Below are 144,179 nucleotides of genomic sequence, written 5' to 3'. Positions count from 1 at the left end.
ATGAGTCTTAAAGTTCTTTGAATAAAGAAAGAAAAAGAACATTTCCAAATATTGAACCAGGTATAAATTGATGTGCCATCATCTCCTTGAAAGTGCAGAAAGCCTGCGACAGGAACTTTGATCTTTTGGACCATTCTTATTATTTTTTTGGAGTGTCAACACTCAAACTGTGTGATAAAAATGTCAGTGGCAATGTTATCCATTTTTGTGTTGATCACTTTCACAGAGGTATTCAGCAACTGAGCCTATTTCTCAATCCCAGGTAATTTTTGAAGCACCTTTTTTCTGTGCAACTGCCAAAATTTCCTACTGCTACAATGACATTGATCATGCACTCTTAAAACAAAATGTAAAGGAGATGTGATTAGGCATTTTAGTATAAAGTTCTGCTTCATTTAAAAAAAGATTAGCAATGCTCTCTATGATGGAAGAAAAGTAAATTGAATTTAATATCAGGGAGTATTTTATGGATTGTCTGACCAATTCACATATGGTTCAATAAAATTTGTCAGGAGCTGTGGAAGTACTTCCAGTCTGTCTGGTAAAGTACCACAATAATAGAAGACTTTGAAAAAAACTATAGATCTGGCTGCAGGTTTTGGAGCAGGAACTATTTAGCCAAGTTTAGGGTCAGAACCGACAGGTGGGAGCATTGTAGTTCCAATCTATTTTTAAGTAGATGATGATCTAGAAAACCTGAGCAAGATGGGTGCGGGGATGCACGTGCATGCCTGTAACATGAATACATGCCCTCTCAAATGCCAGCCTCTGGTAGTGTTTTGTTAGTGCTTTGAGGTTTGACATACTGCAGACGTGTGGGAGTAACATAACCAAGAACACCTTCCTTGCCTGTGAAATGATTCTCATATTTCAGGTCATTGAAAGAGCAGAGTATTCAGGAACTCTAGTAGCCTTGCTTGTGCCATGGTGCCACTCTGGCTCCCAGATGTAACCACCTGCAGGGAGCAGAAGAGAAAGATGCACTAGAGGAGGTCTAGTGGGGTTAAGCTGCCTAGGACTTTAATCCCAAACAAAATAGGTAACTGCGGAGGTGACCATGATGAGCAAAAGTGACAAAGGAGATGTGACTAGACTAGGCTTTCTCTTACCTAAATGGAAGTCAGCAGACTAAGCATGTAAGTGGAAGTCAGCAGAGTCAAAGTGAAAACTAACTTTTTTTCCCAAAGATTGTGTAATTTCCATCCTAGACTTCAGGTAAAAAACTAGTACATGTTACTGTAGGACCAATAAAAAAGGTAGATGTGGGCATATAGCAAATCTATCGTTATATTCTAAGAAGAAAAATCTAAACAAAGCCTCAGCAATCCAACAGAACACATTTTATAGGAACTGTAATTATTTAAGGCTTGAAGATAATTCAAAGTGGGATAAACACTGCAGGGGTTTAGTAAAGGTGCATTATGCCAGATGGAGAGGATATCTTTCTTTACTAAAATTAATTCATTTCTAGACCAAGGAGTTGTGGTTGACATCATCTGTCTGTACTGGATATCTGAAAATTAATATCTGGATATTAATAGTCAAAAGTGGAAAACTGGGGATCAGTATAAGTAAAATATGTGATTAACTAAATGAGAGACAGCCCTGCTTAGTGCTGAATGAAAAGTACAGGGTTGTGTAGTTGTCACTATTGGAGTTCCTGAAGGATGAATCTTTTGATCAGTCTTAAATTTTTCCTCAAGTGACTTGGACACTGAAAGTGAGAGCAAGTTGATGAAATTTGCTGATGAGGAGAAAGAAAGAGTTGAGTCAACTAGTTGATCACTGAATGACTAAGTCACCATTATTATACATCAGTTAGAAAGGGAAATGAAAAATCATAGGATGCATTTGAATTTGATTCTGTACAGAAAGAGGAAGTATTTGTCATTATTCAACACAATGGAGAGGTGTCTTTTAGAAGTACTAGTTGACAATTTTGTTTACTTGTCAGGAAATAAACTTATAGGTTTGGTTTAGTGACCTCTGTGACAGAATATTCTTTTTTCATTCCAGGGAAAAGAACAGTTCATTTAATCTAAAAGATGAGACTGACACATGAATGAGTTGGTCTAACCTGGATGCGGTAAATCTGGAATAAACCTGGAAATTAGAAGCTTTCTAAAAACAGTGTAGGGAACTTTTACCTTCTGATCAGTGCAAGAGAGTGAAATAGTTTGAAGATGGTGTTGGAAGAAAACGTCATGAAAAAAATTATGCAAAATGGTACACACAATAGCAGAGAACTGGGCTAGGTAAAAGCTCAAGAGAAGCTGGGCCATGAAGATTCATCAGCCTATTTAGGAAGCATGAAAACATGAACATGGTTGCTTAAGTTGAACTCTTGTCTTTCAAGAAGACTGGTAGTTTCTGTGTCCCACTTCTGCTGGGGTTATTTGGAAGGGAGGAGGAAAAGGAAGGGAAGGCTACTTTCATCTTTTTTTTTGGTCAGGATAGCTATGGTAATTGATTTGGGAAGAGGTGGTTTGTTAAACGGTGGCATGTGCATGTAACAACTTCCTCCCATGTTGACCCCGATTATACTGAGAGCTGGAAAATGTGTATCTCTGCAGCTGGAGTTAGTGCCTTTGCCTCCCAAGCTGTTCTAACTAGAGTAGATGGACTGATGTTGGAGGCCCACAGTTTGACCTTCTGTATGTTGCTATGTAGTTGTTAGTGATGTAACTTCTGTTACATAAAGCACAATTAGACAGTTGTTATGAAGAAAACTGTGTAACTGGCAGAAGTAGCAGAACTAAACTTAGACAAGAATATTTGTCTGGAGACTCACTACACCAATCATGAGCAGCATCTTGGAGCAGTCACCACCCAGAAAAGGTCAACCAGCCTGGGAGATGCTCCCTGTCTTGTAAAACTCATCCACCTCAGCCTGGCCACCTCAGGGACATCTGACCATGCAGGTTCTCCAGGGATGCCTGGGACTAAGCTTGCGTGGCTGGAACTGATGCCTGTAATATCCTGCTCCTCCCAACTTGTGATGACTGCCATTCCTCCTGGCAAGGAGAGAGGAAGCAGAAATAACCAAGTTTCTGTAGTTTTATATTGTTCTATGCTTTACTGATCATTCCTTCACAGGGGTAATAAACATCCAAAATATTTCATATCTATCCAGCTATTTTGTAGTAATTAGTGCATGTGTTTAGTTTGTCATGACCTAACTGCAACAGTTAGGCTCAGTGTCATAACAGATCCTTTTCTTTTGCCAATAAGAACCTGACAGGTATGCACAGCAATACCTTAACTACTTTGCTTTATATGGAAATAAATCCAATGATGCAGTAATGAGGAAGAAAGGAATTCTGCAAATTAAGCTGACTACCGTTAGATTTGACAGAGTGCTGAATGGTTTGCAATGCAGGCCTGCACACCTCTGCAAAGGAGAGCAGAACATTTTTCCTGTAGAATCAATTTGCAAGAACAGATCAGAGAGAATTGGAGAGAAATGGTACAAAGGGGAGACCGAGAGAAGGGTGGTGCAGATAAGGAGAGAGAAGGAACCAGAATATCAAAAAGATGGAAGGAAGAAAAGGCTAAAGATAAGCAGGGATAAGGGATATGCAAAGGGGGGGCTGAAAAAAAGAGAGGGCATGAAGGAAGACAGGCAGACAGGAGGGTGTGCATGAATGCCTGTAGGAGTTGTTGAGAAAAGGCTCATGTGCAGAGCAGAAGCAGAGGAAGATGCACGATGGATGCACGTACTGGGGGAAGGGGGAGAGGCAGTGAATACACACAGCAGGAGGGGGAGACAGATAGATGGCAAACACACATATAGGAGTGGTGGGGAGAAATAGTGGATGTACACAGCAGGGAGAGAGCAAGTGAGAGAGACACGTAGCAGATGCACACAGCAGGGGGGTGAAATGCATAGAATGGGGTGAGGGAGCAGTGCAGGGAAAGTATCAAGAAGCCTCAACAAAATTAAACAATAAAATAATAATAAATCATAAAATTCACGATTTATCATTTAACACAGGAAATCGAGAGACTTTGAAGAGAATTTGCATTAGTTAAAAATTTTAAGCACTTCAAATATTAATAGTGTTTGGTTTGGAATAAGACTATGCTTGACTTAATGAATTTCTCTTTGCATTTGTAGTGAAGCAGATGTCTGCTTTCTGTGTCTAACAGGGGACCCAATCCATTGCTTTCTGACGTCAGTAGGACTGTGACTTTTTCAAGGGCATGTATTTGTCTTGTCAATGTGGTCTAACCAACCAGCCTTGCTTCTCTGCTCTGGTTTCACACAGGTGAGGAAGGTAGGTGGGAAGTGTCATCCCCTAAACTTTGTGAAATCTAACAGCTGTCAGATGCTTCTTGATAACTCTTATGCATGTCTGGGCACTGATCCTGTTAATCGGTGCAGCACGTAGTTGAGGGGAGGCTTGTACAGGATACCTGTATGTGTGGCTTGTACAGATATCTGGCACCAGCCCAAAGGCACGGACAGGGTTAGACCACCCTGATGATAAGTGTAAAGCAGCATAAATAACAGATCAGTCAAACAGTAAGATGGGTTAAGGGACAGTGTGTGGAGGATATATACATTTTTTTTCTTTTATTGGATAAGATGATGTGTATCTTTTCCCAGTTTCTGGGGAAAATATACAAGAAAGCTCCAACAATTTTTATGAGCATAACATAAACCCCACTGGTATGCATATGGAGGGAACACTGCCATTGGAGTTATTTTGTTATTACAACAAAGTTGGTCCTCTGTGACCGAGCTGCCAATTTAATAGACAATCTATAAGAGTAAAATAGCATGGGAAAAGTGACTCGAAGGGAGACAATGTCAGCACAGCAAAGGCATGAAAAAAGAAGGTTGATGAAGCTGTTTCTCAACAAAGCAGGGTTTCCTCAGCAGGAGAGGGAACTTCCATGTGGACGAAATGAGGTGTTGCTGGGAAACTTGGCCTCTCGTGGCTGTTTTTCTGGGTGGAATCACAGCAATGTCCTTAAGATGGGCAGCAGTGTGGGCTGTTAGGAAGGTCTCTCTCTACTCCAAATGCTTTATGCCCCCTAAAATAATTTATTCCCATTGGTGTGAGAAAGGCTCTACATAGTGCTGATTGCAGGCTTTTGAAGGGGCAGTGTCCAAATTCATGGGACAAAGTGAGTACAGCCAATGTATTCATGCAGGCCTGAGCCTTTGATCAGGACATGGGAATGTGAGGCTTTTGTAGTTGCAGTGAAAAGTAGGAGTATAATGACTGGATTACTCTCAGGTGGAAACATGGTAGAAGATATGCTCAAAAACCAGTAAGTGCTCTTATTCATATCACCATTTTCCTCCCTTCTGAATTTTAAAAGCTCTGAGAGAAATGATTTATTTTCAAGTTTCATGTAACCTCTGCAATATGTTCTGTGGTTGCTGCTGTCTTCCTACTGTGTAAGGGGCTTCACTGAGCTCTCTGGCCAAGCAGACTTAGCAAAAAGGAGAGAAGGTAGGCAAAATATGTGGATTTCAAGAGAAAATGTGTACGTCAGACTCATGTCAAAATGGCAATACTGTAGGCCATACTGAAAAATTAGGAAGTCCTAGAAGGGTCTGTTTGTCTCTTGCTCAGATTTGGAAGGTTCTCACTGCCTGTTTCCTTCTGCCATTGTGAAGTCTGTGTGTGATTTGACAAGTAATGTGGAAAAGTAGGGAGAGAGAGGCTCCTGCCATGAGGACTTGCCTTTCTGTATAAGTGGAACTAGAAATATAGAGACAAGTGGTGGGACTGATGTACTCAATTAGATTTTAATGCATCTGAAAGAGCAGTTCAGAGACAGGCTGGCTCTTCCACTTCTGTGTGCATTGGTACCTGCTCCAAGGGCCCATTAGAGCTCTTAGTGTAAGTGCTGTATGCATTCATTGCCTGTAAACATACTTCCTTCAGTCTCCTGTTAGCTCAGTCTTGCCAGTTTCCTCTCCTTTTTCTGAACTGGATGGGTAGGAGGTTTTTGCTTAGACACTGCTGGAATAGGGAGAGGTTTGGTCTGAACTGCTCTCATGGCCATCTTCATCCTCAGAGGCTCTGTTCTCTGGTAGCATCAGCCCAAGCATTTCTCATCCTGTGCCCTCACGCTATTTTGAATACAGCATGGCATTGCTGAGTCATTTGAGTGAACAAAACAAATGCGGATGAGTAAGAGCTTTCTTTTGCACATATGTGCAACTATGTTTTCGAAGCGCTGCTGTGGTTGAGGCAGAGGGAGGACCTTGCACCGCTCCCGTAGGCTCTGTGCAAAGCTGCCTGAAGCTGATGGGAAGATGTGTTTTCAGGCTGGGCCCGTTATACATAAAAGACTAAATAATTGCTTTTGGAATGCTAAAAATAGCTAAGATATTCATATTGTCTCTTTCCATGTTGCCTCAATAAGTTTGGTCTCTCTTCTTAGATGCTTTAAATTTCTATATGATGTTCAAAAGGAAAAATCCTGTTAGTCCAGATCTTTGAATAGGACTTGGAAAAAAATCTCCTTTGGCATTCTGATAATTCCATTTTGTAACCAATGTTGGCCTGGGAAAGCAAGGATTATCTTGGGCAATTCAAGTGACGAGCTGAATCTTATTATCAGAAAGCAAAAAAAAAAGAGACTAAAATACAAGAGAATCAGTAAATGGTGGTTATTTGAAAATCCATTAGATACAGCTTCTGTGGGCCCGTTGTAAAAGCAACAGCTTGGCTGAGAGTTTCAGGAGGTGATAACTCTGTGAAGCAAACATTGCTGCTAAACAGAACCCATGTATGAGAGTTGTGGTTTGGGTAGCACGATTGCTCTGTAATTCTCTGGTGAAATCTTTGCTTTTCAATAAGTGTTATTTTAATTTTTTTAAGATATATGTTAATAGCACAATCAGGTGTATTATGAAATATACTCTACTGCATATGTAAGTAACACCTCATGAAAAAAAATGAATCTTGTTTATGAAGTGGCTGCTATGAAGATTTAATTCCGGAGGGACAAGCTTTAGAAATACCTATGAAATACTAAAACCTTTCTGTTTTTCATCAGCCGCTCTATTGAAATTAATTTTACAGAATATCAAATTAGATGCTGTTTGTTTAACTACTTGAACTGTAGGGGTTACATGCCAGATAAAGAAAAGTGTTTTGAATATAAAATAGTTCAAAATTAAGTCATTTTAAAATGAGAATGAATACTGTGAGAAAAGCTCAGTCCCCTTCAGCTCTGATTAGTGACTGTGTGATACTTAAAGGAATAGACTTGAATATTAATATGGTTGATATGTCCTATCTTAAATGTAGTCTATAAAAATTAGAATTAGATGTACAGCAGAGATCCCATCTGATTCTATCATTTCATAACATTTTCTCTTTTTTTGGTGGGTTTTTTTTTGAGGGGTGCATGTTGTTTGCTTTTAATGGCAGCATTAGCAATGTTGTGATTTAAATAATGCTTCATATTCAGAATGAAATTGCAGGACCTTGTCTGGATGTTAATTGCAATTTTGCTGATTTTTGTTCAGGACCATGTAGTTCGCAGACACTGTAGCCTCTTTTTTCCCGTCAACAAGCAGACGATAAAACATTGAATTCTCACATGTGATGAAAGACTGGAAGAAAGAGATAGAGAAGAAGAGAGCAGAAAGTAAAATGGCAGGTAGGGAAAGAGAGTAGTGAAATGCAGCTGAATTTCTGTGCATTTATGCAGCACAAACTAGGACTTAAGCAGCAACGTGACAAAAATGTCAATTACGACCATATCACTGCTATGTAACTAAAAGGAAAGACTTGCTCAGCTCCTATGTTTGTTGATATATGGCAATATATTGTTATGCACAGTGTCTTGATTTCAGTTGTGTTACTGAAGCTGAGTTTAGGTAATGTCATAATTGCAAATATATTACAAAGAAAGAAAAAATAAAGTTTATATATGCTTTCAGACCTATCTCACCACCCACATCTTATTTGATACTTGAAAGCGGTTAGAACATATGATGTAATTTTTGACAGTTTTTTAATACTACATTCTTATTAGGTTTTTCTGGTGTATGTTCATATCAGTTAGTGATACAATATGCACAAAATGTATCTTAGTGACCTTATTTTAAACTACTGTTTTCGATCTGGTCCGTTTTTTCTTCCCCCAATATTAGTATTGATTACAGATTCTGAGAATTTTTCTCTATTCTGTTTTAATTTCTTCTCCACCTAGTCATTGTATTAAATCAGTAAGAACCTTCCTTTCTGACGTCTTTGTGTCTAGAGGCTTGGCATAAGAGGGCATGATGACAGAACTCGTAGAATCATCTTTCTTTATTGCTTTCCTTGTGGCAAGTATTTAACAGAATCTAGAGAAAATCAGTATATTTGAAAAAGAAAAAAAAATTAGACTTCAAAAAAAAAATATAGACCTCCTAGGATTTTTTTTTAAATGGTTACAATGTTGACTTCCTGAAATACACTAAATAGGAAAAAACATATTTAAGTTCTAAGAATTGCATGGCGTTTACGTGACCTACATTGGATTGGAGTGGGATGGTAGCAATAGATTGTAGTTAATATTCCTCAATTAATTACTTGAACCATATTAATGTATCATATTCAGTTCTGATAAATTCAACTTTCCTGGTTTCCTAAAAGTATTTCCATTTCTCAAATGAGTTAAAAATAAATGTAACAGTTACAGATAAGCTAAAATCTGACATTGGGAGAAGTATATTCTTGAAAAAATACATTATAGTCTTGTAAAGGCCTTATTTACATGAATATGTTGAACATCATATTGACCACATGTATAGCTTCTCAGAGAGAACTTTCAAGTTAGAAATTTAGGAGAATATTATATATTAGGTTTTCTGAACAACCCTTTCTTTATCCCTACACAGAAATCCTTTTAAAATTTAAACCTTCCTTCTACAAGTTGAGTCATATCAAATTGTAGTTGATCAAAATTTTGCTGCATTATTGGTAAATTTCTTTTATCTGAGGAGACAAAATATGTTTTTTTTACAGGTGATGTATATCCATATGCTGGAAGTTGCAAAAGGAGTCAGCCCAACTGAGATGATGTAATGTAGTGTTTTGTATCTTAATTTTGGTTTTGTTATTAAAAGTTAAAAAATGCAGGAACAGAAATTGATCTTGAGCATACAGTGGCCAGTTAAAACATATTTAAGAAACAACCCCCCACCCCCAAACCCTCCTAGTATAATCTTGTCAGTGAAGAAAATCATGACCGGGCAAATTGCCTCATTCTTCCTTGGAAAGTCAAGGGCCTTTGCCGTGTAAGTAACATATTTCATAATCCATCAAGCCATTGCTTTGTCTTTAGTGTCCTGTTTTGGCTGCACTATGTTATTCATAGAAAAATACAAGAAATATTTTATTGGGTGACAATTAAGTAATCTGTTGAGAGAAATTCTTCCTATGCAGTTAATGGGTATCTACTTGGCTTCTCTCTTGAAGGATACTCTTGACAATATAGGGAAAAAAGAAAAGGCCCACTGAAATTCCTGGCTTCTATGATCTCTTGTGGCATTCAACTCTTTAAACTAAATTTGTATAATAAAAGCAAGTGTTTCTTTTCAAGAGGCTAAAAATGCATTACTACATTAAAAAATTACTTTTTTGTGCGTGGTGAGAAGAATTAGCCACTGATGTTTACTCTTCACTGTGTGTATATTTATTTATTTACGTACTTACTTTTATATAAGGATACCCTAACTTAAGAGGCTGACTACCTGTGAGGTCTCAAATAGAGAGAGGAAAAGGTGTCATGCCCTGTATTCTGTGCTATTTGCTTTTTGCCATCAGTCAGAACAGGTCAGTTTTCTAATTATATGGTGAAAAGTCATGGATACAGCATAAGCAATAAGGAATGGGAATAAAGAAGTCAAAATCTGTTAGTATGCCTTTCTAAGTCATTGATAGGAGTTGCATTTGAAATGCTCAGTGCAATATTTTATCAACCAGTTTCACACAAAAATCTTGGAGAGAATACAGAAAAATCTGAGCACAAAATAACATTTTTAAAAGGAGAAATCAAAAAAGTTTGAAATTTCTTGTCTTCAAAAGGATGATTTTGATATTTCTTGTTAACCTTTTTTTTATAACAACAAGATAGTCAGTAAAACAGTAAGGTGACAAATTCCACATGTTTGAAAGAGTTCTTCCAGAGGGCTACTGTGGTATAGTACTGAAAATCAATCAAATGAATAAAATGTGATGTAGTGGGAATAGTTAACAGCTTTTCAACTTTTGAAAAGGGAAACATAATTCTAATTTACTTTGAATTTCAGACTATTTTTTTGTCAAGTTCTTTATCAAATGGTCTTAAGAAAAAACTTGAGAAAGTGTACCTAGATGACTTTCTATACAAGGGCAGGCTGAACAGGGTGGAACTTTTAAGCATAGAAGAGGTATGTATGTGGGAAGTACTATAGTAGAGGTGAATACAAAAGTGATTGTTGCAGAGGGGATAAGTAGGGACTAGCTGTTCATTATCTTCCATAAGAACCAGGGGATTCTAGTGTAATTATGAGCTGTTAAGCTTAGACAGGGAAAAAACCAAACCATCAGTTTTTTCACCTGAACTACAGAATTTAAACTGTGGAATGCATCTTACTACTATTTTTGGAAGGTCAAAAGTACAAACTGATTTAAAAAGAGACTGGAAAATCAACAGAGAACTGACTGATGAGTAGCTATTAAAAACAATGGTGTGGATGCAGCCTGTGACTTGGGAGATATTATCCTCGTTTATTAATGACAGGTATTTTGCACGTTACTTGATGCTAGCAGCTATGGAGATGGGCTACATACTAGATGAACAAATGTTCTGATCTGCAGTTGCATTTTCTAGATTCTTAACGTATATGGCTATATGTACAAAAATCCTTGCTTTAATCTTTTTTCCAGAGCCTAAGAAAGATCAAAAAATCACTTGCTGTAGTGTATCCCCATAAGATACTCTGCATAAAATATAGATTGCTGTGTGGTTTGTTGATACCTGTTTCTACTTGATAAAGTTGCATTGCAACATCAAGACCAAAGGTAATAGTGTTTTGCTGCTGAACTGCATGGGTACAATAATATTAACAATTGTTCTTGCTCTGAAAAATACTTTAGAATGATGAGGAAAAATGTTTTGAAAGTCAGCTTTCTGTATCTTAAGGGGCACTTACATTAAAGTTTCTAGTGGTGATTATGCTCCCTTTACATTCTGCCTAGCTACTGTTGATTGCATTACTGAGTCATGACTGAACCTCTGGAAGTGTTATAATGGTGCATGACATGTGGTAGAAAGCAGTATCCTTCTATATCCCACTTCAGGATTGAGGAAATAAATGCACTGTGCAGTTTTGAGTAATTACTTGCACTCTGTTCATGAATCTAGGTCTCTGCAATTTATTTAAACATAACTCTCTGGTTGCCTCAAACACTTCAGCTTTTCTCTTCAAAATTTTTTGGCAGAAGAATGCTTTCTCCTCTCTTGCAAGTGTTTAGTTGCTTGTCAGCTTATCCAACCTGTCATTTTCTGAGAGCCCAGTTGGGCAGCAATCAGAATGGAAGCCTGTAGTTTGGGAGCTTCCTGCACACTGAGCTCCGAATGAAAGAAAGGTCCAGTTTATATCCATTGTGTTATATTTTTAACTAAAAATTTTTTGCCTTGAGTAAAATATTTATGAAATTATTTTAAAAATGCATTTATTTAAGTGTAAAATGTAAAAATGTTGATCAGGCAATTCATATATAGATTCAAGCACAACAGTTTTTGAAAAAGTATGTATTATAAAGCATAAGTATTATCTAGTGTAGAAACAGTAAATGAAAACTGATTCTTAGCATATGGGTCTGACCCTTCAGAAGAAGGTACCTAATTGTGAAATGTTGGTGAATTTATACTTTTGAAGAATCTAAAAGCTGAAGGACTCACCTGTTGGGTATGCATAACAAATAATACACTTGTCTGCTACATATGACTGAAGTTTAGCAGAACAGCCAAATATTGTGGTTTTGTCCATTTGTATCAGCAGAACATTTAGGCTTATACTCAATTTTCAGCACATTCTTGTATTTCAGTGGCTTCTGAACTGAAACAGACGCCTGTGTGGTTTACTGAATAGTGGTGGACCCCAGGACATTGAATGCTTTTGTGCGCTTAGGCCTAATCAAGAAGCGTATCTGGAATGTAGAATGTTTCTAGCAGAGTGAAATATGTTACTGTTTTGATAGATCTCAGATTCAACTTGTTTTTAGCATAGCAGTGTGTTTTTGCTGGAGCAGTCTGTTTTGACTTGTAGAGTTTTATGCTTGTGTAAGGACTTTCCTGTATGCCTTTCATTTTAAAAAGAGAAACAAATTAAAAACCCGTAAGAGAAAGAACAACTCTTGCATAAGTATTAATAGTTAAAAAGGACTTAAAAGTTAAAAAGGAAAATGGAAATAAAAGAAGGACCAGTTAATAGAATGTAGGATGTTTAAGTAAAGTGAAGTCAAGTTTCATCTATGATAAAGAAGATACCTACTGTCTAGCAAGCACAGTCTGAAGAAGACATAGTAACTAATAACTTATCTGTACCTGGGTTATTAGGATAAATCTTCAGATAAAGATATGTGTATAATGGAAGCTTCAGAAGCTGCAAATCTGAGGTGATAAATGGTTCAAAGTGCAACACATTAGCTTAGATTTTAATGTTTGTAAAATGCGTGAAACAATACATCTATATGCCAAAGTCATATTATCATAAACGTATTTGCCGAAATATGAGACATAAATTGCACTTAAATTTAGTAATCTGTGATGGTATGCTTGAATGTATTTTTGTGATTAAATGTGAACAATTGCTCCTTTAAGGTAAAGGTCTGTGTATGTGTGATTAATCAGATTGAAATGACAGGGTGGACAGCTCATGCCATGCCTAGTTATCAGAATGATTGATTTTAGTTGATGCTGCTGGATGAAAAAATATCTGTTAATAACTACAGCTGCAAAACTCCTGATGTCACTGATAGCACAAATCACTTCTCACATTCTGTATTATCTGGCTCATTTGCAGATATGGAGCATAAAAACTGATCCGTTGGAATGCAAAATTATAATGTACAGATTTATGCAAGAGGGATGACTGCAAAGTGCGTTGCATGAGTAGTGTAAGAAGCTGAAAATTGCTGCTGTTGTAACTGTCATTGACACGTTATTTTCTTTAGTATGTGTGGAGTTCTTGCTGTCAGGCTTTTATCCTGCAGATTGTTTCCTGTACCTCTCTTCCTGCTTAAAATAGAAAATCAGTTACTGAACCTGGATGCTATTAAGTGTTCTTAGAATAGTTCTTAACTAACTTGGTTGATTTGCACTTTCTGATGAAAGAACATTTGGTTGTTTATTGCAGGATCTGAACAAACATGTTGTTCCAAAATCAGCAAATAAGATTACAAATTGCATTGCATTGACAGAATTGTTTACCGTAGGTATACTCCTTGCCATGTAATATTTATCTGTTTAGTTGGTATGTTTTTATTTTGAAAGATCTGGAGTTTATCTTCATCAAATATTGTGTCTTTACAGACCTCAAAGGAGGAGGGGCATAAACAGGTAATCTTATGCGTTTGCTAGGATGTGCTGTTCCTGCATTCCACCTGTTTACTACTGCGTGTAAGTCTGCCCTGCCCATTTGTACTGGTTCATTTTCTCCCCTTTCCTGTCTGTTCAAGGTACTTAGCACCCAAAGGTGGAATAAGCTTCATATTTTTTTTCCCAGCCTGTCATGTTCATCAACTGCAGAATGAACACAGGTCTGAGAGAAGTGCAAATCCTTTTATGTCAGTGTTAACTGCTTCTCCACCTCCCCTAGTACTTCACTGCTTGTTATTCTAAATCTAGCCCCTTACCCAGCCTTTCTCCACTAGTTTTTCAACTGCCTCTCCTCACTGGCCCAAAACAACATATTTCATATGTCTTCAAACACAGAAATCTTTGCAGGTTTTTATAGTCCCCAGTCCCCCCAGAATTCACAAATTCATCTGTTTTCAGGAAGCACGTACAGTGGTGGTCCGAAATGCTGGGGTTCTTGCTTTCTTGGAATGACAAAACTGTCCTGTGCTCTTTCAAGCTTCTCCTTTCTGCTTTGTAGGTAAGTTCTTCAACTTCAAAAATATTCATGTAAAAAACCCCAGACTTGTTGAATGTTTATGCTATTTCATCATCCTGCTGTTTAATCATAGCTGGTATTCTGCAGAAGACCAGAGTGTGGTCATAGTGATACCAGTTAGCCTCAACATTTTATGTATGTAAATGATACGGAGAAAATGTTAAGTTACAGGAAACCAGAGATGATTCTTGCTTAGTCAGATATTAAAGCATTACTGTCATTATTATTTGTTATTATTTCTCCAGAGGACCTATGTCTTGATTATGATTCCATTGCAGTAAGTGACTCTATCAATCACAGGAAGATCGAGTCCTTGCCTGAAGATGGGCATATAAAGATACCCCATAGAGCAGCATGCACTGAAGGAGCTTGATGGTAATTTCATAGGTGCCAAATATATTAACATGAGTTCAGGTAGACTGGCATGTTTCTGAAGTCTTGTATTTCAAGATTAAAACTTTTTAATATTTATTTATTTTATTTAATTTAATTATTCCTGTGATTCTCCCAGGAATAACTGTGATGCAGAAACAAAAGACTTGTCCGCCTTTCAGGTCTGCAACCTGTTGAACTTTGAATGGAAGGATAACATCGCATATGTGAATATGACTTCATATAGTAATTTTCATCACTGAAGAATTTTTTATAGACATTAACAATGTAACCCTCAACAACATCTCTGTGGATATTGCCCTTTTATATTCTGAGAAGGATGTGTGGGAATTCTGTGTTAGATGCTTTTATCAAAGGAATGGAAATATAAGGATGAATCCTTATAACTATTGCAATTTACTTAGGAATTTACTTGAGGAATCATCCCTTAATCTAAGTCATAATATTTTAAATAACAAACTGTTAATATTCAGAATGGACTCAGTTACCTCTAAGCAGATAATAATTTTAAAATGCTTTTGGCTACAGATACGCATAAATTACCTTCCCTCACTTTCCTTTTATACAAATAATGTACATTGCACTAAGGTGCAAATACGCTTTCGTCTTTTGTTCAAGCAAAAGAGTAAGTGTTGTCTTTCAGCGTGCTCCTGTGTGTGGTATTCCTCAGTTCACTGTTTGATTTGTTTGCAGATATGGCAGTGAAAATATGTTTAAAATACTGCTGGTTGTTTTTACGTGCAAGAAGAATACCAGCCATGAAGGAATCTGAACAAGGAGGAGGAGGAAAAGGCAGGAGTTTTTGGCCACACTCTTTTACTAGCATCAGTAAGCTGTTGCTTTGGCCATAAGATCGAGTGAAGATACACCACCTAAGGAATTTTAGATAGAAGGTCACAGTTTGATACTGAGTATAGGGCATATATACACATCTGTTTCATTTCACAAGGCATCCACTCTGTCTCCAGGCAGAACTGCAGGACTCTTCATGTATAAATAAATAACCTGGTGTAAGACAGATTATGTTTCTTGGATATCAATCACTGGTAAATACTGTGTTTCTACTCACGATGTAAGAATACTAAATGGAAACTCATGAAGATTTCAGATTGCCATTATATTTAGAGTCCCGGGGCTTACTGCTGAGAATTATTGGATGTCTTTGCCTCTGAATATGGGCTGAAAGCTGCAGTGGGATACTCATTCCTACCTTGCCTCTCAGACTTTCAAATCAACATTAATCTTAGTTCCTACAACCCTACCTCTGAATCACTGTAAATAATGCAAAAAGCTACTAGATCTTCAGCAGTTGGGCTCAGTGAGGAAACAAAATCCCAAACCCAACCTTTCCTGATTCCATATCTGGCAAATGGTTTGGACTGAAGTGTTCTGGGTATTGTGTAATTACAGGGACTGAATGCAGTGGGGGAGTAGGGGGGAAAAATATAACAAAAAAAGCTTGAAGTGTTGGAGCGCCTTCTAGTAGCTGCACGATGAAAGGGCGATTATTTCATTCCCCTTCCTTCTACCTGGCCATCAGTTCTTTTTCTGTTAGCAGTCAGACATCCCCCATTTCCAAATAAGGTGCAAATAATACATCCCTCCAAGTGTTGGTGTCAAGAGGCAGGGTTGGTTCAACCCAAGATTGTTGCTATCTTTCTGTGGCAGTGACTCCAAATTTCTTTGCAGTCTGTTCATATGCTTCCCTCACCAGCCCCTCTTCTCCACTGGCCAAAACAAAGGTGAGAGATTGTTTATAAAATTAAGGAATTCTGTCTTGGAGACTATCAGTGTTTTAAAAGAAGCCACAGTTGGGTGTTCTGAGTGTAGACTCTGATATTTTTCAATGCAAATGTAGCTGCTGTTTTATTCCTTCTGAATTTTGGCTTATTAAAACCAATTCCAGACATGTTTCAATCTTTTATTCTTTTCCATTCTATTTATTCTTACAGGAGAAAATATAGTCAAAGTATATAGATTTTTATTCTCCTTATTTAGTATATCAACAGATTAGCTTGTGATCCTTTTTAATGAACTATCAGGATAAGAAGAAACTCAAAGCTTGAGTTTCTTTGTTTTTAAACATTGTTGGCAGTAGGGAATGCATAAAGCTAGATGGATATTTGTTACCCTTTTCCGTCTTAACATAATTGCTCTTATTTTAGGGCTGGATTTTTTTAGTTCTGTAGCATCCTCATTTAATGATGAAAGGACGATTGCAAAGAAAAGAGTAGCCCAGCCATGGAACAGTGTCAGGAGAACCAAAACCATCTTGGCCAAAATGGCAAATAAGAGGGGTACACAGCACTTCATTAACCTGTTTTTGTCCAGGTACCCTGGGAGTAGGCCTAAGGAGGTTATCTAGCTAAGTCAGCCAAACTGGTAAAGAAAATCATCCCAACTTGGTGTAGCCAGCTCTATCCTTAATGAGCTTTAATGTGGAACAGTAGAATTCAGGCTGACCAAAATTCAGATCGTGTTGAGGGATGATTATTTTCAACTGGAGTACAGGGAGTATGATTTTTTTCTTTAAGTCCTGTTTTAATTCCATTTTGAGCTACAGCTACAAAAAAATTTAATTTCATTACAAGAACTTGTGTTTTCTGCAGTAATGTTCTACTTCATGCAACATCATGGCTAGCAGAGCATGGGCTTCATGACATTGGGCCTCCTGAATTTTCTGAGAAGATTGTTTCAGTGGGAGAGAAAGCTTACTATTTTGCTATTAGTTTCTATTACAGAGTAAATAATTTCCGTGTAAGTGATTTGGCTTACCACAAAAATGTACAGCGTTTTCAAATGTAGAAGTTGGAAGCTTATTTTTACTACTTCTATGAAATAGTCACCTAGGAGAAAGCCATTTATGAAATGAGAAATGGAGGTAGAGGCTTTTTAGAAGTATATTCAGCCAATTTTGATTCTCTTAAATTATCTTAGGTATTTTAAAGTTTTTTTTTCCAGTGGATTCATATTTCAGACAGTATTTCTGACAATCTATTTTATGCTTCATTGACCACAAGGTTTGAAATGCTAGTCCGTATTGGCACAGTAGTGCCAAATTTGTAGTGATAAATGGACAACTTTTTTACTTTAAATAGATCTCTGTTGTTTAATTTGAGATCTGTAATTATTTTTTTTTTGGTTCATTACTTCTGCTATTTTTCTGTCTAGGAAAAAGTGATCAAAAGAGACAAGGGGATCAAGGTGCAATATTGCTTTAGACTTGTCCATACAAAGAAAAAGAAGAAATGGATTGTCCAAGGAGGGGTAAATATACTCATATCATGTGTTCATTTTGCTTTAATAGAATAAATTTTATAATTTTCTGACTTTTTTTTTTAGTGACAAATGAAAGACCATATTTTTCATGGTGATAGTTTTTTCTATACTAACATTGTTACTCTTGCGAATCTATTTAAAATGCATAACCCATGATTCATAATTGGGTAGTATGCTTGCTAATGCTATTTTCATTAGCAAAGATTTTAGGTGTATCATGAATTAAATTTCTTGAATTTCAACAGAGTCATAGTGTTGCTAAATTATAACCTCCTGTACTAAAAGCAGTCATATCTCCTATCATTATTTAAGTGTGTTTTACTGTACAATTACAAGGAGGAGGAAGCTGAAGAGGAGATTGAGCACTGAGCAAATGCTTCTATTTTAGCATGTACTCTATTCTTTATCCATTTTACAACAAACTACATTTCATCATAAATGAATGAGCCCTGAATCCAAACAGTTAGTCATGTTTGCCTAATTCGATAGAAAGTTACATTTTATATTACTCATGTAAGATTTTTATGATCTCAGTCTTTAAAATTGTGTAGAATTTTTTCATATTTTCCTCACCCTATACCTCTCTTCATATCCTAATTTCAAAACTGAAATATTTTTAATAAATTCTAGCAAACAAACAAAATCTTCAGAAGAGAGAGCCACCCTGCAGGAAGACGTGGATAGGCTGGAAGAGTGGGCTAACCAGAACCTTATGAAGTTCAACAAGGACAAGTGTAAAGTCTTGCACTTGGGAAAACATAACCCAGGAGTGCAGCACAGACTGGGATCTACCTGACTGGAGAGCAGCTCTGTGGAAAGGGACCTGGGGGTCCTGGTGGACAACAAGCTCAATGTGAGTGAACAGTGTGCTGCTGCAGCCTAGAAAGCCAACAGTCTGCTGGGTTGCATCAGCAAGGGCACCACCAGCAGAGATAAAGAAGTCATTATCCCACTCTACTCAGTGCTTGTCAGGCCACACTTGTAATACTGTGCTCAGTTTTGGTCCCCGCTATACAAAAAAAGATGTGGACAGTCTGAAGAGGGTCCAGAGGAGGGCCACAAAGATGATCAAAGGACTGGGAAGCCTACCATGTGAGGAAAGGCTGAGAGAATTTGGTTTGTTGAGTCTTGAGAAAAGAAGGCTTAGGGGAGACCTTATCATTATGTTCCAGTATTTAAAGGGTGGCTACAAAGAAGATGGAGAGTCCGTCTTCACGAGGAGTCATGTGGAAAAGACAAGGTGTACAAGTTACTCCTGGGAAGATTCCATTTGGACACAAGAGGAAAGTTTTTCACAATGAGAGCAATCAACCACTGGAATAATCTCCTCAGGGAAGTGGTGGATTCCCCAACTCTGGATACTTCAGGCTACAGTAGCTGAAGCAGCCACATGACAACACAGTTGGCTAACAAGTTTCTTATCCATTTTTTTAAGTATTTTTTTTTTATTTAAAGCTCATTGTCCTCCGAAGACTTCAAACTCCTATTCAAGGATGTGACACCACTTTGTATGTGTAGGCTACATAAATTTCTTTAGTATACACCTGAAGTATCTATTGATCAGCAAAACCATCTGTTTCACACAGTGTATTGAGATTATTCAGTGGCTGCCTGAAAAATGTTATGTAGGCAAGTATAAGAATCATAGAATACCAGGTTGGAAGGGACTTCAGGGATGATCTGGTCCAACCTTTCTTGGCAAAAGCATGGTCTAGACAAGATGGCCCAGCACCCTGTCCAGCTGAATCTTAAGTGCCCAGTGTTGGGGAATCCACCGCTTCCCTGGGGAGATTATTCCAATGGCTGATTGCTCTCATTGTGAAGAACTCTTGTGTCCAAATGGAATTTCTCCAGGAGTAACTTGTACCCATTATCCCTTGTTTTTCCCATGTGACTCCTTGTAAAAAGTGCTCTATTTTTGTTACGTTTAAGCTTCCTTTCACAGTGGTTTCAAAAATCTGGTTGTTTCTAGAAATGCTAGACTTACTTTATAATACAAACAGAAGATCTTTTGGTTAAGAAAAGATGAAATGTTTCAACTGCACATATTTATGTGCATATGTGTGTATATATGTGTATACATACATATTCATATTCATATGTATGCATGTATTCAATATATGTATGCATTCAATATATCACATGTATATATACATATTCATATATGTAAAACGCAGTTTTAAATAGTACTTATAACAGGAATAAGTGATAAATATAATACTTACATCATGAATTGTGATAATAAAAATATCCTAAAAATTGAACGGAGATTCCAGAATGCCCAGGTGAATTTTTGTCTTTAAAATTCAGGTGGAAGAGCTACCATTTTACCCTTTTCTTTATTGTTACAGTTTCAGTAAAGCTGTTTTCCCTTAAAAGGAAGAATAAGGAGAAAATAAAAGTAATTCAACACAAACCCTTCTCTTTGGGATTTTTTGACAGGGCTTACTGTTGTACTTCAGCAGGCCTGTGCGTTTGAGATGTTGGTTTGTATTCTGAGGTGTGCTTGTTGTGCTTACCACAGTAAGCTGTTGAAATCATGAAATACTTCTAATATCGTTTAGACTTGAGATCACTGTCCCACTCCCTGATTAGGTGGGATTTGGCCATCAAGTTAAAAAAATCACTGTACCTGGGAAAAAAAACATGATCTCATTAAGCCTAATTTATTCAGAAATCAGGCCAAAACAGTGTTAAAAGAAGACAAAAAGATACAGTGCTCATAGCAAGGAAATGTAGAAATTTGTTTGCATTTAGATCAGTGTTTTTAAAGAGAACTATGTATTTTTCTTGGGGTGTAGTGGGGATTGATTACTGGCTGATTTAATCTATAATTTGTCAGTCAATTTATTTTGATACCTGTGAATTTGTAACATAGACAATGACACTTTAAACCAAAATGCTTCTCCTCTTTTTTCTCACTGATTTTGTTTAACTTAAACTGTGTTGACGGAAAGGAGTTGGAAGGAAGGGATGCTGGACAAATTTATCTCTATCAGAAGGAAAGTCACACTTGGGAGAGGAAAGGCAAGGAAGAGCTTTTAATGTTTTAGCATGCATTAGAATATTAATAGACAAATATTAATAGACAAATATTACAATTAAGTGAAAAAATTGGTTTCTAAGTAATGTGCCAGTTTTCAAAAACAAGTATTCCTTGTTGTCTTTTACTTGAGAGATGTAAATCAAATTGTCTACTAAAACTCGGAAATGCCAAAGCACATCTGTTATTTGTCATGACATGTCCATCTATTTGTCTTTTCTCTTATTGAAAATGTAGGTTGGTTTGGGATTTAAAATTGTTAATTTTCTACTCTCTCTCTTTACTTGATTCTTTATTCTCATGTGAAGTCAAAGAAGCATGAGTATAAGCTTCCATGCTGTGCATATAAATAACTCCTCTAGCAATTGGCAAGAATTAAAACATGGCATTAGCTGCAATAGCTGCATTAGCTGAAACGGTTTACCCAGGATACATTAACTAATAAACCTGTATCTATTTAAGAAAGATATAATTAGGATACTTCTGTTACATAAACCAGACCACATTGTTTCTTATAATAAAACCTACATAAGATAATGAATAGAACATAATTTTTTATAATTTCATTCAAATGAGATGACTTAAAGGTAATTTCTACATGGTAAGCATTTAGTTTCATGGCATTCCCTAGCAATTCACTGACTATCATGCCTCAAATGTTTGCCATTATTAAGAAACATTTAATGTATGATTAGATCAGTCATAAATATTTTATAGGGAGAAAATATATTATTTCAGGTGCTTTCCTATGTCTTTATGTCTGTAATTCTGTGCATCTACATACATATAAAAGGGATGTTCTGTTAGCATATCGCACTCCTACTGCATCCTTCTGTTTTGGGTGAGTCAGTCTCAAAACACTCATAAGATTATTTCAGTTTTGCTTCCAAGGTCAGCTAGGTGAACTTTGGGAGGACTTTCCTTCTCTCTCCCTGCCACTGTCATCTCAGCAGCCTTAGAAGTCAAGTCATGGCTGTTCCCAGGTGTCTGATGAGCTGTTCTCTACTGTTTGTCACATGGCTTGTGCCTGGCACTGGGAGGGATGGATCCTGCAGCCTCCTTGTTTTATCAGGCAGCAACCTGGAGACAACTGTGACATGTATGCCATGTTGGTTTCTTTTGTAATGAAAACTGAAGTGTTACGATGTCTAAGTGATGGTGTGGGGTTCTGAAAGGCTGTGGATTGGAGGTGCTTTTGCACAGTACTGTGAATCATATCACTGTTGATGGATTTTGTTCTCCTTCCCAGGGAAGACAAAGTTTGCACCATGGCAGTCCCATATGAGTAAGGCAGATCAGTCTGCCTAAATTAAGCCAGTGAAGGGGAAAGTAGACAGAAGAAAAAAAAATTTCTTTTTTTCCTGGCTGTTATGGCAGCATTGCTACACACATAAATATTGTAATTTTTAGATGCACAGTTTAAAAAAAAAAAAAAAGTGAAACTTCTGAGGAAATGAGCCATATTCTACAGGGTTTTTTCCCCTTCATTTTCTTTGCCTCTTGTAGTCAAGGAACTGCATACCACCTGCTGCTGGTGCATTAGGCCCACATCCCTCCTGACTAGTACTCTCATTTTTATGACCTGAACAGCAGTTCTCAAAGTTTCCCTCTCAGGGACTCAAGACACGTATCTGGGTTGTTATTCACCTGCGGCAGTCCAAATATCCCGTGGGTTAGCAGCCTCATTTGTACCCCCTGTCTTACAGCACGTGGACCCTATCAGAGGAACTGCTGATGTGAACCATGCGTAGGAGTTAAGCGTGAGCAGCAGCAGCAGCCTGGTGTGGAGCTTCCTGGAGAATGGTCACAGTTTTACAAAGAAAAAGTACACCTCAGAAATGATGCTTGGTAAGATTACTCTGCTGTGTGTTTTAGGGCTGTTCTTCACTGTAGAAGTTTAATAAGTTTGAAGGAAGCATAGTGTCTGCTCTGCAGCCTGCCTGCTGCATTTATTCTCTTGCTATCTGAGGATAAAACAGTGCTGTGTATATTCTGTTGTGATCATACATTAAGGAAATTTCTTTCAATGACTAAAACCAGAAATAGTACTAGTTGCTAAAGAGAGAATAGTATTTCACAGAATCATTTAAATATGTTTAACCAAATGAAATTAACAATATTTTTTTTAAAAGGTTGTTTTCTAGTTTAGGTATATCCTCTGTTTTCTACAAGTTTTGTGCATATATAAATTCTGGCAAGTCTGTTTTTGTTGACAGGCAATATTGTTCTTCATTTGGAAGTTTGATTTGCTTCCTATGAGATTTCTTGATATATAGTAGAAGTGCAGTTATAACTTAAGTTTGAAAAATTCCACCCTTCAAGTGCATATAAGTGAAGATGCTATAAATCATAGGGATATTCCTATGTATACTTTTTTTTTTTTTTTTTAGCTTTGGGAGGGAGCCCATGCTGGTGGGAAAAAAAAAAAAGTGAGAAGTTTTGTATTAGATTGGATCACTGAAATCGTCCATGGATTTTGCCATTTTTCAATGTCCACAAAACTTAGTTGTGGAGTTGTTAACTTCCTTGAATGTTTCATTACCTCTGCGATAACCTTAGAAATCTGTGTGATCCACATGCTACCACATGGGTGCTAGGGCAATAGCTTTCATTTTAACAGTTAACACAATTGTTAAGAGATATAAGGGACTAAAATAATAAAAACTAAAAATATTTATCTTCTTATGTAGAATATGGGATTCTTATGCTTTAAAAGTAGTTTTAGCTGTATACTTTGCAACAACTTTTTTGAAATTTTATTTTCATTTAGCTATGGATTCCCCTTAGTCATCTTTACTACTGCAAGCATCAGCCCCTATTCAATGCATGGAAGTCTATTACTAAGTTGTATATATATGAATGGTACTGTTGCTTTTTTCATTCTGTTTTTTTTGGCAAACAGGAATTGGAAAGAAAGAGAGAATAGGCTGGCAATATCCTTTCTTGCTGTTTAATGAAAAACTGTTACAAAGCAAACAGTATGACAGAATTTATTTCTTTTCAGCACATACAAAAGAAATACAAAGTTGTTTACAATACCACCATTTTACCATTTACTTCCCTTTTTCACTACATGGTAAACACAGTATTTCTTATATAAGAAGACCATTGCTTTTCTTTGTACAAGCTCTAAAATAATAACAACAATTAGTTCCTTGAACACTGGTACTAATGAAATCTCTTCTACTGATTTGATCTTGTGGTTAATTTTACTTTGAAGCCTTGGAAAGATACAAACACTGACTGAAACTTTTCATAGGTTTTGTGCCTGAGCTCTTTCCTGTGGTGGCTTCTCTGGTGCATACGTTTGTGCCACAGCCCATCCCTCTTTAGGGGTATGTGTTGGAGGTCTCTCCCTTTCACCAGAAGTCTCTTTTGACAATACCTATGGGAACAGTGTGTTTAACCTCTCCACCCCCAAGTTAAATTTCAGCAAAACTAACGGTTCAGAAAGTGATTAATGAGGGTGGTAAGCAGGCTGACAGAACAGATAGTATTGACTGCATAAACCTGTTTAGCTAGGAAACCGGGTTAAAAAAACCCATAAAAATTAAATGTAACCTCTAATGCTTCCTTGTCATGTGGTATAGGAAGTGGGAATCACTCACAGTAAGTTATAGTTCCAAGGAGAATGTATGCCATTATGATTAGTGGGTTATAAATAGGTAGGCAGGCTGGCTTTCACTGCTGCCAATTACTAAGTCATTGTACCGCCCCAGACTGGCTGTACTGTAGTGATTCATAGACCATTTCTTGTAATGAATAAGCAAAATTCTAATGAAACTTGGAAATTGATAGTATAGCTTGTTTTTAAATCACTTATCAGTGATACAGTAGAAACTCAAACTAAAGCAAGAGCAGAAGTCTCCTTTTCTCCGTCAAATTCTTTTGGAAAGAACACAAGATTTGTCTCTCTCATTTTCTAAAGTTATGACAAGGCAGATTTTTTCTCTCTGGTTTCAATCCCCATTTTAATTATTTAGAAAAACTGGGGAAATATCTGGGTTTATATGTTTTTTGAGCCAGAAGTTGGAGGTTAGCAGGCTCATCTGTGGTGATGCTTGTCTGCATCATGGAAGAGAAATAAGTAAAATTGGGAGAGCTCATAACTTTTGGATTAATTTTTCTAATAAAAAAAAGTTTTTTGACACTCTGAAGTCAGGAAATGAAAAAGTAAATGTTCTCATGGTAACACTAGCTTGCCTGCTTTACACAAATAGATTTTTTTAACTGTTTTTGTACATTTCTAATGCTTATTGTATTACCATTTATTTTGCTCTCCATGGAAGAAATTCCCTTTCTTACAAGTTATACATTGCCTTCTGTATGTTGTCAATAGCTAAACAGTACTAATAGCAATGATTAAAGGATGGGATGTACAACTTGGCTAAGTTCAATTAGTAGAAGTAGGTTTTCATTTTCTGAGTCTTTCGATGATATCGATGTAACCTTCATTTTAACTGAGTATACATTTTTAAATGTAAATATAAAACAGCACATCCAAAAATGTGATCAAACATGAGTGAAATGTGCTAGACTGTGTATCCCTCCAACGCGAAACACAAAAAGGAAGGAAATAAACAGCTAAGTAGTTCGATATTCTGTGCTTCACCCAGGTCTGCATCTCAGCCTTATCTTCCTCCCTTCCATCACATACAGCTCAGCTATCTTTACCCACCTATGCAACAGGGTTTTTTTTTATCACCCACAATTATTATTTGCCAACATACTTAATAGAAATTACAGAGCTGAAGTTTATAAATTAAAACTGCCACATAATTCAACTATATTCTGTGTATTTCTGCTCATGAGTTGTGCTGGCTAGTGCAAGCTAGACAGTGATATCATGTAGCAGGGCTTTTTAAAGTGCTTTGGATTATTCTGCACTTTTGAGGATTGAAGAGGTATCCTCAGCATTGAGTGTGCTGCCCTCTGCTGCTGCGTCTCCTTCTCGTTGTAGACTGTTCGTGGTGAACATCCCTCACCCGGGCCAGGAACTTCTGCAAGGCCAGGGCTGGTGGAGTGAGGTCAAACCAGGACTGGAGGGTGAGAATCAGCAAGGTACAGGTGTACCTACAGCATAGCGCAGGAAAGGGCCGAGGGCTGGAGCTTAAATACAGCTCCTGGGCTGAAGGGCAGAGGCAGGTTTCTCACAGCTGTTTTCCCAGCAGCTGATCCAAGGTCATCCAGCAGCACCATTATTGGAGCTGGCTTTGAGCACAAGTAGCTAAAGCCCAGGACGGGTCAGGGGAAAGGCTGTGGGGTGCCTCTGTACCTCACTCAGGGCTCTGACATAACCTATCTCTATAGAGAGAGTGTATCTATGTAAATAGAGTTTAATGGCTGTCTCCACCTTCCCTGCTGAGCAACGGTGTGAGAATGGGACCAGGACAGGTGGAATTGGCACAAGTGGGAAATTCTCCCAAACAGCATTTGACTGTATCAGCCACCTTTGAAACCCATACACTGAGACTTCCTATCATCAGCAGAGCAAGTGTGGATCTGAGCATTGCAGGTCTGATGGTAATTCTGATCTTAGTGACTAATACTGTCAGGGAAAAGGGAGGAAGCCTTGTGTGGGATACTGGAAGCTAGACATGAAGGAAAAACTGAGCTGGAGAAAAGTCAAATTCTGAGAATGCCTTAAGATTCTCAAGTCTTGTAATAGACTTAATGTAACTCTAAAACTTCTGCTTGCATTTCAGAAGAAAACCGCCCATCCAGTATTTGACACTTTTGCTGCTTCCTGAAATAGTAAATTTTCCTGTCCTGTCTAAGGTTCATGATCTGCAACATACAACCTAAATATTTAATTTTTCTTTTGTCATCTGTTTTCTGTAGGAGTTGCAAAGCTGTGTTGTTTAACATATGAAGAGTGAATAACTGAGAGATTTCCTTCTCTCATGGATGTGAAGGCCAACAGGTAGCTAATTGATGAAGAGGAGACCTGCATTTGTTGATTTTTATTAAACAATGCAAGAAAGAAAGAGAAGTCGTTTTCTCCTTTGTTCCCATTGGAAAAAGAATAACAAATGGACTATAATTTAACATTATTAATATTGGTCATGGAAGAGGATATATTTCAATAAAGTAATTCCAGAGGACCAAAGAAGATTGGCTAATTGAAAGTCAAGCAGTTCAAAAATGTGCCCTTGGGACCCTTTTTGTCGCTCAAGTTCATCAGGTGGGATAGTCACTTTTGTTTCTTTGCAATGTTATTAAGGTGATCCATTTTATTTCCTGAAACTGAGTTAAAGATAGTGAAATTCCCTTTTTAAAGAGGATACCTTTTTCAGCAGGAAAACAGACAAAATATTAGAAAAGGACAGGTCTAGAACTGTTATTTGGGTATCTCTCAGTCTGTGAGGAGGACACTGTGGTGTTCACAGAGGCATTTATTCACTGCCTTTTTATTCTTTTCTCAAAGATCTAAATTTCAGTTGTCAAAACTTTCTTCTTTCAGATGTAGCAATGGAAAACTTTAAAGCCAAGGAATAACCTTTGGCTTGAATTTAAATACATGTCTCCAGGCATATAAACTCAAATCAGACTACTTTCTACGCAACAGATAATGCAGGTAATACAATTTACTTTAGTAATTCTTTTCAGAGTCAACCTTGCCCAATCTGTCACCACACACATGTGGAGCAAGGGGAAAGAAGAAACCTCAGTACTCCAGACAGTTACAGCTCCCTCCTGTGTTGACATTCCCTTGCATTAATCCTTCTTTTTCACCCTATATCAGCTTGCACATCTTTGCAACAGGTGCTCATTTCCATCTTTCTTGTACACTGAGTTACTCATAACCATCTTGGTTTCATGGTAAGCACTGCAGCTACAACTTTCCTTCCTTTGCTTTGGCTGGTGTCCTTTAAAATTCTTGAAGTGGTTTTCCATTTGAGAAGAGATCTCAGTGAAAACATAGACAAGCCGTCCCAAATCAGTGCTGCATTACTCTCTTGTTGGCTGTGAATACTCCGAGGAGCTGCAGCATTAGGAATGTATGTGTGTATATATATATCTCTGTATAGTATAGATATATGTATGTAGTCCTGGTTATGGCCTGCATGCATACACACACACACACACACACACACACACACACACACACACAATCTTTTCTGTGGGGGCCTTCCTAATTCATGAGGTGCAAATTTTCTCCCACACAAGAGGTTTCTGGAACCATGGCCATTCGTAATGATCATTAAACATTAACAATTGTAGAGGCCAATGTCCTTGTAGGCATTTATGATAATTTTATTTTCAACAATGTTGTGCGTGCGTTGTGTTCACCTCAGGAAAAGGACTTTTGTAGTGTTGGCTGGTGTTAGTTATCAGACAGAAGGTGGCCTTCACAGGTGATGCACTTCTGTTCTTCAGAAAGCTAATGTTCTGGAAGAAGCTTTGCTCAGCCTTCCATCTGCAGTGCCACAGCAGTCATGCAATACTTCCAAGGACTGGAATACTGTGGGGAGAACATGTTAAAATGCTTATGGGAATAACATATAAATATCACTTGCTGAAAGCAATTAATCAGTTATTTTTATATATGCTACAAAGGAACAGGGTAAAACAGCAATTCAGCCTATCATGGACCACACAACCATAATGTACTATTTTAACAAACCAGAGAAGTCATCCTACCCAAGCTTTCCCTTGCGTCACAGTGTGCAGTATTATTTTATCCAGCATGCACATTGAAAAGGAACAGAAACAAAACAAAAAAGCAAACCCTTGAGGTCAGTCAGTCCAAATAATGACAGGCAATACAAATGCGTTTTTATACATAAACAGAAAAGGAGTGGGCAAGCTCTTTCTCATTATGCCAAATAGCAGTCTGGCTATGATTTGATGCATTTGAAATTAAGTCTGTCTCTTCAGCTGTACATTTTTGCTAGGTCTGCAGAACAGACTGGCAGACAGTGTGAGCAGATGCTTCTGGTTGGATCAGGCATAGGAGATGAAAGATAAGTTTCTTCGTGCTGGCTTTTCGGTTTGGTATCATCCTTTGAATCTTTGTACAGGACAACAGTAGCACTGAGCTTAAGGTGTTTTCCAAATGAGGTGTTGGACCAAATGAGTCTACTGGTGTATCATTGTAGGGAGTCTGTAAAAGCAGCTTCTGTTCAAAGATCTCTGCTTACTGCATAGGTAAAGAACAATTATGACTCCCTATGACTTTAATATCTTTCTCCTTTCCATCTCCTCATGGCCCCTTAGAAAATGTTTAGAGAATTCTCTTTTTTTTCACCCAGTCAGTACAACACCTGGTCCTTCTTGGACTTATGGTATGTGAAATCAACACCTCATTTTGTAAGTAACCCAAAGAACAGGAGATTGTGGTTTGGGGTTTTTTTCTTCAGTAATAGAAGTAGTAGTAACCTACTTTCGCCTCATGTGTGTGGGTGTTCCTGGACAGTTCTAGTGGTAACACGTTCATCAACAGGCAAACTCGTAACGTCCCAGATCCCTGTTCCTATCCCACAAGCAGGTCCTAACTCTAATGATCTTTTACTGAAAAGTATGGAAAACATACCTTGCAACCAGCTGTTATGAATCAGCATCTATCAAACTTCAGTGTATACCAATAAACAAGTGCATCCACAATGAAATGAGATACAGTATAACCAAAAACATATTTGGAATTATGGCTGAATGTTGTTGACTGAAAATATTGAAGGTGTGATTTATATTGTTGATGCGTATAGTTCAATAGCTTAAATTTTTGCTTTAAAACAGGAAATAATCTACAATCTCTGAAAGTGATTATACTTAAAAATCAAAATAAATTGAATTTGATGGAAAGCAGCAAGGAGTTAAAGAAAAAACAAAAGAAGAGTTTAAAATGCCCTTGTTGATAGTTATCTATGTGGATGATTTCTCTTTGTTCGTCTTTTTCATTCTTTTTTTTCCTTTCTACTTAAAAGCTTTGTTATCTGGATCTTTAGTTCTTCCTGCTTCTTTCATACCTTAGCTGCTCTTACAGCAAGAGTTTATGGCTTGAAAGCCAATTGCCTTTTTCTTCTTTAATTATGGAAGCTGAACGCCACTTTGTCTGCCCTGAGTGCTTAATTGAAGGAGGACCATGCATGCTTTCTTGTTCCTGCTTAGCCTGCCAAGAGTATGGTGTACTGCATAGAAGGGACAACAGCTTCTTTGGTGATTTCTTTTTAACTGGCATCCTGGAGCAAAGGGGGAGCCAATAAGGAAAGTATAGTATTCTGTCCCTTATTTAGGAAGGATTGTTATGGCCTAGGCTAGATTAAGTATATGTGGAACATTCTTTGGTTTTCCTTTTACATTGGCAAAATATATGGAAAGTACTTTTTTTTTTTTTTTTTTTTTAAAGGAGAGCATTTAATATCTCCTGCATTGCTTTTTCTTTTCCTTACAAAAAGGGGAAAGGGTTTTTATTCACAAAGAAATTCCCTATTTTCTACCCTTTCATCACTAAATGGTATTGTTCGTTTTGAAAGAAATGTATGTATGGTCACTGCAAGCTGGTTGCTTGGCCTTTTATATGCCATCCCTATGAATCAGCCAGAATATGACTTTGAACAATAATTATCTCTATTAAAATTCTAGTCTTTTTTACCCTTGTTTAATGTATTTGCCCAATTTGATATCTGAGTCATTGTTTTACTAAAGGCATGTTTTTAAATAAAATTATTAAATACAGTGATAAGATTTCTAAGCAGAGAAACAAATTTAAATTGCTCTTACAGTATTTATGCTAAAATGACAATCAGACACTCCAGTTCTATCCTGAGATACTTGCTAAAATGGTAGTGGGATTGAGCTTGGCTCTGACTTTTCAGAACATCCAGACCTTACGCATGAGTTATGAAGGGTGAACTGTCATATATCAAAGCTTAATTATTGAATAAGTTTATCCTTCAACCGTTGTTCTCTGATCTTCTTATACCAAAAGTCAGATATTTCCTGTTGTGATGTGTTTTATTTTCCCAGGAACAAATCCAATGGTGCCAAAGGAAGCTGTGGTTGCACTTTAGTGACAGAATACAAAAAGGAATGTGGTAGTTAAGTTATGCTATGAATATTGGTTATAAATTATGTTGTCTCATGTAAGCACTTGGGGCTTCTTTTGTCTTTTTCTTTCTACTGAATCATTTTCTCACAATATCGGAAGCTTGGCCGTGTGCAGAGATTTTCTTATCTAAGGATACCAGCTGTTTACTGGAGGTTGAAACTAGTTGTTCCTTGCTCAATCAATGTCTGTCACAAGGAGACAAAAATGTGTGTATGACTTACATGATTTGTTTTCATAATGACGAATGTAGTTTAGTTAGGAAATTGATTATAAAAATAGAAACCAGGCTTTGAAAAGCAATTTGAAGATGCAGTGTAGATCTGTTATGATCATTTTAAGGCTAATGAGTATATTTCACTTACGTAGTTAATCTTTTCAGTGTCTAGCAACAATGTTAATGTGGGAAGCCAATGTTGAGAGTAGGATGCATGCTTTGCTGATATGCAACCAAATTATAATGCATATTTAATGCATTATTTCCATGGAATGAGTACATAGAATGCAAATGCAATATAAAGCTGAGGCGTTAATCTTCTTCACAATATATAAGTATCAGAACAGAAGTGCAGTAATCTCATTTAGGCTTTGAATACTGTTGAGAGAAGATTTTGAATCACTACTGGTTTATAAGCATGAGCAACAGTTTGAGAGTCAGGTTCTATTAGATTCAGGGTACCCTTGAACCACATTTCAAATCCTGGCCCTGAAATATCACAAAGTCTAGGCCAAAACAAATCTTCCTTGTATCAAGGGAATACTGTTTTAGTGTGACCCAGATGGGGACTGGACTTTATGTCATGCTGTTCTTTCACTCCTTCCAGTGATCAAGTGTTGCTTCCTGTTACTCTGTATTAACTCTGACCAAAATAAGGGAGCATCCTCTGCATAGCTGTGGAAGAACCCTTCACCTCGTGCTATCAACAAACTACTTGGTGTTTTTTTTACAAAGTCTATGAACATTGCCTCGGCAAGCCAGTTACTTCAAATTCCCTCAAGGCTTTGATTATGTTTTTAGTACCCTGCAGCCTTCTTTGATAGTCCTTCCACTGAATGAGGAAACAGAGCAGGTGTCATTAAAAAAAAAAAAAAAAAGTATATGAGAAAAGTAAAATTATCTTGGTCTTAAATAATGTTAATTTGCCTTTTAGCATGCTAGAATTGTAAACTTTCATGTTCTCTTGGTTCAGTATGGCCTTTATACAATCTCATCTCTGGTTATTTTCTCCTGACAAATGTAAGAGGGAGGCAAGAGAGACAGTGATAGCAGCCCTAAGGAGGTGGCAAGTAAATTTTAGCATGATGCTTGCTTTCTGTGATTTGGTTTAATCAAAATCAGTATGGAAATGCCTGTGTTTCCGCTTTGAGCTTTATTAGTCCATGCAAAACCTTGCCATTTCATCTCTTTACTTCACCTGACATATTTAATAAATGTGGCAGAACTCAATGAAGAAGGCATAATAAATGAGTCTTTCCGTATCTTTGTCAGAAGAAAGTGTAGAATATTAAAAGATCCAATTTTCTTTAGAAAAAAACAGACTATGCCTTTTTGATTCTAAATCCTAAGTATGTGTGAATACATTGAAAGAAATACCACTTTACTTTAGCTGAGAAGACCGACAGAATGGCTGTAGATTCTTTGCAAGTTAAGTCTCTTTCATTTTAAGAAGACCCCAAGACTTTGTCTGGTCTCTGCACTTCTCAAGTAATGCAATCTCAACTTTCAAGGCACTGTTTTGAAATACTGGGATACACACCGTGCAACTTGGGCATGTAAGACCTGAGATACCTTGTGGGGTTTTTTGGTATTTTTGTTTCCAGTTCTAGTAATCCTGTTTTGCCAGGCTGAGTATAAGACTGCTTTGCATGATGGGTGGTGGGGTTGGCTGAAGGTAGAGTCTGAGATGATTGTTCATGTTTTCTTAAACACCGGTTCTTGCAATTCTTCTAGACAATGATGCCTCCAAAACATGCTGGAGAATTTATCTAATCTTACTATGTTTAGCTTTGCATGCAAGTGGAGATCTGGTTATGTATAAAAGAACTTAAACAGAGTTGTCATACTAACATTTAAATCTTTTATTTCCAGCACAGCACCACTGTGGGTGTGTTACATAAATTGCCACAATGGAGTGTGTTTCAGATCCTTCTGCTCAGAGGCCATCTGTCATTGAAAGTGGCACATTCACCTGCTCATCACTTCTGCAGCAGTGTCTGCACTAGACAGGGTATATCCAGATGAAGTTAACAACAGGAGCAGCTCTTCATACAGCTGAGTTTGGAAAGACTTAGTAATCAAGTCACTCTTTCAGATGGAAGCAAACACCACAAATAGATCGCTCTTTCTATCCAAGAGAACACCAAGTGCTTTCCGCTTTGCTTCAGAAAAGAGCAAACTAGTTCCCTGAGGGATATTTTTCTACTCAGTGGAATCCAGCATTGCCTTCGTGGGCACTTCTCTCCCATGCCTGACCCGCAGGTAATCACAGAACTCTAATAAGAAAACTGTCCTCAAATCCTTGGATAGATCTAGACAGGATTCAGAATTTTTATAATTATCAATACTTGGCTCCGTCTCCCCATTTCCCTTCCACCTTTGTATGTCCTTGCATTCTGAGGAAGTGCAAGTAAGCCAGAGCATGCTGTTGACCACTTCTAACATTATTTGTCTGGAGTGGTTTTTGGCTGGAGAATATGTTCACATTTCTGTATTTGTCTAACTTTTCCTTGTTCCATATTTAATGCAAACTGTGTAAGTTGTTGAAGGAGGAACTTGACAGTGTGGATGTGTGCTGACAATTTGCTCAAAGAATTCCAACTATGGGTCAGAGATTTTTCTTTCTAATCAGTGGTAATGTACATAACCTTTCTGTCTACTCTAAATGTTCTTGTCTGTAAAATGAGGTTTTACTTGCCTGCCTCACAGGCATGTTGAAGCTTAATTAGTGTAGGTAATAAATGCTAAGTATTATTTTAAAGGATCTATTGCTTTCTAAAATGATCAAGTTTGGATCTTAATTCACAGCTTTATGGGCTAAGGTTCAGTATTGATTACTTCAGATTTTCACAAAGCCTCTCCTGAATTTAACAAGGGATTTAACAAAATAACTCTTGAAAACACTTATGAATCGTCTTAATAAAAAGCTAACTTGTATTTGCATAAAACTAGTAGAGCTTTGCACATAATCTGAGTTTTCTTGAATGACATAGTCTTTGAAATGCAAATGTACAGGTCTTCCCTTTCTGAAGAATGTATGCTTGTTATTGTATTAACATATGTAAAATGTTTTTCTTCAGATATTTTCTTAAATTATTTTTTACAGGCTTGAGTGCAAAGGAAGAGTATCACTCAAAATCACACTCATTTGACATTCTTTCAACATTTCATAAGTAAAAACAAATTACACAGTAAAAATGGATTCAATTTTTCTAGGGTGGGATGACAAAGAGTAACATGTTGGTATTTTGAGGTGCCTGGCTTTGTGCCTCATTATGTTTAAACAGATTGGTATCAATCATAAAAGGCTGTAGGTCTGAGATTCCTTTCTCAGCATTCCTTGGAAGATGAACATTGCAGTTCTTTGTTTTCTGTTCTTGTTTCAGACCCGCTGCAAAGACATCACATTTTTTTAAAATCAGGGGTATTACTGGAAAATTCTATCAATAAAATTAAAAGATGCAGCATAGAAACAAGGAACAATATGTGTTCTGCAAAGTTTAGAGGACTCTAGGAGGAGCTTTCTTGACATCAGAAACTACAGATACTTTATCTATGTGTATTGTAAAGTTAGCCATGTCTCTGTGTGTGTGTTGAATGTGATTTTCCTGTTTCTGTAAATACTATTCTTGTACTTCTTGAAGGCCACTTCTTGCTATTATGGTATGTAATTAAAATTAACCTTATTTTAGTTAGGGATTCCAAGAAAGTTCCTCCCATGGGTTCTTCCCGTCTAAAGGTTGCATAAAGTTCCAAGATGAAGATGTGATTGAAGGTGTCATTCTTCTGCTGCAACATAACCTTCTTTGGTAGTGTTAAAAATCATCTCTGTAGCATACAAAACATTCTTGGGGATTATGTCAAGACTGTGGGATTCTCCCAGGATCTAAGAATCATCATAAATCTTGTTTTAATCTCCGTTTTCATCGGTAGGCACATTTTTGACCTTGCCTGTGTAAATATACAGCAATATGTAGAAAACAACAAAATAAAAAAAAAATCTCCCTTCATCTTAATCCTTCAAACATTCTTCTCAGCCATGAAAAAGGACAGAGATCCAAATAACACGATATGAATCATATTGCTGGATGCCCTTTTAGAAAATACTCAGGTGTTGCTAAGGCAAGGGTTTAATGTGTGTATACTTGCTGACATGCCAGAATCGGTGGTGGTTGTTCTTAATGCATGCATTGTAGTAACTACAGATAGTTGCATTCACATCTATGGCAGCTGCATGTACAGAAGTAGTCATGCATAAGCACGCTCCCATGTAATGTGCAAATAGATATGGCTTAAAAAAGATTTATCTCTTGGTGATTAGTTGTTGATTTCCAATGATGAGAAGGCACCCTTGTGCCCTGGTGCAGTTGTTGGGTATTCCAGTAATGGAATTCAGGTTTGTTGTCTTTTAGCACAAATTTGTAATGTCTGAAAACAATCTTTGTACAGTGAATGGATAAAACATGTTTGAGGATTTTCTGTGTAGCATGGTTACATCTCTCTATCAATTTGAAGGGAAAAATCTGTGTGCAAATTTTCTACTGAACTGGCATAGGCAATTAGTTACGTCCTTGATTCAGAGCTGGCACTCTTCTAGATGCATCTGATGCTTTCATTCATTAAGGAAGATTTCCAGCAAACAGTTTTATATCTGCATATTTTAGCAAGTTGAGATGTCACTGAAAACAAAGCAGCAAAGAACTTCTGTAGTCTCTAAAACTGGCCCAAATAAAGTGAGTGTTTAACTGTCCTTTAGGAGCTTAGAACTAGCTTCCAATTACTGGTCTGATGCTTCAGGCTGCACCTCCTGTACTTTGGTAATTTCTTGTTAGGAAGGAAGTGACTTCTTAGATTCCGCTTACTGTACAAGAGAAACATCTTTGTGATCTTAAAGGTGGTCTAAAAGGCTGCCTTTTTTTCCCAAATGTATATTTCAAGATCTCAGTGGAGAGCCTTGGTTGTTCTATCTCAGGAAATGACTGATAATATAGATAGGGAATTCCTGACACTATGTAAGTCACTGGCTTTGGCACTGGCTGGTAGAAAATAGACTACTGACTTCTAGAGCTGGTGGGTAAATAAGTCAAGAGTTCATTTGGAGACAAGGAAATGGAATGAAGATGCATCAGGGGAAGTTCAGATTGGACATTAGGAAAAGATTCTTCACTGAGAGGGTGGTTCCTGTGATCCACTGAGTGGATCTCCACCCCAAGGAAGTAGTCACAGTACTAAGCCTGTCAGAATTCAAGGAGCATCTGGGCAATGCTCTTTAGTCATATGATTTAGTTATAGGTAGCCCTGTGAGGATCAGTGAGTTGGACTCAATGATCCTTTTGGGACCCTTCCAACTTGAGATATTCTATGATTCTGTGATTTAAGACTGCAGAGTTTTTGGCTGATTGAACTAAGACTGTAAATTTTAAAACATTTTGTAGCTCATGTTTCATGGTAGGTTGCAGATTTTCAGTCTTTGAATAAACATACTTGTTGTGGAGGAGGATCTTGGAAAATCTGAGAAAGTAGCAATTTTTTTTTTCCCCAAAAGGAAAAATTAAGAGAACACTAGGTGAGTGAAACAAAGGATGTTTCTTTTCTCTTTTAAAGGAGAGTATGGTCCCTCACTATGTGTCCAGGAATGACACTGGAAAAGTATTTTTCATTTCTGTGGTGTGATAGTTTACAGGGTGATATGGAGAAACCAATAATTATATAGTCTGTTTCTTTGGCTACCTAGTCAGTTCCCCCTCTTCCCCCCTAGTCTGGAGGGTGAGGAGAAGGGTGTCATTGCTGAAGGACTGTGGAGGAAGAAGAATTCTCTTTAGATTTTTTAAAATACTATTTTAATGAATAACTGTGAGATCTAAAAGTATTATCCTCTTCTGCCTAAGCTAAAAAGACAAACAGTGTCTGCATGAGGTCTACCTGCAGAGTGTGTCGGAGGGAGGATTGCCACACTCTGAGCTTGACCTATTTTTATTATTTGATGAAGAGAATGAGTGAATGTCCTGGATGCCCATCCAGGGACTGAATGGCTGAAGAATCATTTATACTAAAAGAGATTTAACAAAAAGTGTATAGCAACAAATATTTGCTTCCTTTAGTTAGCACATTCCTGCTGTATTTATGAGTTTTCTCTAAGGACAATATGCAGAGCCGTGTGTAAAGGAGCATGAAGTTCTTTTTTAACTTAGACTGTTAGTCAACTCTTCATTTCAATTGCCCTGTTTAGTCCCTAATGGTTAGAAAAAATACTTTGTGTTTTCCTTTTATAAAAATAATTTCCTGAGGGTTCCCTGGCTTACAGAAAGATGGTGGATAAATTCAACAGTTTTATACAATCCCCAGGAAGTCAGTTGCCTTGTGAATCTTGCAGGAACCCTTTGAATGTCTTACATACTTAAAGTTTGGAAAGAAAGTCCTGTGAGAACATGATTTAGGGTTTCTAGGTCGGATGAAACTGGCTTCAATGATTTTTGTATTGTAAAATACAGATTTCTCATCCTTACTCTTCTAGGACAAAACCTTTTTATATTATTACTGATGAGTTATTTTTAAATAACAACAACATTTTTCCCTTGTTGCATAGAAAATCTTCTGGAGTGATTCAGGTTTGTGTTGAGGTATTTGTGCATGCAGGTTTTTAAAATAACTATAATGTTTAAAAAAAGGAGTGTGAAAAGTCATAATCCTATTGCAAAGTCAGGGTTCTAATCACTAATGTTTAGCATGTTGGGGTTTTTTTAACCAGTGCATGAAACATCTGTGCAAAGACAATATTTATCATCATAAGTCAGATGACGTTGATTACTTGAATGCAGTGCTTAACTGATTCATTAAATGACCCTTGAGATGGTTGTGGTGGAAAATAGGTACGAAGAGTAGGTCCAGATTGTTGGGTTTGCTACGAGTGACAGTTTGGTGGCTGCTTACTAAGGAATAACAGGACCTTTGGGAGCTTGGTTAGCCCACCCTCTTGTCCTAGGGTAGCATAAGCTATACCTGAATCTTTCCCAAAACTGCTGCATCTGTCCATATCAATTTTGGCCAGGACCACTTGTGAAGTATGTCAGTAATTAACATAATCTTAATAACTGCTTTTTATTTTAAATATCTATTCATAATTGATTTACATTTAGTCCTTCATTTACACCATGCTGCAAACTCTTTCTTCCAATAAACTTTATTGACAGTAAGTATTAACATACTTTATGTTCACATTTAGTGCTTGTTTAGTGGATGTGAATGCCTAATGGTTGATTTTATATCCCAACAGCAAAAGTCAGTTGTATAATTCCCCTCATAAATAGATGACAATAAAATAGTAAGTTTGATAGTTTTCCGTAGATAAGGTATTTGGAAATAAATAATTCATTGTCATAAATACATCCAAAAGAAAGTTCCCTGATTTTTTCTAAATTAAAGTATCTATTTAACTGTAGCGTATTCTGTAAGTTTTTAAAATATTTGTCCCTGTGAGTTTTGCATTAACGTTGCCAATATTGTGTAAAAATAAGAAATCTCATTATTTTTATAGTTACCTGGAAAATTTCCAGCTCTAAGAGTTTTTGTAATATGGTATGAATTCAGTATTTTTAATAAGTTAGACCTTTTCTGACTTGTAAAAATAGAAACCCCAAGAGACTGGAGCAACTGGCTAGGGTTAACCACGCACCCACTTTCTATTAAGCTGGTTGAAAGAGGGGTAGGGAAATACTGTGCTTGCATTCTGCAATCTAAAGACTGCATTTTTAAAGGCATGATAACTGAATAAAGGTGTTTACTTAGCTGAGTTCTGTTTTGTTGAGGAGGTGACGGTCTCATTTGTTTATCAAGGGGTTAAATAGAAACTAATCCTTTAGGCTTACTTTGAAAGGTGGTTATCTTTCCAGCAACAGAAAGCATTGTTTGCTTTGCCAGAACTAGTGTAACTGTTCCTTAAACCATCATGTTCTCTAAAAGAATAAACTTATTAGAAAGCGGAAGAATATCATTGGCATAATCATTGTCTTTAAACGATTCAAAAAATTAGTGAAAGTGCTTTCATTTATATCTAACAAGCATAGGCATTTTGCATGATGTAAGGTGTATTAAAGCTTTTTGTGAAGAGTTTAATTTTTGTATGACAAGTGCTCTAATAGAAGTATCATAGGTTATGGGAAATGGAACAGTAGTATGTTTGGCTCAAGTTAATTACATTTATTCAGATGAAATGCTATTCTACTGTACTCTTCAGGACAAGCAGAGAAAATACCAAAACCTTTTTTAGCCAGCATTTATCTATTTCAATTATTTTTGACAGTGTGTGTTGCATGTGTGCTTTAGCTACAGTGCCTTTATATCGACAGTTGGTAGCACAAGCCTTTTAAAGCACAAAGGGTAGCAGTACTTCAGCCAATCTGTGATAAAAGGGAAAAAATGAAATCACTATGGAAACTGCAGGAAGAATCTAAAAGCTTTCTTTATAAAGTAAACGTCTGATGTTTGTGACTGCGGGGGCAAAAAATTCATAAATCTGTACGATGCTATCATTTCTGATTTGTTATCGCAGCAAATGCCAAGTCTAAGCAGTCTGACCTTAGCCTTATTAAGTGCTTTCTTTTCAGATACAGTTATTATTTGACAATAGAGAGACTGCAGTGCTGCAAGGGGGAAAACTAATATATTTAAAATGTGTGTGTGTGTGTGTGTCTGGGTGTCTGTGTGCGCCTGTGTGCATGTATATATATAACTATCCATCTTTTTTGACCTGTGAAGCTTATGGAGTTGGGAACGCTGAATGTGGGAACTCAGGGACTACTATTCTGATCACAATTGAGAAAACTATGTTTCGTCCCATTGCATGAGCCTGTCTTTGATCTCAAATTGAAAATCTCTGAGCCTCTTCCTCCAATCCAAAAGCAAATAAATACTGAGAGAAAGAAACCTCTTTCCTCTCAGCACATAGGGCCTCCACAACTGAAAAATGAAGGTGACTGTAAGAGCTCTGATGAACCTGTTTGGACAACAGACAGCAAAAAATACCTGTCTCGGTGGAGGAGTTTAAGAGCACTGCAGAGATCCTCAGACAGTACAGAATATCTTGGCTCACACAGGCCACTCTCTTTATCTCAAAACAATACCAGCCAAGATCCTCTGTACCTACAACTGAAGAGCTGCAGGAACGGGAGGACAGTAACTAAAACAGCTTTTAGATTTGAATCTCCTTGTCTTATTTAAAAAAAAAAGAAAAAAAAAACCAGACATGAATTCTAAGCAAGATAAGATATCTGGTAAGTATTTTTATTGCATTTGGTTGCTTTAATTTGAAGTTTATTTTTAGTCATAAGTATCTGCTATAAAGAAGATTAGGGCTTGAATGGGGTTGTTTTTTCTGTGAAGTTTTTTAATTATGGAAAAATTTAATGCCTATTTTTGCATTTCCAACTTTGATAGCTTTTGGATTTCTTTGTTTTGTTGCTGTGCTGTAAATAGTGTATAAGCTTTGCAAGTTTGATTTTTCAAGACGCTCTAAAGAGCACTGTTGTTCCTAGGCTCTTTGAATATAAACATGCCCAGTGGTAATACATATTATTGTATATTATATATATACACCATAACAGGCTTTAATATTTGTTTTAGTACAGCAGTTTTAAAATATACTGAGAATGACCCAATCCAGGCAAGTACTTTTCAACTAAGTGTTGCAAGCTTTCAAAACAGTGTGAATGTTTTAACTGTTATTGAACAAGTTTATATAGAAAATTTAATCTGTGACAGATGACAGCATGAAATTATTTGCCTATAAATGTGAGAGGCCAGAAGAATTCTTGGTTATATTCAGATTTCATGGTACATTGGTGAATGCTACTATAGTGTGTGCTTATGTTATTAACAGTAAAGATTTCAGGTTAACAGTAGAAAAACAGAGACAATACAATTCTTGCAAAAGCAGGTCAGTCTTTCAGTAATAAATATAAATCCTAAAAAAGATATAGTTTGACATATTGGCTTCATTGCAGCTTTTTATACATATAATGAAAACCAATTATCTGTGGAGAAAATTTGACTTTGTGGAATGGAATTAAATTGCCTTTTAAAGGCTTCCTTAAACAGCACTTGCTGGAGGGAAGTCCAATAACATTTTTAGCTCTGAATTATAATGACTTTGCTACATTAATAAATCATGTTGTGTTCTGACTTTTATCAAAAGATTCCAAGGAAGAAAACTATGCATGGCAGGTTGAAGCTACAGGGGCAGTCCTGTCTGTTTTTTCTCCATCCAGCTACTTTACTTATGGCCCTTCAAAACCAGCAATTCCCATGGATCAGCACTTTAAACGGTAAGTCCAAATCCATCTAAGCTGATGAAAACAATTGATAAATATAAATTCCTGCCAACAAGTGAATTGTCAAACTGGAATATCTATGATGTAGTCTGGCTACTTCAACCACTGTTCTTAAGGAACCAAAGGGAAAAATTCTATACATGTTCATCACTTTGGGGAGGGGATTGTTCTGGGGACTTGGGGTATTTTTTGTGTGTTTTATGGTTGGTTGGTTGGATTTTTTAATCTTGTTCTATTTATTCTATTTATCTCTTGTCTTGATATGGAACCGGGTGCAAGAGTGATTTAAAAATAAACTTTTTCAAAAGAGATAGTTTAATTTACTCAACAATGTGTGAATATGCCCTGTTACTCTAATTCATGTACTACCACTTAGCTAGGTAAGTGTTTGAGCTCAGTGTTGAATGGAGGGAGGTTTCCTAAAGTATGTATTTGGGATTCAGAGTCTCAAACCTTGCAAAAAGAAAAGCATTTATTTGAAGAGTGGTTTGGTCTGCTGATGTTAGCTCTACAGTAATCAGGGAAGGAAAAAAAAAAACCCCATAGTCAACTTCTAATTTTTCCCAACAGATCACATATCACAAGTGTAATCTGTAAGAGGAACATGAACTGGTGGAATGTACCTCTGATGCTGGTTTCCTATGTTATTATGTAGAACATTTGTAATTATCTTGCTGAGTTGTAATCCATGACATTTGCTTTTACAAAGCATCTAGTAGAGAATGCAATACCCTAATTATGTTTCTGTGAAAGAGCTGAGGGGAAAAAAGAAGTTGTGCTTTTTAGCACAACATTTTAAGGAAAAACTATTAATAGTATGCATATCAAATTTTGGGAAGGCTAAGGATAATTTATTGACTATAATTCCTGGTTGTTTTATATTATTACAGTGTACAAACCTAGTTGAGCATATGTTAATCGTAAGTTCTTTTCTAAACTATGTGCTGTACTTGCCTACATCCTAATCAAAACAGGCACTGGCTCCAGTCTAAATATTTTTATATCTTTATGTTTGCTATCTTATGTTTGCAGTATTTTCTGAGATAAATAAAGTCTAGTTACCATTATTTTGAAATAAATATATTTTGTTAAAAAAAAACCCAACAGTGCTTTTCCATAAAATGTTTACAGTAGCTTTTATATTAAGGAAATGAAGATCAAGAATAACAGTGAGTTAAATTTGAATTGCAGCTCATGAAGATCTCTTCATGTAATTTTTTTAATATAGTGAACTAGCCACAGATGATGTGAAGTTGTAAAACTGATTTTTTGTCATGGGGAGAGCTCACTTTTTGTAGATAGGTTTGTCCACAAGCTGAGGCAAAAGGTTAATTGAGGTTGCATACTTGAATACGTTATGTGCATTTCACCTCTACAACACAGTTAGTTACTGAAAGACTGTGCTTTTTATGCATCTGGTATGAACAATTTCTAAATACAAAGGTATTTACTAAAAAATCATTAAAATGAAATCTCCAAAGGAAAATGGATACATGATACCAGTATGTGGCTTTGTTCACCAAAGTGGGGCTGTGTGGGTTAGCTGAAAGAAATGACTCCAGCAGTCTGTTCTCAAGCAAATTTCTCAGACACAGGATTGTTATACAGGACATACCTGACTTTCTTTATGCTCTCCTTTTGGGAAATGAATTCAAACTGGTCAAATATCCTATGGTACGTGAGGCTAGTTATCCAGTGTTGTGCCCATAATGCCTGCTTTTATGAGATGAGCTGTACAATTAAAAAAAAAAAAAAAAAAAAAAAAAGAAGGAAAAAGCACCTTGATTTTCCTTCCGCTTTAAGCAGCCCCCTTTTCCTCCCTGCTCTGTGCTTGTGTGGGCTTTGTTGTTTAAAAAAAAAAAAAGAAAAGAACATTAGCACCAATCAGTATAAACAAACATCACCCTTTACATAAATCCCATAAGTTGTACTTTATAGGAAGACAACTGTTACCGTTGACTTGGGTAGTGGCCATCTTCCCACTCAAAGGCGACCTCCAGAGAGTGCAGAAAGTCTTTGGGCAGAATACTTCACTCTTGTCCCAAAACCTGAAGAAAGTTGCTTCCCTCACTGATGCAGCCTGAGGATTGCTCCAGTAAGGGTTTTTTTGTTTTTTTTTTTTTCCCAGATTGCTCCAGGGAGGGTTTCTGATGAGGGTAAGGTCACACTTTCATAGCAAGCGCTGACTTCTCCGTCTTCCCATGAGGTGTCCAGCTCTGACACAGCTCGCTGCAGAAAGTTTTCCTTTTCATCCTCCCATAAACTCATGTTTTTTAGTGCTGTGTTGTTTTTGAATGGTGTGCACATTCATGTAGATACCAATCCAGCAGCCGATGAGGACCAGGATAACTCGGTGCTGGAAGATGTGTGGGAGGCTCGGTTCAGGGTGAAATATCCCAGGGTATTACATTGAGCAAGGCCTAACCAGAGGCTGAAATCAAATATGACCATGCTCTGAAGCTTGTCACATGGTTCTCAGTGGGGCTTCAGACCATTCTTTCCACGGTGCCGTATTGGTGGTTTCCATTTTTCAGTGGCATACACATGCTGGGTAGGATAGACATTTACAGGCAGTAATGTGTACTCCACAGTCTGTTGGTGTTATGGCTTCATGGCCACATTCTCACCTGCGAGAGGCTGGCACAGCTCCTCCACAGTCTAGACTAGAAGCAGAGGATCTGCCTGTCATATATTTCTCCAGCCACTTTTAATTCCATTTAGTGGCAACAGTTTGTTGCCAGTTTGCTCAAAACAGAAGGGAAACCAGTGCAGAATGCTTCAGAATTTGTAATAAATTAATCTTTTTATCTAAGAACACTATTAATTGGTAAATATATTTATAACTGAAAGCTTTTTTTCCTACATAACACCAGGTATTTACATAAGCTGATGGTAAAAAGTACAGTCCAATGGATGTCTCTGTCCTTAAGGACTGATATTCCAATTGACATGAATGAGATACTCTGGAATTAAACGGCAGCAGGGTTTGTGAAGGCAGAGTCCTGGTTCTTTAAAATGCATCGGGTAGTCTAGAGGTATTCTGACACACAGGGTTCATTACACCGACTAACACTGATTTGCTTTCCTGTTTGTTTGCTTGTTTCCTCACTGCACTGGACCAATTTGAAAGGTACTGGATGCCTGGCATTTTTGTAGGAGTGTAATTAAATTCTGAAACATGAAGAAAAGATTGCTTTGAAACACTATAAAGTGACCACTGGCAACTTTCAAAATAAATCACGTGCAGTTTTTTTTTAACATGTTGTTTTGAAGTTGCTGATAAAATGATTATTTATGTAATGGATAGGGAGGCTTCTCTGAGTTGATGGGTTCTGCCAGGTTAAAATACTGGTTTCGACATCATGTGTCTAGTTTGCAGTTGTGTTAGCGGTCTGAATATTTTTAAAAACACCCACGTTTTCTAAATCTGATTCTATTGCCATGTGAAAAATTTTCTTGTAACCTTCAACCTTTACACCTTAAAATTGCCTTAAAACAATCCAACCCACCCACCCTAAGGCAAGTCTACTCATGCACATAATGCTTCCTACTGCAACCTGCTTGAAATGAAGTTAAGACTGACTTAAACAGAAGAAGGTAAAAAAGTGTTTTAAAGCTGAAGTCTACACCTGGGCTGAACTTATACAGTATTTATACAGAATGCAGAATCATTAGCTTTTCATATAATAACGCATTACTTCCTAAAAGTCAAACACAGAGCATAAATGTCAGGATATTTTCTCTAACAGCTTCATTGACTGTGTCTTTGTGAATAAATTCTTAAGTTCCATGTCATACAAAATAAAGAAAACCCCTTTTTGTGCAAATAAAATCTCCTTATCGAAATATAAACCTGCTGCAAGATTGAAATGAATATCTGCTTCTTTTTATGCCAGCTAATTGGCTATCTACTTGCTCTAGCACAGTTTTCTGTTGAGTCGCTAACTTCATTTCCAGTCAACGCTGAAAACTGATTTCTGGTGGAAAAACTGCTGAAGCATTTGCACTAAATTGCTCTGGTTCTTAATACCTAGAATGTTTGAGCAAAGAAGCATGTTATCTATTCAAACTGTTTTATTTTCCCATGAATTATGAGAATTCAGAGGAAGGCAGAGCAGGAGTTATTTACCTTACAGAACTGGAATCCTGTTTTACTGCTGAAGTGTGCTATTGCTGTGTTGTCCAACGCCAGAGTAGATGAGATTTCAAAATTAAAATCAATACTCCTGCATTTGCGTAGGATTACTGCCTATCTATATGAAACCTGAAATAGTTTTCTTAACAAAACCAGACCAATTTTCCATTTTTTTTGTTTTGGTTTTGTTTTGGTTCCCCCCCCCCCCCCCCCCCCGCCCCTCTCTCTCCAGGGCAAAAGGAGATCTTTGTAAAAAGTAAAGCGCTAGTAAGTAAAGAGTTAAACTGAAGGCAGGCTCACTGGTTTGTTGAGATCTGTCAGAGTCTGAGTGGCTGGCTACATATCTGTCTCAGGAACAATAGCTACCTGTATTCTGCACGGACTGCTGGGCAGGCACTGGCAATCTGGAGAAGGTCTGCCTCTGTTAGAGGCTTTTTAGTGGGAATCCCTAATGACAGCCCTACTTCTCATTGGGTGGGTGTGTGTGGGGAAAAATCTTGTCTACTCTGTTGATGAGGGACAGAGCTTTGATCATTTTCATTCAGCCTTGACTTGGCCTGAGGTTTAGGTTCCCAGTCCTGAAGTCAGCAGGCTTGCTTTTCTCACACACGCATGCACACACACACACGCACACACACTCACACACACCCCTTTGCTGGTCTGTGCAGGCAGATTAGTGTCACGGCTGTAACTGAGGCACAGAGCAATAAACATAGCAGAACCAATCTCCATGGTGGCAAGAGGGGGCACTGGAGGTGACAACAATGGAGAAGGATCTTTCTTCTGACAAGTTTTAGGTAAGAGAGAATATTTATACCCTCAGCCAAGTATTTTATAGCCTTCTAAATAAGTTAGAAATTGTTAGGTTGCAAACGTGCCTTGTTATAGAAATATTTTAGTTTACTGCCGTATCCAGGCTGTTACTAGCTTTTAAACCTGTAATTGCTGTGCTTTGTGTTACGAGAATGTTTGCAGAAAGCAGGCAGGGCTTTTTCATGGAAGTGGTGGCTACTATATTTACGTTCTTAAAAATATAACATCTCTAACATTTGCATTTTTAAAATTAACCATGAAGCTTCATTTTGGCTACATTAAAATTATGCTTAACTATAATAAATATCCATATCCGATAAAACGTTGTGTAACTGATAGCACACATGCAATATTAAAACAGTGCTCCCTCAGCCCTAATTTGTAATTATTTTTACACCCTTAACTGCACTGGGGTCAGAGAGTTTTAAAAATTAATGAGGTTCCCTGCTGAGTTCAAATAGTATAATCTACATGAGTTGTCGCTGCAGAGGACTGAAATTATTTCTGCATATTTTTAATTATGTGTAGAATTTTTGTTTCAATATATTGCTTTCAAACACTTTCCTTTAAATGTCAGTTTATGCAACCTGCAGTAAGAAGGGAGTGATGGTCCATTTTTAATAATGACAAATCGAGTGCGGAAAATATGGGGCATACAGTGGCAATACAATGCAAACATTTGCTGGATACGTTTTCTGATTTCATGTGTTAGATCTGTGTTAGATTCCTGCAGCAGTGATCAGCTTCACCTATTTACAAATAACTACTGCTCTAGGGAGGGGAAAAACAGTTATACCTAATGCTTTGTGTGAGATTGGAGTAATAGGTTACTGATATGTTTGGAACATTAAAAAGAATTGTTGAAGTACTTGAAAATATATATAAAAGAGAATAGCAACAGCGTGAAAAGAGACAGTAAAAATGAAAAAATGTGCTATCCCTTTTCCCGGAAACGCTAGACAAATAGTATCATCAGTGCTCCTGGAAAGTAGAATTTGCTGAATATCCTCAAATGGAAGGACTGGAAAGGAAAGGGGGAGGGAGCTGTTTACTATGAAATTTCCATATTGAAATAATGACAAAGTTTCTTGCGCAAGCTTTAAAGCATTGTTTATTATTTATTATAATCTACAGTGCATTACGTTTAAATGGTAAGCATTTTAAAGCTGAATATAGTGTAATCAGCGTTAAAGACGCGTCTTCCATTTGCAAGACCCACTCTCAGCTTCCTGTGATATATTGTTATGTAAATACGGTGCAGCAAGGGAAAGCAGCACTATGGAGATTCAATTTACTTTGAAAGTTGTTCATTATGGAAGGGATGAATGTTATTTATTGGACGTGAATCAAAGACTAGAAATGACTTTTTCACTGTGAAGTCTATTGTGATGGGTGCAGCGTGATCTAATCTTTTTAATTTTGGCTTTCACACCAGTGGAGATGAAAAGAGATCTGAGCTCATTTATTGGTTGCTAAGTCTTACTGGAGGCCTAAGTACCATTCTTGGTTGCTATGGCCAATCTGACCTCAATCTATGCAGTTTTAGGGACTCAAGCAATCCCTTTTTTATTTAGGAGCATGTACCTTGATTTATGTCCAAAATTGTGCCTGAATGTCTTTGTCTACAAGTGATAAATGGTGGTGTACAATTCATCAGTTCTTACAAGTAAACACTGCTGTCCCACTAAAAATATGTTTTGTTCTGAGTTAATGGTATGGAACAAGCCAGTCTCCACAAACAGCTATCTTTTATTGTAGAGAGCCACTGAAACTTGGAGCAAAGTGAAGGAAATTGGCATTCATCTTCTCTGCCATTAGCATTTTATTTGTGCTCTCTGGTGATGAGACTGTATGTCAATAGACAATGAAAAGCTATCATTGTGATTCCCTGCTTGAATATATAATTGATCAATTATGAATTTATTTATTCTGTACAGATATTAAAAAGTCAGGAATATGTTTTCTTATGCTGTTTGCCTACCACTTTGTTATTACTAAGTGTAAAAGTATTTGCAGTCAAATAAATTGTGGCTTGGCTGTAGGAAATTCCCTGTTTCTTAGGCAAGTTCCTCGTATACAAGTAATATCAGATATTTGTTACTACCAGATATGTACTACTTGTGTGGTTCTTAATGGTGCTTAGTCCTTCATGTATATTAGAATTTCTTTCAGCAGGAGCTGTTCTGAGAGGTAATTGAGAATATAGACTGTTTTTTATAATATGAGCAGTAATAATTTTGTTGTATTGAAATTACTGGTAGTTATTCAGGTTGTACATACACCAAGCAAACGTGGTACTGAATACACAACAGCAGAAGCAAAATCTTTTGCTGGTTTCTTTGGTGGGGTTTTTTGGTTTTGTTTTTTTTAGATAGAGTAATAATAAATAAATACAACTATATGGAGCTGGATGTTAATATGGCTTCTATTAAATTGGCTACCACAGATTTACTAGTCCATAGAGGAAAAGTCAGATCAATTGTTGGTCTTAGTACTTGACAGTATTATAAATGTATTGCTTAAAATCCCCAAACTCTTGCTTTTTAAAAACATAAGGCATAGCTTGCTGTAATAGAGTTCACTATAGCTAAGCACATGTCAAGCAAGAATAATTCTTCAACTATATGCATTTTTAAGCTACTGTACTAGAAATAAAAGTAGTATTTCCTGAAGCCTGATTTTTTTCGTCGCTTATTTTCAATAATAGCCTACAGTGAATCTTAGTATTTTAATTGAGGCCATTGCGCCAATTTTTAGTCTTCCTGACTTGTATTTTTTAAATTTGTATCTATGGTGGTGACAGATTTTCCCAGTATACTCTGTAGATAATAATTGCTACTGGAAAAAATTCTCAAGGATATGGGATTTACAAAGGTTTCTGGAACCACTGAGCTGCTTTTCAGTGTCAGATTGATTGCACAATTTGCAGAGGCAGTTCCTTGGGATTAGTTCACAATAGTGCTACTGCTTCAGGGCTTTCAAGAGTAACAGTTATTAGTAGCTATTGCTAAAAATGGTCTGAGATGCTAGTTACAGAACTAACCTGGATGTTCTTCATGTAAAGGTGCTTTGTAATAGTCCAGTGTTCATATACTGGCTGCTTTGTACCATAAGAAACTGTTAAACCAGTCCTGCGCACTCAAAAGTAGACTTTTGGTGTGTTTTTAATTTAAGCAGTACCAAGGAAAAAGACCTTGTTTTTAAAAATGTTTTTGAAAAGGATATGTCTTAGAAAAATACTTAAAAATACTAGCCAGAAGTAATTTATTGTGACTATAATGGTATTTCAGTGTTCATTATTTGTTTCTACAAAGGAAACAAAGGAAAGGAAAAAGTAGCTAGTTCCTTAATCTTATGAAAAATTTTAATTCGATAGCACAACCATTAAAGAAGTTTTGTTGAAGGGTGTATATAATTGGTGTTTTTCACATCTGTATTTAAGTTAACTGTTTTCTACATACATAGGCAGAAATTACTTTTGGAGTAAGGGTTTATAGGATCAGGACACACAGTATGTCCTCATTCTTGTTCTTGTTACATTTCGGTCTTCTAAAATGCAAGTATAATAATTGAAATAGTCACTTCAAAGCTCCAGGATTCTACTTAAAAGAAGAGAATGCTGAATCTTCGTATTTCAGTAGTGCATAATACAACAGTGTTGATTAACTGGCAAAAATGTCACCACCACTTCAATGGAGTGCAAAAGTGAGAGGAAAAAAACCTGCATTTTTTGGGAGTTCCTTCATCTTATGAAACAAGTTTCTTTTACTGGTATTACAGTTTTAATTTTTATAGCAGACTTTCCATTTGTAAAACTTAATATAAGTAACATCCATCAAATTGCAAAGTGTTGCAGGAAAATAGGAAATATTTATAAGTTTATTTTAATCAGTAGTCATGTGTGAATAAAGTCAATCATTTATCCTTTCTTGTCAACAGCTACCTTAGTTCCTAATTTATAGTCCAGATTTTGAAATAAAGGTGTAACAGTGGAGAAACCTGTATTTTTGCTCTTTAAAATGCATGATTTTACATGTAATCTTGCCAATGACATGTACCTATTTTGGATATACTAGCTGTGGACTCATTTAACAATATTAACCAGTAGTCTCTTTTGGAAGAGAAGTAGAAAAATAGTTCATAATATAATGTATAAATCAGTGCATAATCATAAATCTCAGGTGTTTTTTTTTCTCTCCCTCATGTTTTTCATGAGATGTATGCATGTTCTCTCACATGTACCCAGAGTGAGGTAAGCTGTGACATGTAAAACCAATTGCCATGACTTTTTGAATTTCGGACGAAGCCAAAACTGTGTATGAATAAATTTCTGGAAGGTACTCTTAGTTTTGACTAAGGTTTTTTTATACCATACCAGGTTACAGTAGGTCGTACACCAGTAAAACAGTGTGGAGGAATTATAAACTAAAGATGGGGTTTTTTTTGCCTGTGAATTTTCTGGCAGCTTTGGCACAGATTGCATGTTGGGGACACCAAATGAGGTAGCTCCCAGACAAGGTCTGGCTTACCCAGCCTGCTCTTGCACAAGTGGCGAGTGAGGTGTCAGTGGTTCACTGGGTAAAAAGCCCTTCGTTCCTGTTCCCTTCGCCTGGGACAACTAAGTCACCCACCTGAGCACAGGCTGGGGGCAATCCTCTCTCTCTCTCTCAGATGAACACCATGTATTTGTCTCTGTCACTGTTTGTCATCAGACATGCATTTATATTTACCTAATTGGTCTGAGATTACTAATGTATTCTTATTCTTAATTTCTTGGTGTAATTTGCTATACCTCAGTGTCTGACTGTCCACGTAACTTTATGTTCTGGTCTCTCTCTTGAGATATCTTATTGACTAAAGTCTCATGGAGGGTGGAGACAGGTCTGGGTGACTCAAGTGATTTTTATTTTACCTGCAGAGGAGGACTTTTAAGTTTCATGCTGAATGGTAGTATCACAAACCCTTCTAACATCTGATGGTTGACCCAGGTATAATCAGTATGCCATCCCTCTTCACTGGATGTCTTTCTCATCTCTGCTGTTGTCGGTGTATCAATCTGCAGGCTGAAGATGCTTGAGACAGAATAATTTGGATTAAATAATCCATTACTCAGTAACAGTCTAACTGTATGCTTACTGAGATAAGGATCTTATCAAAAAGAGAAAAAGGGTAGTTGTATAATTAGACATGGCATCAGGAGGTCCAATTCTGATTTTATCATCAGCCTTAATTTTGTTACCTCTCCTATTGTTTGTTTGATAATTTTGAACCCTCTATCATAATCCTTAAGAATAATTTCTGTATGTTTATACATATATATAGTGTGTGTGTGTGGTCAATTTACAGTATGTGAGAATTACAGCTTTGAATAGCATCCATTTTGTTGAAATAAACTGGCAACCAGAATAAACTCTCAAGGTTGTCTGAATATTGTTTCCCATATTGGTTTTTTTGCTGTAAATCAATAGATTCTGCCAGAACCCGGCTGAGTGAGAGCAGTTCATTTTGTCTCTCTATATCAATTTCATCATCTTCAGTCATCCCGATGATACTATTGACCAATTTATTTTCAGGCCCCAAATATGGGGTGACGTATCATTCTCTCTGCAAAATGCAAGGAAGGAGTTACCATCCTTTCAGCTGGAGATCTTTTGAGGCAGCTGGTCGGTAATTTCACTTTGCTTGAATTCTGGGGTAAGCTGCCCTCCACTAAACTAAACACCTTTCTAAAGGGTGTGTACGCAGATGGTTTCGGTGAATCACCTGACACAGGGTCACCTGCTTAGCAGCGGCAGTGTGGTGGTTGTGTGCATGAAGAAGCGGGCAAGAGCCTTTGAAGCAGCTTAGCTGACCTGGGCCAGCGATGCCACTGAAAGCGCTGGTCCTGCCTCCTCTTTGTTGTAGAAATGACTTCTAAAGCTTTGCTTATCAACTGAAAACTAATCTTTCTTTTCTTTTCCTGGTAGGGTTAGTTTTCAGACAGATCAATCACCTGATGCAGCTGACTGCATGGCTGCTCACGCCCCAGTGTCAGCACCAGAGACAGCTGTAATGTGGTGTGAGGCTGAAGAGGGCAGGTCAGCCCTTTTTGCAGGGGCAATCCTGGGGCTCCATCAGGAGCTAAAACAGTGTTTGAAAAGCAGCTCTACACACCACGCCGTCCCTCTTGCTCCTGCGCTTTCTGGAGCAAAAGCTGCCTGCCTTGGTGATTTTGAGTGTCAAATAGTGTTGTGATTAGGATGCTTTTCTTCTCTGCACTTGTGTCTTGATCTGATATAGTGTTTCTTGCTCCAGACTAGTAATGTTGTTTCTTGAAAAAAAAAATTTGGATCAGTCTGTAGGTCAGTCTCTTAGACAAAGATTGTATTCCTTTAAACATGAAAGAATGGAGACCCCCTTGAATTCCAGATTCAATTCTCAATGCTCTCAGTTTGCCATCCTATGATTAAATCACAAGTGCGCTACTAAAATTGATAGATTACATTTTCCAGAGCTGTCTCTTACCACTGCGGGTTTTTCTCTAGCCCATCAAGGTATTTCCTTTAGCTTCTTTTTCTTTTATTCAGTCCGCTGTTATTGATTACATGGGTTCCAGCCCTCTTCTTTACAGAGGTAGAAGTTTGCTCTTTCATTTCTAGCTAGTAATTCCTCAAGCACTTCTACAAAATCATCTTTATCTTCAATAGCAGCTGTCATCTTCCTCTGGGCCTGCGGCATCAGAAAATGGTGGCAGTGTATTCATTGCTGATGGCATTGACTTGAATCTGAAGAAATCTGTTTTTGTAGTGTTATTCTCAGCTTTTGGCTCTAAATTTTTAAATTTTGCTATATCAACTATATTATATAGGCACCAACATTATCTCTTCAAACAACTTGTGTAGCAATTTGATTTTAATTACTGTTTGATATCTTCTTATCTTCTTAAAAATCTTAAAATTCCTGTTATTGTGACTGGGCCTTTGCATCTGGGAATGGAGAACTGAGGCCTTCAAGACTTTTACTTGGCTGTCAGCTGGAAACTCTATATCTGAAAAATGAATTCATGTTGGAAACTGAACCAGACTTCATTTTTCCATTTAACCATAGCACTAACCTGGGTTTCTGTCACTGATGAAATATGGCAAATAGAAAGAGTGAGTGTGATTGAGGGGATACTGTAAGTTTCTCTGTCAAATGAAATGATCAGCTCTGCATGTCTCAGTAGGGTTGTTGCATTGACCCATATGGGTACTGCAGTGTTCTGTACCAGGAACGCTGATTTGAGCGGACTGTGCCCTTCTTTCTATGATGTGAACCCAAATTCACAGTTAACATTCATTGAAAGGCAACAGACATTAAAAAAAAAAGAAAATCCATAATACTGAGTATTATTGCCCCATAAATTATACCTTTGAAAAGTTTTATTGGAAAACAGATTATTTACTAGTAGGCTGAAGTGCATGATTTTAGAAAATTGCTTTCTGGAAGAAGGAACTATTAAGTAGTTTGGACACAAAATTTTGCCAATGTAAATAAATGTGTACTGATGTGTACTGATAATAAATGTGTTACAATGTGTGCAAATGACAATAAATGTGTACTGATACTGTAGAAAATAACAGTCTGCCTGAGAAGTAATCACTGCTATCTGTGTTCATCATATTGGTTCAAAACTGTTATTGCACAAAGCCAACGTTTTTCCTTTCAGTTCATCATCTTCCATGTCCATGAAATTAACTTAAAAACTAATATTTGTTCTTATACATTCTTTATATTTAGAAATCCTTCACAACTCTAGATATAATAAAAGTCAATTATGCAAATGCATTCTTGCCCCATGGTACACATTTGGATTGTCAGTTTGCTTTAGCATTTCATTAAAAACAATAGATAAGGGGTATCTATAACTTACACATTGTGGGTGTATATTCATATGTATTCACATATTAATCATGTTTATTGTGTAACCTCTAGACCTACCCGCATCCACTAAAACTCCAAATCTGTTCTATAATGCATGGTTTGATTTTTCATTAAGTACATGTTTCATATAGATGTTGAGGCTTTAATACATTGGAAAAATTAAAATAAAAATAAATTCTGTTGTTTCTGGATTGTCAGGAGATCTGGGACACTGTGGGAACATCTTTTGAACAGAAACTGTCTTCAGGGCCTAATAGGTACAAAGAAGAGGAATCATGTTCAGGTATTATTGCAATAGTTCTCAGACATGTAAGGATAGTCCCTCCTTTCTCTGGATTTCCACGGGATAGATTTTGCCACCTCTTACTCAACACTGAGTGTTTCTGTAGGCTCCCTTGTTGTTAGCAAGTTAGTATCAGTCTTTATTGTGGTTTTGTTTCCATAACACACTTCTCCCTATCAGGGAGAAGGTGAGATTTATTTTAAGAACAATTTACTCGAACTAAAATGAGATTAAATAAGGTTGGCAGGGGAAGCCATACTGAGGGACTGTCTTGCTGACCATGCCTGCTCCATTTAATCAGAGGAATTTACCGTCCTGAGGTTTTTAGTAGTCCCCTTGGGCAGTCTGTAGTAAGTAGTACCTTCTCTTGCATTTGACTAGTCAGTTTTGGTCACCTGGTGACTCACAGTTTTCATCTCAAATGTCACTTTTTTGGTATATTCCAATTGGGAAAAAGGTGATGGAGAAGTTGCAGCAGGTTAAAAAACAAAAAAAGTACCATTTACAGACCAATTAAATAAATAAAGAAGTACAAATTAATTGGCAGTACCTTCTCTCTGTAAAACAAGTGATTGACACTAGAAGGAGCGTTCTTCCTAGATGAACTAATTAAAGTAGACAAATACCATGAACAAAAGTCTTTCCAAGTGTGTTTTTCTACAGTACAGGTGTGGTTACAATAAGCCTCTGAATATTCAGACTGATCCTTTTTTTTCTAAATCCATTTCCTGACACTGTCCACTACACTGTTCTAGAAGCAGGGAAAACGGAGCAAGAATTGGAGAAGTCCCCTGCTTAGGAGCCGGCTGATTTTCAGTGCTGATTATGTAGATTATATCTCTCCATTTCACTGATTTTCCAACCTTTGTGTGTTTTAATTTATGAGGACTGAGATATATCCTTCATCCCAGTCCATGTATGCATCTGTTCAGAGGTGATGGAGAAAAGGGAAGCAGCTGGGATTTGGATCAGCCTTCTGCCCCAGTCTGTGCAATATGGTAGAGGTGACTTCTCAGTTTTATATACATGATCTCCACACAATGGGAGGCCAGCAACGTGGACCTCAGCACTGAAGTGGTGCTGCCATTGTCCTCCACCAGCTTGCCCAGCCAGGTTTGGCATCAACTGAATCTGAAGACTTCAGGATAGTGAGGCAGGCAATGCTGCTGCAAGGTTTCTATGGAAACAGAAGTGGGAGATGAGAGGCAACTAATAAGAGCTCAACTCAGCCAGCTCCTGGATGGTGATTTAAAAGCACAGACTTTTAAAAATAACCCTTTACCTTATTTCCCCCCACCTAATCTTTGTTTCTGAAGAAAGGGATCAGAAAGACAGTGGGTTGCTAGCAGCAATGAATGAGAGCTCTCACTCACCACTTTCATCTGTTGGCTGTCATGCAAGAGCTGTAAGTAGCAGTTTACTAAAACTGGCTTCAGGCTTATAAAGTGTGTAGTAATTGTAATTTTGGACTAGAAGAAATGTGAAACGCATCTTAAAGGTGTTCTTCCACTCCTGTTTTCATCCTTTGAATGCAATGACTTCGAGGATGGCACAAAGGCGCTTTCTAAACCATGAACTTACACTAGATATTAACTCTGGCAGAAGGTATTTGTATTTTACTGCATGTAGAATACTGCTGGTATGTTGTACCCATATTGTTTTCAACAGACCCTCTAGGTCTGTTATTCCTTTTAATCTGTTTTGTTTCTCTTCATCTTTTTCAGCATTGTCCCTATGCTAGCAAGTTCTAATTTTGTAGATCCACAATGCTTCAAGAAAAATGTTGTGAAGTTTTTTCCAAGAAGGATCTTAGAAGAAGGCTATTATGTATCAGTGAAAAAGGGAATTCTTTGTCAATCATCTGTTTTATTTAAATCACTTAGATTTTTTTTTTTTTCCCCCTCAAAGGGTTTAGAAAGTAGGAAATTATGATTGTATCAATTTCTTATAAAAAACTGAAAACTGATACAGCAGTTGGCACTAAGGCCAAATTTAGTGCATTCAATCTCATGCTGGACTGATTTTTTTGTTGTTATGTTAATGTGACTCTTGGATGCTCATATTAACCTTTAGAATACAGGAACTAGATCAGATTGTGACTCAGCTTCTCAATCAATTTTTTAAAATCTATTGAGAAATAAAAAAAAAAAAAAAATAGAGACACTTGAGAGGTGGTTGCTCCACAACTTAGTGTTATGTGGCAGTTCCCATCCACATAGATGCTAAACTAGAATGAGGAAGCCAGTTAGCTGATGTCCTTGTGCATCTGCGTGCTTCTGCTCAGACTCAGCTATCCTGTCCTGTCCCTCTGGCTGATGCCTTAGAGATCCTGGGAAGCCTGGGGCAGAGGTAGTGGGATGCTGCCTTCTCTGACCTGTTGTATGTGCGCAGGAATATTCCCACTCTCCATATTGTACTCGGAGTCTGATTTGCTCCCCAAGGCCACTTGTGCATTGGATGGGCATATCTGCAACCATGTGGTTGTGTGATGCTGTTGAGAAAACTCTCCAGAGAAACAAAGTGGTGGCAAAGATCAGAAATCAACAGTTTGTGGAAAATGGCAGTTCTGTTGGGTAATCTAGATAAAGTTCAGTTCTGTGGCAAGGAATAAACTCCTGTACTTCATGCCTCTTAACAGAGGCATGTCTGAAATTTTAAAGAAAAAAATCTGGGTGCGTGAGTGGGAGCAGAGAACAAAGTGGCTGGCTAAGTAGAGGGAGAAAAGTTACTTTGCTGGAAAAGGCCATATGCACGAGGGGGGCATTTTAACTATTTTGCCTGTGCATTTAGTAATATTTTTTTTCTAAAATTTCATATGGAAAATTCAGTTACCTTTAGAAAAACTGAAGCTCTGCTATAGTGTAAACCAAAGGAATTTTAATTCACCTCTAAATGCAAGTTGTTGAGGGTTGTGTAAGTTTCCATTACACAGACATTTCAATCGTTCTCAGTCTTTTTTGGGGAGCAGGGAGGGGAAAGGGAGTAGGGAGTAGGGGGAGGAGTAGCTAGGGCTTATTTTAATTAATATTGATTTAAGTATGAGCAATTTTCAGCATCTTAGTATTTTTTCCAGAAAAGAAGTGGTTACTATCTGCTATGAGTTTTATTTTTCCCTTTGATGTACTCTGCATTCCTCCTGTTGATTATAATATACTTAACAGTTGTGCTTGCAGACTTGCAGATGTAACACATGCTGATTTGTCCTCCCAGAGGCATGGTAGATTTGACATGCAATTTTAGAAATACTGTATTTGTCGCTGTTGAAAGGTTTCTAAGACTATAAACATCATTAGTTCATAAAAAAACCCCAAACAACATCAATTTCTATAACTTGCTGTTTTTGTACATATACACAGATATGAATGTAGAGTATTCATAAAAATATTGAGTGTTGCAATGGTGTAGATATCATAATATGTAAAAGCACTTTTCAGTAAGTTTTTGCTGCTGTAAAATAATCACTCTGTTCATAATAGCTGTCTTCCTCAGCACGGTGCTGACAAGGACTTGTTATTTTGAGTATTTCTTAGAGATGCCAGGATAAAAGTAGGGTTATAGTGCTGCCAGTATGGAGAGCAGGTCCCTTTCCAGGGACAGTCAATGAAATTTAGTCTTGTAAGTGTGGAAGTTCCCCTTGGAATGTGATCAAGGCTCTTAAGCACTTCTTAATTTTTATAGCAGAACATAGACTTTCCTGGATTGCCCTTTAAATCTTCTACTAAGTGACAGCAGTGGAAATGCTGCCAGAAGGATTGGTAGACACACCTATCCATTTGTGGAAAGTAACCGAGACTCTATGTAAGCCTTGGTGTTCTTAGGGTAGCTCCCGTCACCACAGCCTCTCAACATGATTTATTAAAATATTACTTCTTCTTTTCTTCTTGTTAACTAGCCCTGCTGGCACAATTTAAGCTTAAATATAATATATTTAATGATGTTTAATAATATTTAGACTAGTCCAGCTGGCATGAGTCACACTAAGGAAAAAAAAAAATAACAGTTTTGATATAATTTGCTTAGCTACTAGTGCGGTATGTCCTAACACATGTCTGTGGAAATGGAACAGTGTTAACTTGTGATAGTACTATTGCGGGGCACTTTCAGGGTGCGGGGAGCAAATATTAGCATTTTCTCTGAATGTTTCTTTTGGAAGAAAGGGTTAGGAAGCAGTTTTACAGCCTTGGTTCTGCTTCTGTGTAGACTTTTTTTTAATCCATCCTTATGAGGTTTCTCTCTATTGCTTTATGAATTACATTGTTCTTCTGGAATGTTGCCTTCATACGAAATAGTCCCTGTGAAGGGAGAAGAACAGAGAGAGAAGGGGGCTTTTAAGTAACTTGAGATATTCCCATTCATCCCTCAAATTATCTGTATTCTGCAGGGGCCATCTACTCCATGAGTATATGATAGCCATCCATCAGCATTTGCAACTCTGTAGAGTTTGTTTCAGGCTGAGGTCAGATTTGTACAGCTTTTATTAAAGAATCACTGATACTACAGGTGGAAAGGAACCTGTTAAAAGGTCTGGGTTGTTTTGTTTTTTTTTTTTTTAATTTTTCCTCCCTATGTGGGATTATCTCTTTAAATGTTTTGGTTTTGGGGTTTTTTTTATATTTTTTAGCTTTAAATGTTCTCAGAAATGTAACTTGCAGTGAGAGAGAGAACTGTTTCTTAGATTATCTCACTAACTGATGGTGTTTTCTACTATTCAATCTTATTTTTTTCCCTTCTTAATGTTGTCTCATTAAAACTATCATATCTTCCACATCACACTAAGTGATTTACTGAATCTGGTGAAATACAGACAAATGTGTTCCTTGGCCATTGGGTCAGACAAAGAAGCTCAGTTAGCATCAGGTCTCTCTAAAAATAAGACACTTTCTTTAAATTAAACTTTATCATCCTCCATTAATTTCCTTTTCTCCATTTTATTCTTTTTGGTAGGGCTCAGGTAAACTCCACCTCTGAGGAGTTTTTTACCTCTTCTGATCAAGTCCCCAAGCCTTCAGCTTTCTTGGGACTGTATATAGAGTGGCAGTTTTGGGAAGGTTAAACATATGTTAAAATAAAGGAATCATTTAGCAGGTCACAGGTCTTTTCTGAATGGTTGTTTTAATGCTTACAAATATTATGGCTAGTTTACGTACAGCCATAACTAGATATAGCTGTCAGCTCAGGAAGAGATGTACTGAAAGACTCATGGACCAAAATGATATATCAGAGTTGACTGCTGAAGCAGTCACGAGTCTCCTGGCAGGAGCGTGCGGGGAGAAGAAAAGGAGTTTCTTTGAAGAAAAAATTTACTGCTGTGTTCACAACAGGCTGAACAGGTTGAAATAAGAAGGGGGGGGGGGGGGTGGAGGGGGGTGTGCAAAAAAATAGAGGTTTCTCCCTCTGATGGTACAATTAGTTCAGAGTTGGTTCTCCTTCCACCAGGATGTGTGAGGAGGAAGGCGACCAGAGAATAGCTAGTTAATGTTTCTTCTGGCTGCCCAGGAAAAGCAAGTTTTGAAACCCTTCCTGACAGTGTGAAGCTGGGTTGTGGAACTCAGTGCCAGAGGAAATTATGGAGGACAAAGGTATAAATGAGTTAAAAATGGAATTAGGGAGGTTCATGGAGGGTAGTTTCCATGGTGGCTATAAAACATAACTGTCCAGATGTAGTCTGCTCATTCAAGTCCACTTTAAATCTCCAATTTAACAGAAAGTAGGTGGAATATGTACTAGTTCTATACTCTTCCTTAAATGTCTACTCTGAGCCATGGTCGAGGACAGCATTCAGGGTACTGGTATGACTATTCTTGCAGGTTAGGGGCCTTGGATTTTTTCCTCCAGAAATAGGAGATACTCATTTCAGTGTATATTTCTGGTTTTTTTAAAGGTTGCACTGAAAATAGATTCTCATATTATTCAGGCTCCCCTCTGACTTGGGTAAGGAGGTAATGCACAGATGTTCATTAGGAACCTGTAGTGATCAGGGAGGTCAAATCTTTTACTAGAGTCTTCTACTCTTTGAGCAGCTCTGCCAGTCTTGAGTAGGAATTTAATTATGTATTTATCATTCTACACTCAGCTTATAGAATGGATCCAACTGATGTTTCAATTTTGTATTTCTAGAAACCGCATGCTGCAGTGTTCTCTACTACTTTTGTGATGGTTTGTGTCCTTTAAAATTATTTCGTAAGCAGCTTCATTGTGTGTCAGACAAGATAGATTTTTACGTCACACATATAATTTTGTGTCAGAAAAGATAGATCTAATAGATTCTGACTCTCTTTCTCTCCCTGATAAGTATGATGGGGTTTTTTGTTTGTTTTTTCTTTTTAATTTCATACGGGTACAGATAGAGGACTTTGGTTGAATAAAATCTATTTAGATTTTGATTTCAGATAATTAGGGAAGAAACAAATACCAGTAATTACTTCTTGCACAAATTCTTTTTTTTCTGTAGCTTCTTGATAGATAGAAATCTCGGGCATTTTTGGAATCAGTTCGTTAAGGCATATTTGAGGCTTACATTCCAGGTTAATGGTATTACGCTGATTATTTCTGAAAAAATGTGGCTGACACATAGTGATTTATACTTTTGAGTTCTTCAGGATTGAAACAAATATTTACAAGTGCATCTCAGTCCATTCTTCACTGTTCTTTGATTTTTCTATTCTCTGTTCCTGGAAGGAGAATAAGATAAGACTGGGGAGCTGGTGGAGATGGGCTGGGTTGAGTGGGAGAGAGATTAACAGTACTGAAGACAGATAACTATTTGACTTTACTTCAGATGTTTAAAATTCCTACTTGGGATTTGAAATTTAGTATATTTAGTAAAGAAAAGAATGCTAATGTTATTAGCATTTTAATTTATGGATAACTCTGTCTTAAATTGTCATTTCCCAAGACTAGTTTTAATATTGGTGCTATCTATTCCAGGAGAAGAGAAAGCAAAGATTGCTTTTAGATTGGGGGTTGGGAATTTACTTAAACATGAATCCCTGAAGAGCAGAATCACTTGAGTTCTATTTAGCTCTACCTTAATTGTGTTGAAAAGTTTCAGGAGATAGTTATTATATGAAATATCATCCATCACTTAGAAATTTTTGTGAAATTATTTTAGAGTATGAATTGTAAGAGTTACTTGAGTTACTTGTTCATAATTTTGAGGTGTGCAAAAAAAAAACCCCATAAATTTTGGGGTGAACATTAAGTCTCTTGATAACTAGCTGAATTATATTGAAATATATATAATTAGTACTATATCTATACAGTATAACAAAATTTTTGTGGAATTACCCTGGACATATACCTCTTTAGGAGGATACATGCCTTGATCCTGAAGTCCTGGAAAATATTTTCTGATTATATTAAAGACCATAGAGATAAGATTGTTAAAGCCCAGGGAAGATTGTGTTTTATCTTTATCGCAAATCTTGTTGGCATGCAAGTCCATATGATGGCATGTCTTCTAGAATTCCAGAAACCAATGAACACTGTTATGAAATTTTTCTGTTATAATCCACATTTTATATCTGTTTGCACAGTAAAATTTAAATGACTGAACTCTACAGATTCATAAGGTGTAAACTTATATTTCATATTTGGTTCCTGAAAATATGTCTTTTTCCTGGAAGAAGATCTGAGAGGATGTGCATTGGTCAGAAATAGGCACAAGTTCCCAAGCACTGAAGATCTTAGTATTTCATAGCTCTTCCCAGATGGATTTCAATCTAATTTGGCACATATATCGTAGTTGACCTCAGACAGAATAATTCAGATGTTTGAATCTCTTAGATGTGTAGCCAAAAGCGAATTGTCTTGTTGCATGTATTTTTAAACATCTGCAAGCTGAGCTGGGAAGCAGAATGCAAATTCTAGGACCTGAAGATACCTGTGAGGTTATGAAAATTCCTTTGGGACTGCGAGGAATCTTGGAGCCTACAAACATATGTTTTTTCCAGGCACACTGTATTTAGAAGTTTGCTTTAATTTCTAGTAACTCAGGTAAAAAGGACAATAGAAGTAGCTTGTCAATAATTTAATAGTAAATGTACAATCTGAGATAATATCTTTTCTTGAACCTTTTAATGCATATTCCATGAGGACTGGAGGAGTTGTTTCCTGCAGTTTGTATTTCTGCTATATAGAGATAGAGAAATAATTTGTAGTTCATGTATGCCAAAAAAGTTTAATGTAGTCAGTTAACACTAGCAGAATTCTTTCTTTTAGTAGCTCTCTTTTACTCAGGTAGGTACCGATACACAGACAAATGAGATTTCCAGTAGACCGAAGAGGAATTCCCATGCCTCTTAGTTAGGAATAGGAAGGGGCTAACTTCTCAGCTCATGATTATGTGGGGTTTAGGTGGGAAGTTTTGAGGTAGCACTTTGAAATTATTGGCTTATATATAATATTATTGGCTTATATATATGTATATATATATAAATGCCCTATTTTCGTTATACAGTAATTTTTGCTTGAGATATACCATTCTCTGACCATGTTTCTTTAAAAGCAGTGTGGGGAAACCTGTGTTTCAGCAGGATGTTCTACATTCACCAGTTGACCTTTGAGGGAGAATTGTATTCAAGCATTGATTTTTTAAAATACTTATATTGTCTGCAAACATGGGTTTGATTCCAAGAAGGGATCGTTTGGTTCTTCCCCATTATAAAGGCTATAACATGAGCTCTGTTGGGATTTTTTTCTATGGAGGTTATTCTCATAAGCACCTATAATCCAGGATTCTCTCAGCTACAAAAACACATTGCTCTTTTTGTAATGGTAAACTCTTACTTATGGCCAAACTCCTATTTAGTCATAGGCCCATAACTTATATCCACCCTCTTCTACCAGCCATCCTGAACAAAGTTGCATTTTGGTGGTTGGTGAAATGACTTATCTGTGCAGCAATTCATAAGGTGTTCTCAAATCTTTGACAACTTCCAATCCATTTTCAGAAACATTGTGAGCATTGATTAAAACAGAAAAGTCCTCTTGCGGTAAGGAAGTGAGTGTGTGCCATCATGTTTTAGATGACTTCACATTATGTGCTGTGACCCAACACCACAAATTCAGTAGGTTCAAAACTTCCCTTAGGCTTGCTTAGTTCCAGTCTGTAAGGTCCTTTGTTGTAAAAGCTGTTGTTTTATGAAAGCGAAGGCAACAAACTACACAGGCCCCCGCAAGTTTGTGAGTTCATTTGGCATCCCCAAACAGGATCTGCTGCCAGTATGCATCCACAGATGAGACCAAACATTCTGTCATCTCTCCACAGCGATCCCTTTTCTTCTGAAAATCTTGTTTTTAAAAAATAGACAAATATGTTAGTCCTGGAAAATAAGTTTTCTTGGCTTTGAGTTTTAGCAGAACAGTGGAGTGGATTTCTTTAGGAAGCAGTACAAATTGCCACATATGTTTCATATAATATTGGAGTCATGTTTGCCTCCTCATCTTCAGTAATGAGGCATGCAGGTGCTGTTTCTCTGAATAGTCCCCTCCCTGATATTATCTGACTAGACAATAATATCCTAGCAGTGATAACTGAGCGTAGTATCTTTTGCAGTCAGTGAAGGTGAGGAGCTGTAGTTACGATCCTTTTCCCACCTGTGCCATGGAAATTAGCTGTCTTTTCCTCCTATCTGCCTCAGTAAAATGTTGGCCTAGAGCTTTGGAAGCTTGAGCTGGAGAAAAAGTAGAGAAATAACTGAGCTCCATTCCATAAAGCAAAATAGCCAGGACAAGATCCAGATGGGAATTCACATGTATTTCTGAGCACTACAATCACCATATTTAGTAGTGATGATTTGGTACATCAACAACCAGGAGTAGGAAATGGCCTTCACTGGTGTAATTTCAATTGAGGATGATAGACTGTAGTAATTTTCTGACTATATACATTATAACAGGTTGGTATATGAATACCTGATCCAGAAGAAATGTGTTAGAACTGCACCCTTACATACTCAAATACCTTTTAACGTATGTAGGAGTCTTTTCAAATCTTGCTTGGAAAGGTACCAATGACTTCCAGGGATGCACATTGTCTGGGAAAAGGAAGCTCCCCTGAGACTGGCAGTTTTGCGATGTTGAGCTGAGAATGAAAACAAGGAGGGAGATCTGCTGCAGCTTGTTTGCAGAGAACAATAGTGCGTTGTGGTTTTCTGGGATTTTCTTCCCTCATAGTTGTGACACTTTTGATTAACTCTGAAGTTTTTGGTGGTGTCTCGTCATGCGGTAAACTGAAGTGTAGAGCCTGTTCAGCTATAAAGTGAAGAGAAGCTTAATTTTATAACAGGCTTGAAAGGAAACCATGTTCTTGGGAAAAAAGAATTAATCAGGGGCTATTAAGTCAAGTTTTTATGTGAGTCTAAGTGTATTTGTCAGGATGGCTGTTCTAGTGGATTTATTTCTGTCATGTCTGAACACCAGGCTTGTCACAAAGCAACTCCAACTGTGTCATTTCAAACTAGGATGTCACCTATATTGTGGAAAACAACCTTTATACTTTCTGTTTCTCAGAACTTGCTGACAGAGCAGCAAAGTAACCAGAAATCATTTTTATCTCACCTTTTGCTTTCACTCCACAGATGCTGGGGTCTTGCTGAGCCATCGCCAACACTTGGCAGTGAGGCCATGCTGAGCAGGACGGCTGTGGTGAGCCTCTTCCCATGTCCCAGGGAAGCCTGGCGCTGAGCAAGGCAAAACCCTCCTGGGGGTAACACAGGTGCGTGAAAAATGTTGGGAACATGGCTTCTTATTGATTTTACGTTAACGTTTGACACATAGAATGGGGATAATATTCCTGTGGCAATTACCCTCAAGACACGCACCATTGTACAAAATACATGTCAGCACTTGTCCTCTGTAGCACATGCAGCCTTCTAATGCACACAGTTAATTTGAAGATTTTTAAATTTTAGGTTGTCCACTCCTCTCTCCTGGCAGAGCATAATTAATTAGTATGTCCTGAAATAATTATTAAAAAAACTAATGTCAGGGATTTTTTTGGCTCCTTGTTGCTGTTCTTGGGAGTCTTAGAGCAAGAATAAATGTTCAGGATTGCCAACAAGGATAAATGTTTAGGTCTGATTCATTCTGCTTTCTCCTGCTCTCTGTTGCACCTTTCTATATCTTCCTCAGCCTTTCTGATGACTTCTTAGTAAAGGTCCAGTTTCAGATAGTCAGTACTGGAGAGGATAGAGAGAGAATCTATGCTGATGTTGATCATAGATTAATTTCTGATAAGTCATGAGTCAGTGATTGGCAAAAGTCAAGTTCTGATAAAGAATGAGTCAAGTTTTGGTAAAACATGAGTCAGGCCTTATATTTGGAGATACATATATTTTTTTTTAACAATTCCAATATTTTTCTTGAATTTTATTTTCTAAGCTGTTACAATTGCACTCAGGTGCAAGCTGAAGCTTTTGCAATTTTATTGCCGTGAGAGATGCACATTTCATAGCTAGAGACTGAAATCCACTATTATTTTAGTCAAACAGAGGTGCACATAAAAAGGACAAAAAAGAATTTTGCAGTCTACTCTGTCAGAGTATAGAGGTTGGTGGTGTGGGAACACTGAGATTTTCAGAGAAAAGTTGTGTTCATTTTGGTTTAGTCCTCTGCTGAGAATGACAACTATAAACGTCACTGTGGAAAACACTATCCACTCTCACATGGAGAGAAACATCTAATTAACCTATTTTATTGCCTAAGAAATAATTTGAATAATGTGAAATAATTTGATTGTCACTATTCTGAACCTGAAGAGAGGACTGGAAAAGTCCAGGGTGTGAGCTTTCCATGGTGACTGAAGTCACCCAGGCTTGCAGGAGCTGTGCAACTTGTGCACATAGCTGGTAACTGCTGGGATGAGAACTTGATTTTCACTGTAAATTTTCTGGAGCTGTCTGTTCCTTTCTTTTAATTTCTTGAAGACTGAAAAAAAAAAAAGTCTAAATTATCAAGTTGGTAGGTTTTAGGAAAGGAAACATAATATTTTCATAAAAATAAACATGTTTTTAGAAGAAATTCCTTTCATTTGGTTGGAGAAAGGATTGTGTACTTCTCCCTTTCAGTTGACTCTGTGACAAGAAAAAAAACCAAGCATGTTGGACTGTGATGGTGTATTGCCGGTTTTAACATTAAAGTAGTTACTTATTCCAGTCACTCTAAAGTAGTAAGAGACAGTAGAGATACCAAATTAGCTGCTTAAAATAAATGAATTATTTTTAGGAAACACAGAAACACTGACTTGTTTGCTTAAACAGGAGTTACCTTGTGGTCTCTTTCCAAAGTTTTGGACAGATAATACATTCGGGCTTAAAGAACAAAGAAGCATACGCTTCAAACATCTCTTCTCCTTATATTCTTTTGATTACTGTACAGTAATTTATGTAAGTGGCTTCTGTTGCTCCCTTAATGACTACCTACTTTTCTTGCTGTGTTTTCTTGCATAGGATCACAGGATGACTACACAGCTACTTCAGTGATATCAGTAATGGACTAGATAATGTTAGATTTCTATACTGAAATATCTCCACAGTATGTAAAAAAAGGAAAAAAAAGATTATGCTTTTCATGCTTCAAGAAATATAACACTGATTAGAAGCTAGGTTTTTAAGATTAAAGCAGTGGAAAAGTATTGCTTGAAACTGTTCTAGCTTTTCATATGTTAGTTTTTAAATGGTACCACAATACATTTCACACACACACACACAAAAAAGAATAAAAATATGACTTCTGACTGTGTACCATTTTCGTGTTCTTTGATTCACAAATATTTTCATTTCTTCCCTGGTAATCTGCCAAGTCTAGAAAAATAAATTTTGTTATTCAGAGTAAGATACCATGCATGTTTTTAACATTTTTTTGTTGGATATTATGCTAGAAGTATTATTTCTTTTCTTAACGGAAATATGCTTTCCAAGCATAAGTGTGAATGGTATACCAAGTTAATTGAACAATATTTTTATGTTACTTACCCTGTCAACCACATAAGCTTTTTTCAACAGGATAGAAAATGTATTTCAACTTTCAGTTAGACAGAAAGACTCTTATCCAATTTTTATTTAATGACACTCTTTTATTCAAGTGTTTTCTAAGAAAAGAAAATGAGGAATATTTAATGTTTTTTCACCAAGAAAAACAATACTGAGAACAGCAGAAACTATCTGCTCTTAGGAGATACAAATACCATTTGTTTTGTCGTATCAACAAAGTTAACTTCTCATGTTGTGGATTATAGTTTGCTTATAGCTGTACAGAAAACAATTTTGAGATGCAGTTCAAGCAGTAAGCCTGTAATAGTTTATTATGTTGTGAATTTCCGTTGCTCATTCCTATTGTGCAGGTAATGACATTGGGGGTGGAGAGTGAAATGAAATTCCCCATTGAGTAGATAAACACCCATTTATTACCACTTCTCTGGGTGCCAAATTATAGACTAGTTGATAGTGAGAACCTCTATCAGTTTTTAGCCTTTGACTCTAGATGAGTGAGGTAATCACATGACTCATATTGCCTCCAAAGAAAAAGCTCCTCTTCAGAAAGAGTGGTTGAAAGACTGTTGCTGCATTATTAATAAAAAAACAGAGGCAACACAGAATCCCTGATGTCTCAGGATGATGAGGTGAGACTTTGAATTGTCCCATAGGAAACGTTTTATTTTATTTATTTTCTTCCAACAAGTTTTGCATTTCCTGTGTTGCCACAGGCAGCTGTAATGCTTTCAAGTATAGAGTACAAAATGCAAATAGCAACTCTACAGTTGATAAGTGGTTGGAAATGTTTAGTGCCACAGAATGGCAAACCTACTTGGAATGTGTTATCTCATACATACATTTCTATTGTATAGTACGTATGCTCAGGTTTCCTGGGTAGCTCTGACTAGTAAGGAACAATGGGTGGGGATGCACATGCTCTGCTAATGTCACAGCGCTGGTGATACAGTAGGGTAAAATACTTAGGGCAAGCATCAAAAGAGAATAGTATTGCTTCAGTGAAAAAAACCCACTGTTGCTAATCACTAGTGAGAGACACTGAATTGGTGAAGGGTATATATTCAGAGGCTCATTGTTTCATTAACGATGGATGACATCATTCAATAATGTCATTTAAAATTAACACTTAATAAGGAATCACCTGTGCTTAACATGTAATATCATCACTTTTATTTTGATGATTTAGATTCAATGATTCAGCAGCCCTGCCTTAGGGACACTGGCTAGCAAGTTTGACTGATAATTAACAAGAGCCAGGGGAGTGATGCCACCTAACCCATGTGAGATATGAGGAGCCAGGGAATCCCTCTGATCTAGTACATCCCTGTTGCTTACAGCTCACTGTCGCTGGCACCTCTTTCAAAAGGAACCAGTTATCTTCATAATATATTGCACTTCCTTGTATTTCTTGTTTAATGGAAGTAACTTTTTTCAGGTGTATGAACACACGATATTTGTTTTTGTGCCCCCTATGTTTGAATAGCAACTCGGAATGAGTGTATGTGAAATGCCTGACAACCTACTAAGTACTTAGCTAATGAAACAATGCACTTCAGAAATAATATGCATTGGATAGCTGATGTAATGATGCAAGGGTAAGTCACACCACAAAACAGAATACAAAAATTAATTAGGTTTGGGTTTAGCTGTGTTGGGGTTTTTTTTGGTTTTTTTTTGGTTTTGTTTTTTTTTGTTGTTGTTCAAGTGATTTTAAGTTAGGCACATAGTTGTTTTTATTGCCCATTCAACAGTTTTATTAATAAAAACTGCTGAGGGACAGTTTTAGTTTAAAAACAGCAGCATTCAGCAAGTGTTAAGTGTAAGTAGACAAGTGCCATTTGTGCATGTTGGCAGTGAAGAGGATGACGCTGTGGAAGTTAACAGTGTGTTTACAGTTGCATATCATACTTCAGTTGGTCCATGACTTTCATGCAAGTCTGAAGAAAATCAATCAGGAGGGTCAGCATTCTAGAAAACTTTCACAAAAAGCACAATTTGAAAGAATTAGTCTGCTGAAGAAAAGATGTAAGATTTAGATTCAAATACAGGAAAGGTTGCTGCAAAGAGGAAAGTAATAAACAGACCTCTTTGTCTATGGTGAACAGGACAAGAATAATAATGCACTTAAATTGTAGTGAGGGAGATTTAAATCAGACATTGGGGAAACCTTTGTAAATACCAGGTTAGAGAAGGACAGCAGCTGGTTGATTAGAGATGTTGCAGCATCTCTGTTGGAGATTTTGGGAATGAGTTAGGCAGAGAGATTTCGGTAGTGAGAAAGATTTTGGGAATAAGAATGTCAGAGGCAGGTTAGTGATCCTTGTTGGGAGCAGAGGCGTGGTGAGATGGCTCCTGATATCCCTACCCCCCCTGCCTAGCCCAGCTTGGTTTTTATGCTGTGCTTGGGACCCAGTGAAGTTAGAAACTCTGAACTGAAGCAGCTTCTTTACCCTAAACTGTCTTATGATTGTATGTCTTATTTTGCTTGTTAAGGTGAAAGATAAAGCTTTAATATACTTTTCAACAGCAAGTTTCCATAGCTTTCTTTTCCCAAGAAGGTTGTTAAGAGAATAGTCAAATCCAAACCTTGTTTCAGACTTGTGAAAATGCAGCATGTCTATTTAATACTATTTAAACTCTGGTTTTGTATTATTTGGCAGTATTCTTTGTTCACGTGTTGTGAATGAACTCTTTTTCTAATAATTTGAAACAAAGTTTGCATATTGTCATTGGATAAAATTGAACCTCAGAAATTTATGGCTTAAGTTCCATTTTTATTTAAGGAAGTTTTGTTGAAAAAAATTAAAACGGGGTTGCAAAATGCCCTTCTATTTTTTTTGGATATAAGAGCAAAAACAAATGAAGTCCCTTTTGTTCTGAGTCTATGTGTCACTACATCATTTCCCACATCAATTTAAACTTTTGTTCCCTAGAGAAGATGTCATTTACAGTAAAATCCTACGGTATTCAAAGTAATATAATGTGTCTGGTTGGAGCTGATGAAGACATTGTTTTCTAGAATGGATGGTAAAGTTCACTGGAGTATTAAAGAGGGTATTCTTGGTATCTCATATGTAGATAAAGTCTAGACACTTGAATAATCAGCAGAGTCATTAGAATGTCTGCCTGTAAGAATACCAGTGTTGGTGGTGATCAAATAGAAATATTTCTTGCTCATCGTCTTTCTTCCCTGTTTTTCTTAGCGTCTGACCTTTCATGCTTAGATACTAATTTTCCATACTTGTAGTTTGTCTTTCCGTTTCTTCTTTTTGTTTCAGTTCAACAGCTGGAACAGGAAAATAGTAACGGAGCCCCATTGATGTATTTCCATTGAATGATAACAGAATTTAACTGACTGTTATTATGCAGTTCTAATTAATTTTATTTACAGCATTGGAGATTACAAAAGCACTTTCTGGCAGAAACCAAACCATTGTTTTTCACAAATGCTTGTTCCAATGTGGTCTTAGATTTGGAAAAAGATCAATGCAAATTCTATCAATATTTTTTAATTAGGAAAAATTTTAATTGTGATCTTGGACTTCAAATAGATCCATGGTCTTTCTGAGTACTAAAATAGTGGCATATATGGCTCCTGCTTCTCTTAAGTGTCTTCTTTGAAAAGCACAATTAAAAGTGTATTTTTTCTGCTACTGTCACCACACATTAGTTCTACTGCAATTTTAAAGGGGGAATTTGCTTTGAGTCCAACAGGATAGGGCTGAAGTGCTACACATGAGAGAGAATATATTCTAGTGGGTTTTTAATAGATTTAGAAAAAACACTGTTTGTCTTACAGAAACAAGTAAAGGGCCTCCTGTGACACATAAGATTTTGTAAGCACACTGAACTGGCAATCAGCTAATCTCTGGTGTCAGAATGATATCGGTAATTGGATCCCCTATGAAACAGCAGGAGTCAGTGGTGGGTGGATTGTTTCTTTGCAGTGCAGTTCAGGCAGCTGAGTTCTCCGTGCTCAGCTGCGAGGTTGTGGGAGCATGATTGTCACAGTACCAGGAGAATTGAGGCAGGTTTTTAATTACTGCTTTATTGAATTATTTGGTATTATTTCTTGCAAGTGTGCAATGAGGCACCATGTGAGAATACTAATTCTACTCGGTTAATCATGGGTGGTAGCACTTCTGCTGCATGCTTGTAGCCTGCTTGTGTCTTTTAGTTTTATATTAATCATGAGAGATACCACTTTCATATTTCTATAGTTAACTTAGGTAAATTTTTTAGTCAGAAATAACAGTATTAATGTGCTTGTGTTATTATGATTAAAAGTCACTGGAGACATTTCAGCTTTACAGGGTACCACCATGGGAATGCCTTGTTGTTTGAGAACAAAACCAGAAGTAAGAAAGGATTTTATTTTCTGTTGTTTGTAATACGTAGGCCTGTTTTGACTCAACTAATTATCAGAAGTCCCTGTTATGCTGTATTTTCACCAAGAGCAATAACTCCTACAAAACAGATGTCCTGATATTTTGAAAGAGTGGTTTAAATATGTATGTGTATGGGTTTTTTGCATCTATTTGATATTTAAATTAATTTTAGAAACAGCCATGGATGTAAGATGCTCTTTCTCTTTTAACTGCCTCAGTCCATATTTTTGTGAAATAGTATAACATATTTTTCAAGCCATTTAGGGCCCTAAAAGGCTAACTTTTTAATCACTAACGTGCCAAATAAAGCCAAGTCTTTGAAACTGTATAAAAAATGGTTACTATCACATAATGTATTTAGCATGACTTGAATAACAGCTTCAATCTTTTGAAGTTGATTTTTTTTCCAGCTTTGACATAATTCCCCCTCCCCCATCACCTGCAACAGTTATTGATGCTTGAATGAATCAAAATACTTGGAATCTGTTTTTCTATCTTATGCTAAATCTGGAAGACCTCTAAGTCAGTCCCTATTCAAATTGTTTTTATTGAGCAGGATTGGAAATGGAGAATGTCACTTTGGGAATATATATATAGGTGGGGAATAGGGAATATATAGGCAGGGGAATACCTAGAGGGAGTGTTTTAAGATGAGTTTTATTTATAACTGGTAGTTGTGTGTTCTACTCTATTTTAATAACAACTTAAGAAATGAGCTTAGTTTCAGTGTTTATCCTCCATCCACAGTGTCACTTTGTTACTTTGGAGATCAGAACTAGGCAAATACACAACGTTGTTCTCCCTTCTCACTCATGTGCATTGCTATATGCACTGTAACAACAGTAAACTATTGTTTCATGCAATTAAATCAGTATCAAAACTGGCTTTGTAAAGAGATCAAGGAAGGATGGTTTAATAATTTTTCAGAGAAAGACAACTTCTGATCTGACTGCGCATAGAAAAGCAGGAATTTTCTTCAAGACATCATTGCAAAAAGGAATCACCAAGTGTTCTAGTCTCAACCCCTTTTTTTGTCCTTTAATTTTGTAAAGTTTATTTTTTATCTTTGAAATTACTTCTCTTCCAAGAACTGTTTCATAGAAGTTAGTTTTTTAAATGAAAGTATTTACTACTGGTAAGCTGAAATAATTTTTGTCTTTTTTGACCTCTGGGATTAAATAAAAACAATAGGCATATTGCCCTCATTTTATTATTTGCCTAATGAGTGCTGCACATAGAAGTAAAGTCTCCTCTTGTAGAGTTCTTAAATATCTGAGTATGTCTTTACCCTAGCTTTACTGGAGTGCTAGCCCTGGAGCATTGGTTCAAAGGTGGGTTTGGGTTTTTCCGTTTCTTTTGCAAAACTGCTGCTCTGGTAGACACACACACACTGTAATGTTTTGGGGTTTTTTTTAGCATTGTTTCCCAACCACCACCCCCTGCCATGATTTTCCCAGTCTTAAAATGTTTTTCTCCCCTACTTTAAGCAAGTTTTTTTTGAGAAAGCGTTATGTGCAGGATTTTGCTGCAGCCACTTTTCACGTTTAGAGTACTGCTTTTCCGGCTTATTTTGGCAGGTAGAGCAAAGCGATAAGATTGCTATGTAGGAAAGTTGGACAAATACATCAGTGCTGTACTTAGCACTGATATTATTCCAAATACCCCATTATCTTAGGAGTCTTTTTCATATTCCACAAAATCTCAGTATCACTGTTTCAGGGTCTTAATCAGATCCTAATTTAGGGTTAGAGCTTCTGTTTTGATATGTTTTTTTTCAACAACATAATACAGAAGTTAGTCTCCTTCCCTTTATTTTCTTTATGTGAGAAATACCATTTAAGTTTTACTTTACTTTTCCCAGATACACTTTTTTTTCACCTGCTGTTTCTGTGGCTTCGTGTGCGGTGTGACAGCTTCTTGGTTCCCAGTGCTTGGGTGCTTTGACAGGCTGCGTTAACTAATTGGTCTCTGCCATTTTCTTGATCTTTATCTCCTTTCTCTTGTTTTCCCAGTTAGAGCAGAGCCTCACTGAGAACAGCCCACAGGAAAGTAATCTCCCTGGGCTTCTGACAACCACCTCATCTCTTGCCTGGTGCTATTACTAACAAAACAAAAGCAAAAGTACTCATGTGGCTTCTTGCAAGTAGTGAGGAGTCAAACTGTGAATTAAACATCTTTTGCCTACATTGCAGCTAAAAAATAAACAGCTGAGTGATGTTTAAGGCACAGATTGATAGACTCTTTAAGAACACCTAAGAGACTGTTAAGTTTTTGATACAATGTTTAGGTTTCTTTTAAAAGAAAAGAAAAAAAAAAGGAATAGTATAATGTCACATTTAGTAGGGCAATAGTATTAAGAACCAACTCACAAGGCAGTTATAGTATAAGTACAGTACTCCATTCTTACACACTATATATAACTTTTAGCATCCTTCTGCTCTTCAAAATGAATGTCCATACAGAAATGGATAGCATTACCAGTGTTCAGAAAAATGAAGGAAATTAATGCTGTGATTTAATCTTGTATTTACCTGTTTCACTAGAATTTTAATTAATTTTGAAAATTATAGAGAAGCTTTCTATTCATGGTGTTTCCTGACATCATTTAAAAAATATTTTCTGGTGGATTAATGTCACTGTAGAGCAGAACAGTCAACTTTTAGTGTGGAATTCAAGTTGGGAATTTTCAACAGATGCAGAGGCACAGAACATTTGATGCATTCAGATTTAAAGTTCCACTTTAAAAAAGTGTACTCAGCAGAATACATCAATTATCAATTTACAATTAGAAGATCTAAACTGTCTTGATTCTGCCCAATCAAAATGCCCTGTAAGTATAATACGATTGTGTTTAAAAAATTTCAGCATTCATGATGTTAAGAAATAAATAGTAAATTGACTGTTTTTTCATGTATTTTCTTTTTCCTTAAGACAGACAAATGGTCCAAAGTTAAAGGCTTTTTGGACATCTTATTTATGTATTTCCCTGTTTAACCTGCTCACAGCTCTTTGTTTGCCTTGCCTTTTTTCTGAACTTCTTAGGACAATGGTTCTGGACTAGCTAGTATCTAACTACTAGTCTATTTAAAACCTATGTATATATTTTTATTTCTGATATAAATTCTTAACCTTAATTCCATGACAAGGTTTTTTGATCATTTAGGATTAGATTGCTCTGACGTATTCCTGATGATGTGAAGACATGTACTATCATTAAATCTTGTATGAACTATAACTTGCCATCTTAGGTTAACTCAAACTTTGATTTACACCAGGGTAACATTGATAACATCCAAAACACCTCAGCGTGAAGCAGGATGTAATGCTGCTGTTAGAGCAGCACAGTTGTCCAACTGCCCTACAAACTAGCCTTGAGCTGCTACAAGGTGTTCTGCAGTTGACTTGTTGGAGGATTTGTTTAGTAAAATCCATGCCAATGTCTCTGGATATTAAGGGTTTCCCTTGTACATCAGCTTCTTTGGTGTCCACAGTAGGTAATCAAACCCATGCAGCTGCACAAAGTGTCAAACACCACCAGCTTCTATCGCAGATGGCCACCGAAGTTACCGTCCTTCGATCTAAATACTCAGCTTTAGTTTTTGACTCTGGGGTCCATTCTTCCTTATCCTACAGACTCATGAAAATCAGTATAATTGTTTCAATGGAAATCATCAATAGAGAAGTTTCATTTACTAATTCTTAACCTGACTTCACGTAGATTGTATGTGTACTATACATAAAAAAAATTCCCAAAGTATGTAGATTAAAGTTCGTTGATAATTTGGTTTAATAGCAGCTTTTTTTTTTTTCTTCCCTAAATTTCAATTTGCAAAATAGTTTAAAAAATATGGAAATTCTGAACAATTGAATTTGAATTGTGACCACTTAGGATTAAAAATATAGGTGCTAAATTCTTTAACAATTTAAAAACATTTTAATTACTAATTATACCTGTACAAAACTACGATTTTAATGAATGCAATTCTGCAATTCAAGGATATGGTGTATTTTTCATACATTTCAGTAGACTAAATGGCTTGTAATAGCTTGTATTGTCATATAGTACCAAAAATAACTTCAACATTTTCTCATTAATATGCAAAGCAAAAGTTTTGTCAAGGAAGTTTACTAAATTGTGGTTTTATCTGGCATCCCAGTGTTTTAGGAGTTGTTAAAGTTAAGATCTGAAATCACTTTCTTGGGAAAGTGGAAGAGGTGACAAAGTGCAAGATATTATTTATTATGGCCAGTGGCCATCTCCTTCACCCATCTGTGCTCTGGGAGGACCTGAGGTCCTATTGACAAATCCCTCTGGGTATACACAAGGAGGCAGCAGATGAACCCTCTGAAGTTTGTTCCTTTGCTCAGTGGTGGTGGTTGTCTCTCTCTGCTGGTGTCTGTGGAGGAAGCCCTTTCCTTGACTTACCTTTGAGCTAGGGGAAAGTAGAGCAGGACAGAGCATGAGGAAAAGGCAGGCCTGGCCTTGGCACAAACACCTTTTGAAGGCTTTAAGTGAAGACGAGAAGCTTAGGGAGAAGATGGGAGTGTTGTCTAGCCGATTTTGCCTGCTGTCAAATGCCTTCCTGCATTTCTAAGTAGTCAGTTCAGGCATTTTCCTTAAAAATCAAAATGGATAAAATTCTGGTGTATGTCATCATATATGCAGCAGACAGACAACTTTCAGACTTCAGATCTCTTAACTGAATAGACAACACCAAATGACAAGTGTTAGCACACTTTGTAGGGGGAAGCAAAACAGAGCTAGGACAACTTATTCATTGTGAGCTTGTCACTGCTGCCTTTAATTGCTCATAGCTGTGGGTACATGTGACAACCTTTTCTTTGCTGTTATTCTGTAAGCAGCTTTAAGGTAATGCCCCTCACAAAAAAACAGAATAGAAATGGATCCTATATGAGGAAAGCCATTCAAAGACTTTCCTCAGAACTAAATAATCTAGTTTTTAAAGCATCTATCACAGTTGTTCTTGGAAATGAAGGTAAGATTTTGAGAAGAAATTAGAAGATTTTTTATATTGGTTGCAGGTTTTTATTCAATACTGTGTGAACCCTTGTCTGCTGATCAGTTAGGTTCATTTGCAGTTATGAAGGGAGAAATGATTCAGAAGAAAAATTGTATGGTGTAAAGCCTCTATTACAAAATAGAAATCAAAATCCAAACTCAACTAGTAGTGATTCAGTAGTTAGCAGTTTAACAGTTATTTGGTCAATAGCAAAATGAGAAATCAAGGTGATACCTATTTAGTGTTTTTGAAAAACTCCTTTCCATCCGAAGCAAAAGAATTGCTGATGCTAATGGACATCGTAGTTGCATGGGGAATGGATCTGGAGGCATTTTCTAAGTTGTCCTTTATTTAATGATCATGACTCGTACTTGTGGTAAATGAGGCCAGATGTTAGATGGAAAGTCCTCTGTTTTGACTGCATTTTATTTGGTTTTTTAGCCTTTCTTCCCATGCTGTTTATGCCCATGTACACTTTTTATTAACTTCAGTGGATGTAGGATCATGCCCTTACATCATAATTTTATTGAGTCTTATTGGGAAAAAAGTTCACATAGACCCTGAAAATGTTTCGTATTTCAGAGGAAACAGACTGCATTAATGTTGTGTTTAGAGAATGAGGAAGAAAACTTTAAAGTACAAATATAATTCGTACAGATGGTATTTGCATTAATAACAAATGCTAGAAATGTTTTCATGGTTTAGTTCTCACTTGATGACTGGGGAGAAGAGTAAAGAAGGAAAGTGTTTCTTTGCCAGTGCTGTTATTCGTTAGTCTGTTCTATGAGTACAGCAGAGTTTCTGACTGATCATATGGAAACAACTGAAAGATGTCTGTGAAATTAAGAAAAATTATCTGAAAATTTACCATATTCAGTAAAAGCTCATCTAATTTTAATATGTGCTGTGGGTTCAAATTTATGTCCCTTTGTCAGTAAGCTAATCTGAAAGAGTTTACCTTTTACCCCTTTCCTCAGTGGGATTGTGCTTTCAAACCTATTCAAATTCATCATCAGTCTTGTAAAAATTATCTTAGAAGCCCAAGGAAAAATCAACGGGAATATTTCCCTCAGGGTCCATACTGATTACAAAAATATCCATGCTTAATACTGAGTTTATGCTTATATCTTCACAACTGATCATGAAGCAGATTCAGTGTATACATTCATATAGAGCCAATGATGTTGCAAGTGCTTCCAGTGCTGGTAAATTTGTAACGACTTGCATTTACACCAAACTGTGTCTGACAAAAAGACATATGTAACTTCCAGGGCATAACATGTGTGTTCATTTTCTCACTATATGTGCAAATCTAACACATCAGACTTGACAGTGTATATCAGAACATCTCCCATTTTGAACTAGCTCTACTAACACTCTCTCATCTTCTGTAATAATCCTTTAACTTTCCTAGGGTGAATTATGAATGTTTGCACTCATGCAAAGCATAAATATAAATGTTGACAGTGTCATGCAACAGTGACTTCTTGTCATTCCCACCAGCTGCATGATCCTAAAATGTACAATAGAAGCTGGAACTCAGCTGTGAAACAAAAACCATACTTCTGGGGACCCCTATGTTAGTGTTGTTAGTGTTGCCAAATTCTTATGGAGTATGACATCATTTTTTTCTTTTTTTATTTAAGAATGGAAAACTTTTGCAAATAGTGTTGCTGTTTGCCTTCTACTAGGCTTGCAAAATTGTTGGTGATAATGTTTCAATAGAAGTTTATTTTCCTTTTATTGCTTAGCTTAACTTTTGCTGTGGAAACTCAGTCTGAATTTTGTCCAGCTGAAGGTCAAATTCTTTTACAAATGAGGACAAAATTAGATTTAAGTTCCCTATATTTGGAGAACCTCAATAATGTTAACAATCCTCAGCTTCTGACAGCGAATTTCTGATGACTACAAAGCGGTTCAGTGTTAGCACCACTGCCCTCAGAAAGGAGTGCAGCAGTGGCAGGGGAGACATCTAATTTACACAGATATTTTTAAATCCATGACAGAATGGTGAAGACAGTAGGAGATACAGATTTTCCACAATGTCCACCTTATAGACTTCTGTTGTCTGGTCTTATTTCATTTTTACAGGCAAGGATGTGTTAAATTCTGTCCCTTCTGTTCTCCTATGTTTGGACATGGGTGCTTGACTGTTCAGAAGCTAAGTAAAATTGCTGGCATCTTTAGCATCCCTTCCTTTTGCCCAAGAATGCTATTTTGCACATGATGAAAAAACTGTGCCTCTTTCCCAAACAGCACTCATAACGCCAGGCTCACTTGCTCAGTCTCTGGAATTAGAGCATGATGGTTCACCACAAGCAATCATCTGGTTGCCTTCTTAGGCATTTACAGACATGTTTGCTGCTCTGTGACCTGGTGGGTACCTTAGGTTTTAAAATCCATGCTGTTAGAGCTTGCTGGGAGGTGCAAGCATGTTCCTGAAGAGGGTGTCCCATTTATATCCAACCCAGAATTAGGGGGATTTCTTAGGAATAATGGAGTTCAGAAGGTGATAGCCTTACAACAGAAGTCCAAAACTGGGTGCCATGTGCTTCTTCCTGCTGTGTCCAGCATAACGTCTCTGCGGTCAGTGGTGCTGATGCTCTCCTGGAAGGATGGATAACTGCAACTTGCTTGTTGTGGATGCTGGGTTTGTTGAGCCCTGCAACTTGAAAGCATTGTTTATTAAACCAACCAAACAAGGGAATTAAACAGATTATAGGCTTATTGTAGAGCAAGTGAAAGACAGAATGCATGTAATTGGAAGGAGGAGTGTTTTGACAGCTTCTGCAGATGGCAGTAGACAGAAGGGAGGATTGCATTCCTAAAGTGTAACTTTTTATTAATAAGGTTCAAATTATTCTAGCAGCTCTTTTGAGGGTATTGTATTTGTCATGGAAATTATGACTGGATTTCTTTCTAGATATTGGTTATGACAGTTTTACTTGGGTTTTTTTCATGATTCAGAACACTTTCTGAGCAATGTCATTGTGCAGATTATGCACTATTTTTTTGAAGCAATGCTCTGATTTGTTTTTGCAATGCTGTGTTCTCCAGAAGGATCAGGAGTTCAGTATTGCCTCAGAGACTTTGCACTATTTTATCACTCATCAGTGTTTCCATATTCAGTATCATGTCTGAAGCAAAATATTTAAATGAAAGATTGTTTCAGAATACTTATTTTTCAGAAACATATATAAACATAAAAATAATACACTGAAGAATTTAATTTTTTTCCATTCTTTTGGCTTTTGCCTTTTAAAAACCAAAAGGATTTCCTTAGGGATTTGCTTGTCTAAATCTATTTTCTCTCCAGCATATGAAATGACAGTTTATACAAAATGCCTAAATATTAATTTTTGTGGCATGTCTGTATATTCATCTGTCAACCTTCAGTGAATTTTCTGGTTTTCTATTAGCTTGTCCCAAACTGCTGGCAAGCTAAATTTCTCTAACAGGCATCAATTCACTGCATTAAATGCCTGTTCTGCCCTGAAAGACGTATTGATTTTCTTTTTCTCAGCAAAGTGACAAATACCATTTTCATGACAATAATAGAGATTGATTACAATTTTATGGAACAGAGACGGAGCTGATATTGCTGAGACAACCTTGGGGCTTATAAAAAATTGAAAAAAAATCGTTTGAATTAATAATGAAATTAATGAATTCATCTGTTGCTGATGAAGCTGAAGCATTTCTGGTATAATGAAAACTACAGTAAATGCATCATCATTGCTGAAGTGAGGCAAGTTTAAATGTATTTATAACATCTGGTGTCTGAAATTACTTGGAGAAATGCTAGCAATCCATTTTGAAGAGTTTAGACTCTGAACTTAAGACTTGAAGATAAATTTTTCTACAGGTTTAGGTATGCATGATCATGTACGAGTGAATATTGCAGTGCTATCTTGATCAGTGGACGTTGAACCTGAAAGACTGGGGAAATATTGTCAGGTTTTGTGTAGGGGCATTTATTTTAAACCAAAAAGGAAATAAATTTCTTTAGGGTTTTTTTGTGTTCATTTTCATTTGCATGTTATGTTGTTATCTCCTTTGCTGGAGATACAAACTGTATGTCGAACTCCTTTACCCTTGTACTCACATGTTATCCACTCTTTCAATGAAGCTGGACAGAGAGACAGTGAGGTTTCAAGATGAGATTGAATATTTGAATTTGACACAGAGTTAGATTATTAATGACATTTTATCAAAGCAAATTATAACAACAGAATTCATGCTGGGTATAATAGCATTTACAATTTGTATGTGTTTTTATATATTGTCTTATATTTAACAAAACAAAATCTGTTATGGACACTTTCATATAGGCAGAGGTTTTTTTGTGTGTGTGTAATATGACTGTATAGCTCACCTCTCTCATTTGATAACCTTGTATCAGTTTTAATACCTTTTTTACTTCACAAAATATATTTTCCTGGTTGATGTATAGTTAAAAAACTAAGGTTAAAATACAATGGATGTAAGACTTTCAAACAAACTAGAAGGTAAGACAGCAAAGAAAAAAGATTACACTAATAACTATAGTCCCTGAAATGGCACGATGTTTTGCATTTAGTTTATTGTCTGATCTTTTCCATCAAGAAATATGAAGAGCAATACTTTTAGTCTAGGAAATGAAATCCAGCAAAAAGTTTACAGAAACAAGCCAGAGTACTATGCAAAACTAATTAGTTGCGTGTCTCATGCAGATGTGATGTGTCAGTATGACTTGGAAAATTTTAGTCCTGCCTCTCCAAAAAAAGTTGTAAATAATCACAGTTCTTATTTAGTGCCAAGCCAAAACCAAGTCTGGTTTGAGGCCAAACACAAAGAAGAAATGTTTCAGAATTCGGTGTGAGAGCATTTTTTGGTTTGTTTTGTTTAGCATACTTACAAGTATTTTCAGATGATTTTTTGTTAAAATCCTAAGTGAACTACAAAGTTCCCACTGTGGAACTTGCATAGAGCTTAATGGCTAAAATAACAATAGAGCCAATTTCTGCATTTGACTTATCATGAGCTTCTGAACTGTTATACTGCTCTAAAATTTTCTACTGTATACTTTCAGTGCAAAAGTTATTTCAAGAGTGTTTCTGAAACTGTCCAGCTGTATTTAGAGGAAGAGAAAGTAAAATACTGCCTTCATTATAAAAACGAATGGATATGACCTTTTAAATGACAGCTGTAGTACCAAAACAGCTGGGGAAACAGGTTGAAATTTTTCAAGGTGGCAGCTCTCTCTCTCGAGAAATGTCTTTAAAATATGTCTATGAAAATGGTTGTGATTTGGTCTGAAGGTATTGTGATTTTCCCATGGGTGGTAAAATTTTAGTAATAGTATATCCACCAGGTTACTTGGAAGAGCAGTTGGCTCAGTCCCTGCTTACATATCTTATGTGATTTTTGCAGGATGTGCACCTGGGAGTTGCAGGAGTCCTGGTGTCATTCACCATTGGCTGTAAATTGTAAAATGTTGGGCTTACTCTTGACTGATTTACAGTGCGCTAACAAGCGTGTTTATGCCCCAAGAGGTCAGGCAATTGTCAATGTTAAAGATTTAGGAGCAATCTTATTTTTCCGTAAGTTTTCTTCTTCTTGAAAAGAGAACATTGTCCAAGCAAGATTGAGAGGCTGCAGTTAGATTTGTGTGGAGCTGAAGAGGATCCTGAGTCCTTAGCGCAGCCCCAGTGCTGCACCATGCCACTGGTGTCTCCTTTGGTCCACGAGCAGATGGAACTGCCCTTGTGGGGTGCTGCTGCCGTTCAGCCCTTTAGGATCCAAATCAGTTTTATATAGAAGCAGGTCAGAAATCTTGGTGCAATGCTGTCCAAAGGAGCTGCAGTGGCAGAGAAGGACCAGGGATACCCCATGTCCTTCTGCATAGCTTGACCTTGCTCCTTAAGCAATGGTGAATGTGGGCTCTGTGGTGAACGTGGGCATGGTGAACTCCCTGCACTAATCGGGTGGCCTTCCACAGTGAGCTTTAGCATCTGATTTAGACTACGTCCATGATGATGCTCTCTGGAAGTGTATAATATCTTCAATGATGTATTTCATTACTGTTTTCTGGTACAAAATGCCAAGTTCAGCAACGTTCCATCAGCAATCAGTGTGTTCATAACTGTATTGTGCTTTCACACCATTTTGTGAAGCAGTAAAGTTCAGTGGTCATAAAATGGCGTCAGAAAATAAAAGTTAAAATGCGCTCTGTGACTTCTTGCTGAAACATAAAATTGGCCTGATTTGTTTATAGCAAAGTAATTCTATTGGACTGCTTAAGGCTAGGCAAATGTTTCAAAAAGTTATTTTAAATATTATCCACAGCTTGAACATATGCAATCAGGAACTAATGTATTGCCAATGAAACAACACATAAAATTCCTCGTAGGAATACTTGCTGAATTTTGTTTTACTGTTCTCATTTTGGCTTGGTGTGCTGAAAGAAGCACTGTAGAAATTCTACTGAAAACTGTGCTATACAAATTCATATTTGCAACTAATTTTGGAAATGTAATAAGAGATTTGAAAATGCTTGTTTCTAATTTTGATTTCCACCTTGAAATATTCATTAAAACTGAATAAAATGCTTGCATGTGGTTGATGAATTAAATTATCATTGCATTTGCTAGTTTTTTAATATCCTGGTTTTGTAGTGAAATCTTTAAGAATTTAGCCAGAATAGGGGCTGTGGGATGAAGCCCTACTTTCATGCAGCAGGTGAAGGACTCTTAAATCAGTCTCTGGAGTTATTTAACGGTTACCAATTACTCCTGCATTGTAAACAATCAAAGTGCTTGTATCTGCAGGCAGTAGATAACCTGAAAATCAAATATATCAGCTCTGCCCAGATCCTTGAAGAGATTGTCCTGTCAACTAAAACAAGAATAAAAGATGTGATTGTAAATAACATTCGTGGGACAAGCAGGTTAGTAACATTCATTTAAAAAATAAATAAAGAGCCACCTGTAGCAGGCAGTTGACAGTAATTGAACATCTAGCAGAAGCAAAGCCTTAAGAAACTTGCAAGCATGTATACATTCAGTTGGCTTTTTTCCCTGATTGTTTTAAGTTATGGTTTGCATCTTCTGATGTGAGGGTTTCCTTTTTCCCTTCGCTGCAAGAAGGTGTAGCGTATAACACTGACCATTTCAGAGGTTTTAGAAATCTCTGCAGTTTGACTCTTTTGAGTAATGGAGTGGCTACTAGTGCTACATTTTTGTCCTTCTGTAAGGGTTGTGTTTATCACTAAATGCACACCACAGGGATTTTATTTTAATACGAGAATTAATTGAATTAATTAATTCAATCGAATAGTGTTTCTTACCTCTTATTAACAGCTTTTTTCTAGCTTTGTTTCTCATTACCAATGATAAGAAGAGAAAAGAAACTAATCATTACCTATAGTTTTCGACTGTTGAAATATCTCTCATCTCTATCTGATGAATAGACAGGAAAAGTGAAGATTTATATATAACATTATTTAAAATACCATCAGTATTAGGAATAATATCAATTTTAGTGACCATCAGACTTAATCCTGCAGCACTGAAGTTATTAAAGCTTTAGCCATTTAACATAAGTGCTGGAGTAAAAAAGAGATTCCAAACCAGTAATATTACAACAGATATTTTTGATGAGAATCCTAGGCTGACCCTGCTCTATGTGGATGGTTGTGTTCATAGTTTAAGTATGTGCTAAGCTTTTTTCTTTTATTTCAAGGGAATGAGAGGATGGTGGTAACAATTTCCTTATAGTCATTTTTGATGGAAATATTTGGTAACTAAACTAAATGGAGGGGAAAGAGCAAATCTGTTAGCTGCTGTTTTCTTGTATCGACTCTTTTCTTTTTTCTCTTAAAGATAGCTATTTAGTCCATTAGTGGATTTCTTTCCCCTTCCAGGCTGGCTTCCTGTAGGTTTCACTGTGGAGTAGCAGGTGTACAATTCCAAAGTGTCTTTACAAGTGGCTCAGCAGGGCTTCCTGTGCTGTACATTCACTGGAGACAGCTCATCTGTTTAATCCTTATGTTTTAGTCAACCTTTCTTATTATGCGGACAGGGCTCCCGTGCTCAGCTGGATTTTGACTCTCAGAATGAATTGATGGAGTTCTTTGATCTTTGCTGTGTATTGCATCTGTTTCATCTTTCATCTTAATGCACGATCTTCCTAACTCCTAGCTAGCGCTTTATTTTATTTATTTTATTTTTTTTGGTGTGAATCCATCAATTTTATTTTGTTCTTTTTGGCATGCCTTTTAATGTGCAATGAACTTGATTGCACAACTTTAACATAATGATAATTAAGTTGGTATGGTATTTAAAAACACAGGCGAAGACCCAGAGAGCCATGTCTGTTCAGAGTTGGCACTTTGCATTTTAGAGCCTTGATCAGAATCCTTAAATGGGATTCATGTAATACTTTACAAAGTTGCAGATTACTGCATCTGGTGGTTGTGATAAATAGAGGAAATACCAAAGAATCATAGGATGTGACAGTATGTTTGGAGTAGCCTGCTACTGGATATCGACATCAGAACTACAACAGCATTAAGCAGTATTCTGCAGAACTGCTATAATGCAGTAATTTCTTGAGGTGTAGCACCTCGACGGCCTAACACATGAGCATATAAAGTTTATCCCTTCTAAATTTCTGTTCAAAATTAAGCAGCTCCTTAGGTACTGTTAAGAAGTGTTACTTTTCCTTAACTGTGGGCTTATTGTGTTCCAGGCAGTTTTGATTTAAAGACATTCGAAGTTTCATGTTCTAACTCAGTTAAATGCAGAGTTACAGTTAGGTTTTGAGTTTTCTTTTTTTTTTTTTTTCCCTAAGTTTAAATATGACAGCCATCAAGGGATTACTGCTTTTCAAAAAGCAAAGGAACAATTTTAATTATACTTTTTAGTTGAAACTAGCACTATCAACAGAGAATTTTATAATACACTATTTGATTCCTGCACTTATACCACAGAGTTTAAATTCCCTTCTCAAAAAAATTTAAATCAGTGTTCAGTTTTAAGTGAGAGTAGCAATTTAATTTTTCTAGTGATAATTAATGCTAGAGTGGCAAGAGAGTTTTCAAGTGAGCAGAGAGCTTTTGGTCTTCAACAGCTAAAATCTTAAGGAGTCTTTGCTTATAAGAGGTTTGATATATTTCACTGCAGTCCAGCATCTTACATACATGGCATACTCAGAGCTATTTCCTAATTTGCTCCATATATTGGTCATATTTTTGTCTTAGAAACACTTTGGGAATAGGCAACATCTGGGTATTGAAGTTTTTGTGGGGTTTTTTTGGTTCTTTCTCAGGAGGGGGCTCCTTATGCAGAACTTCCACCTCCCTGTTTGGTGTGGTGAAGCCTGGAGCAGTTGACTGTTATGTGATCGGGAACCCTCCATTTACAACTGGAGAGGGATCCTTCAGTGATGCCTCCTTGGTCAACTACATAGGACCCGTTCAGTCAGATTACATGGGAATCTTTTAATATCTTCATGCAAATACCATCTTTATAAAGTGGAAAAAAAGCATAAAACTTTTTTGGGAAGCAACAACATTTTTCCTTTTGAACTTGTTAGGCTTTAGTTATAATGAATACAGCACCATGCCGAATAGACATGAACATCTGGAAGATTTGAGTATCCATGTCCTTTTGGCAGCTTTGAAAACTTCAGTGACATATAACACAGTGAGGTATTCCTTATTGCAAGACTTTGAAATGTGCATTTTTGAAATCGGTCTCACAAAATTTCTTATGTTAGGCTTGTTCTCACAGTGGCATAGGTAGATACCACTGTTCCTAACAATAATTTCTGTAACGGAAGAATAAAAGGACCTCAATCTGATACTATTCAATTATGTCTGCTGCAAAAAAAAAAGCATAATTTGATAATTTTTGCATGGTATAGTAAATATCTCTGCCCCTGAAACAAACAAACGTAAAAAATCAAAACTATGCTTCTCTTACTGTTAGACCTTTTTCTTTTAGATACTGCTTGACATAAAACTCTGTAAGAGCTTGCTGTCAGGTAACAGGCATTGACGTAGAGTCCAATTTTAGAGTATATAAGAAAGAAATTTAGAATTTGAAAAAAAAATGCTTACTGACTTGGGCTCCTTGTTCTCTCTCTTTTTTTTTTTTTTTTTTCTAAATTTGCTTTTGGAGCTATTGCCTTTTAACTGCTCTGAAATTAATCAGGTGTAAAGTATTATCTGTCAGGAAATTAAGTAATTGTAATGAAAGAAGCTCATTAAGTCCAGGTAGAAAATTAATAAAATCCTGAATGCCCATGTTGGGCAGTTTCATAATTTGAGACCTACCTTTGAGAATCCAGACCCAAAATGTAACTGCATTAACTGTTTTACTTTTTATTTAAAAATGAATTATAAACAGATGATTTTATTGGTTTGAGTTGTTGGGTTATTTTTTTTTTTTCTAATTTTCTGTCAGTTGGGTGTTTTAGCTTATGTCACTTTGATTGGATCACTGCAGACACAACCTTTCTAATGGGTCATGTACCAGGGTTTGTTTCTGCCACATTATTAGTGTTTTACATGCTTCAGTTTTATTCAGACAAAATGGATTCTTTTAGGAGGCTACTTCAGCTGTAAGTGCATGTTTTATTTTGGGGAAAAAGTATAAAATGACACATTAAAAATAAGTACTATATAATCTAAAGAGATTGTGTTCCTGTAACATGGCAGAATGTTTTCCCCAATGTATTTTGTGTTCATTGTCTCCAGAATAAGCATTTGTTTAATTCAGTAGTTATTTCATTCTCTGTGTGTGTGTGTGTGTGTGTCTGTCTGCCATCCCAGTACCGGTTTAATGCAGGTGGGAACTTTTGCACAGGAGAACCCTTCAGGCTTTAGAAAAGGCTTTTTAACCACAAAATTGGGAATGAATTTTTGCACATGAGTTTCTTGTAAAATGGTGCAAACCCTGCCTTTAGGAAAGACCTATTGCCAGCTCTGGGAGCTACGGTGCTTAGATGTCTAACTTGACCTAGTGAGGGGCTCTCTGAGAAGGTGCTTTATATATGAAAAATATCTTTCCATTAAGACAGTGCAAGTTTTTTTATTGTCTCACCTTTACAGAATGATACAAACAAAACTCCCTAATCCAGAATTCTTAGTAGTCTGAATGTGAATAAATTATTTTGCCTTTTTTTTTTTTTTTTTCTTTTTTAAATTAAGATAGAATTATTTTGGTAGATTTTGGCTCAGTCTTAGTTTCTTATTCACGTGAGCCTCTGTGTTTTACAGATATGTTGTCAGTTATTTAGCTGTGCACTCTTGGTACTTATCTTTGTCATTCTGTGACACAAGAGAGTTCTACTGAAATCTTGTCTAATGTGTTGCATTAAGCCATCAAGACATTTCATATATTGAGTAAACTTCCATGCCATGGGTGGGCAGAAGTTAGTGTATATCAGGGAAAAATTGCTCCATGCTTGCCCTTAAGTTTTTTCCTGGACAACTGCTACTGGAAATTGTCAAAGGCAGGATGCTGACAGCTGGTGTATATATTCTTACTGATCAGTTTAAAAAGAGGTGTGCTTGACTACTAGTGTAGGTAACAGAGTAACGGAACATTGTTGCAAGAAAAAGGAGTGGCAAGGAAGATAAAATTCAGTTTTCAGGCTCACCTGCAGCTGGTCACAGTAGATTAGAACAAAAGTCCTTCAGTTCACATGTACTGACAATATTATAGCAGGATAAAACCAGACCCGTTTATCATGATGCAAGTGGAGAAATGCTCTGTTTCCCCTTTTTCTTTCTTGGTCAGTTTCTAGAACGTAAGCAAGATCGGTTTTGTTGCAATGCATTAATATTTCACCTCTATTCATTCTGTGCTAAGGATTGATGCAACATGTGGCCTCTTCACATCTGTCTCATGGTGCTTCCCCCTTGAGAAGCTACATGTGACCTTTGCAGACATTGTTCTGCACTGTGAAACTCTATGGTTTCATTCTTTTCAGTGGAATATACATGCAGTTTATGATGCAGGGTAACTGTGGATTTGCACTGCTAAAAATAAAATTAAAAAAAAAAATATCCTTGACTATTTTTGATGCATATGATGTGCCAAAGTGAGAAACTATACCATATGCTCTCTGTCTGTAGCTATATATACACTTTCTTGAAGAGAGGGCGGAATCAGTGAGTGAGAGGGTCAGTGTGTCACCGAGCTCTCGAAGCTCCTGATTTCAGGAGGAGGTTCACCTCAGAAGGATGTTGCTTCTCAGACCTGGGCTCTGACACATTTGTTCCCCTAAACCTGCTGACCAGCATCTGTGCACCATCCTGCATTGGCTTCGTGCCCTTGTGTTGCTCCTTTGCTTCTCCTAGTTTGTGTTGTAGCACAGTCAAATGTGTAGGCTCCTTATTAATTGTCAGCCACTGAACATTAAAAGTTAATTTAAAAGCCCATTGGATTACAATGTGAAGAGTATTCCTTTCATTACATTGCCCATTATTTTAAATGTATAATTTGCATATATTATCGCTTAATTTCACTTAATTTTTTGTAATGAGGTACTGAATGGAAGATTTACAGGATTTACGAGAGTACAAATGGAAGGTTTATTAGGCATTTTTAAGGTTAAGCTTATGAATAGCTATACATAAAAAACTGAATGGGTTTATGTCAGTCGGGTTGTAAAATACTGTTGTGACTATTCATCAAAATGTTTTAGAATATTCGTTTCTTGTTTTGCTTAAGTCATGGATACTACATTTTTCTGTACTTCCTTCTAGGCTGGTTTTTATATTTTGGTGGAAATTTTCTGTATTCTGAGAATGCAGCAAATATTGTGCAAATCCTGGAATAATCTTGTCTTTACCAGAATAAACCTCTCCTTTGAGCCTGGACTGCTATTATTATGGTCATGGCTTGCATCTTTTTTAAACTGGATGTGCTTTAGGTTAACCATGGCCTATCCTTTGCTGTACCTCCCTCCCTACTAAGAAAATTTTTGTTTTACCTGACCCTGAATTTACTTTTCCTTTACCAGTCACTTTCCTTTTCTCCTCCTGTACCAGGTATGTTGTCTAGTTGCTTCCACAGACGTCTTTGTGTACTTTCGTTGTGTATTCCCTTTGATATATTTCCTTTTCTCTAAACCTGCTGTTGTATAGGTGATTTGGTAATTCTCATCTTTTTGTCTCAATGGAGGGGAAAAAAAAAAGCAAAAAATGGCTGTTTTTTCAAGAGGTTTGAGGAAGGTAAAGGCCAAACTACCCAGAGGAGCTGCCCTGCCCTCCTGAAAGAATTATAAATTTAATTCATGTTATTTGAATCATCTCATAACTTTTGCTATTAATGTTGCTTTTGCCTTAGCCAGTTCATAGATTAATAGAATAATTCAGGTTGGAAGGGACTTCAGGAGATCAGCTAGTCCAACATCCTGCTCCAAGCAGGGTTAAAACTTAATTCATTCCAGTTTTGTAGTCTTTATGACAGCTAATAGAGAGAGCAGTACATCCAGTGGACAAGTTGTTCCACCAGTATCTAAGTATGGAAAAGGGTATAATAATTCATGTTTGGCAGATCCCTGTCATGCTCTCCTTCATCCTACTGGTGACAAAGGAAAGCTTAGATGACCAGCCTAGTTGCCTTGTTTATAATAGCTGAGGGTACGTGAGATTAATTCCATACTTTTCCAAAGAACAAGTGTGAGTGAGAGAAAAACCTGATGTATTTATTGAAAATGAGCAAACATAAGTGCTGCTGGGGTACCAAGTTCGATCTTTCTTTCATGCTACTCTTGAATAACTGTCATTGTGGACCTGTCAGAGACCATCCAGTTTGTTTTCCAATTCCACCGGCTCAGATCTGTTCTGACAGCTTAGAAACCTGGTCAGGTCTGTGCTGGTGGCTGACTGGAGATGCTGCTGTGGATAGCCTTATGTATCTGATGTGTTTGGTTCACCTTCCAGAAATATGAGTCAGTTGTTATGCCAGCCTCCTATTTTTATGTCCTTCCCAAGTCCCTTGTTTATTTGCTACACTGAGTTATTACCTCCTGCCTAAAAGCCCTGGATCAAGACTACTTCATATTTAAAGGCTGTCTGAAGAAAGCAAGATCTGATTCGAGTACAGCAGTAGAAATGAGAAGGAATAATGCACAAAGGGCTTCTTTAACTTCTGAGTAAAATCCTCTTGGTGGTAGATGTTTTGATAAAGTGAATTAGTCATTTTAGTTGGACTAGGACTGAGCTTTCTAACAGTGTGTCTGCCACCATATGGGTGACAATGTGATGTGGAGGTACTTGAGCTAGATCCCAACTTATTAACAATTTGGGTATAGGACGCAGTGTAGAACTGGCACAGTCTTCAGTATCTGCCTGAGAAACTGGGTGAATATTTCATCAGTCATCCAAAATGACTGGGGTGCTGACATTACATTTGAAGATGTAATTTATTTTCCTGCCCTCACCTCCAACAAATATCGGAAAGCAATTAGTTGTGTTTTGGCCAATAATGATTCCTGTATTTGGCCTTCAATGATGCCTTAAATGAAAAGCCCAAACATATTATTGTTTTCTAGAGCAATGCTGAAATTCACAATGGGCTCAAATTTTGTTAGGATGTTTTTATATTTTGGGCTTTTAATGTATTTGCATGTTTAACCTTCTCAAAGTGTAGGCTTCGCTAGTGGGAATTTATAGATGATCAGACTAGTTGAGAGGAAGATGTATACATAGAAGCCTTTAATGGTAGCTAACTGCTTCTGTGGACCCAATTAAGACTATCTAACTGTGAAACGCAGTCCCCTGAGTAATGGTGCAGTTGGGTTGCCTGGGTTTTTTGAGGTGGGGGGAAGAAAGCCTGGAATAAGGGAATATCCAGTGCAGCTATGAAGAAAAAAATACTTTAAGTTATCTGAGAGAAACAAACAAAAACAAAACAAAAAACCCACAAACCAAACCAAAACAAAAAAAGAAGCAACCCTCAAACTTTTGGTATGCAGTATTGATAAAGGTTGAGGTCAGTTTTACGTATACACCACATTCTAGATTTGATGCTGTAGTAGCTATGCCTGAGATCTGGATGTGTTGTTGGTCCAAAATCAATCTTGTCGCTCCTCAGAAGGCAATGAGAGATAATAAGTACTATTCACCTGATTGCCTTCCTGTTCTGAGACAGCTGGTGACGCTTGTCTTCCTGATAACCAGGAGTTTCAGATCTAAGGCAGGGATAAAGAAAAGCTGGGAGCTTGCTGAATCTAAATTTGACAGTCGATGGCTGTGTAGAGGGTCAGGAGGGATAGAATCTGTGACACGTATAAGAAAGGAACAAAATTTATCTGTTCTGGTTGCAATGATTAGATGTCTCTTTGTCTGGCTTTCTTACAGTGGATGATTGATTGTACCCGCCAGCTGGCTAATATCATAATTAACAAAGTTGCTACCATGTCTGAGAAGTTTAATCGAAAAAATTGCCGGCAGTATGATGCCATTGTCACAGAGATCACAAGCGCTGCAGTGTCGACTTTTGTACTGGTGGAGCCGCAGGACTATGTAGATGTGCTGAGAAGTCGTTCGCTGGGATAACTAAAGGTATGTTTCTTTCCCCATACATTTCTCCCCTGTTTGTTCTTTTGAAAAATGAAGTAGATGGTCCTTTGATTGTACCTTTCATTTCAGGGTGCCATGTGAAGCTATTCTGTCCTATTTTAAAGCAGTTGCAATAGCAATCTAGAATATGTTTTATCAATGCATCAAAAGGTGAATAATCAAACCTGGAGTTCAGTGCTACTCACCCTTTCTAAGTGGTCTTTGCTGTCTTGCCAGATGCTTTTTGCAAAAAATACGGGTGCGGTTGTTTTCATAGCTAATTTTCCAAGTTGGAGGGACTACAAATGCTGTTGACAGTCTATATTGTAGGAACTCGTAGTTCAGTATGAGTTTATGTTTTGTAATATTTCTTTTCATTCATTACTTCAAGTTAGAATGTAATTTAAAAGGAAAAAAAAAAAAAACAAACAGGGAAAACCTTGTATTCTTGTGTTTGTAATTCAGCGCTAAAATAGCCGCTCTTGTATAGGCATATTTGTGTGTGTGTGTGTGTGTTTGTGTGTATGAAATGAGAGCAGCATCGGTGCCGTTAGCTGTAGAATCACTTTGCAGCACCTTTGTAAAATACTGCCTGAGAATCTCACTTATTCCTTTTCTATGTTTACCTAGTTTTCCAAGTTAAAAATGATGCCGCTGAGCTCTTCTTCTCTTCAATTGTATTTTTACATGTGTGTGTGTGTGTGTGTGTGTGTGCTGCGTGGTAGTTCAGTTATGCTCTGGAGTATGTGTTGAAAATGCCAGCCTGACATATTGCTAATGAGTGTGCATATTGACAGTGACGGGGGCGTGTGTCTGTCTGTGTGCCATATATTAAAACAAAAAGAGGAGAGAGACGGAGACAGAGAGAGACAGAGAGACAGAGAAGGAAATATTGGGATGGGAAAGAACAGTTTATTTACATTACGGTATGTCAAAATGTTATTATGGCTAAAAAATCAATTTTAAATAGACAGGAGATGGCATATGACAGTTCCTTCTCTTTCTCACAGAAACTAATATGGCCATAGTAGGAGAATAAGGGAGACCCATTTATTTTGGTAGTATTAGCATTTTTCTGCCCAAGTAATTTTGATTTTTTGGTACCAGTTTCTAAAATTTGGGAAATGAATTGTTTGCATTGTGTTTCAGTTCTGTAATGAGCTCTCCCTGAGTTTTCTCTTGCTCTTCTTCTCTGTATCTTTACAGGTAAACTAGTTCTGAGCATTCAGATGAAATTGTTAAGTAGACTTTTGAAGGAATGTATTGCTGTATAGCTAACGTAGCTGATGTTTATTTAAAAGCAACATGTTTCAGGGATGCGCTCTTTTTTATTTTACAATTTTCTGTTTAGAGTTAAACAATTTTCTAGTTTTGAGCTGATATTATTGCAATGTAATTTAAAATTAATCCTGACTTGAATTTTTCAGGGAGATTTTGCAGTTCTCCGTCAATTTAATAGCAGATAAATTATTTTTAATTAGTAGACCAAACTGGAAGTACCAACTAAAATACTTTTCTTCTTTATTTCTTTTATCGTTAATGGTCTATGCCTCAAAAGAGACTTCTTTGTGAGGAAATACTTTTTTCCAGGCCAGAAAAATATTCATATCATCATGATTATTCCTATAGTCAGTAACAGATTCTAGGTTTTAACTTATCCTTGTAAATCTACTGCTTTTCAAGAGCTGCTAAGCAAAATTAAAAATCTATATTTTGTTTTGAATAGAAAACACTGTGAACAGTGGCAAAACAGATTAGTATTGTGATTGCAGACAATAGGGAAGATTAAGTTACTAAAACAGTATATTGTTGTTCTAAACTAAACCCTGTAATATTTTGTGTAATTGAGACTTTGTGCATTGTTAGAACTCGGTTGGAGTATCAAACGGTTGTGAGGATTAGAGCAGACAACTAAAGCAATGTCACAGTAGATGTGGCTGGTTTTTAACAGGATTATCTTGAGAGATGTGTAGAAATGAGCTCTTGTAATAGTTTCAGAGGAATTAATAATTTTAGTAAAATGTTAATGGCAAATGTGCTAATGTAAAGAGTTAGAAGATTAGTGATACATTCTTTTGCATGGAAATAAGAATATAATAAATGTCCTGCAGGTGACTGAAGCTACTGCAATTTTATTGGAGATTAAAGTTTGATTGACCTTTGCTGAGGTGATTAACCCTTCTGAAATTAAAAGCCAGTGGTAAATTATTCTGTCCAATTTAAATGCAAACACATAAGAGTATGCTGTGTCATTCAAGTGTAAGAGAAAAAAAATGTTTTAATTTTCCTTTTGCACTCAGTGAGATGTGATTGCAGACAGCATGCGACTGGGCTCTGGTAGAACTGGCCAGTGGCAACCTGCCTTTGCTCTGCTCGTCAGCACCAGAGCAGCCGTGCCACGGGAAAACTGAACTGGAGAGCAGCCGCTTACAATGAACCCTCACATGCAGGAATGTTGGCAGGAAAGCATGGAAGCACGTCAGCGAGGTAAGCAGTGAAAATCACTGTGGATATGGTTTATCTGCTAGTGTAGACCTTGAGCCGGCTGAGGCATGCACGAGCGGGCAGTGTAACACAGGTGAGGATTCCTGCCCATCCTTGCAAGGCAGTTCACCGGAGCTGGGTTGCTTACCTGTGAGAGCTGTTGCAGAATTAGAAGGAAAGCTACGTGTACGTTGTTCTTTGTGTTATTTTTTCTTTCTCCCTAACCCTTAAAAGTCAGATTTACAAGCTTGCAGAACTGCATTTTTGACTGACAGAGCACTTTCCTCAAGAGCAGGCTAAGTGCAGATGTGCAAATAGCTGCACTGTTTAAATGCTGTGATTCCAGTCCTTCCTACTAAATGTGCACAAGTGGCTTCTTAGGTTGGAGCCAATACGTCATGCTGGATGGATTGGGTAGGATCAGGATGCGTTCTTAGCAGTTGACTAAAACCTGTGGGATTACTTGTGTGTGTAAAGTCACGCAGATGGTCATCAGAGTCGCTGTGGCCACACTACTGAACAGCCTTTGAAAACCTAGGAAGTTAATTTCCAATAGATTTTATAATTCTGTTTCATATTACAGTTGGTATCTGTGTGTGCAAACTTTATTAATTAATATTAAATTGGAAAGACCTCAGCAATACACTTGCTGCATATTTTATGAATATTTCATTAAAAGTTGAACACTTAGAAATTCCTCCCAGAGTATCTGCCTCGCTCTTTATTTTATTTAACAGACAAATGGATGTCGGGGCAGTGGTTTTGTTTTGTAACGAATTACACTTAATTTTCCCAGAGTAAGAGATCAGTGTGTTATAAAAGAGCATGCTGTCTAGAGGCAGTTCTGGAGGACTATAGTGACTCTCTGAGGGTTTAAATTTACACTGACTAGAATCATTATAGTTTGGATCCATTTTAAATTCACATCTTTTTATTGCTTTTGGTAAGAAATGATGTATTTGTTAAAAGTTTTGCACCAAAATAGCGGTAAATTAGAAGTTTCATTACTTGAGGTTGATTCAATTTGCATAAACAAGCCCTTGAAGCATCACTGTCTCCTTCCTTTACCTACCGGTCCCAGGGGGAGGCAAGTGGGTCAGGTCTGCACTCAGGGCTCTTTGTGGTCCTTGGCATACAGTCTACTGGATCAACCTACCACCTTCTTTTCTTTTCTTCCTCTCCCTGAGTCCACCTCTCTCTGACCACCTGAGAAGAGATAAAATGGCTCTTTGAAGGCTTTTTCTTGCATGCCAGCAGCAGTAGTGCTGGGAATTGGGCAGAAGGGCTACTGCAGCTGTTTGGCCTTGAGTGGACTTTCTGCCTAGTAAAATTTTCTACTTCTTCATGCAGCTGCAAAGCATTAAAATGATAATGAATGTGCTATCTGCATTCCATATTCAGTTTTCCTCCTCACTTCATCAAGGAAGACTTCATATTGCATCTGTCAAGGTAGAGAAGTCCAAGGAATTGCAGTTCAGAAATTAAGGACCCTGAGGTAGTGGCTCACTTCTGCCTCATCTTTTCATTTACACTTTAAACAGCCTTCAGAGAGATGGGCTGCTGCTTCTGGGACCCAGTGAAGAAAGTGAGGAATAGATAAAAGCTAAACTTGTGGTGGAGTGACCTAAATGGAACAGCTGGCATAAGTATAGAGGGGATCCTCCAGGGTACTGAATTATACCTTCAGGCATGGATTAGTAGGATGTTTAACAAAGAGATCCATTTGCCAAAAGGATCTCTGCCTGATTTTTAATTATGGAACTAGCACTTCCTTCAACATTTGTAAATTATTGAGCTTTTTTTCCTCTTGTAAAGTATAGAGTACTAATTGTTGGCTTTGGGCTCTTGCTTCTGCTTTCCTCAACTTAAAATTTTGCATGTTCTTGATTTAACCCTATGAATACCAGGGACACGAAACATTTCAACAGTTTTTATGTTATGAATAATGAGGTACATGATCTATAGACAAAATAAATATGAACTTTAAATATCTGTTGCTTTGCTTATAATCCTGGAATGGTTTTGAGGATGGAACTTTTCTTTAAATTGAGGGAAATGGTGTAGGATCTTTTTAGTCATATGTATCCATCATATTTTAGTTAACAATAGTAGGCATATAGCACCCAAATTATTTTTTTTAATTTTAGTAGCTAGATGTCTCCATCCCTTTGCATGTTTTACAGTAGAGCAATGCAGGAGAGGAAAAAGAGTGGGACTGCACATGTGAGAAATTCCTGTTGTACCAGCCAACTTTCAAATAACAGTTCCTTTTTGAGATATCCATTATGCACTTGTCTGGTTTTGGCTATACATTGATTAAACCTCAACATGAAAAAAAAATTTCAAATTGCAACAAATAATGATACTCTAGCATGATATAAAGTTTTCAAATGGGTGGTGCATCAGGACAATTCCTGATAAAGTAATAATGTATTCTATATATGTGTTCAGTGAAGAGATGCTACTAAATGTGTCTGTTTATATTTACCAATGTAGTAAGGCATAAGAGACAGGGCAGTGTAGTAAAATATTTCTGGAAAGTCTGTTGGAATACTTATTATATCTGACTACTTTAGGCAAAAAAATACTTACAAGGCGGTGGGGGGAGGCTAGGATGTTGTCACTGTACTCACTTCCTACAGAGTATAACATCTAAAATAAGCACTGTTAGTCATTACACCTTCTGTTTTGCTCTCTTGAAAAAACATTTACCAAGCAGAGCAAGTTCTTTCAGAGACAGGTCACATAAGATTGTTTTGATGATACTCATTGTATGTCAATGTTAATAAGCCATGTGAGAGATCAGACAGCTGCTTAATGTGTAGTACGACACATAAGTGAGTGTTTCTCTCTTGCAACAGAAAAATGGAAAAATGGTGAAGTTATAACATTGCTTTCTATTGCCCCCAGCAAGGATGACGTAGGGGACTGCATACACTTTTAATGATGAGATTTTTTAACTGATGGTTGTTTAGAAATGGTCTTGTTCAGCATGCTAACATTTCACTACATTAGCAGTAGTCATTGTGATTATTTGAATAGATAATACTTCAAAATTGTATTTCTTCCACAAGCTTTATTTTTCTTCTGAACTCTGTCAATATTCTCTCAATATTCTACTCTGCCTTTAAACCCTTTAAACCACAGTGTATGTTAAGCATTTTTCATATATTTTTTCATAATAGAAAAAAATCACCTTTTTCTATATAGGAAAAGCTTTCTAAATAGTGATACATGCATTGTACTGCATGATTGCAAAACACACTGCAATTTCAATAGCTGTATAGGGTTAGACCTTAAAGATGTAAAGAATTTTTTTTTCTTTACACTGAAGTTTTTAGCAAAAGCTACATATTCCTTGTTGTAAATCTACACATGATGAGAATGTATTGTATATCTCTCCCAAAAAGTTACCCTGAAATCAGAGCGTAAAATACATTCTGACTCACCTTACTAAATGTTTTATATAACTTTGGAAGTAAAATCATTTTGTCTAATTTATTTGTTTTGGGAATTTGGAAGTAGGCAAAAATGGTAGATTCATTTTAGGTTTCTGCTAAAAATCAGTAATTGCCTAGGCATTTTTTTTTTAATCATGGAAGATTAGCTGCCAGTTGATAATTACATTTTTTTGTCCATCAGACTTCTGTAGTTTTCTGAAAGAGTGCATAACAGAGAACTGAATTTGAACAACTTGAATAGCTGCATATGAAAACTCTTGGAGCATAATGTTGTAATAAAGATTTCTTCTTTCTGTTTCAATAGAAATGAAAATACTGTTATGAATATACAGTTTCTTACATGCCTTAATTTTTTGGTAGTTTTTGGACGTTTTCAAATTCTGTTTTTTGAGTGAGGGGAAGGGAAGGAAAGGGTGTGAAACTTGTAGTTCTGGTAAAACTTTGTAGGTCAAGGCAGAATGTGTTTGAAGTATTTACTACTTCACATTCTTGAAATGGGTGGTGGGAGAATTTTCTAGAAGCTTTTCTTTAAAGTAAACTAAAATATGACTTTGAAGAAATTAAATTGAAAATGAAGTGAGGGCATTTTCATTAAAAATTGCCTGACTGGAAATGAGAGCAAGTTGAACCATTATGTTCAACAGTTCAAAAACTGCTCGAGGAAACATTAACTTTTAAAGTCCTGTTTGAATAATCACTAAACCCTTAGTAAGAGATGAATCCTCTCTTCCATGGAGAAACACTGAGGAAAACATTTATATGAAAAAATGTAGTCCAATTTCTGAAAATACAGACCAATTAGATTTAATTTAGATATTTGTCACTGAGTATGCATCACGTATATGCTAGAGCTGATTTACCATTATTTCCTTGTCTTATTTGCAAAAAGAGACTCCTATTTATTGAAATATTACTGAAGAATCTAGCTTTCCCCGCAAATTACACACTTTTTGCATAAATGTGCCTAATTACCTGAATTCAGTTTTGATTAGCAGTGTTAATTGATGCAGCTGTGGATGGGCTCTGTTTACCTAAATTACCATGTGCAAACAGCAATACGTCTGAAAGTGAATATGCTAAACTGAAAATACTAATTAGCTAAGACAGATTGTTATTCAAGTCACATCTCAGAGCTTTTTAATGAAAGTCTGAATGTGTCAGGGCTTTATGATATTCAGACAGAAATGTCTATATTACATATGATTTCTAAATTTAATTCATGGGAACAGATGGGATGTCGGCCAGGGTTCTTCTCCATCGCTTCCAGTATTAATGTGAATATTTTACTCTACTGGAGACATTTTTGACTGTGTATGTGAGAGAGACAGAAGTGTGTGAGAGAGAGAGAGAGGAGGGAGGAACTCATTGTGTGCGTTGACAATGTGCCAGCCAAGAACATCTAACTGGTCTATTTTTGACCAACATATTTGCAAATTATAGCCACCCGCTTTCCCAGAATGAAGATAAACAAAGTATTTTGCAAATTTAATAAAGCTAGATAGTAAGTGTAATAAAACCAAATAACAGAAAGGTTAAACAGATCTCAGTAACAGATCTTTTGCAACAACAGAGATTTTTCCTTTTGCAATAATAATAAAAATATGTCAGTTTTTGATATAAGAGGAGAACTGGGCTTTGTGTTTCAAATTGTTGTGGAAAGGCTTTTAATTACATTAAGCTCTGTTGTGAAATACAAATATAAGTTATTTTCCCAATTTTATTTAGAACAATACAGATTTACGTATTCAGGTAATGCACTTAGTCCCTCTTAATAGTTCTGTTGGATGCAAAACTGTAAATAAGTTTGAAAGTAGTATAAAAGAATATCTAGAGCATATACATTGACTTAAGTGTTCTTAATATACATCAGCAGCTCTACTGCATATGGCCAGCCTTCAATCCATTTATTCTTATTTTTGCTTCAGAGCTTAAATATTCAGAGGTCAGCTCCCATGTGAAAATCAGTAATTCCATCAGAAGCTTTTCCCACAAATTCTTGTCAAAATGCAAAGCAAGGATTATAAGTACTGTGCCTAACTATTTGTACCAAAATAATAGTTACAGTTGTAATGTTCTAATTTTCATATTTGGACAGTTCTTGCATAAAGTTCTCAAAATACCTGTAATGGTCCTAATTCAATGTAGTTAGCTATGGTTATAGTTATAAAAAGTGTCAGATCTTTCAGCCTACATTGGTCAGAATCTATTTTCTTGTGTGTGTTGCAATAGGAGAACTCTTTTGACTGTTATTCTACAGTTATGGTGAATATAGTAAAAAGAATTTGGCCTGGTTACTTAGTTTTGGGAACAAATGCTCCTTTTTCAAAAGGTTCAATAGTTCTGTTTTTGTGGAAGTTGACATGTAGAGCTGATCATATTTTCTGCAAGTAATTATCTAAGCTTCTAAGCTTTATACCTGAATCCTTTAGTCATGCCCTCTTGTACTTCAATGATGTAGGCTTTTCAGATGGAACATATTCCTAAATAAATCAGCCACAGATACCTGCATTGTTCAGCTGGCAATTAACTCAGGCTAAAGAGGAGAACAGTAGTGGTGTGAGTCAGGTTTGGACCACTATGATAAAAGAATCACTTCATTCCTATTACAGTTGCAAAATATGAGTGATCCTCTATAATGAACTGTCTCTTCAGTCCAGACATCTGACCTAGTAAAGGGCTTTTATCCTGAATAAATCATATTTATCAGGAGTTCTGAGTTATAAAATGTTATACTAGACCATTTAATGACAAGTACTCCACCACCCTCAATTTGTTTGACTTCCTCATGCAAGGTGTAGCTGAAAGAGGAAATGAGAAAAAGAGGCAACACTTTCTGGAGCAGAGAAAGGGAAAGAGGCAGACAGAGAAATCCAAACTATTTTTAACATGAAGCTTGAAAAACTCATGAAAAATTGTATGCAGTGTTTGCTTTTACTAGTAAAACACTGGAATAAATGATTTGGAGACAAGCTCTTCTGGGCAGGTCATGATCTTCAAGTAGACTGATAGATGAAAGGAAGAACAGATTAATCCATTGTTTAAAAGAATCTATATCGAGGCCTTTTTTCAAAGAAAGTAAGGTAGCAACTTCCACATAAAGGTCTTAAGAAAGCCAGCACTTGATGCAGAAAATCCAAACTTTGACCTTTACTCAACCATTATTTGAGAGCAGAATCAGTGAGAAAGGAGTCTGCAGTATTTGCTTTTAGCCTTCAGAATAGGAGTTCAGGCCAGAATCTTAGTGGCAGCAATAGCAGATGAACGATTTGTGAAAAAATACAGAACCTAAATGATATTTCTACCTCTCTGTAACCTTCGATTCAGCTATTGATCAGCTGCTACTCAGGGCATCTGTATGATACAGCTGCAATAGTTGGTTTAGCATTACAATGGGTTCTTGTTTCCATCTAACAAATTAAAGGTGTGTTTGGTATCTTCTGACACCCAAAAGCTGTCACCTGCTGAGTCCAAACTATGCATTCTACAGTTTCTGCACAAGATTGCTTAGTAAAGAGATCCAATAACATTGTATAAGATTGTACTACCTCTTTCTTTAGTCTTTGCACTCTTAATTCCAGAGTTAGCCAGTGTCTTATGAGGTGTGTAGTCAGCTCTCAAAAAAGAAGAACACAAAAAATTGTGCAGGAAAAAATAAAATATTGTCATGTCTAATTCCCTGTTTTGTTATTATTTCTCAAAAAGAATCTTCAGCAATAAAAATGAGTGGTCATAAAATTCCTATGGAAAATAGATCAAATTTAGTCTGTTGAATCTGAAGTGCTTTAAAGCAGAAGACATGTGAAAGCTATGGATGTAAGCACCATAATAAAAACATCCTGAGTATACAGGAGATTTGGTTCTGATGAAATGTACCTAACAGAAACTGCAGATGTGAACCAAGAAGGAAGAAAAGGAGATTCTAGCTCCTCCTCACTCCACCACTTTCACAGGGCTTACATCCCCACATCATGTAGTGACATTACAGCTCTTGTTAGGGGGAAGCCCATCTAAGACTAGAAATGGTTCCTAGCACTCCTTATATCCTTGTTTTCAACTCATTTGTCTTGCTCCTTACTCAGCCATTCATGTTGAATTTCACTTTATTCTTCTACAGCAGAAAGACCAACCTGTTGCTAATGCAGAAAGTCTCTCTTCATCTCCTCCTTAAATGCTTATGGTCTTTTACTGCATGCAGTCTGTATTATTGTAATTCTTCTCATACAGAGTCAACTTGGAAGGAAAGACGAGGCACTGTGTTTTGTTGATTGCTGCTCTGTGAATGAGTTGGGTAACTATAAATATTCATCCCCTCTATTCTGATATTTCCACTGGATTCAAGGTTTCTGCTGTTGCGAACTCAGTGCAATGCTTCTGGTCTCCAAAGCAATTAGTGTGTCAGTCTTGGCTCTGTTGGCTACCTCTTTGACTTGCCAAGGTACCTCTCAAAACAAGGAGCATGCTACTGCTGGTTTGGGAAATCTCTTCATAGACTGCATGTCGAAAAGCATCTTCTGCTTTTATAAATAATTGACATTTTTCATATCTATCCTAATTTAATATGTTGGGTTTTCAAGATCTGATCTGCTTGTGTTCTGAAGTAGTCTTTTTGTTATAAGTTTCAGGAACACCTTACAGTTCACTTACAGGAACTTACCTGTAGTTCAGTTACTCCCTTAAACTTTTTTTAAGGTCAGTTTTAGTCTAAATCTATTGCACAATTTCTTGTTGATAAACTAAGTGAATGTATTTATTCTCCAATGAATCTGTAAGATTTAAATCAATTAAATGTTTTATATTTTTGAAGTTACTTGTATAACATTATGCAATTAACACTCCCAGAAAACAAACGGAGCATATATAACATGTTCTTTCTCTTTATATTCATGTTCCAGCTCCAAGTATCCATTGGCATGGAGGGTCCCTGTTTAAAAACTCATCCTTCAGGACCCTTTCAGAAGTGAAGTCCTCTAGTCTCTTCCAGGCTCTGTGTCCCCCTTCTTCAGGCTCCTTTTCTCTTATAGTCCAGTTGCTATTTTAACTTTCACTCTAACTTCTGTTTCTGCACTGTGACTATATCTTACGTCATCGTTTACGCTGATCCTCTTTACTCTCTGTACCTTTCTCCTTATGCTTGGTACACAATTTGGGTAATTTTGATCTCTCCTGTTCATCATATTTCTGTTTTAGTTTAAGATCTTTAAACTCACCATGAGTTTTTGGCTGGTCTTGCATTATTACAGTTGCTGTTCTTTTCTAATAGCATATGAGTTATGCTATGCACCTGAAAAAAAGATCCTTTACCTTTGATAGTCAAAACCAAAGTGTGTTAATCTAGTGGGCTACTGTAGACATCTAGAAGTAGTATCACCAATGGTGAATAATTTTTTCTAAGAGTATTGTGTCATGGATTTCAAAACGACTTGAAAACTCCTACTTAATAAACTATTTCTGTGTAATGTTTTTAATCACAATCATTTTGTATGTGAACTTTTCCAAATGCTTTTCTGTGCTACACACTGTCATCTCTCTTCTGCTCAGATTCAGCTTCAACCTACTGCTTATCGTCTATTAATTTACTTCATGTCTAAATTACAAGTCAACAGTATTTATGTCAAAAAGACTAGTGCAATAACTGTGTGTTATCTGCAAACTTTCATCAAATCAAAACTGATAAACAAAAATTTCTTCTTTCTCTCATCACTGGTCTTTGATACATCTACTTTTAAATTAAATTTCCTAAAATTTTCTTTGTACTTTAATACAGACTATATCATTCCTGTTACATTTCTGTACATGAATTAAAATACAATCTGCTTTTAATCTAAAATTGCTTTCAACTATATAAAACTATATAAGATAGTAAGAAAAGTAAAAATAGAGTGAGTCAGTACTGTCTTCTCTGTCAGATTATAGATACTCTGCTTTTTGTGTGGTTGTCCATGTGTGTGCAGGTGGAATGATCAGAAAAGAGAGAAACAAGCTATGTAAATAAATTCCTTTCTCAGTTAAGTCTGTTAACTCCATTGTCAATCACATTAAATTGAAAGTTCTTGTTGTCTTCTAGTCCTTGCATAGCTCCACTCTTACTACATCTCCTCCAATAGTCCCTCATTTATTACTGTGTTTCCTCTATCTACATTGGCCATTAATGATTAAATCAATGCTGCTGCAACCCTCTCTTCTAGCAAATATCGTGTATGTGTGTTTGTGTGAATGTTCATGTGTGTGAACCTATGATATACATACTTTGGGCCAGTTCTTGTTTCAGACAGAACTGCCATGAAATGAATAAAGCCTCAACATAAGACATAAGTTTTCTTATGTTAGAACGTCTATTAATAAACTATTTCAGGTGTCAGTTTTCAGCTGTGCAAACTGAGAAGTAGAATAAGCAGTATGCATATTTGCATTTAGTTTGATTCTTTCCAAAGTGTGTATATATGCATTGACTGGTGCCTGTGTGGTAGTTATGAACTGATCTGTATGTGGCATTTTTATGTGGCCATAAACATACAACATTTCATTTGGGTGAATATCTACTATAAGATACATGATTTTTGAATAATGACTTTTCCAAGCCTACAGACTCTCAGAAGGAAAATTGCATGACCAGATAAAAATATGTGTAAGTGCATTTAGACTAGTGAAAAGATCTGTCTGAAAAACTGTGTTTTGCACTATATAGTGAGTGTGTTTCTATCTGTTTGGTATACTCATATGTTTATGCATGTACAAATACATAGCCCATCAAAATGGCTGCAAAAATCATGCAGGAAACTTATAAAAGCTCTCACCACGTCTCACTTCTTTTCCTTGCCAATTCCACTTTGGGTGACCATCATTCCAAAATCTGCAGCATTTTTCAACAATTACCAGTATCTTTTTGCAAATATCTTGCAAAAAGTTCTTTTCCTCTTAGATGAAAATTTTCTGTATGCTTATTAGTCTCCAGAATAGTATCAGACCATGTTTAAATTAGAGACTATTTTAATGTTAATTTTCTTTCTGAGTATGAGAATGGAAATTGTACTTTTGGAAAGAAGGAAGAAGACTCAGCCAAATTGCCAGTGGAACAAAATATTTCCTTCCAAGCACATGTTCTCTCAGATGTGTAAAATAAAATTTTGATATTATCATTACTTTTTTTTTCAGTTAGATTGTATAACTTCAAAACGTTTTTGCCATGATTGTCCTTTTCCTTTTGGACCTATGCAACTTGAGTCTGCCTTCAACAATGTCAGTGTTGTAAAATGTTGTGCACTATCTTAATTCCCTATTTCATCATTATAGGGCAAACTTTGATTCCTTACTTGTACAATATATTTCTCTGTAAGGTCTCTTTCATCTCATTAAAAAAGTGTGTGTCCATGCATGTGTGGAGGAGGGATAAAAGGAAGTTTTTAGGCAAGTCACTTTGTTTCTTTTTCATTTCCAACTTCTGTTTCCTCTGGATTGGCTGTAAGGCCTCTGAGAGAGCAAAGTGAAGAAGGTGGTGGGTTCTAGTCTGTGTTGCAATGTGGTGCACTCAGCTGGGGGGGTCCAGGCACTACTTTGATACAAATAATAATGCATTCATATGAATAGCATGTCATGTAGGAGAGACATAAGTATCAACAGTACCATTTTAACTGTTGTGCTTGTTTGTCAATGACAAATATACTGTAAGTGATCAAATAATGAAATTTCACGAGACTGTTGCGGACAGCTAAAACGTAATCAGAACACCATAGTTTTTAACTTAATGGAAGGCTCTTCAGACATATGCACTCTTGCTTGTACAATACAAAGTACAGTAACTCCGTGGTCCTGACCATTCACTCTGGGCCTGATTTGTAATATAAATATTACATATTTGTAGATGTACACATATTTATGTACACATATTACATAATTGAAAGGTCAGTTTTGCGTGACAAAAAAGGGAATCCAACAAAAAGAAAGTGCATATTACTGCTGTGTACCTTTGATGTGGCTGGAGAGAGGTCAGTGCTCTTTCAGTTCAGAAAGCCAAAAGCAGTTCACAGAATCTGTGTTAAAGAAATTATCAAACTCCTAAATTAACAGTAGACATTAAAGAAACTCTGGCCTTAAAAAGAGGTTTTCTTACAATGGCTACTAGGTTTAAATGATTTTAGAGTTAAATTTTTGGAGTATAACCCACAGAGGGTAAACTTCACTCAGAGTGAAGTCTGAAGCCAAAAAAGACATGCATCTTTTAGCAATGCAAAATTTGAAAAAGAAACCCACAGTGTCTGTGTTGTGTTATACAAACTTTATTTTACTTGATGAGATGATGAACAGCATGAGGAGAACCTTGGCTGCATCTCCATTATACTTTTGTAGGGGAGCCAAGCAGTTTACTCACCCATGTGTTCTGGGTTCCAAAATCAGTTCTAATAACAAAAAAAAAAAAAAAAAAAAGAGTACAAAAATTGAGATTCAATTTTGTTAAATAATTATTTATAGTGTGTACAACTTGGAGAGGATTCAACAATACATTGAAGAAAGATTCTTTCTGTCTGTTGATTTAAATATTACTATTGAAAAACAGGTGAAAGGCTTAAAGTTTGAAGTGTAATGCCCAAATAATTAAGGAGTGTGTTTCATAGAATGTTTTTAAAACAACTGCTGATTGGAAAGATATATTCATTTTTCATCTCAGAAAGCCAGAAGAATTCATGTGTTAGCAACTGCTGACGATGCAAATATTCAGGTTTGCATTCTCCATGTGATCAACCAACACTAAATTGCTAGTTGAAAAGCTGAAAGAAAAAATCAGTTATAAATTCTTCCTGTACCTATATATATTTTTAGAGATCCCTTCATTAGTGACTTCATTAGTGAACAAGAAAAGATTTTCTCTTTCTTTCTTCCCACTAAACATGTATAAAATGTTATCTCTTTCTGCTGCAGTACATACAGTATTTTAATTGCATTTCATTGTTCCCAAACCTCATATGTTGGAAGTTAATTTTAACGATATTAGGGCTGGGAGCTGAAACAGTGTTCACATGAGAGAATGTGGTAAGATGGACTCTTATGCATAGTAAATCCACAAGTTGGATTTTTCCTTATGACTTTAAGAAGGTTAATTTATTTTAAGAATAAGTTGGTATTTAAGACATAAACATTACATCTAATAAGTGTACTACAGCCTTTTTTGATAGTGCTTTAATTCTTCTGTACAGCAAAAAAAGACAAGTTCAAATTACACACATCACAGAGTGGCTTTTGAGACAGAGGAAGTGGTTGGTAAATGTTTAACTGACATAGAATCACAGAATCATTTAGGTTGAAAAGACCTTTAAGATCATCAATATTCAAGCATATTCTGAAGAATGCAAAATGGGTTTTGCTGCCCCAATATGATGTAAGAAGCTGGAATGTTTTCTGTACTTTGTTTGAGAACGTTTCTATACTGAGTTTAAAAAAAAAACCCAAAAAACCACACCAAAAACATCATCAGCTTTTTTCCAGTAGCTAGTCTATTCAGAAAGGAGATCTGTTGGAGTACTTGGAAGTAATAAAGCTGGTAGCTACCATCTAACTCTGCTTATTGGAGTTAATTTTAGTAATGACACTCATATCCATCTTTCAAGCCTTTCCTTCTTATGTGTAAAATAGTTACCTAATTCTTTTGTGTGCACTATATAGGTGAGCAACATGGCCAGCTGCAGGTTGAAGTGACACTGAGGCTCATTTAAAACTAGGCTTGTGTCTGGGACATGTTCTATAGCCAGCTTTTTGTTGTTGGTTGTTTTTTTTCTTTCTTTTAAGAAGAGGGATACAGCTTGGGCATCTCTGCTGATCAGAACAAAATTGAAGAGTGCATGGGCAACCTCTAGACCTGGTAAAACAGAAAGGAGAGTCCAGCCCTTCCTCAAGTCTGGTGGGGAGTCTGGCTGTCGGTCAGGGCAGACAAATGGCGTTTCACTTTGGGATCAGATGTGTGGGGAGGAGGGGCTTTGCATCTGAAGTGAAGGGGATGATACATTTAAGTCAGCTAACGAAAGACGGACAGGGAATACCTGTCTTGTAGCTCATAGGGGTACACACTCCCAATAGAAAATGCAATTTATTGTGTGCATTCCCATTTTTTAATTTGCTACAGTTAAAACTATGTGCTGAACAGGTTTCAGTAATCCAATGTTCACAAGACAAGAGCAGCTACAATTTCTGTCATTGTTAGGACACAGGACTGCGAGACTTTTATTTACAAATGTAATATTTATAAAAGTTGCAGTCTCCTGGTCACACACAGAAGGACAAAAAGAAAGAAACCCTACCAGATCACTGCTGTTGTGCATTCCTGTTACACCAATTGGCATTCCACTTGGGTCACAACCTTATAGATTTAAAGGCTGGAAAGGAGAGAAGTATGATTTCTGCACCTAATCAACTTGTGCTTAAACTGGGAGAATATTGTTTTAAAATAGACCCTGATTAGAAGTAACTGAAAATTTCTCACCTTTTGAGCAATCTGTTTCAGTGCTTAACTAACCTTATTGTTACACTGCAAATTAGCAATAATTTTAATTTTGTGTAATTTTACCACCAGCATGGCAAATAAAAGCCACAGATGGGAGGCAAATGGTCTTATAAAAAGGGGGAGAGTGTTGTTGCCAACATGTGAGGGTTGGATAGGATCAGCTTGTCTCTCTCTGGATAGAGCATCATGAGCTGGTTGTCTTATCAAAGTCCCAGTCTCTCCCACATGTTTATTGGCTCAGATAGAGTGAGAATGATGTCATACTGAAAATCTTAAAGACAGTCTTTCCATTCTTTAAGTGGTCTTTGAATCCTGGCTGATTTGAGGGGACAATATTCAAGATCATGCAGCATCACTTCCAAGAAGCTGGATGAAATGTCCCATGCCACTGTTAAGGAATGATCAGCAAGGGGAGAACAAAACCACCAAAAGACAGAATGAATTTTCCCTGGGAACTAGAGCTAATGAATCTAAAACCAAGCCAACATGTCCTTATTGGTGTTACTCAGGCCCTGCAGACTGGATTCTACTAATAGTGCAGCAGAAGTACTGTCACTTTTTCTATCCTTCCCTTCTACATCTGGTACGATGAATCTGGATTTAATTTACATGTCTGTTAACATGTGCTGCTCTTGAGGAGACAGAGGGAAAAAAAAGGAAGGAAACAAAAGAAATGAGAGTCTTGCAAAGATGGAATGAGGTGGCATCATGTTACTAGGTTGTAAATGGCATTGAAATATGTTGGAGGAATATTCTTTGGAAAATTGAGCCTGACATTAAATGTTTGTGTCTTGAACATTCCCTATTTTCATGATGAATAAGGGGGTTTTTATGGCAAAAATATTCATGGGGTTCATGAGTTCATCTCTGAGCTTAGATCAGGAGGATGACAGAACTTAATTTCTCTTATCACTCCTGTTGGAAAAAAGTTAGAGGAATAAAAATCACACTGTTGTCATGTTGGCACAGAAACTGGAGGGTTACTATGTAGTTACACATCTGTGATCTTAAAAAACTAAACTTGTATTCTGTTTCAGCATCATCCTGAAGCTGACAGTGGGAGTCTGATTAAAAAAAAAATAGTAGTAGAGTCTAAATCAATTGTTATAAATCTAGTATGTGGTTACCTCTCCCCAGCCCCCTTTCTGTATATGCAGGTGTGCATGTGTTCTTTTGAAAGCTTCCTAAACTGTTGAAGAAAGTGTTACATTTAAAAGACCCATGTATGTTTTCTGTTGGGGAACAGTGCCATTTCAATTGAAAGTATCAGATGCCATTAGTGGAACAATTCCCCATGCTTTTTGTTCATCTCTGCAGCTAAGCCTTTCTGATTTCCTTTCAGAGCTATAAAGTTCTGGAGGAGTGGATATGTATAGAACTCTTCTGCTGCAGTTTCTTGTTACTCTCTGAATGTACAGGGCTTGAAGGGAGGGAACATGACCATATGGAAATGGCTTTCTTACCCAAGTGGAAACAGTTTTAGTCAGCTTTCAGATGGGCTCCATAAAAATAATACAGTAGAGGAACTCACAGAGCTGTACTTTAATGGTCATTAAAATTACTTCTGCAGTGCATTCAGAGCCAGGATACAGTGAATACCAGTGTTTGTATTATGAATGGAAGACAAATGTCTTCTGAGCAAAAGAAAATCTGATGTTAATTAAACTTTTCCAGGGGTTAGGGTGGATAATTCCACTTTTGTGTTGTTAAATCTCCTTTGATTTTAATTGCATGACAAAAAAATTGACCATAATTGTAATGTTAGCAAATGTTCATATTTGATTACAAGCATCTGTGTATGCTAAGTCAAAGAATTAAATGCTTTTAATTGGGGTGGATTTGTTTTTTGTTTTTTTGGTTTGGGGTTTTTTTGTTGTTTTCCTTTGTTTCTTTTTTTTCCAGGACAGCCACACTGATAACAAAGCTTGTACTGTCAGTATGTTGAAGGTCATTCTCATAATCTGTTCAGTGAGAACTGCTCCCCTTTAGGTGAAAAGAAAAATCAACTGATCATACCTAAAATTGTCTAGAAAATCCTATTACACTTACTGAATTTCAGTTATATATTTCAGATTCACATAGAATTCAGTGACTGCTCAGATCAATTATGAAAAATTATAACAAGTTTCCACTGATATGCACAGGGGTTTTTTTCCTCCCTTTTGTGGCTGACTTAGAGAAACATGGCATATTTTTCTCAGAGATAGCAAAGGATAAACTGAAATGATTAACATTAGAACACACCTAATACTGTGATGTTTTAGAACTGAAAACAAAGGTAGGCTATGTCTTATCCATCTGTCTTGCCTCCCTGTGCATCTGTCTGTCTGTCTAGAGCAAGTCAATAAAAATGATTAGAGCTGGCATCTCACAAACGTACACCCTTAAACCATGAAGCAATAATACTGTGAAGGAAATTTTTTTCTGACCTTTTCAAATTACATCCAACTGTCTAGGGAATTTCTCAGTGACTAGAGGTAATAAGGTTCAATCCGTTTTGCTGGTTGGCTTCAAATTTAGCTCCTCAGAAGCCCTAACTTATCTATTCTTTTTATCTTGGTCTTGGCATCTATTCAGTACAGTAATCCATGCATCTAATCTTTTTTTTTTCTCCCCTCTCAGGTTTAGCTGGTGGATCACATTGTGAAATCTGCAGCCATGAAAGGCCCTCCATTTACTGCACCCTTCAAAACGAAATATTAGCATGGGAGGCTAAGCTGGTATGTTGCCTTTGAGAGGCTCTTGTTGAATTTAATTAGCTTTTAGATTTCATCTCCATCTCACATCTCAGCTTTCACTATTGTATGTGATTTAGGCTTCAGTGACTTTCATTATTTAAAACTTTTCCAACTTAGCCGTGCCACTTCAGAATACTAAGGGGGAAAATAAAGTTTAAAGTTCATTGTCTTAAATTGATTTCTATTTAGTTTTTATGATGTGAGCTCAGAAACAATAGAGACACAGCCTCCCAGTAAATTAGTGAATCATTCAAGTGAGAAAGGCAAACAAGCATTTGTGCATGACTTGTTTCTCATTGTACTCCATGAAGTAAAACTGGAAACAGGTAAAGAACATTTTTAGCAAAATATTTATTAGTGTATTTTGATGTCAAATATATCTAGGAGAAAATGCTTTCTTTTCAACTCATTTGCATACCTGGTTTCATTTTTGTGACTTATGCAGGATATTACGGAGTAGTGACTTCAAGTTCTGTTTCACAAGTAACTCCAGGACAGCACGAGGAGAGCTGTCAATAAGAAATGGTAAGCTCTTGGCTGTTAAATCACTCCCCATATGATTACAACCTAAAGATTTGTTTCATTTCAGGCAGGGGAAAGTCATAAATATTGGCCTTTGCTGCTGTCACTTCCCCAGAGTATTAAGTCTGTGTTTTGTTATATCTGATGAGCTATTGAATGACCTGCAGAATATTCAAAGTGCATGCACATCAAAAAACACTTGTAAAACGCTTGCTTTTAATCATGCAAGAAATATATTGGAAGACACATACAGCTAACTTACATAGAGTTACAAGGGAAAGGAGTAGCTACAAAGAGGTTTGGTAAAGATATGAGGTGGATTTTTTTTCTTTTTCCTGAATTCATCTTCATTTTGATTCTCCCTTCTGAAGTATAGGGAAACATGGTCAGAGGGATAAAGTACGGAACTGGGAGTTTTTAGATCTTGTCCTTGTATGTAAAAGGGCCTCTAGTAGGGCTGTAATATTCATCGAGTCACTTAATCCTTTTGCACCATAACCTTGGCTTCTGTAAAAAACTGTCAGTTAGTACTCAACAGAGGATGAGCACAGGGTGCAATCTGACTCTTTCATTGTCTTTAATTGATTCAGCTGAAATAAAATAGGTTCATTTTTAATCAAATTGTGCATCATTGATATTAGCAATGTTAGAAGTGGGATATTCAATAATCTGAAGGCCAGTCATATGCCTGGAATTTGGCCACAAAATTGTCGAGAATATCTTTAATTCTGAAATTAATTTAGGGAAAATAGTACCCCACACTGGCAAGCCTTCTTGCATTCACAGTTCTTGCTTTAGTGTTCTTTCTGTCACACTGTGAAAACAAGTGTTGCTAAATGGACAGATGCTGATATATTTTTAAGCAAGCAGGAATAAGCATTTCAAAATTCCTTTATTATTTTAGTACAAAAGATAACATACCTAAATTGGCAGTATTCTAGATATGCTCTCGTTTCAGAGATAATATGAAAGGACATATTTTGAGTGTACACAAACACACAGCTTGGTACTAAAATAAAGTGTATTCAGTTAAATAAATATTTGTGTGGATGTGTTCATTTACTCTCATATCTTGGAAGCTCCACTGATACATGTGGAGTTATTTCTTAGTAGAAGAGTTTTGCTGTTCTTAATTCTACATGAATTAGGCTTCTCTTGGCACTCTAACATCCAGGCTGGCCTCCAGATATGGAGACCAGCAACCCAAAAGGGTCCATAGTTTGACAAGTGTATCAGAGGACTGAGAAATGTCTCATGGAAGTAGCAAGTTTTAGCATCTCAAAGCAATGATACTGTTGTTGGCTGTACATATATATCTTCTTACAGTAAGTGCTTGAAAAATGTATAATACTCATAATATTTCAGGCAGAAATATATAGGGATGGGATTATTTTGAATGCAAGTAGAATATTAAGATGTTGTCAGTGTGAGTTTTCTTTCACTGAGCAAGTTCTTGTTTCCAGGGTTCTTTCTAATTTGTAAGCCTGAATGCTGTACAGAAGCAGTTCTGTCAACAGATGAGTTTTTCAACTCATAAGTATTGAAAGTGAATTTGAACTAATAAAGAGAAAGGATTTTTCTTATTTATTTGTTTCAATTCAGTTCATCACAGTGTGTGTAGCAAAAAAGGAACTATGTGGTGATATCTAAATGTTTACATTTCATTTATTGGAGTGTTATGAGCTATGGACAACAGTTAGGCTAAATGTGTTGTTGTCCACTTGGAATGTAGTTGAATATCTTTTACTTTGTCAAATCCAAGTGTTCTGGATCACTGAAGGTCCCAAAACCTCAGAACTATATTCTGGTTTTTGGTATTACTGGGGAATATCAAACTGTTCTTTGTAAACTAAGCCATTCTTGAAGGTAGCTAATTAAAAAAAATAAAAATAAACACAACTATTTTCAAATCAAACATACTACCTTATGTCTTATAGCGGGAAAAGTAACAACAGAAGTCCTGGTGTTTGGCTGGTTTAATGGCTTTATAGATTTGCGTTCTATTCTGTCATTCCTGATTTTTATAAATTGGAAGTCCAAATAGGAAAACAAAATGTGTGCCAGGGTGTATATGAAAAACTGTGTTTCAGCTTTGCTGTTTTTCCTCAGTTCTTAGAAAATATCCAGTTTAACAAATCTTTATGAGAAGAAAATTCTGTAGATTGAGTCAAAGTAACTCCCGTCTATGCATCAGTGGTGTTAAAATGGGAGATTGCATTATGCACATCAAAGGGATTGTGTGAATGTTATTGATACATTATTCTTTATTGTTCTGTTATTTATAGTTTCATCATTAGTCTATAAAGTCTTAATAATTAGCTAATTTCCCAGAAAAAAACATGTTAATTTATTGAACTGGCTGAAGCAAAAAAAAAAAAAAAAAAGGCAAAAAAAAGCAGCTGATCAATCTGGTATTAAGTTAATAGTATAGAACAAAGTGTAGTCATAATTAATTGAGAAAAGGACTTTCCTTGTTCATTCCAGTTTATAATAAAAAGTCCCTTGCCAAAGTGACTTAGAAAATAATGCATTCAGACTGAGCAGAATTACCGCCTAGCAGATTCTATTTATCTGTAGCTTAAAAAGCAGCTGCGTTTTTGTAAAAAGCAATGAATGTGGCAGTCCTACTTAAAGGTAGAAGAAAAAGAACACCCCTTGTTTTGTAATAAGGGGATTTTCAATTTAAAAGAGAGAGAGAGAGCCTGTTGTGTGAAGTATGGTTATTACATTCACTGTATTCTATCTCACCCACCAGGAGGCTAATAACGAAGGAGTCAGTGAAGGAGACCAATGCCACGAGGGTTATCTCACAGCCCCAGATGCTGGATAAGTTGAAGGAGGCAGAATCACTTTTGGATGACATTCAGGAAGGCCTTGAATGATTATTTGGCGAAGAAAAGACTATTCTTTCCAAGGTAAACAGTCCATTTCATCTGTCTGCTGTTGGTGTTGGTGTAAAATATGTTTATATAAATACCTCTAAAGTTCATTTTTTATCGTTTTTCAGGTTTTTTTCTCTTGATGCAGCAATGATCTCTCAGGAACCCTTTCTGAGACAAAGGATCCACTCCATGTCCAACCACACCTAAGGAAATGCTTTGAAGGAATTGCCAAGCTCACTTTTAATCATGAGAAAGAAATTACCCACATGGAGTCAGCAGAAAATGAAAAAGTAGAGCTCGTGCTGCGAATAATTCCAGCAAGTGCCAAGGGGCTAGTTGAGAAATGGCTTCATGAGGTGAATATCTTTAGCTCTTACTTAGGGTTTAGTTACTGTATAATCATTTTCTCTTTTAGGAGCAATGAATATCATAAGCATATTTCCTAACTAAATGGCTCTCTGACTATTTGTCAAGATGTTGACAGATTTCAGCCTTATTGTTGTTATTTATTGCAACTAATTTAGCATCTGCAAACATGCAAAAATTAATTCTAATAAAAAGCTCTCAGGCTGTCAGCAGAAATGGGTCTGTGTCTGAAACCATATATGTGAATATATGTTTGAGTCTACATTTATGTGTTTTTGTGCTTTCATGGTGTAATGTCTGTAGTTCAGGAGGACAACATTTAAAAAATAATCAGAGAAATGTAAGATTTTGAATGCTTCCCACCCTGCAGAAAGTGTGTCCCATTGTCTTGGAGGGATTTAATTTCCAATCATTTTAACAAAAGGGAAGAGAAATTATGTCACATATAACACCCTAACCTCTCCCCTTTGGGCCTCTCATCCAAATTCATTGGTTTCCATATGAAATTAGTTTGGTGACCTTTTTTTATTTGCTTTATTTAACCTTCCGCTGCCAATGGACAGGAATTGTCCTTCTCTTCTTTTTTGTTTCTGGACCAAAACCCTATTTTCCTTTCCATGTGCTTCTCTTTCGCCTGGGCCAGGATCAGCCCCAGGAATGGCGCTTCCCCTTCATCCACTGCTGTGGGTGCTGGTTTGCTGGGCAGCGAAACCCAGAGGAAATGGTGGGTCGAAGGGGTTTTCCCCTGTTATGTATCATGTTTCTGCTGACTGGGTGAGCAAAGCCAAACTGCTCAAGTCCTCTTGTGAATCCCCATTTCCCACCTAATGGAGCTGTGCAGCAGCAACGTGCCAGCATCAGACTGAGCCCCTTCTAGAAGTGACTGCACACGGTTTAAAATGATCCATCTGGAGCATCATTCAGGGTAGGAAAAGGAGGAAAACAGGGCAGGATTTAGGGAAGCCCAAACATTCCCTGCCCTGTTCTTCATGTCAAGTCACTAGCTTGGTTTTTGGGTTAGTTTCGAGCACAAAGTTATATTCGTGGCCAATTTTTTTTTTTTTTTTTAAAAAAAAAGGAGCTGCAGTGTGTAAGTGGCAGTCCTGAGGAGCACAAGAAAAGCCCAAATTCTCAGTATACCAAGCCTGCAATATACTTTTTAGTTTTCACCTTCTCCTGCAAATGAAACACGGTTGGGGAAGGTGGGCAGCTGTGTTTATTTTAATACATCTAATTTAACCCTCACCTAAAAACAAATTGGAAGGTTTGGGAGTGCATTAATCTGGACCCGATCACTGTCTCTTTCTCCCTCAAAAGTGCAACCTGAGATTAATGAATATAAACTAGAGTTTCATATGCAGTCTTTAAATCATTTGCATGTTTTATGCATGATAATTGAATTTATTTATGCACTTCCTTTCATTTAATGATTTCTTGCTCTTTTCTATGCTATCAACATTATATTATGCAAGAAATAGGATTTGGTAAGCAAGAAAGGATAGCAGTATATAAATCAAACCTGAGTTAATTTTTAGTTCTAGTGTCAACAGTAGATCAGAATTAATATTGGTACCATGCCAGTGGGGTTACATGGCTGGGAAAACGTAAAATACTTTTGGTAAAGCAGAGACTTTTAGCTTAACAAGACATTTCTGATGCAGCTTAGTTTGCTTGCAAGCATACAAGCAAAATTATTTTCAAATGGCAGTTAAATTATTGTATGGACTTTTCAATGACCCTAGAGACTTGTGTTTCAGCTTGGCCAATTAGTAGTGATAAGAAGATGAATAGTAATTACATTAATAAATAACTGTTTTCAGACCAGGACCTCAGTATCATAGTCTGGTTTAGAAAATAAGGGCATATTATAATTTGTCTCATTTGGTCTTTCATCAGGAGAAATATGGACTTTGGAGCTATAGCAAATTTATTGTAGTCGAGAAGGTAGAAGTCCTAGGGACAAGTGAGTCATATTAGCTAGCAGCTCTGTGGCAGTAGCTGTTTCAGTGCCATAAGCAGGGAATTTTGTTTTGTTTCTCCAATTAAGCTCAGATGTCTTAAAGATGTCTTAGTGATGGAGTCTGAATTTTTTATAATGCATGCCAGGAAGCTACTACAGAAAATAAGTTTTAAAAAGATGCTGGTAGTGGTGCTTTCATAGCTTTAATCTATACCAGTTTCTTTTGTGTCTCTTGTCTTTCCTTATGTGTTGAAAGATGTATGTGGAAGTGATATTTTTCTGTGGTGTCCTGTCTTTTATCAGTGAATTAAATGGTTGTGTCTTGTGATTGTTTCTTGATTCTCGTAGGTAGGAATGTGTTTAAAGGCTAAAGCTCTGTTAATTTGTGATGTAACCATTTCAGTGTCTTTCTTGTCATTGAAATGTAGTTTAAAATGTTCAGTAATGTAGCATGAAATCATTGGTTAGTTTTGGAATGGTGGTGAAATCATGTGAAGAAAATAAGTATTGCATCTGATCAAGATAAATTCACTCTAGTGTTTTATGGCTTTTTATTCCTATGTGATAGTAATAAAGTCTCATGTAGGGATGGAAGCCATGAAATACATTGTGAAAAATCATCAACTCAGATGGGGCCATCAGGATAGCATGCTGTAGTTGTAGAGTTATTGAGAATGACTGGAAGATGATTTAGTATGTCACCATGTTGACTACCATGTTTTTGCATTTTGTTTCTTCATCCTTCACCCACGTAGTTTGATGAGAGGAAATCAGTTTGTAATGAGGCGATCCATCTTCACATCAGTGTTCAGTGTTCAAATTGTTCATACATCTTTCATTTTCTGCCAAAGATAACACTGTATATGAAACGCTAAGCTAAGAAATTAATATAGGTAATGAACACATGCCAAAATGAATACAAAGGAAAGCCCATTAATTTCTAAATCCTTGAAAATTAAGAAGGAATCAAAGCAAGGTCTACCCTGTTAGCAAGTGGTTCAGGTTCTTTATTTCCATGTTTAAGAGCAAATCTGCGAGATGGTCTGGGAATTAAAAAATTATTTTCCCCACTTACATGTCTTTCTAAAAGTGCGTGATCTTTTCTCTGTCTGGAACTGAGATAAAGGCTGACAGTGTTGGGGGCAGAAAACAATTTCTGACAATTTCCTTACAGTGCTGCCATACCACATACTGCCTTACTGCTCCGTCTGCTTTGCTCTTGGGTACCAATTTTCTTTGGGAATATTTTGGGGGATTATATTTATTCTGATGCAACTATTTACAATTTTCCTTCTGTATTCTTTCTCTGAAACATATGTTAATAAAACATTATTGATTTTTTGGTACTTAGACTCCTTTATTATTTCTCTCAGGTATGAATTTTTTGTATGCTAAAAAGTACTTATTATCGTAACTAAGAAAATCTTCTGGTGAAAGGCCTCAGCAATAATTAGGAAGGAAGTATATTTCCAATTTTATTATAAATTTAAATTTCTGTTTTAAATCAAATAGCACACAGAAAATTTAACCTTGATTAAATTCACAGATGTTGTGTGGCAATTATTTCAGTCTTACTTGGGCTTACATATATGGTAGATACTGGTTTGGTCCAATGCTACCATGTGAAGAAAATCTTGTAAAACCTGTAAAACAAGTTACCTTCAGACTCCTATTAAAAGGCTAAGTATTTTCTTCCTTATGGTTTAACAAAATTGCTTCCAAGAGTATTCAGGGTGGACTGCCAAGAGAATAAACTGGGCTTATTTTGCAACTTTGTATTTGCCTAAGATAAAAATTGTCTTCATCCTTTGCTCCCAAATGTTTTCAATATATATTTTGGTGATTAATTTTCAGAGACCTGGGACAAAGTTCTTTAAATCGTTTCACATGGGCTCCTGTACCCTTTTTCTCTCAGTTTAATGATGAATAGCAGTTAAACTATATTGTTATCACTCCTAAATAATATGCAATTCATCTTTTCTGCAGACCATACTTTGAAAAGTAGTCTAAAATTCCACCTGTAGAGTATATTTTCAGCACTGTATTTTGTCTCCAAATTACTTCCAGAGTCAAATGTTCTCCAACTTGAAGTACTTCTTTTAAATGCCAAGCCAAATGATTGAACATGACATCTTAAAGGAAAATGGAGCTTCTTTCCTGTATGTCAGCACCAGTTTGGAAGGGGTCTACTGACCAAAGGCTCTACTGACCAAAAATTAAGTCCTCAGTTTAAGCAGTACTAACCCATTTATCTTTCTAGATTACTTCCTTTGCAATGCCGTTGTTTTCAATAAATTTACACAGGTGTGACTGGAACTTGTTAAATAACTTATTAATTGTTAACAGTTGAGGAGAATCCAGCTCATTCTCCTATAGTAGTTCTGGTTCTAAAGTGGTCAAAGGAAGCTAACAAGTACTGTGCATTTTAGCAGAAACTACTCAGAAAATGCAACATACATATTTTCTGAACATGTTGATGCTGTTTTTAAACCCTCAGGTAACCTGGTATAACTAGGTGGATACACTTTGCTTTATTAGCACAGCATAAACTTCACTGTGTGAATGATTGCCTCCACTTTCACTTTTAGTAAGGATTAAAGGAGGCTACTCAGAATTGAGTTTCAAAAGGCAGGTTTTATTACTAGGACCACTGTCATACATACATTTTTTTATGGAGGACACCTAATGGTACAAACCTGTGTAATATGTTCACTCAGGGAATAATACACATGCTTTCTATGATCTGAAGTAGATTTTGCCAGTAAAGAAAAATTTATTCCACCCCTCCCACCCCCTAGTAAATTATACAGAATGTCTACCTGATGTTTTTGTCACTGACATGGGCTTACTGTGCCTGTGTTTCTAGGGTGAGGTGCTGAAAATACAAGATTTGGCTCTGTGTCATGCTAATGCAGGCACACTGCTTTGTGTCCATTGAGAGCAAACCTGTTTCCTTGAAGCATGAGCAGGACCGGTTCATGTCTGCCATAACAAGGCCTGTCAGCATACCTGTAGGAGCTTTCATGTTGCCAACTTTATTTGTCACATTTGCCTAATGAAATATAGGATAAGAGTAAAGATTTGAACATGGCTTCTGGAAACTGCCTAAATTTGGTTTTCCAAATAGAAGTTGCAAAGTGGTTCACTGAAATGCATGCAGAGAAATACCAGGAAAGTTACAGTCCTCTGAAATAACACCAGTGATAAATATATCCCTGTAAACTAGGCACTGGAATGGCCAAACAGTGCTGTTGCCCTTTGATACCTTTCTTCATGGCATGTCTGCTGATGTAACTCCACTGACTTCACTTCATAAGCAACTCCAAGTGCCATGAGTGTTCAACCCAGTAGTTAGTAAGCAATGACCTGTCCTGGAGTTGTCACACCTTAAACACATTTTTGGGTTTCTGATATGGTTTTCTTTTGATAGTGGAGAAGAGAGTGTCAGTTTGGGATTATTTTTTTCTTTGTAGTAGTAGTTCATCCATAGAGGTTGTAGATACCTTCTTTAGTCTATTCTTTCCTAAAAAAATTTATTATTTTTACCCTATTTTTTTTCCTATCCCTCTGTCTCCAGGGTGGAGTGGATCTGTTTATGTCCTTTTTTTCTGAGCAAGGAATATACTTATAAATCCTGCAACATGACAGCAGAAATACCTCTTTGAAATATGCATTATAGAAACTTGACAATCAAGTTTTAAGTGACACCTTCCCGTGATGGCGAAGAGAATATTTTTCTTGTCAGTGTCAATTTGAGTAAAAAGTGTGTGTGTGTATGTTTAAATTGTAGTCACTTGTCAGGAAAAAAGCAAGGTCTTGTCACAGAGATGAAATGTTAAAGTTGCCACTTTGTTTAATATTTTGTAAATGTCCATATTGTATGTGTTCTTTATTTATTAACAGTCTGAGTCAAGAGCAAGACAGTATGTTACTTATGCCTTTGAAATACCATCTTAAGGAGTGCACATACCACCTTTCAGAAGAAGCAAGCTCTTGGCAATCTCAGATCCAAGCAGGATTTCATAAGTCTTTCTAGGACAATGCAAACAGCTTGAGTGTCACCTGTGAAAGGGTGCAAATCTCTGAAAACAAGTGTAATATGTTTTCCAAGGCTGGGAATATAAAATCAAGGGCAGTTGCTTTCTGCTGGAGCTAGTGCTTTAAAACAGTCTTCAAGGGAAGCATCATGGAGAATAAATTACAGCAATTCAATCTGGATGTAAGAAAGGCTTTGTTAACTGTAGGGAGGGCCATGCCACTGGAGGAAGAAGAGAGGTTTGCAATAGCTGTGTAAATATAAAATTGGAAAGGCTATTTCTGGAGACTGGCACTTATCTACTCTCCTAGCACTATCATTGTCTTGCTGATGTGTTAGTTGACTGTTCATCCACAATCCAATGTTGGGTTTTGGAAAAATAAGTATGATGTTATGAGACAAGAAGTTGAGGTGCTATTTCAGTTTATGGGGTTAGGGGTGGAAGGATCTATACACAGAGAGAGAGAGGTATACATAAGTTTTTCTGATTAAATTTTTCAGTATTGTTTTAATTCCTAGCATTAGTTTGAAAAGTGCCTTGTCAACCTGGTGCTTTACTACCCTTTATGATATTTAATATGTATTCTAATTGTCTTTGTTTTTCTTGATTTCTTAAAAAATACTATACACAGTGTATTACTTTCCATTCCTCTCCCCTACACTCTTTTTACTTACAAGCTATCACCCAGAACTTGACTATCTGGCAAGTGTTACATGAGTTTTGGTATTTCTCTGTACCTTGTAAAATGGGGAGCATTTGTGTCTGGTTTTCTACTCTTCAACAGTCATTGCTAAAATAAAACTAGCATTTTATTTCCATGGAAAAAGGCACATATGACCAGATTTGTGCCCATTTTTTTCCAGTTCAATCTGATTATTTACTTAAAGATATTACATATCCTTACAAACTTGCCTCTCATTATGTCATTACCCATATTTCTGGGTAGAACTCGGTGTCCTGGTTCCTAATTATTTGCTTGGGCAGCTGAACTTTTTGAGACGACTTTTTTTCAACTTTGAAATCAAACACTTTGGCTGGACCTAGATTTTCAATGGATTTGGTCAACCTGAAATGGCATTTTGAATGAGTTCACTCCCTTACTTTTGGAACCTCAGCAAGTAGGGAAAATCCAAGAATCATTATAGAAGAAAATACTTATCTCGTAAACCTATTTGTGAGAAATAGGATTTTTGTTGTTATTTCACTTATGCTTCCTGCTCTTTAAGATAACTTTTTCCACCCCCACAAGAAAATACAATGAGGAGGGGCTCTTCATGGTTCTTCAGCCATGGAAGCACTTGTGCTTCTGAAGCACATTGGAAGGGGAGGTATAAGGAGATTCCCTGGTCTGATAAAATCTGGAAACTAGCAGTACTCAGAGTTGGTACAAATTTTGTGCTTAATCTTTGACCAAATTTCTTGAATTTTCTTCAGAATGGTCTGTGAGTGCAAGTCCTAGGCACACCAAGGAGCTCTCCACTTCTGGCCCGTTTCAATACATTTCTGTAGGATACTTTTACTGTCTTCATTGTAGTCTTTGTCCATAGGAAAGGAGACTAGACCAGGAAACAAGACTCAGGGAGACAGGGAGAGGTAGATAGGGAGTAGAGATGGGGAGCCAAAGAAAAGATCAGTGGGTTAGTGAAAGCTGCATGACTCTGGATTCATTCCAGCCCTCCTCTGCACAGAAGCTTTTGTGAAACTCACTGTGGCTTCTGAAAGGAAGGTCCCTATTCATCCAGCCACTGAAGGAGATCATGCTAATAGGCTCCAGGATCACAAAGACACTCACCACCTGCTGTCATGAGTGCAGGTCAGGCTTTGTTTGCTGTGCTGAATGCTTTTTTTTTCTTTAAAAACTGAAGTGTAGGTATATATTTGATAGAGTTTATGGTTCTTTTGTGTCAGCATTTCAGTATTTAAAAGATAAGAAAGAAAACCAGATATTGTCCATATTGTTACAGATAGACATAGGATGCATCTCTTGCCACTGACACAAGGTAGAATTCAGACAAAATTCCTGGAAATCTGTGTGCAAATGTGTAGATAATAAAACCAAATCTAAAATAGTTTGATTTAAAATTAAGGCTTGTGAAATTTAAGCAGAACATCATTTTTATTGAACAGTAGTGAATTATTTTGGCAGACAATAGTATTATTCTCAAGTTTTCTGAACTAACATATTGCATCTAAATATTCATTGAACTTTTTACTTTAATAAAACATTTGTATTTAATTTCACATTAACAAAGTGGATCTGTAATTTTATTAGGCTTGTTGGAAGCAACAATCTACATTTGTAACCAGTCTGTTAAATATGTCCTTTGTGAGGGATAGAAAATAGTCTATAATGTAAAAATTGTTCAGTGTAGCCTGTTTTACATTTTCAGAATTTAATTCATGATAATCCAGGATTCTCAAGAGTGTTAAACTCTGTCCTGAAATAAATCACCGAATTTGAAATGTAAACATCATAAAGAATCTGTATTTGAAATTATAGTAGTTTTGCTGGTAGTGTTAGAGGTATGTAATGAGTCTTGTCTGTGAATCAACAGATAGTGTCTTCCTTTTCTTACATGATCTCTTGAAGACCCATTTTAAGAAATCAATTTCTTAGTGTGTTGAGATAATAGGAACTTTTTGAAGGATATAGTGTGATAAAAATTGAATTAAAGCAATGCTTGAAGCAACAAATGTAAATATTTCCTGAGGTATTGCATGCTGTATCCCAATAAGAGCACAGCTGCAAATAATTTGAAAACTAAATTGTATTTTTACATCAACACGGTTAGACAAAAATGACTTATTAAGTAATTGCTATTGTGACATAAGCTTTATGCAGTAGCTGAATTACTTGGCACAGCTAAAACCTCAAACTACCTCGGGAATTTACCACATTCTTTAATTTTCTGATTGATTAAATGGATTATTTGACATTTTGGCAGAGCTTTGAAATCACAGCATAACAAAGACTCCTTTCATTGCTCATTATTTGCTCTCTTCAGGCTTAGCACAGATTCTTTGAAATGAAAGGTTTAAGGTGCTTCTTTCCTGGGTAATTTTTGTTCCAGTTCACGTTTTTACTAGCAGTGTCACATTTCCAACTTAAATTCCCCTACTGTGTAAATGCAGTTCCTTATAATGACAGTATAACCTATGGAGATATGTAATCTTGAAAAACACTTTTATATACCTCACAACAGTGTGACTGAAGAATTCAGCATGACTAGTTTGCTAAGGCATTTAACCCTTACACCACTGGCAATTTCTGGAGTGAGGGAAGCTGTGCAAAATGGTGGGTATCTTTGCTCATTTTGTGATAATGTTCAGTTTTGTGCTGCTCCAGGTAGAAGCACACAACATCATGCAGCAATGTGGGGGCACAGTTCAGAGAGAGCCCGGTAGGTTGGAGGTTGTTTGCCATCATCTGCTCAACATCAACAAGTAAATGCGTTGCTTAACTGCACTTAATGTCATTGATGAGCATTAACCAGACAAAACAGTCCTACTTTCCATGTAACTGCATAGTCATCTCTATTGAAAAAGAGCTCATGAGGGTATGTAGAGTGTTATAGGTTGTTCTGCACCATGCTGCTTCTCAAACACGAGTTTGGTTGAGCCAGGTAGTGAGTACACAGATGAAATGAGACCTTCAGTGTCTTGTACATTTTAATGGCAGAAATCATTGGCAGTGCCTATTCCAAAAAATTCCTTCCATGCGCCTGCATCAGTAATAGAGCGTAGCTCTCCAGGCTGCTTCTGACATACAGCAAAACATTTACACGGGCTTCTGTGAGCTCCAGACATGCTTTCTGAGCCATGGTGGGTTCATGAGCAGTTCGGACTATACAAACTGCTTGCTATTCTTAAAGTCAAATTTCCCTTGGAAAGCACCATGTGCTATGCTCCATCTCCATCTCTTGTGCTTTTCAAGAGAAAGAAATACCTTTGAATAGGGAAAACTGGGGGTCCAAAACTTACAAAGGTGAAGATTTGATTCTTTCATTTTCCCATTCTAAGGAAAGAAGAAAGGCTAGGGTCCTGCTCAGCCTCCAGACACTTACAAATGTGTCTCCAAGGTGTGGAATTCTGCTCACGTGTCTAAGAATCCAAGTTTGTTTCCAGTCATTATGACTTGTTCAGAGCTCATGCTCTTACTTGTCATGCTTCCCTTCCTGAGAGTGAGAGCAGGATCACAGTAATTAGCAAGCTTTTTCTGATGCTATAGCTTGAATTGGAAGTTGTGTGGTAGCCAAGTCTGTCCGGACTCTGACAATTTTTCTAGCTGAGGTAAAGCGAGTGTTTCTGATAGTCCTCTATTATAAGGCAGTTTGAACTCTTAAGGATGAAAAACACTGTGTAAGTCTATATATGATTATAATTTTATTCATCTGAAGTAGTGATTCTTGAAGTCAAAGTTGTGCAGTGCTTTATGTTACAATACGTTGCTTTCAATTGCCAGTACCTTGTTCAGGTTGAAATTTTCTATGCCTGGAGTCTTATTCAGGCAGATTACAAAAAAAAACCCAACCCCCAACAAAACCAAAACCAATACCATGGAGCCACAGTCCACTTGAAAAAAAGTTTCATTATTGCCATGCTAGTTTGAGGTGGGGATCTATGAACTGAATATAACATTTCCAACACTATTAATGAACTATGTTTGGTTCATATGATGGAATTTGTGGTTTAAAAGCTTAGGAAATAACATAAAATCAATGAAGAAAGCAAAGGTGCCCAGTTTTGTGTTTAGGAATGTAAGAGCCTACAAATCTCAAAAGAAGGAAGATGCAATCTTTTACATGCATTTTGACGAAGTCTTCAGTTACACATTAATCATATGTACCAGTCTACATAAAAAACCCGGTGGAAACTGACACACAGATCCTAGCCTTCTCCATGGCTGAAAAGACAGTTAGCGTTTCACCTGAAGTGCAAAAACTTCAGTTGGAAAGACTGAGGAATTCCCACTCCAGATATCCCACCTCAGATTTCTAATGTGAGTTCAAGAGCTCTTAGGCAAAGTCTTGAGCATCCTAATAACTCATCAGCTGGATAAGAAAATATGAACACCACCAGTATAGCCTCTGGGATGTGGTGTTTTGAGAAGTTAAAAGGGTTTAGGATACACAGAGTACATCACCAGTTGTGCAGCTGAGGTTGGAACATCGCAAAAGGGAACAGCTAGTGCGTGAAGTTTAGGAATTGGTAGGCTTCCAGGGTCAGAAAAACAAAGGTATTTCTGTGCCTAATTCCTGGCAAACCATGTAAAGAGAAGTGAGATTTGTGGGGAAAAAAATGTGAATGTGCAACTTATAAATGGCAAGGGAGTCTGTGGATAAAACTGCATATCTCTTCATGTGCTCTAATGGTTGAGGTTTTAGACATGAGCTTGAATTATGGCTGAGGTAGCTGTAGAGGGGATGTTTGTAGCATTCTAGCTGTCCATGTGCATGCTTTTAGTCTGCTCCAAGTGGGAGGAAATATGACTTTGCACTTAAACCAAAACCCATCCCACCTCAATCATTTCAGTTTGCATTTGCTGAGGGCTGGCAGCAGTTACTGCAGCTCAGCTGATGTGTGGCATCTGGATAATGGGGCTGAACCTGGGGCCACAGAGCATGCATGAATCCTGCATATGCAGCAGGTTCTAGCTGTGACAAAGTCATTACTGACCTGATTTAAAACGAAAGAAACCAAAATCCCCAAAGGTTTTATATCTTATTTATAATGAGATCATACAGCAGCTGTACTTAGTGAAAGACTATTTAAGCCATGGCTGTAGAACTGAAGTCATCCCCTTTGGGTCACATATCTGTGTCTCATGTGCCTCAGCTCTATAAAGAGCAAGACCCTTAGGTTTCATTGTCCTCAGAGCAATGACATGTGTATGATCAGCCAACTGTGCTGTTTAGAAAGCCCTTGCTTAAGCACTGGTCCTAGCCCTTTGAGTAGAATCATAGAATCATCTAGGTTGGAAAAGACCTTGAAGATCATCTAGTCCAACCGTTAACCTAACAATGACTATTCTCAACTACACCATATCCCTAAGCGCTATGTCGACCCAGCTCTTAAACACCTCCAAGGATGGGGACTCCACCACTGCCCTGGGCAGCCCATTCCAATACCTAACAACCCGTTCTGTAAAGAAATACTTCCTAATATCCAGTCTAAACCTTCCCTAGCACAACCTGAGGCCATTACCTGTTGTCCTATCACTTGTTACTTGGTTAAAGAGACTCATCCCCAGCTCTCTGCAATCTCCTTTCAGGTAGTTGTAGAGGGCCGTGAGGTCTCCCCTCAGCCTCCTCTTCTCCAGACTAAACAACCCCAGTTGTTTAGGTGCGACCTCACCAGTGCTGAGTACAGGGGTAAGATCCCTTCCCTGTCCCTGCTGCCCACGCTATTTCTGGTACAAGCCAGGATACCATTGGCCTTCTTGGCCACCTTCTTGGCTGGCTCATGTTCAGCCGGCTGTCAATCAACACCCCCAGGTCCCTCTCTGACTGGCAGCTCTCCAGCCACTCCTCCCCAAGCCTGTAGCACTGCTGGGGTTTGTTGTGCTCAAAGTGCAGCACCCAGCATTTGGCCTTATTGAACCTCCTACAGTTGGCCTTAGCCCATCGCTCCAGCCTGTCCAGATCTCTCTGCAGAGCCTCCCTACCCTCAAGCAGATCAACACTCCCACCCAACTTGGTGTCATCTGCAAACTTACTGAGGGTGCACTCGATCCCCTCGTCTAGATCATCAATAAACATGTGAAACAGGAGTGGCCCCAAAACTGAGCCCTGGGGGACACCACTCATGACTGGCCGCCAATTGGATTTAACTCCATTCACCACAACTCTTTGGGCCCGGCCATCCAGCCAGTTTTTTACCCAGCAAAGTGTATGCTCAGCATGAGCGTTTGCCCGTATGAATGAGCAGCCAGTTTCACCAGGAGAATGCTGTGGGAAATGGTGTTAAAGGCTTTACTAAAGTCAAGGTAGACAACATCCACAGCCTTTCCCTCATCCAATAAGCAGGTCACTCTGTCGTAGAAGGAGATCAGGTTTCTCAAGCAGGACCTGCCTTTCATAAACCCATGCTGACTGGGCCTGATCATCTGGTTGTCCCACATGTGTTGTAAGATGGTACTCAGGATGAGCTGCTCCATCAGCTTCCCGGGCACCGAAGTCAAGCTGACAGGCCTGTAATTTCCCAGATCATCCTTCTGACCCTTCTTATAGATGGGCGTCACATTGGCCAATTTCCAATCTGTCGGGACCTCCCCGGTCAGCCAGGACTGCTGGTAAATGATGGAAAGCGGCTTGGCGAGCACCCCAGCCAGCATCTTCAGCACCCTTGGGTGTATCCCATCCAGTCCCATAGACTTGTGTGTGTCTATGTGATGCAGTAGGTCACTGACTATCTCCTTCTGGATTGTGGAGAGGTCATTCTCCCAGTCTCTGTCCTCTGGCTGAGGAGGGTGGATTCCCTCAATACAACTAGTCTTGTTATTAAAGACTGAGGCAAAGAAGGCATTAAGCACCTCAGCCTTTTCCTCATCACTCATTGCCATGTTTCCTCCTACATCTAGCAGGGGATGGAGGCTCTCCCTGGTCTTTCTTTTGCTGTTGACATACTGATAGAAACATTTCTTGTTATCTTTGACTGCTGAAGCCAGATTAATTTCTAGCTGGGCTTTAGACCTCCTGATTTCCACCCTGCATAGCCTCACAGCATCATTGTAATCTCTGTGAGGGGCTAGCTAAGGCCGTAAACTCTCCTTTTCTCCCTAAGTTGCAGCCAAAGCTCCCTGTTTAGCCAGGGTGGTCTTTGCTGCCGGCTTCTCTTACAGCACATGGGGACCGCCTGCTCCTGTTCCATTAAGACTTCCTTCTTAAAGAGTGCCCAGCCTTCCTGGACCCCTATACCCTTCAGGACCGTCTCCCAAGGGATCCTGTCAAGCAGGTGCCTAAACAAGTCAAAGTCAGCCCTTTGGAATTCCAGGATGTCAGTTCTGCTGCACCCTCTCCTGGCCTCTCTAAGAATAGAGAACTCTATTATTTCATGATCACTGTGCCCTAGCCGGCCTGCAAACACCACATCATCCACCAGTCCTTCTCTGTTCACAAAGAGAAGGTCCAGCAGGGCACCTTCTCTGGTCGGTTCCCTCACCAGCTGTGTCAGGAAGTTATCTGCCACACATTCCAGGAATCTCCGGGACTGGTCCTGCTCTGCTGTGTTGTATTTCCAGCAGATGTCTGGGAAGTCAAAGTCTCCCACAAGAACAAGGGCAAGCGATCGTGAGATTTCTCCTAAGTGCCTATAGAATATTTCATGCACCTCTCTGTCCTGGTTGGGTAGCCTGTAGTAGATTCCCACTATGACATCTGCCCTGTTGGCCTTTCCCCTGATTCTAACGCAAAGACACTCCACCCTGTCTTCACTACACTTGTGTTCAAAGCAATCATAACAGTCCCTAACATACAGCACCGCCCCATCGCCTCTCCTCCCTTGTATATCCCTCTGAAAGAGCTTGTAGTCATCACCTGGCACACTCCAGTCATGGGAGACATCCCACCATGTTTCTGCTATAGCCACTACATCATAATTTTCCTGTTGCATCATGGCTTCAACCTCCTCCTGTTTGTTACCCATGCTGTGTGCATTGGTATACATGCACTTCAGATGGGCTGATGTCCCCAGCACCTTTTTGCATTTAGAGGTCCTAATTCCAGCCTGACCTTTCACAGGTGTTACCATAGTTACTGATCCATCAATATCCCTTGCATGTTTGTTGTGCTGCATGTCTCCATCCCTTGCCTCCACTGAGATGGCAGGGTGAGGGTCGTCACTGCCCAACAGCCCACAAACTGTGGTAAACTACCCTGGGGCTTATATCTGGGAGTTCCAGTTTTGTCCCCTTCCCCCTTCAAATCTAGTTTAAAGCTTTCTCAATGAGCCCAGCTAACTCCTGCCCCAAGATCCTTTTCCCCCTCTGGGACAGGTGCATCCCATCTGATGCCAAAAGGTCTGGCATCCTGTATACTAATCTGTGACTGAAAAATCCAAAGCCCTGCCAGTAACACCGGTCTCAGAGCCACAAGTTCATCTGTTGAGTTCTCCTGTAATCTTCTTCATCCATCCCTGCAACTGAAGGGACGGAGGAGAACACTATTTGTGCCCCCGACCCCTTAACCTATTTCCCCAAGGCCCTGAAATCTCTCTTCACTGATTTAGGACTTCTCCTGGTAATATCATTGCTACCCACCTGAAAAACCAAGAGAGGGTAGTAGTCCTTAGGTCTCACTAGAGTGGGGAGTTTTGCCATGATGTCCTTTACTCAGGCCCCAGGGAGGCAGCAGACTTCCCTATGAAGTGGGTCTGGTCTGCATATTGGGCCTTTGACACCCCTCAGAATGGAAAATGGGTAATGCCACCTTGTTCTGTTTTAGTTCCCATTTAATATTCTCATCTCTGTATTAACATAAAACTGTCTACCACCATAAAAATGGCTTATAGTGGGCTGTAAAGTTGCTGAAGAAAGCCTCTGATTTTAAACCAATATATCCATGCTGGTATGAAATCTTGTTTGAATGTGCCACAGGTCAATTCTCTTCAATTGCAACCCTGCATCTTAGGCCTAAGATTCACCTTGGCTGGTTACACTTTGGGAAAAATTTTAGTTCCTTTCTTATGCTTTATATTGCACTGTCTACCTCTAGTTAGCTCAGTGTAGATATGCACCCTATGTAACAAATATACATTCTCAGAATGAATAGAGCTCAGCATATAATTCAGGTTTTATTTTAAAATGGCTATAGCGTTTGCATTGTATTTTGCATTGTGGATGCATTTGAGTGTGAAAGCTCGATGGGTTAGTTCTATCCAGAGTAAGTGGTAGTTAATGAAACCTTTTATTAGTAAAATTTAGATAATTACCTGGGTAACTGTACAGAAAAATAATTCAGTCATTTGAAATGGTTTATTATGTGTATAATGATACTTTACTCTCTTAAGTGCAGCTTAACATGTTAATTACAGACACTCAAGGGACTTGCAAAAAGTTATTTTAGTGATCATATGTTATTAATTCTCCAGGGACACTGTGTTTTTAGAACAGCACCTGCAGAGAGATTCAAACGTCAAGTCAGCATACAATATTGTCATTTAAAGATTAAAAAAACCCCACAACCAAAAACCAGCCTCCATGGTAGGTTTTTTTTTGTTGTTTTGTTGTTTGGTTTTTTTTTTTTTTTTTTCTTGTAGTATTGAGGCCACTTCAGTTCTCTTGACAAGGAGCCTCTACCTGGAATCAAGGTAGATGCTAAGTGTCTTTCTAGAGCACTTGTCAGGACATAGTAGTCCTGATATGAAAGTACACCATGTCATTTGATCCTATCTTCTCCTGTGACAGTTCATGTAAGCTGCTATTCTTCAGGTTCTCCTGGGTACAGCTACCTACCAAAGATAACAGATCTCTCAATTTTGCAGGTCAATAATGTTAATATGTACCACTGCTTTAGTCTCTGATAGCATCTTTTCCATTGATACCTCAGTGATGTCTTTTGCAAATGCAGAATATAGCAGTCTCGCAAGCACTTGTTCACTGAGAGCAATATTATGCATCTTATCCTGGGCTAGGTGTGAGAACATTGTCCCCTGTGACATTGGAACTACTTGTGTGACAAAAACATTGATCTGTTGGAATGAAAAGGTTTGGTGTTTTGTTTGCTTTTTGGTTTCTTTGAGGTTGGTTGTTTGTTGGGTTTTTTTTGGCACTGCTATCAGAGACACCTCTGAGACCTTGCTTGGGGCTTGCTGGTGAGTTGTTACTGGGCAGGGGGAGATAAGTCTTGAAGCAGGTGTGAATTAATACTCTCAGTTGCATTTCTACTCCATTTAAATGTGAAACTGAATAATCATAGAATCATAGAATCGTAGAATCGTTCAGGTTGGAAAAGACCCTTGGGATCATCGAGTCCAACCATCAGCCCTACTCTACAAAGTTCTCCCCTACACCATATCCCCCAGCATCTCATCTAAACGACCTTTAAACACATCCAGGGATGGTGACTCCACCACCTCCCTGGGCAGCATATTTCACTGTCTGACCACTCTTTCTGTGAAAAATTTTTTCCTAATGTCCAGTCTAAACCTCCCCTGTTGCAGTTTAAAACCATTCCCTCTTGTTCTGTCACTAATCACCTGTGAGAAGAGACCAGCACCAACCTCTCTACAACGTCCTTTCAGGTAGTTGTAGAGAGTGGTGAGGTCTCCCCTCAGCCTTCTCTTCCTCAAACTGAACAGTCCCAGCTCCTTTAATCGCTCCTCATAGGATTTATTCTCCAGGCCCTTCCTCAACTTCGTTGCCCTCCTCTGCACTTGCTCCAGCACCTCGATATCTCTCTCGTATTGAGGTGCCCAAAACTGGACACAATGCTCCAGGTGTGGCCTCACCAGTGCAGAGTACAGGGGGACTATCACCTCCCTACTTCTGCTGGTCACACTATTCCTAATACAAGCCAGGATGCCATTGGCTTTCTTGGCCACCTGGGCACACTGCTGGCTCATGTTAATAAAATAATACCAAAACAATGATGGTTTCTATTCATCTGTGCAACCTGTATTTCAGACAATTCTCCTGAGGAGTTATTTGTCAACAGTGGTGTGTCCTGCCATGACATCATCCACACATGTGAACTATGTAAGTAAGTTTGAAAGGTGGAGGAAAAATTACAATGATTTCTTAGTAACAGACATTGAAACTGCAGTCATGCACACCAGAAGCTGATGATATTGCCACCTCAGTCCTGACATATCTGCAAATCCCACTGATCTCTTTTTAAACCAAGTTATAGGTAGCTCGTAGTTGTTTTAATAGTTTAGATTACTGTATATCCCCACCTGACCTTAAATTTTATAGAACAGATGCATTTGAATTGAGTAGGCATCTTCTTTCTTTTACACACAAATTCTTCTTTGCATTCACTATATTTAGACCTAGCTGGCCAGAAGACACTGATGTCCAGAGGGATTCATCCCACTTGAGAAAACACGCTTTTTCCCTTGCCATATTATCATAGCAAGGTCCCAAGTTTCGCTTTCATAGAAATTCCAGCTCCTCTGGATAATAACATGCAGTTCTGAAAAGCAATGTATATTTTATAACTTCTAAAAAGTCTGTGTATTTTGCTCTTTACAAAATTATAAACAATATTTAACATAGTGTAGCAAAGATGAGGAGATTCCAGATAGTGCAGAGGAGATGGTGACATTAGATGTTTCAAAAGGTGCAGCAAGAAAAATGAAGTTCCATGAAGCAACAGCATGAAGGATATATAACATGTAATTTATTCAGTGAATATGTAAATTACCATTGAGTGGCATTTAAAATGTGCTAAACTGATGAACACTGTACTTAGGCTATTAGGAAACCTTAGTAAGTTTGTATGTGATGGTTCATTCAGGATTATCCCAGGCATGTGGATATTTATCATGGTATTACTGTATCTAATATACCAAAGAGATGTGTATCTCATTAAGCTAGGACAAACTTTAATAGCTGATACTTTAGGGCAATAAAGGAGCCTCTCTATCAAAGCATAAAAGTTCAGACATGATAACATGTGCAATAACGATATTGATCTTTCAAACTGATGCCAGGTGGGAACAGCTACAGAAAAGCAGAAAATACCTGATGGGATGGAAACTGTGACAGGTTTCCAAATCTTGTTTACAGGGATTCCCCAAATCCATTGGCAACAGCAGCTAGAAGAGGGTAGAAATGTCTTATTAATTGTCAGAGCATGAATTCCTGAGTCAAATCCATCTACTTTCAGTTGGTTCAAGAAAGGATCTGCCTAAAACTGAATGAAGAAAGAAGTAAAATACAATTTCTAATGTGTTTCTCTCAGTACAAGATCTTGCTTGTGGGAATATGCTGAGAGCTTCCAACATGGAAGCAAGCAGCGAAGGTTGTCCAGAGGACAACCTGCTCCTAGACTCTGTTTCCCTGTGGGTCACTTGCTGTTTTTCCCCTCCTGCTGTTGAGAGTTCATGAGGATGCCCTCAGCAGGGGAAATTGGATATAGGGCATTGAAATAAGGAATAAGGATTGCCATGAATTTATGCCACAGCAGATTACAGCATGAAAGGTGAAACTAATTTAAGAGATAATGTATACAAGTACAGATAAAAAAAATCTTAAAAGTAACTTGGAATGCAAAATAACTGGCATTTTCTAGGTGGATACCCATATCTGTAGCAATGTAGGATTATGCATTTGGGCATCTAACATGCGTGTATTACATTATTGAACTGTGTTATTTTCTCATGAATCTCTTAGGCAATAACAATGGAGGTTGGATTTAAAAAAAAAAAAAAAAGAAAAGCTCCTTTGAACCATTTTTCATCTCAAGGCCTCACTTTTCTCTCTCCCGTTTTTTACAGTCTCCTCTTCCCTTGCAGTTGCTTTCAAATCAGGGACAACTTGGAGGAGATTGCTGAAAGCAGTAAAAATACACAGTCAAATGAAAACTCTAGAGAGAGTGTTGTTTTGGAAAATGTTATTCTCATTGAAAGAGTCTCAGGAAGCAAAATTAGATTTCTTTAAAAAACATTTTTGAACAAAAAAAATCACTTTTTTCTATTGCATTTGGCAAATTACCTTTGGGCAGTCTGCTAAACAGAAAAATGTATTTTATTGAAAACTCTGGAGGAGTTGCTTGTTGACCAATTTACCCATAAAGTGATTAATTCTTCTGACCTTGGAGAACAAAACTGGAAATAGACATATGACATCTGAGGACTATTTCAGCTTTTAGTACATGGAAACTTAATTTGATTTGTATTGTTAAAATTTATATCCAACCACAACTTTCCGCCAAGTGTCTTACTGAGAATGACATGTACATTAAAATATTTTGAAGAGGAATCAAAGTGATAGGAAGTTGTTCTTCTGATAGGCAGCTGCAGAGTCATTCCTTGTCTGTATAGTGCTCTTAGGGCTCCAAGAGCTATAAAACAAGCTCTTAGAGAGCACTTCCTTTGCATCATCCTGATAAGAATTTCTACTGTGACAACCTTTTTTTTTTTTTTTTTTGGTCACTTTTATAACCAAATATCTGTGCAGTGAATGTTATTTTTCCCACTGGTCTTATATTTTTGTAGTTGGAGTAAAGAAAAAAGCCAGTGGCTCAGTTGATTAACACCTGTAAATGTTATTATTGAACTTGTCCCTAATTTTTGCTCTTCTGCTATCCATGTTGGAACATCAGTTGCTGTTTCTTTTTCTAAGACCTTCCCCTCTGCCTCTCCCCACCACCATGGGATAGTGTGACTGTTTTGGTGAATATTACAGTCAAGTCCTAGAAAAAGGTTAATGAAAGCAAAGCAGGTTTGCCATAGCTACACAACCTTGTCCAGCCTCATCTTTAAAATGGTCTTTCTCACAGGAGCAGTACATGAGCAAAGGTTTGCAAAGGAAGACAGCAGTGTGGACACCCTGACAAACTCCACCTGAACTCTGTCCCCTGCCACCAGTCTTGCGGAATAGAAAAGCACAAGAAATGCACATGCAGGTATGCAGCTTCTCACATCTTTGCTCCTCTTTTGCCTGCAAGTTGCTGAGAAATCCTAGGTCTTTATTACAGTTGTCCCATGGTCTGATGTTGCTTCTTTCCATCTCATCCACATTATGATGCTGCTCTGCTTTGTGCTATCAGATTAAATTAGTCCAGACATTATTCAGCACTATTCGGATAAAACTAGAGGTAGAACCTAGTTTCTAGTGTGGCAGGTTTGAGCTAACTATTCTTTCCAAATAAAATCACCAAATTTCCATGCTTATTTCTTTTGTCTTGTACTTGCTGAGCAACAGTCTTCTCTGCAAACTTCCCTGGTTCCCAGCTGATCAGCAAATTGGCCTGTGGGCACTACTTTTGAGTGCATGTCCTGAGACAGTGGTATGTGCACAGGGACAGGTTTCACCTGAGTTTAGCTGCAGAGCTACCTGTGGTTTCAGACAGTGTGGGCTCCTGCAGTTTGGATCAGGGCATCAATAAGCAGCAGAAGTCCAGAGGGAAAGCCACAGATCAGGACACTTATGAGGCAAGAGACCCTTGTTTCTTATTTAAAATTTTTAGGCTAGTAAAAAGTCAGGAACTAAACACCTGAGGTTTATCTTCTAGGGGTTTCTCAGCAAAGATTCCGCTTGTGCAGTGCAGCAAAGCTGCCAGCCAAGGGATCCTTCTCAAGACCTCGGTCAGGATGAGGAAGCCTGGAGGAGGGACTATGCTGGACAGAGGAGCAAACTGAGGCAAATCTTCAGTATCCATCACACCTTAAGCCCTTTTGGCTCTTTAGGTTTATTCAGGCTCCAAAACCAGGCCTGGTTTAGGATAGTACTCAGGTATCTTAATCTGTATCATCATCCATCTCAGGTGCAGCATGGCATGGCATGGCATCTTGCCTTGAGACCCATGGCCATTGTTTGGGGATGTATTACAAACCTGCCTGGTACCAACACACTGATCACAAAGAAAGGCTAATGCATATTTGAACATAGTGCTAAACAGGAGTCAGAGGAAAGGTGGTCTCTTGGTCTCACTCCTGCCCTTAGACAGTGCTGTGATATAGGACTGGTCTACATGTTGTGTGGCACAGCCTGGGGAGAAGGAAATAAAGCTCTTCACCCATATATGTGAATCATTCTCTTCCCCAACTTACTGGTGACAATATTGTTTCATTTTGGTACCTTCCTTCATGAAGATACCCCCATAACTCATGAACAGAATAATCCCAGAAGTCAGGTACTGTGCTCCTAATCAACCAGGCTTCCTTGTCTCTGCCAAAAACCCCTCATACCTTCTGAATCTATTAGGTTGGGAAAGGGGCAGAGAGAGATACTAACACATTTGGGGATTTTTAGTTTCAAGTGAGGAAAAATTTGAAGTAACTGGGGAGTTCCCAGCCATGACACAGGTACTGGTCCTTCTGAGAGAGTAAAAGTGATGAAAGCACTGTGTTGGCTTTCTGTAAAGAATTCTGAGAGATAAAAATTACCTACCCTAGGAAATACCTGAAAATTGAAGTTGTTCTTCCAGAGGAAGTTAGCCATATGGCATTGTTCTTGTGAAAATATCTTAAAAATATTTTAATGAACAGGAATTTCACTTGAAGAAAACTGCAGACTTGAACGTACTATCAGTTTGCCCCGTTGCTGCAGAAATATACATGAGATTTAAAAGCCACAGTAATTTATGAGCTGTACTTAGAACCCATAAAGGGATATCTTGGTTTCAGAATTGTTTCATTCCTGATGTGATTTAGAAGATTAAACTGTCATATTTTAGCACAGATAGATGGTCATCACTGCTATAATTAATCATGTACAATAAATTCTATTATTTAGAAGCTACTTCATATAAACATTGAAAATAATTTTTATATAATGCAAAATGAAATAGATTAGTTAAGCCTTATAATTATGTTTTGTAGATATATGTTGATTTGTTTCATATGCAGAGGCTGTTTACTTTACAAAATAATCGAATATACTAAATGCATACTGCAAAACAATACAGTAATGGAGTGTTTGCTAATGACTTCAATTTAAAGACAGTGTCTAACAGCTGAGATAAGATGTTACTAAAACAGTGTGCTAATGATTTGAAAATTACTACCAAAATTGTGTTCAGTCTACAATGGGTTGCAGACATAATTGTGCTAATAAATATCCAAGTCAGCCCTGATTTTCAAGCTCATATCATGATTACCATGAGTTTTAGAAATCAGACAGGGCTAAATCATGCTGGTGTGCTCACATGAATAGCCTCTTTGGTGGTACTGCTCATTTGCGTAAAGAGAGCAAGCACACTCTTGCTAGACAGCAATATATTAAACATTCATAACCGGCTGGTCAAAATTGTTTAACCGTGTATGTTCCCTGAAATTCTCTCTCCTGAAATTTGGTCTATATACTATGCTGAATATGTTTGTATGTAGATATATGGAGTTTTAAAATGTGTCTAAGAGGATTCCATTCCTATCTATAGCTAACTGTAAAACATTGTGTGGGTACTGGTGTCACTATCACTTTTTCATATGTTATTTAGGTGTTCAAAGTGGTCATCCAGGACAAGGTAGACCTGAGTTCAGGTTCTTCTCTGCCTGCATGATACTAAAGTTGAATCTTCCAGCTTTTAAGAAAATGCTCAAAAAAGTGCAAGTTATTACAGAGGGTCACTCATAGCTCCTCATGGAAGGGTGTGTCAGTTTGACCAGTGGCTCAGAGGACCTGCTTGATTTCTGGTCTCTACTACGGGCTGCTTATGTAGTTTACCTTAAATAGGAAAAGAATAAAATACATTAAATAGATGTTGGGACAGAAACTGAACCACAATTCATTGTTTTCAGTGAGACAACTTCATCATGATACCACCCCAGAGGAAACTTCAATTTGGCAATTAGCCTGTGAGAAGAGGACTGTGTCTTTATGCCCTCTGACGAGGCATGAGCATAAGATGGGGTTAGAGCCGGACTGTCTTTGCAATACTGAGGTATTTCTGGAAGTTGCCTGATGCGGGAGATAGACGTATGCAAATGATCACACAATGATTAAGCAATGCCTCTTTTGATATGGTCAACAAGCCTTTCATAATGCAGGTGAAAATCACAAGATACAATCACATGGTACAGTTCTTTCTGACTGGACATTTAGCTTTGCACATGCTCCTTAAGCTCTCTTCTGATTGGATGAGAACTGCCACATCGACATTGTACAAACTTCTTCTCTGCCCAGACCAACACCCTGAAGTTGTTTACCTTCCTGGGTTCTTCCTTATTCTTCCAGGGTCATCTCCTCGTCACATCCTCGCCGAAGCTGAGGCTTTACCAGCCTTGCTCCTATGCAAGATTTCTCACATGCCGATTTCCTAGCAGGAAATCCTTTAAAATCCCCACAGCCTGAGGCAAAATTCTGCAATCCCAAAGCAGATGTTTGTGTAGCTATAGTACTATTTCACAGCTGGATCAACTGTTTATGAATCAGAATTTGGGGTTTATGTGTAAAAATCTTCCTGATTTGTAGCCCAAAGCTTTTGCACAACCTGTTTCAGTGCTGATAAAATTTCAGCCTGTGTTCTTCAAAAAAAAAGCTGGGGTTCTGGCACAGTGAATTTTTTTTTTTTATTTATTCAGAAACATTGATAACCTGTGCACAGCTACTTCTAAGGTGCAACACTTAAAAGTATTAGTCTAAAACTGAAGATGTGAAAAACAGTTTGTCCTCTAGTTTTCCAACAAGGCGGTGATTCTCTGTTCCTTCTGCTCCCCACTGCAAGGTGAGGCAGTGAACCAGCTGACCTACTACTGTGTCAACCCCTTTGATGGATAGTGGTGGTTGAGTCTGCCTCCTAAGGTGCTTGATTAGGACAAGGGCTTTATGAGTATGCAGTCAGTGGTGTGTGCTGGCATGGCCTTGGAGGTGAGCTGAGAGGATGCCAAAGAAGGCAGATGTGGCTTTAGAGGATCAGAGAAAGGGACAGCACCATGGTTTACCTGCCTTGGTGGTGCAAATTCACTACTATTGACCAGAGGAGAGTTAAGAGGCTCCTGGCAGTCTCGGAGCTGTGGAGCTGCAAGCCATGAGGAGCAGTGGTAAAAAGCTGTATTCAGCTGTAGGTCAGGGAGAGAAACACAAGGCTAAGCAAGGAACATGGGAGGCTTAATTCACTTGGTTGCTTCCCTTCCCATTGCAGCTATTCTACTTCAGGTTATTCACCAGGCCTGAATTCTTTCTTCATTCATCATTGTTGACTGTAGTTAGCTTGCTTCGGAGTTGAAAGGAGCTAAGAGTCAATTATATGTCTGGGAGCTTCTGAATGTCTTAAGTGTAGTAGATGGCTGCAACCCCTACCGCTCACATCTAATGAGGCAAGGCAGACAGCTGCTAGCCTCCAGTCCGATGTGGGCCCACGAAAACATTCCAAACAGCCAAATGAGATCAAATGGGAAGGGAGGGAACCATGTCTGCAGGGGGTTGCAGGGCATCTGCAGCTACAGCACTGTTCACTCTGCCTCTCTGCTTGCTCTGGAACTGCCCCTGTGCCACATGAACATGTTCAGTGCCACCTTATGCAGGTGGACTATCTTCAGGGGGCTTGAAGATATTGGGAAGGTAAGTGCAATGAGCAATGAGTGCAATGGTGGGCTGCAGCGATGGTACCATGTCAGAATTCCAGCTGGTACTCATGGTGACTAGCATTGCTCTCTTCCTGCTTATTTGCTAGGTTATATCTTGCCTCTGCTCATGAATACTTGTGCTAACAAGTATCAGATGGTTACTGATGTATACTTTACAGCATCGTTTACCTCACCTCTGCTTCTAGTCCCCAATCTGTTGGATTTAGCCTAGAGAGTTCACTTTGCTGTTCACCTCCTCTGACTCCTCTGCCTTGTATCTTAGTTAATTATCTGTAGACAAAGCCGCACTTGATGCCTTATCAACTAGAAAGACTGAATTAATCAGCTTTGTTAGGCAAAGGTTATAGCAAGGGGGTGACCATCCTATCCATCTGTTCACTCATCTCTTGAAAAGTAACCATAACAGAACTCTTAAAAATCCTATTAATGGATTATAGGTCAATAGCCTAGACACTCTGATAGCACTGCAAGGAACTATGGACAAAATGTCTGGGATTAATGGATTTTGTGAAGACTTTTGTAAGGTCTTTTATAGATGTTTCCCTCTCAAATGCTAATATGTTCTGCAAGTAGAAAGAAAATGGCTTTTTACCACTGTATTCCCTTGATGTGGCTAGGCAAAGCAGGGAGGTACCTTAAACTATGTAAAATGCATTGACTTGATCAATTCATATGTAAAGTTCAAGGAGAAAACTTTGGCCTTTTGCCTTCAGAAGTAATCATCCAAGTCACAGAATTATCTCATCTTGACGCATGAGGAGTCTCATGCATTGAAATTCAAAAGTTCACCCAATTTACTACTGGTGATCAAATTGGCAAAATGTACTGGGGAAGAATCAGACAATTCACTGTGCAGCATACCTTGCTGAGGTGAATCCAATCTCCCTCAAATTCTGTCTTTTAGAAAACTCTTATGCAAGTAGGTTAAGAAATTCTGTCAACTACTTTATCCTTTAATTATGGAAACTTTCTTTCATTCGGAGGTGTATTGTAACCTATTAAAATGTTAGGGCTCTAAATACCATGTTTTTGCTTAGTTTGCAGTAAGCATGGCTGTGCGACAGGGTGACCATTTATCTCTGTTCTTTTTTGTCTTGACAGCTAGACTTGACATCTTGAATTGCTGCAGCGTACACTCACATCCAGAACAGGGCACAAAGGGTGCAGAACTGTTTATCAAATCTTTTGTCCCTTGTGTCCATTAATGCACAGCATTGAACAAAACTATATGATTAAATATGGGAAATTGAAGATTTATGCCATTGATGGGTATTTGCTGCTATTATCTCTGATACTAAAATATCATTTAAGGTTTGCACCTTTCCCTGTTATTATCCTCAAGAAAGAAGGGATCTGCAAGGTCTGAGGATGATTGGGACTTGGTCCCAAATAAATACACAATCCACATCTTTTCTGGAAGAATCAGTTGTGACAGGTGTTTAAATTATTATATTTATGCACTGGATATAACAACTTTTTTTTTTCTATCTAAATTTTTTTTTTTCTTTTGGGATGGGGTATCAAGGTTTCTGATTATAAGTAGAGTAAATTTGGCTGTTCACTAGGTCTGCTAGTTTCCCAAGCTTCTTCCAGGCTCACAGAAAAGGATCCAGTATCATGCCATGCTCTTCAGTCTCTCAGGATGAAGGTCTGGACTCTTACAGAGAAACTTTTCCTCCCCCTTGCTGAAGCGTATCTCAGAGAATGATGATGCTAAGATCCCCTCCTCTCACAGGGCTCAGGCTCTACAAGGAGCTAGTCTGCTCAGGCTGCTGAGGTTTCTTCTGCCACCTGCAGAAAAAAAAAAAAAAAGAGTTTACAGAACAACCCTCTCCTCATCCCTCAAAAACAGAGGAGCCTGGAAGTTGGCCAGGAAAAGGCAGCTCCTCTTCCTCACCCTGAAGTGGAGAGTCCCAAAGGGAGAGCATCGGACAACAGATTTTTTTTTTATTTTCAGGGGTAACCTTGAAAGAAGTTGGCAAGCAGAGCTGGAATGAGGTTGAGAAAGTGGGGACACATGTCTGAAGTGGCAAGGTCCTTCGCAATAGCAGCAGCAGTTCCAGCAAAACCCAGGCAACAACTGTCTCTCAGCACCACACTCCCGAGGTGCTTCTGAAGGTGTCTGACCCAGGAACTGACCAAGACTGCTGAGATTTAACTTTGAAGTGTGAAAAGCTCTCAGTATGAGCTCATCGGGCTACGTGTCAGACAGGATTCAAACAAGGAGCTGTACAGTGCTGGCAGGTTGTGCTTACTTATCACCCTCGTTTAAATGACTGCCCAGCAGATAGGCACTTATTTCTCTTTATGTCACACAGTACTTTAAAAAAAAAAAATTAAAAAATCAACTTGAGAACATTTGGACATCTTTATGAAGGTCAAGATTTGCACACAAATAGTCTCTGAATATCACAAATTCTTTCCTGCCCTCTCATTTCTGGGAAAGCAGAAAGCAAATTCTAAGGGATGAACAATACAGGTATTGTCTAAACAGTTCTGTGTAAATCCTCCTTGACCAATTCCCTAAAAATTGTGTCAGCAAGATGTTTTGTTTTGTCAAGGTTTTGTTTTTAATCTGAACCCACTGATTTGAATTGATGTTTCTTTTTGCTGCTTTCACATCTTTGCTGTCGTCTGTCACACATTTCATCTGGAAGTGTGTAACAGTTTGGCTAGAGAGCAGGACAAAAAGAAAAACCTGCTTGTAGAAAAAGATAATTGACACAGTAAGAGTTCAGGCCAAATCCTTTCCACAAACAGTCCCACTGTAGTCAATGTGACTAGTTGTGTGAATAAGGGAAACAGGATTTGGCTCTTGCTGCAGACCCAGCCACCTTTTATCATTGGAGAGAGAGAAAAACACCATAAAATTAAATAGGTATCATCCTCCCTGCATTCCTAGTGTAACTATTTTAACTGGAATGCCTCATAAACAGAAAAAGACACTCCTGAGCTTTGGGATGATCATTTTTTAAATGACCATTTAGGGCTGGATTATGGTTTTACATTTTCACCTTGGAGGTTTTAGGGGCTGTTTGGGACATTAAGCGCTAACCTATCAAAGCTTAAACTGAAAGGCAATGTTGCTTGCCATCGTACATCCCAGCGAAATAATATAGTTTTTCTGCTGTTAATAGGTAAATACTTTCATTTGTGGTAGGAAAATGGTGATTCAGAAATATTTGATGTCCCTAAAACTCTCACAGCAGCTGGATATTTTACATTGGTTTCTATAATATTCTTATGATAACATTCCTATCCCGCAGGGGTCTGCTTGAATATCAGAGCACTCATCTTTTTTAAGTTTTGCATAATGTGAGATATTAAAATTAAGGCTGGTGTTTACTGTTCAGTTCTTACACACATATTCGACATTCACAGCTAGATATTATTTCCCTTGGAAATGCTTTCTGTCCCTGCCAGTTACTGAATGCAATCAGATAGCTTCGCATGGGCCAGCATACCAATTAAGTACCGTGCCTGGGATGTGCGCTGTTTTCTCTGTCAGAAGCTCAGTGGTTCATTG

Source organism: Strix aluco, chromosome 5, assembly GCF_031877795.1.
Source record: "Strix aluco isolate bStrAlu1 chromosome 5, bStrAlu1.hap1, whole genome shotgun sequence".
NCBI classification, from domain to species: Eukaryota; Metazoa; Chordata; class Aves; order Strigiformes; family Strigidae; genus Strix; species Strix aluco.
This window is presented reverse-complemented; position numbering follows the sequence as displayed.